The sequence below is a fragment of the Mesoplodon mirus genome (assembly GCF_964341445.2).
Source record: "Mesoplodon mirus genome assembly, chromosome: 1".
Classification (NCBI taxonomy): domain Eukaryota; kingdom Metazoa; phylum Chordata; class Mammalia; order Artiodactyla; family Ziphiidae; genus Mesoplodon; species Mesoplodon mirus.
Genome location: NC_138976.1, coordinates 44,147,036 through 44,291,214, shown reverse-complemented (window position 1 = coordinate 44,291,214; position 144,179 = coordinate 44,147,036). Strand labels below are relative to the sequence as shown.

At 42.1% G+C, this 144,179-nt stretch overlaps 1 protein-coding gene across 1 annotated transcript; it reads right to left on the bottom strand.

Annotated features, from left to right (window-relative positions):
- Positions 1-25,732: 25,732 nt before the first annotated feature.
- Positions 25,733-87,303, bottom strand: SLC28A3 (solute carrier family 28 member 3). Its single transcript, XM_082611394.1, has 18 exons — positions 87,115-87,303; positions 59,058-59,156; positions 55,527-55,609; positions 52,447-52,538; positions 50,845-51,034; positions 49,670-49,814; positions 48,299-48,412; positions 47,610-47,687; positions 44,717-44,797; positions 43,241-43,321; positions 40,910-41,035; positions 39,202-39,332; positions 37,250-37,418; positions 36,645-36,842; positions 30,790-30,871; positions 30,038-30,136; positions 29,707-29,827; positions 25,733-28,852 (listed from the first exon to the last, which is right to left on the bottom strand). The coding sequence occupies exons 1-18, from the start codon at positions 87,190-87,192 to the stop codon at positions 28,732-28,734; spliced, it is 2,088 nt and encodes a 695-aa protein (XP_082467520.1). The 5' UTR covers positions 87,193-87,303; the 3' UTR covers positions 25,733-28,731.
- Positions 87,304-144,179: the final 56,876 nt, after the last annotated feature.

The window sequence follows — 144,179 nt, the reverse complement described above, 5'->3', positions numbered from 1 at the left end:
CAAAGAATATGGGCAGCTAATGTTCAAAAGACCTGAACTCCTCTGAGAGGGCATGCAAAAATTGCTTCTGGGGTTTGAGGGTAACCCTGGAACCTGGCCAGCAGACCCAGATTGCTCCTGGAATTTGTGGAGTTTTCTCAAGAAGGAAAGCCCTTAAAGAATTGTGCAGTTGGAGGTGCTGGGTAGACCCTCAGCTCACCCACCCAGTACCCACGGGAGCACAGCAGAGCAGGTGGGAGATTCCATTGTGGAAGCTAGGGACTGAGGATGTTGGGTGAAGGACACACACCTGGTCAAGTGAAAGATGTACACACTTCAAGGGGTAGAGCACCTACCACTTGGGGTTGTACAGAAAGGAGAGGAAAAGCAATGCTGCCATGTCCTGGCTGTGAGTGCCTGGTAGCCCTTATTGCCTAAATAAGGACATGCTGGGCAGAAGTCTTCACTGTGGGACCAATCATCCAATAGACAGCACCACCTTTCCATGTCCACCTCTGCACAGAGAGCCAGCAATGGCCAGCGGAAAGGGGACTGTACCCTTCAAATGCACACACACACACACACACGCACACACACACACCATTAAAAGCTGTGCTAGAACAGAGAATAGAAGGTGTGAGAAGGTGGGTCTGGCATTCCCTTCTTTACTTCAAGCATCTTCAAACAAACCTCTGGGCTGAGACTTTGAACTGAGCACTAATAATTATACTTCCTGAGTTTCACTGAGTGTTAACTAGAGAAAGAGATTAAGTTCAAACTGGATTTAATCATTACTGGATGATTGAGTTTAACAGACTGAGCTAAATTTAGTCTTCCTGATGCTGGTCAAAGAACAGTGAAACTAGCTTCACACTTGTTTCACTGAACTGAGACTCTTCAGCCAAACTTGTTGCACAGAGAAGAGAATACCTGAAGGAATATTCAGCAAACTGTTGACACTGGTTATTTATGGGGATGTGTGTGGAGAATTACAGGACACATAACGTTTTCTACATTGTGGATTATTATAATGATTTATTTTTAAAATTATAGTGCTATTTTTATAAAATGACAACAAAGTATAATTAAAAAACTCAAAAGTTGATTAGCTTACAGCCAACTAGTTTGATGTGTCAGCTGTACTTGCTGTGGGAGCCGTTGCTCATGAAGAAGACTGGGAAAGTCCAGCGGGGTGGGACATGAAGACCAGTGCAAACCCATTACCTTCACGAGCAAATTGATTGGAGGCGCTGGTTGATGATGGGTGAGCAGCTTCATATTCACACAGTACACATGAGCAGGACAAACATTTAATGCATCGTCCAAACCAGGGCATTTTGAGAGTGAGTGGGAACACTGATACTAATTCTGCTGGGACCTCAGTGTAAACCAGGACTGCCCCTGGCAAACAGGGGCATATGGTCACCCTGAGCATAGGGTATATGCCACGTGGCTGTGTTCTAGGCCTGGAGGTCACCTCAGGGCTGTACCCCTGTGCCCTAGAGAGGGTCTGGGCACCCTAAAGTGGTCCATGTAGTGAATCTTGGTGATTAAAAAGCCCTAGACTAGCAATGTCTGATAGAAATGTAACGCGACAGCCACATACGCAATTACAGTTTTTTCTAGTAGACCCATTAAAAAAGTAAAAAAGAAACTGGTGAAATTAATCTTAATAATATATTGTATTTCATCCAACATATCCATGTGGTAGGCAGAGTAATGGCCTCCAAAGATGTCCACATTCTAATTTTGCCACCTGTGGTATGTTACCCTGTAGGACACAAGGGATTTAGCAGATGTGATTAAGTTAAGGGCCTTGAGATGGGGAGATAAATCTGGATTATTCTGGATTATCTGGACCTGTTCTAATCACATGGATTGTTAAAAGCTGAAATTCTTTTCTGGCTGCGGTCAGAGAAGAACGGTTAGACAGGTGGAATAGTGCAAGCTTTGAAGATGGAGGAAGGGGGCCATGAGTCAAGGACTGTGGGCGGCCTCAAGAAACTGGAAAAAGCAAGGAAATAGATTCTTTCCTACAGCCTACAGAGGAACACACCTGCATTTTAGTTCAGTGAGACCGATTTTGGATTTCTGACCTCCATGACTGTAATCTAAAAAATCGGTGTTAAACCACGAAATTTGGTAGTGATTTGTTACACTAGCAATAAGAATCTAGTATAATCCAACATATTTCATTTCAAAATTCGATCATATAGAAAGTAACAAGATATTTTGCATTCTTTATTTCATGCTAAGTCTTCAAAGTCTCACATGTATTTTATACTTTAAAGCACAGCTCAGATCTCAATTCAGGCTTTCCTCATTTCAAGCACTAGTGGCCACACATGACTAGTGGCTACCATACCGAAAAGCACAGTTCTAGACCCTTAGCTCCAGGATTCTGAAATCTAAGTTTCCCAGCATTGATTTATCCCAGCTTGAAACATCTGCGGAGCATCCTTCTAGCTGGTGGAAGTTTACGTGTGTGTGTTACCTCCGTGAGCATTTAGGCTGTGCCTGTGGGCAGCGGGGCAGGGCCAGCAACCTTGGCAGACATCCCAGATACCCTGGGGGGGAAAAAAAGGGACAGGTTTTACAGGTCCTAGTTGTCCTCCCAGCAGGAACCAGCTTGCAAACTGATCTCCTGCTAAAGATCCTTTATCACTGCTCCCAGCCCTGCCAGCCTTGGCCAGCAGCTATTGCCGGGGTCTCCACAGAGGCCAGCGTTGACTCACTGGAAGGTCCGCATTCCATACTTCTTTTTTAAAACATCTTTATTGGAGTCTAATTGCTTTACAATGGTGTGTTAGTTTCTGCTGTATAACAAAGTGAATCAGCTATACGTATATATATACACATTCCATAATTTTTAATCAAAAATTTTTTATTCTAGCTTTGTTGAGATATAATTGACGTATAACATTGTGTAAGTTTAAGGCACACAATGATCTGATAGACTCATATGTTGTGAAATGTTTACCACAATAAGGTTACTTACCACATGTTTCATCTCACCCTTTTATTGTTGTTGCTGTTGTTATGGTGAGAACATTAATGCTCTACTCTCATAGCAACTTTTCAAGCGTACAGTACAGTAGTGTTAACTCCAGTCCCATATTCCATTTTGATCTGCTTTCACGTGCACCTGCATTGGAGCAGACAGAGATGGTTGCCAGGAGGCTCTGATTGAAGATATGTCAGTGCACATTCATGCAAAGGGGAGCACAAGCATTCAGATCGTTCCTCCTGGCCTCTTCTAAAGCATGATCCACAGTGAGCAGGTCACACAGGAATGGGCCAGCCTGGCTGCAGGACTAGGCAGCTACTCTCTTTAATTTGTTGGCATAGCCTGTCAGTAAAACCGGCAGAGGGCAGTAGGCGCTGTATTCCTAACTCCCCATGCAATGGCTCTTTATAATAGTACATGTGCAAAAAGGTCTCAAGGGACATATTGCACTTGCTAAAGATTGTGCTGCTGTCGCAAAGCAAGTAGAAAAAACCCTCCTTCTCTGAGAAAGTACATGTTATTATCGCCTCTGATTAGATTTCCTGCAGAAATGACCCATCACCTGGGCAAATAATCGTAACATCCCTCTGCTTCTTCTGGGTCCCTGCTTCTGATTGTAATTCATTTCTCTCTGGCACATGTTGTTTGTATTTCTGATTAGACTAAGGTGAAAAATAGGGTGGGAGCTGAATTTATGGGTACAATTTGCTCATGTAATCTATGCTGTTGGTGATTCTGAAGTTCATGCAGAGGAACTGGCCTTCTAATTAAGGATTTTCACAGGATCCTGTGATATGCAGATGGACAGTCAGCCTCTGAGTTGGGGGAACCTGTATCTGAGGGGGTTGGTGGTGTGGTGGGGAATGGAACTGTTATGACTAGAAAGAATGATTCATTTCATAGTTATGTTCTAGATAGGGAAGTTGCAACCCCCGGCAAGCCTACAAAGTGTTATACACACAAATACAAATTATTCATTAAACTGGATATGGGAAATTTTGCCAGGGAAAGCCTAGTCTTAATAGCACTGTGTTCTTTTTTTTTTTTTTTTGCGGTATGCGGGCCTCTCCCGTTGTGGAGCACAGGCTCCGGACGCGCAGGCTCAGCGGCCATGGCTCACGGGCCCAGCCGCTCCGCGGCATGTGGGATCTTCCCGGACCAGGGCACGAATCCGTGTCTCCTGCATCAGCAAGCGGACTCTCAACCACTGCCCACCAGGGAAGCGCTGTGTTCTTATTTTTAACCTGCCAACAGATTATAGCTCTGTCTCCCTTCAGTTTTAAGTGTGTGTGCGTGCGTGCGTGCGTGTGTGTGTGTGTGGTGGTGGAACATGATGATAGAGATGTAGCAGTGTTCTCAAGAGGATAAAAGTGTGAGAGCATGGAGCACTCTAGCTCTACATTTTTTCTCATCCTTCCAACTCAAGGAGAATTTATAGGTTCAATGGCAGTAAAATCCACTGCTGAAAGCTCTAGTCCTTTTCTAACATTAGTGGGTTGCTGCAAGGCAAGGTATGAGCTGACACTGGACATCGTATTCTGAGGTATAGTGTATGAGGCTCCTGGCTGAACTGCAGGGCTGGGGGATCCTTGCAGAGAAGAGCTTAGTAGACTTTCTTCCCACCTCCTTGGGCAAATGCCCAGGGCCACCATGTTACTACATGCTTGGGGCAGCTTGGGACTACTTGCAAAGCTGCTTGCAGTTCACTCCTTTGCCAGGTATACCTCAAGATCTTACTTGTAACCAAGTCATTGTACTTGGCATTCAAAGCCCTTCAGGATTGGCCACAACTCTCTTCTATAAGCTCGACTGGATTGCTTCTATGCCCCTTCTTCCTGCACCCTGTGCTCCAAGCCCCTTAAATGACTTCTTCCCCACACAGGTCCTCACACTTCCCCACACAGTGCCGTTGCTTCTGCCTATTGTGTTTCAGAATGCCTCCTCTTTTTTACCTCCATGTGCCCAAATACTACACATTCTTTCAGACTTAATGCCTATGTCACCTCTCCATAAAGCCATGCCCCATCCCTCTCCAGCTCAAAGTTACTCTTCCTCTTCTGAACTCTGTTCCTTTTTCATGACAAATCTCTCACTCCCTTTGAGTAGATACTTATGTTCATGTCTCAGTTTTTCCTGCTAGACCATAAGTTTCTTGAGGGTAGGGCCCAAGTGAAATTTATCTGCCCCTTGAGTGACAGGTCACTGTTTGCTGGGTAAATGAATGAACACAGCATTGATCAAAAGCCATTGAGATGAGCTCTCTTGGAGCAGTGTTTGTCAAAGTGAGTTCCAAGGACCATTTACTTGAGGTGGGGACAGGAGTTTGTTGAAAAATGCATATTCATGGACCCCACTAAGACCTACTGAATCAGAGTCTGTGGGAGGTGATGCCTGGGCATCTGAATTTTAAGTAAGATCTTTGAGAAGTCTGATCTTTGAGAGCCTCTAGGGAGTTACAAGGTATGTTCAGCCTGGTTGGGTCTAGGTCCCCTAAAATAAGGATCTAGAGAGTGAGGACTGGGGGGCTAGTAAAGTTCTATTCCACTCATGTGCCAGAGAGGGCATTTGTATTGGCTTTTAAGCTGGGAAAGGCAAGCTGCAGTGACTTTTGGTTATGATTTGTAGGGAACCCAGCATCTAAAGCAGGGAATCCTTCTAAGTTGGGGAGAAAAATATATCTCGGGGCAGACAGTTTAATCTGTGTGTGCCTACCAACCAAAGCGTTGTCAACAGTTGGCTCCAGCTTTGGAGAACTGTGTTAGAAAACTCAAAGGTCACTGGTTTAATGAACAGAATTTGGTGTTTACTTATTGGGAAAAAAATTATTTTAAGTGAGTAAAGCCACTGAGGAAAATCAGCCAGACTTTAGACCTCAGGCTGGAAAAGAAACTCAGTTGGGATGCAAAAGAAAACACAATGCACCCAAGTGAATATTTTATTTTATTTTTATTTATTTATTTTTTTTTTTGCTGTACGCGGGCCTCTCACTGTTGTGGCCTCTCCCGTTGCGGAGCACAGGCTCCGGACGCACAGGCTCAGCGGCCATGGCTCACGGGCCCAGCCGCTCCGCGGCATATGGGATTCTCCCAGACCGGGGCACGAACCCGTATCCCCTGCATCGGCAGGCGGACTCTCAACCACTGCGCCACCAGGGAGGCCCCCAAGTGAATATTTTAAATGCTTATAAAATTTTAATAGGAAATGGGAAATGAGTTTCTGTGGACTTCATTTACTATGACCAATGGGTAACTAAGGAAATACTCTACTCTTCCCTACTGATTTTTTTCCAGGTGATTTTAACCAAGTATAAAAGCCATCAAGAAAAAATGTAGCACGCCTAGCTACATAGGGAGAAAAGCAAATAAAAAGGCAATTCACTCTTTACATAAAAAGCTTTTTCCTGAAGAAAAGTAGTGTGGTGCTTGATGTGGTCAAAGAAGGCAAAAAAGGGACAAGTGCTTTTAAAACTATGGCATAACGGGGCTGCTGCTAATATTTAGAAAGAGAATTATAGGAGTTGAGCTGCAGAGAGAATGGCTCAAGGTTCTATTTTCAGCTTTTCAACAGGTCAGAGGTAGCTAACGAGGGGCTGCTGGCAGGGCGGATGGCACGCTTCCAGCTGAACTGGTTGTACATGCTTCTTGTACTAAAAGCAGAGACCAGAGGCGCCTTCTTGGAGTTGAAGCAGCAGGTAGAACAGCCTCTAGGACCCATTTTTCTAAATACCGTGTTCTTCTTTTTCCTTTTAATTTTCAACTTGATGTCCATTAGGAGGAAATTTACCTGGTTGGATCATTTAGTCAGAAGTTATTGAGCTTCCACTTGGCCAAAGGCTGTGTATCTACCAGCCAGGCAAGAGCCCCCCTTTTAACTCTGAACACTCAGAAGACCACTGCAGTGGTCCCAGGAGCCCTTTCAGATTTTCTTTCTACATAGTAGGAAAGACAGGAAGACTTATTGGAGCTGCCCCAAGAGTTTCACTTGAACTAGTCTAAATCTATTATATTTGCTTGAGGCCAAATTCTGGTAGTCTGTGTTGGGGGGGGTGTTGTGGTATGTGGTATTTATTTTCTCTCCCTCTTACATCCTGGGTTAATTTGCCTTATCCAGGTTAATTGCACATCTTCGTTATTATTCTGGAAATAGGCCATGCTGGCAGTCAGACAGAGCCACCTCAGCTCTGAGTCATCACGTGAATGTTTTGCTCAGGGGCACAGAGGTAAACATATTCAGAGCCATCTTCCTTCTGAGGCTTTCCAGTTGTACTTGCTTAAAGGATTGACAAATTCTGGTTTTTCCTGCTGTCTTAAATATTGTGCCACTCTCATCTTGAAAAAGCAAGCAGCAAAGCAGTACAACCTGTACTGTACAGGGCTAACAAGAGTACCAGGTCATCCCTGTTCCTGGTGGAGGGGGGTGCCTGACGCTACCTGTACCTGAGAGGGCCCCATTTGATGTCCCCTGTCTAGCAGTGAACTCAGCAACCATGGATCAACAAACAACCTCAGTGCACGGGGTCACTGTCACAAAATTATGGCCCCCACGATGGAGAGTGGGACTAAAGTGGGTAGGTGGGGAGATGGGATCCTATCCTGCCATTGCCTAGTTGCTGTGATGGTACCCAGCTCACAGGATTGCAGCTGAAGCAGGTACTTAGATCAGGCTCCTCTGGGGAGGATTAAATCCAGTTCTTGTTTCTGAAGAACTTGTGCATGTGAGCCTGGCGTTGTAGCTTTGACTAATGAGTGTTAAAAGAGAAATCAGAGTCCTCGATCTCCTGTAAGAGCTCTTCTGGAAAAAAAATTATGCGATACCACTGCTGACTTTATCAGTTGTTTAGTCTCACCCAAGTCCCTGGGGCTCGTGGGTGTACAGCAAGCTGCATTAATGTCCATCAATTACTTTGGCAAGTGGAGGGCACTATGAATGCCCTAATATTCACTTCTTCCAGCTTCGATCACTAATCAAAAGTCTTGGCATTACCTTCCCCACTCACTCTAACCCTGCTCTAGTCTCAGACTTGTGCAGTCTGTTCTTCCCTATTTGCTTATGGTATGGTTTTGGGATCAGGTTATTAGCTACAAAGGTTTAGAGTCTCAAAAATAATTTGCCAGTGTAACACCCCACAGATTACTTCCCGGTTGGATGAATTAAGTTCTTGTCTCCCTTAATCCAGAGGGCAATCCCAGCAACACTAATGGTAGGCAACTAAGTGTTACCTGTCCCCTGATGTGTGGCAATATGCAATATATCACAGGTCCTCTGATGGATTCTAGCCAGGAAGTGTTTGTATCTAATCCTTTGGATCTAATTTCCAGTTTACAAGGAATATGGAGATGGGAGAACAAGCTTAATGGTAGATGGCCTAAGGAAGCAACAAGGCAAATAAATCCAAAGGATAGGACTTCAGCTAGATAACTGGCCTGCTGTCTTCAAGGACTCAGTGATGTGTAACAAGAGATGAGTGTCCTAGTTTAAAAGAAAATTAAAGAGCATAATAATCTGATGTAATGCATGGTCCTGGATTGGATGCTTGGTTAGCTAAACTAACAGGAATGCATTTTGGGTACAGTGTGGTGGTGGAGGGAGGTGGTTGAAAGGTATTAGCTTAGAATAAAATTTATGAACATGGAAAGATGAATTATTATATATATGCATAGAAAGAAACTGGCACAATATACATATAGGTGTTAACTGTGGTAACCTTGGGGAATAAGAATATGATGTTTTAATTTTCCCATTTTTTCCTTATTGACATTTTTCATTTTTTCCAGCTTTATTGAGGTATAATTGACATAATATTGTGTAAGTTTAAGATGTACAATGTGATGACTCATACATATATATGTTGCAAAATGATCTAATTTTTTAATAGTGAAAAGATATTGCTTTTGTAATCACAAAAGGTTGTTAAAAAGAAAACAAACCAAGAACTGCATTTCTGGGCAGTGATAATAAAAAGGGTCGGGTCGGGGAAGCCGGGTCAGCCAAGCTGCTTGTGGGCTAACACAAAGGATGTGCGAATACGTCCCGGCTAGCCTGGGGTTTATCAGGAAGTCCCCAGCAGAGATCATAACTCTACAGTCACGTAGCCCCACTTTTCCCACTTTGAGGCGCAGGTGAACAATTTAAAATTTGTCACAATATAATTGAATGTGCCAAGTGACTTCCCACTGATGATGATTTTTGAGGGCTGGGGACTGTTGGGATAGAGGCGCGGGGCGGGAGCCTCATGGGAGGGGCTGGGCTGTGACGCCAGCCTGTGTCTGTAGGCCATGCCTTGATCTTGATGGGAAGCATCTCTTCAACATGCAATCTTTATAGCTTTGCGTATCATCTGGTTAATTCCTCAAGGCCAGCTTTCATCAGTGACACTTTCCCTCGTCAAAGCTTTTCCTGAGACAATTATGTAGGAGGCAGATGGATGACACAGTTTTCCACCCAAACAGTAAATGACATATTAGCTGAAATAACATCCAGAAGTTCTCTTCTTTACCTAATGAGTCTTTTCTCCCAGGCAGGTTAGTGATATTGAATTACACTTTCTGAATATTCAAATGAAGGGATGGTGGAACAGCTTCTTTAATCCTGTTTTGATGGTAAATACAGGACAAGGAAAAACAAAACTAAAAATGAAGTGAAGAAGAACCAGAGGGTTATATCTCAATAAAACTGGGGCAAAAAATTTACTCTTAAAATGAAGCCAAATACCTAAAAAAAAAAAAAAAAAAAATTACTCTTGCAATAAATTACCTTAAAGAAAAAGAATGAACCAGAAGGGAAAGATAACTCACAGAACAATGACTTCAATCATAATTTGCAAGGTCACATCCGCCCTGAGGGAGGGAGGTAGAAAGGCCAAGTGTACACTCCGTTCCTTAGTGAAATCAGTTAAGTTAAAATCGGATCATCTGGCCTATCTAGCGGAGTCCCAGCACCTAGAGGGACCAAGTTGGCAAATTTGCTTCTAAATGTGTGGAATATGGATGGCCATTATGTGCAGGCTATGACTTAGGGTGAGACTGATGTTTCTTACAGAATAGCCCTGTTTGTGAAAGGCTGTTTGCTGGTGTGCGTGGCTGGCTTTTTCACCCTCAAGATGTGCAGTTTAAATTAGATAATGAAAAGAAACCTACATGCATAAAAAGTAGAACTATGGAGGGAGAAAACTGATGTTTACCTCTTGTGGGGTTGTTCGGCATCGTTTTCTGGCGATTCAGTGTTGACGCTCAGGATTGCCCATCTCAGCACGGTGACATCTCTTAATGCTGTTGAACTCCTTTTTGCCAGTGGGCTAAATATTACGACTTCAAATGTATTAGCTTGAATTATATGATTTTTGTAGGTCAAAGAGCTCTGAATGGCAGCAATTTCATGTAATTTAATCTAATAATTGGCCTTTTCCCTTAGAGGAGCTGAGACATGAGTTGCGAGACAGAAGAGTAACTTACCAGTGGATGCAAAATGATTAAGAACTGGAATTAAGAAGGCTTTATTTTGAAATCAGTAACGTACACATTAGTAATACCTTAAAGTTTTTCCTGACTGCCTCCAATAGGTGAATCTTTTCCTAGATGAGCCATCTGGTCGAATTTATAAGCCACAGGGGAAATCGACCCAATGACTATATGCAACTCAGTTTTATCCCAAAATATTATTATCTGCCTTGACCACCCACCTTACTCCCAAGAGCTGACTCTGGAGGTTTTCCAGAAACAAGTCCACCCTCACACAACCAAGATTTATGCCCATGGTAGATATCTGGCAGAACATGGTGAAGCTCTGAAGGCAAGTCCCAAAGAAGAGTTAACGTTGGAACCACTGCAGCATCTCTGGCACAAATATGCAGCTTCCCAAAGTGACTGCTCACTTAAATGTGTAACCGCTGGTTGTGCTTCTTTTAAAATCAGACCTATTACTTTATAGTCACACCTCCAGGGTCTCCGGAGTCCCCGGAGAGGCATTTTGCTCCTTCTGCCTGAATTTTATGTGATCTCATATCCCAGTGGAGTGGCTGTGACCTGGCAGGTTCTTTTTCAAGTTCTAGAAAGACTCACCCCTGGATCATCTGTTAGGGTTTTAATTTTTGGAGGGTGGGGGGATTACCATTGTGATCATGATGCTTCTCAGTTTTTGTCTTAACCGCTGCTGAATTTCTAATATGGATCCAGCTGACGTGCTGGAATCACACAGCATGATACTGGACTGGTACTTTCTCCTCTTGCAAGTCATTTTTCAATTCTATGGGGTAAAGGACAATCATGAATTCTGACACAATTAAATGAAAGATCTAAATTAGTCCAAACTATCCTGAAAGTCAGATGACAAAAGTTCAGGTCTCAGTTCTGAACTGACTTTCTGTGTTATCTTAGGCAAGTTAATTAACTTCTGGCAGTACTACTTTCTTTACTGGGAGAATAAGGGCATTAAAGTAAATAATCTCCCAGTTACCATCCAACTCTAAAACAATCCAAGTCTGTGTAAAACCTTGTATATTGTTAAGCTATTAAATTATTCCATAGTCCTTACACATTCACTTTTGTAGAAAGTAAAAGGGAAGATAGCTCAGAAACAGGTAGGTTAGTAGGAAAATCCAGGTTTTAAAATGTTTATGCTAATTGCATAATATGGAAATAATTTAATTTTTAAGATATTTTCATCTTTATAAGAAAATATTATATAAGAGAGCTCTGAGGATTCTGGAGGATGGCTCCCAACACCTAAAGTTTCTCAATTATTTTATATGTTTGAAAATTGGGATTCATGTAAATAGGAGTAGTCATATATGTTGGAATAAGTTCATGGTCACCTTGAGGTTCCTTTTTGTAGGTGAAGATCGGTGCCTATTTTACTGTCTGGAATAAGAACTGAGCATTTAGGCAGAAGAATGGCATTTGCAGAATATTTGTCACTTAGGTTTAGGGCTGATGTTAACTGGATTATTTCATTTGTCGTCTTGGGTGTCAGACATCAATCAGCGACCTGCCCTGATTTGCTCCAGCGTGAAGTTTGGGCTTGAGCGTCCTTGCTGGTGACATCCTGCCACCTTGTGGCCAGCAGTGGACTTCAGCATTGTGCTTTGTCCCCAAAGTGTGCCAGGGCAGAGAAGCAATATGTGACAGGTGTTTCTAGCCTTTGGGATTCCAAGCACAATTCTGTGAGTTCTGTTCATTATTTACAGACTCTTCTATTGATCATCAAATGTTTGTGTTTCATCCCAGCCCCAAAGGAGAGTCAGTAATCCTTTCACTCTTCAAGCTTACATCAGCTCACATAGCTGATGGGATGGCAGAAATAAAGAGAGGTTTAAGTGTTGGAAATGTCTGATCTGATCTTAGTTTCGCCCCTAAATAGATTCTTTTTTTTTTTTTTTTTTGCGGTACGCGGGCCTCTCACTGCTGCGGCCTCTTCCGCTACGGAGCACAGGCTCCGGACGCGCAGTCTCAGTGGCCATGGCTCATGGGTCCAGCCACTCCGCGGCATGTGGGATCCTCCCGGACCGGGACACGAACCAGTATCCCCTGCATCAGCAGGTGGACTCCCAACCACTGCGCCACCAGGGAAGCCCCTCCGCTAAATAGATTCTTGCTTCAAGGAAGCCCCAAGTCTGGAGTTGAGAGGCCAGGTTCTTCCTGGTTCTGCAGATTAAAAGCTGTTCATCCTTGGGAAGACCAACTCACCCCTCCGTGCTCAACCAACAGTTACAAGGCTTTACCAGGGTTGCCGCATGTCTGTTACTGCACATCACAGCACCAGTCTGTGGTAGGTACTAGTTCTATCCTCATTTTATAGATTTACTGAGGTTCAGAAACATTGAGTAACTTGTCCAAGGTCGATCAGACAAACCTCAGTAACACGAGTCCCCACAGTGAACCCCTCAGCCTTATGCCTGTGAAATGAAGTAAAAACACCTACTTTAGTGTACACAAAGCAGATGTAAGATCAAGTGAGATGATAATGCAAATGAAAGCTTTTTTATTTTTATTCATTTATTTATTTTGGCCGTGATGTGCGGCATGCAGGATCCTAGCTCCCTGACCCGGGACCCAACCTCTGCCCCCTGCATTGGGAGCATGGAGTCTCAACCACTGGACCACCAGGGCAGTCTCCTGGAAGCTTTTTTAAATGGGAAAGATCTACCCAGTTGTTGGCTGGCATTTTAAAAGATGATCATTTTTACTACGATTATGCATGATGTTGAGATTGTTGCTAATGGCCATCTGGTCGAATTTATAAGCCACAGGGGAAATCGACCCAATGACTATATGCAACTCAGTTTTATCCCAAAATATTATTATCTGCCTTGACCACCCACCTTACTCCCAATTTAAATTATTTTATGAATCTTTGTGAATTACTTGTCTGTTTCCTCAATGGAAGAGAAGAGTAACTTCTTGGAGAGGAATACCTAGATCGATTAAAAAGTTATTTGCAGTTGCTATTAATGATGTTCTGTCATGCTCTCATTTTCCTGTTTGCTGCACAGTTTCAAATGAAGTTGATCCTAATTACAGATTCCATTTGTGGGAAATGAATTTATTTGTGAATTCCATATATAAGTGAAAAGGTGGCTTTGGGCCGCTGGAGGATAACTAGACTGGTGTGATAAAGTTTTGAGATGTTGGCCTGTAGCTGCCTAAGGGAGTTGGACAGTTAATTAAACGGGGGAAAATAGATGTTCCATCATCCTCTCTGAGGGATCAAAAGGAATTCATTTTGTGTTCTGTTTCTGTGGGACTTGTGTTACTTGCAATGACCGCAGATATACTCTCATATCTATACTTTACCAATTTAAGTGCAGTATTTGCATCATGAAAACAAGTAATGCTCAGGGTAAAAACCACCAAACAAAAAACAACGTATCCTTCTATTCTCAAATCCAATGTTGGGTAATAGGAAAGCATACCTTAACAAAACCTAGCCAGAAAGTATAAAGGTACCCCATTGGATGTGAAGTATGTAACCATCTGGTTCAAGTAGCACATGTTCACTACTCATTTCCCACACTGTCTCACAAATCATTCCTTCAACAGGATAGAGCCAGAAAGAAACCCAGGTTGGAGAGCAAGATCCTGCTTGAAATGCTGTAGAATCAATGGAGCAGGCATGAGGCTCCATCAGGAAGCATCTCACTAGAAATTTTGAAAACGTGTCTCTGTGACTTTGGCGGTGTCTGCCCTGCTGCCCCTAGCAAAAGAATGTTGTGTTGGAAACCATTTTAGTTTCCTTTACGGGATACAAACTGCTGACATTCGCCACTTTGTATTCACAGTTGAGACACATGCCCCATAAGTTAAATATTTACATTTTTTGTCCTTGTGTTTTTTTTTAGTAAATGACTGCTTTACTTGGCTGTATTTTATTCATTATCTACTTGTATTATGCAATTCAGAGATATGTAGGGACTAGAGATGGGAAAATCACATACTGAGTTCCTCCTCCCGTGCACACAGACACACAGACAGACACACAAAAATTTTAACAGATTTGAAATAATCTATAAAATTTAAGTTAAAATAACTTCAAGGGTGTTTTAAGGAGAAAATATCATAACAAGAAAGGTTGGGGTACATGGAAGGGAGGACATATCAATCCTGCCCATTTCTCATAGGTGATGGTGATGCTGGTGGTAGACAACTTCGATATGGGTAGAGTTTGGTTTTTTAAACCACCTTCTTATCCTCCCACCTGTTATCTCTCTAAGTCCTACCTAGAGAGTGTTTGTGAGGGATGGGAAAGAGAGCATTCAATCTAGCATACTACATAAATGAGTAGACAGGGCAATTTCAAATCACCTACACTTGGATTCTCCTGGCCTGTATTGAAGAACATCATGAAACAATTGTTTCTACCGTAAAGAAGTTGTGGCAGTTGTTGTTATTATATTACATGATGGATGCCCTCTTTATGGAGACTCTTAGGATGAATTAATTTGTTCTTAGCATCAGGAGCATTCTGAGCGATTAAAAGAATAATCGTTATGACACTGAGATGTGTCCTTCAAAGACTTATTGTCACACTGACCATTAGAAAGCGTGAAGCTAAAGTTGCAACTTATTCACAGCAAATATATAAGACTATATGGTATGTATTTTTGTGCTAAGTTTATTTCTGGCTTTATAGTATGTTTTTATCTTTTTTCCCCTCATTTATGTTAGTAGTAAGGATTAGGTTTGGCTGTGTGGAATGAAAAACCCCAAACACCAGTGACTTAAACAAGAAAGAAGCTTCAGTTTTCTCAGGAAAAGGTTTGGGTAGGTTGTCCAAGTTTGGAATGGCAGCTCCACCATCATCAGGAGGCCAAACTTCTAATGTGCTGCTCTGTCATTCTCAACACACAGCTTCCAACTCATGGTCCAAGATGACTACTCTCCCCATTGTGTCTGTGGCCAGTCAGCAGGAAGGGACACAACCAACCCTCCCTTTTGAGGATACTTCCTAGAAGTTGCATAAACAACTTCCATGTACATCCCATTGAGCAGACCTTAGTCATATGGGTACACCTAGCTATAAGGACAGCTGGGAAATGTGGGTAGCCATGTGTTTTAGCTAAAAATGAGGACTATTAATACTGCAAAGGAAAGGGAGATGGGCTATTAGGAAACAAGTAGAAGGCTGTGCTAATTTAAATTATTTTATGAATCTTTGTGAATTACTTTAAATTCTATCCATACTGGGACAGGGGTAGTTATAAGTAATGAAGGAATAAATAAGTTTACATTCCTTAGAAGGAGGATGGATCTTGTTACTGCTTCTGTTTAACATGAGTCGCAGTCTCAGAAGCGGTCTTCAATGCCGTGGAGTTCTTCAATAGTTTCTGTAATCCCAACTTGGGATGCTCAGATCACTAAGGGTTGGCAAAGGTAGGACTGGGGAACTTGAGCTATTGTTTTTAATCTCTGAAAGCCTAATGAGCTATATACATTTCACCTGAGCTGAGGGGGACTATATTCGTTTTTGATTAAAAGGGCGAAAATCATTATTCAATATAGTTATCCCTTGGTATCCGCAGAGATTGGTTCCAGGACCCCCAGCGGATACCCAAATCTGCGGATGCGCAAGTCCCTTATAGAAAATGACTGGTACTGTCAGCAGCGTATCTGTGGGTTCTGCATCCACGGATTCAACAGCCTGCGACTGGCATTGGTTGAATCCGTGGATGCGGAATCCCAGGATACGGAGGGCTGACTGTACATGCAATTTGTTTGGTAGACAAATATCTTTCAAAGAGTGCGACTCTTAGGAAGCCATGGTGGTGTAAGAACATGACAAAAAGGAACCAGAATGGTGAAATGTTTTGGTGCTACTGACTGGAATTGTTTTTGTCTTGAGACTTTAAAGTTATATAGGTACACTAGGGCAGTATTTTTAAAACTTCAGTGTGCCTAGTACCTTAGGGACATCGTTAAAACTGCTGGTACCTGGGCCCCACCCCCAGAGATTCTGATTTGCTACCTTGGGGACAGCATTTTGACAAATATTGGACTAAAGGATGTTAATTGCCCAAGGTTAAACATTTCTAAATGTAGTTAATTAAACTTTCCTTTGAAAAAGAACATGAACAAGTCACTAAAAAAACCCACAGAATTTGCTTTGAATACTTTATTTTCCAGGTTTCTGAAGGGTCCAGCGTTTCTCCTTCCTGTGACAATCTCTTTTGTGAAGCTTGACCCTCAGACCAATTGAGCACAATTGAATTCCTGCCTAAAAGTTAATGATTTGATGAGGGCTTTTAGCACTCTCTTGCAGCTCTGGACGCCTGACATGCCGGGCACCAATGGGCATGGAGAAAGCATCCTTAGGTTCTTCCTCACCATGGCAACCAGTGCACACTGATCTATGTCTGTCAGTTTCCAGGCTGGTGACTCTACAGGGTCACCTGTGCCATAGCAACAGGAGAAAGCTGCAGCTGACTTTGGCATTTCAAATGCTCTGGATACAGCATTTCTATCCCAGGTCCCAACTTCTTCCTCTTTGTAGTTTCCTAGTGAGAAACTGTTTGACTCCGGGACTTGGGCGCCTGAGAGCAACAGGGTGGGAGGGGGGATTCTGGGATGTGAGTGATACTGGTTGCTGATGTGGAGCTGTCAAAATTGGACAGCTGTCAAATTGGAGCTGTTAGCTGAACCAGCAGGAAATAAAAAGTATGAATTTTAGGGCAAGGGAGGGAATCACATACATAACAACAGCTTGTAATTTAGGCCAGGAGGTGAATTGCAAGTTCTTCACTCTATGTAAAATATCAAGACACAAGGAAAATCAATCATCCTTGCCTTTGAGTGTTTGTGGGAGGTTACAGTAAAATTAGGATGGGAAGGAGAGAGGGATGGTAGCCTTGAATTTTTCCAAACATTTTACTATAAATTTTTTTTAAACATACAGTAAACTTGAAATAATTTTGCACTACTTAGATTCTACTATTAACATTTTATTTTACCTAATTTAATCACATATTATTCACACATATCCCTCTATTCTCCATCAATACATTCTACTTAAAAATTTTTTAAATATTCTGATTATTATGTCCTTTCTTTCCTTCCAATTCTGGTGTTTATTACCCTCCTTTTTTTTGTCCTCATTCACCCAAAGCCATAATCTTTAATGATTATGACAAAGAACATTATGATGATAAAACAAAAATAGCCACCATGGGATTGAACATATGCTAAATGACAAACACAGTGCTAGCCACTTTTCTTATCTTACTATCTCATTTGTCAGAATGAGAAGGAAGTATTGTTATCTCTCTTCTAATGATAAGGAAACAGATTCTCAGAGATGAGTGGCTAAACTAGAATTCGAACCTGGTCTTACCGGCCATTTTTGCCTTGGCAGTCCAGTTTCAGGAGAATAACAGTCCTAGAGATTCCCTTTCAAACTGGGTTAGTGAGAAATTCACTAAAATTACTATCAAGATCATTGCAAATGTCACTTTTTGCATGTAGAGAAGTCTTTAGTTCAGAGTATAATGAAAAGGCTAATCTGGGAACCAGGATTATCTGTGAACCCTCTGGGTATCTGCATTTCTTTGCACAGGAGTGAGGTAGGCAATATTTTCTTCTCTTCATCATCATTGCTGAAATTTATTGAATTCCTCTATGGGCCAAACACCCCACATTCTTTTGATTCTCTAATCTAATTCTTCGGGGTAGATATTATAACCTCCATTTTAGAGATGGTAGGGGAAGGAAAGGATCCTTTCTTCTATCTTCTTGGGTTCTGTGGCTGGGGGCCATGAATTAAACACATAAAAGACAGGTTAACAGAAGAAGAAATTTACTTTGCATATATATGGGGGCTTGAAAATGAAGAAGAAGAAACCCAAAGAAGTGGTTAGACTCGGGGGCATGTATACCATCTTAACAAAGCGTGATAAACTGTGAAGTTACTAGACAAAGGAAGTGGAGTAAATTGTAGGAAGTAAATTAGCAATAAATTGTGCTTCCCAGGGCAGTAAATTGTGGGAAGGTAAATATATAGGGGAAACTAGTGGAAGAGAAGAATTATAGATTTATCATGCAAACTCAAGTTGGTGTTTTCTCCATTGATAAGAGTTGTCTCCAGTGATTAAGGGTTGTCATCATCTTCCTGATGTAGGAGGAGACACTTTTACAAATGGAAATTTATGCCTTGCTTTTAGACAGAAAAGGGGAGGGCAGAGAGCTAATTGCTTTCAGCTCAAAACAATCCTTACACAAAAGTGGCATCCTTTAGGGTAGCATACCTTGATCCCCTTCAAAATCAAACAATTGATCCTTACTGGAGATAGATCAAAGGAATAGAACGGAGTCTATATAAACCCCAAAACATGGAATGTTATTATGTGTTAAAAGTGATATCTTAAATAAATGGCGAAAATAGAAACTACCAGTATTCAGTAAATGAAGTTGGGACAACCATCTCGCAAAAATGAAGTTAGAGCCATATATCATACCACTTACCAGGACAAAATTCAACAGGATCAAAGATTTAAATATGCAAAGTGAAACCATAAAATTTTTACAAGGAAATTACTTTTTTTTTTTTTTTTTTTTAACCACACAGCATGCCTTGTGGGATCTTAGTTCTCCAACCAGGGATTGAACCCAGGCCCTCAGCAGTGAAAGCACTGAGTCCTAACCACTGGACTACCAGAGAATTCCCAGGAAATTACTTTTTGACTTTGAAATGAAGATGGATTTTTTTATGACACAAAACCCAGAAGTCATAATTAAAGAAATCAATACATTTAAACATGGAGGGGAAAAATGTATGCATGGCAAAAAAGCACCATAAAAAAGTAAAAATACAAATGACAATATGGGGGAAATATTTACATTTCTTATTGCAGATAAAGGCTTATTCTCCCTCATAGATAAATAACACCTACAAATGTCTGAAGAAGAGACAACTTACCCAATAGAGAAACTAATAAAGGGTAGGAATAAAGTATTCACAGAAGAAATGCAAATGGCTCCTAAACATACAGAAAGATTCTCAACTTCATTAAGCAAGAGAAATATACATTAAAAAACACTGAGGTACCATTTTCTTTGCATTTTGCAAAAATTCGTAAGTTTACTAAAGCACTGCACTGTGTTTGGCTGGTGAGAATATCAATCAGTCAAATCTTTATGGAAGGTAATTTGTCAATGTCTTTGAAAATTACAAATGTACATGACCTAAGTTTCAGCAATTCCATTTCTAGAAATTTCTCCTACAAGTATACTCACACATAAGTGAAGCAACATACGTGGAGGCTATTTACTGCAGCATTTTGGGGGTGCAAAATATGGGATATAACATAAATAGAAAACTACTAAATAAATCATAGTAGATCCATATGATACGTACAAACGAATGAAGTTTTTATATAGTGATTTAGAAGGAGTCCTAGGATATATCATTAAGTGACAAAGAGCTAGGTACAGAACAGGTGTATAGTATGTGGCTATTTGTGACCATCGGTAGGTACAGGAAGTTGACTCTACTCCGTCTCCCTGCAAAGGAGAACCCATGGCCGCTCTCCTGGGCAACGTGAGGAGATAGGACACACAATTCCGGATCCTGCTTTTGCTGGAAATTGCTGGCCCTCCCCTAACTGGGTGAGCAGACCCAGGCCCAAGGACCTATGCGGTGCTGTCCCATCCCCTGCCATCAGCTTGCCCTATATCCAGCGGAACTGGCAGGAACCATACTTTTTTTTTTATTTCCTTTTTTTTTTTTTTTTTGCGGTACGGGGGCCTCTCACTGTTGTGGCCTCTCCTGTTGCGGAGCACAGGCTCCGGATGCACAGGCTCAGCGGCCATAGCTCACGGGCCCAGCTGCTCCGCGGCATGTGGGATCTTCCCGGACCGGGGCATGAACCCGTGTCCCCTGCATTGGCAGGCGGACTCTCAACCACTGCGCCACAAGAGAAGCCCAGGAACCATACTTTTTGATTTTCCATGGACTAGGACTTTTTTCTTGCTGGACTGGGTCTAAGTGGGGTTGGGAGTTGGCATTCAAACTTACTTTTGTTTTATTCGTACCCAGTTAATCTGTGTTGGCAGTACAAAAGCCCACTCAAGACATAGAGAAATCACTTTCAGTTTCAAGTATGGAACTAGAAAATTCATCTTTAATCAGATGAAGACAACCTGGTGTGTCATCTGCCCAGGGTTTTTACAAAGCTGATGTCACTGTTTAGTGTATAAAATCCCACACAAGCCCAAGCTCGCTGTCATGTTTCATTTACCTTCTTGATTGCCAGCAGAATCTAGCAGGTGGACAAGCTTTATACTGTAAATATGTTGTCCATTCAAAGTTTGATCATTTGGCTTTGCCCTGAGACTTAGCATAAGATAGGAAACGTTATGTTGGGAGATAAAATCTCTATGTGTCTCTAGCATTTTTGTATGTCTTACAGGGAACTAATCATGAATTTGTGCAAAGATTTGACTACAAGAATATGTATTGTCGATGTGTTGATAATCATGAAAAATGGGAAACATCTGTAATAGCCAACCATAAGAGATTGGGTATATTCTGGTACAGTGATACAGTGGGATGCACAACAGCCATTTACAAATGATGATGTAGGAGAATATTTAACAACATGCAGACGTGTTCATGATATATTAAGAGGGAAACGCTGGCCTCAAAGTAAATCACAACAGTGATCTCATTTTGAAAGTCTTAAGCAAACACACACATTGAATGACTATATACCACAGATTATTAGCACTTGTTATATTTTGTGATGGGATATGGATAATGTTTTTATTTTCTTCTTCAGATTTTGAATATTTTTCTACAAAAATAAGGCTGATTACTTTTGCAATAAAACATCTTATAAAAGGTATTATGAGAAAGGGTAGGGACAAAAACACCTCTGAGCACCTCTCCCTTATACAGTTGTAGCAGGCCAACATAGGGAGCCACCTCTGGAGCCCCAGATCTCTGCCTTATCCTCTCAGGACCCCCCAGGCTCTGGCCAGCTGCTGGGGAAATTCTCTGGATCTCTGACCCATTCCTCGCTATTGATGTCTGGAGAGTGTCTGTCCTATCTGACCAGAGGCACTTGTAAAAAACTGTAACCTGAATAAAATTCTCCCCAGACATTTTCCTGGTAACAATGGGAAGAGGGAGGAGAGAGTATTTAAGAAATTAATTTTATTTTCAGGTCATCTAGAAGACCACCCTCCTGCCAATTTTAGATGGAATTTTGATTGAATTTTTTTGAATACTTCTGTAACTTCTGAGAAAAGAAACTTTCTTCAGTGTCCAGCTGCAGCCTCCTGTGAGCACCTGACCCTTGTTTGAGAACGCTGGAGTCCGTTGCTATGGAAACAGTACTCAAGTCAGACTGCAACAGGAGGACCTCTCGTGAGTCCCCAAGAACATATTGTTTCCTTCTGTTTGGTTCTTTTTGGTTTAAGTATACCCAGAAACCCTCACTTTCTGGATAACCTGTTTTACATGACCAGACATTGATGAATGGATGGTCAAAGAGAGCAAATAATTCTCAACTGTTTGAGATGTCCATCTCAGAAATGCACGTTGAATTTTGATGGGTGAATTCTGATGAGAATTTGAGTCTTTGTTTTGCGCAAGTGCTTTTTTTTTTTTTTGCGGTACGCGGGCCTCTCACTGTTGTGGCCTCTCCCGTTGCAGAGCACAGCCGCTCCGCGGCATGTGGGATCTTCCCGGACCAGGGCACAAACCCCTGTCCCCTGCATCGGCAGGCGGACTCCCAACCACTGCGCCACCAGGGAAGCCCTGCAAGTGCTTTTAAGAACTGGCCAATCTTTCCCACAAATGGGATTAAGTTTATCATGGCTCCTAAGTAACAAAATTTTTAGTTGATGGATGCTTCTGTACTTTGCAAGCTATTGGAGCCAAAATCTGTCATGGTATGATCAAAGCTCACCTCAAATATGTGTTGGGCTTTCCTACAATACTTGCAAACTACAAAATGTTTTTTACATTTCTTATCTATTTTTAACTCATGTTCTTGTACTACAGTTAATGTTAAGGTAATTTACTTTTACTGGAGACTTAGAAAAGCCCCGTGATTTTTCTCAGAATGCAGTACAGTGAAAGTGCCATCATGTGGTATGTAGGAGCAGGCTAATCAACATTCTATTCAACCAAGAGTGACCTCATGGTGCTCTAGTCTCTCAGTTATTCCCCACTGAGGCTCAGTCATCACTGGTCTTCCAGTTTGTGGCCTGAAGCCTGCCATCTTGAAAATCCCTGTGAAGAACAACATACAGTAAAAAGATTCAGCGAGATTATGAGGCAGAGGAAGGGTGATAAGGAGCAACCCCCATGTGGTAAATGATGTCTTCTTGACATTCCAATTTGTATTTCTGAAGCTTAAGATATTCCAAAACTCCTAAAGAGTGTGTGGCAAATAGAAATCTCTCTCAAAAGCAAATATTCTACAAAAACTAAAGACAACCTAAATGTCAATCAAGAGTAGAAGTGATATATAAATGGTGGTGTAGTCATACAATGGAATAATACTCGGCAATAAAAACAGAATGACCTACTGGATAAAACTTAAATTCATTATGCTGAATGAGAAAAGCAAGAGACAAAAAAGCATATGCTGTCGGAATCCATTTACATGACATTCTAGCTGAATCGTTTATTTGAACTAATCTCTAGGGGAAAGAAAATCAATCAGGCTTGCCTGGGAGTATCGGAGCGTGGGGGAGAGATTGACTGGGGAGGGGTACTGGGGAGCTTTCTGAAATGATGGAAGTGTGCTCCGTCCTGATTGGGGCGATGGTCACATGTATGTATGTATTTGTCAAAACTCATCAAAAAGTACACTTAAAATCTGTACATTTATTGTATATAAGTGATACCTCAATGAAGAAAAAGTGTCTTTTATAGCCTTTCTCTGTGAGGCATTTTTCTAAGTGCTTTATATGATTTAACTTACTTAATTCTCACAAAAATATGAGGGAGGAGATGTGTTCGTTTGCACTTTACAGATGGGGAAACTGAGGCACAGAGCGGTTACATAAATATCTAAGGTAATGGAGCTAGTGGCTGGGGCCAGGATTTGAACACTGACAGTTCAGGTCCAGAGATGGACGCTTAGCTGCTGAATCATATTTCATACCTGCCAGCAGTGGCAACCAGCTTGTGGTTTCCCATTTCCTGTAAGAGCTTTTCCAAATATGATAGCAGAACAATTGCTCATACAAGCAGAAAGAATCCGGTTACTTAAGTACACCTGTTTATGTTGGGTATTGAGATGCTTTTAATGATTCCATTTAGCTTCAAGGTAGATAACACTACTGAATTGCCAAGTGACCTTGCAGAGATTATCAAGAAGACTAGTTGCTTGAACTTCATTTGCTAATCATTGTTCAGGACAGTTAATGCTGTAAGACAAGCAAAATCATGTGCATGATGTTGCCAAGAAATAGAAGGTGCAAGTAATTCTGGCATTGGGCTTGAAAGAAGATTCATTCACTCCAGTTTGACAGTTGTAACTTACTGTATAGTTTATTATATACTGAGAAAAGTTAACAGTGATACCAGTGTTCACTGTGGATAACTATGGGGAATGAGATTGAGGTGGGAGGAAGATTTCCAATTTCTCCATTATACACACTGGCATATCATTTGCAATTTTTATTCTGAGTATGCATTTTTGGATGATATTTTTTAAAAGTTTTTAACAGTGATCCAGTTAACTATTCTTGCTTATGTGAAGGTTAGTCATTTTGCAATATTCATTCATTCATTCATTGAATAAACATTTACTGAATGTCTACTAGATGTCAGGCACTAGTACTGGAGATACATAGGAATTAGTAGTCTGTCTAGTGGGTCAGACAGACATATGAGTTAACAGTTATGAAATGAGGTAGGTACTCTGCAGTTGCAGGAACTCAGATTAGACCAGAGAATATTGCCCTAATTCTCCTTTTAGCTATAGTAATCTATAGACTTGGTGGCTTTACATGACTTAAAGTGGGTTGGGGGGAGTGTGGAAGGAGATGAGGCATTTCTGAGTGACTTAGGATTCTACAGTCCTCTTATTTTATGAGTGTTACTGGAAGCATGCCCAGTACATGGAAGATATGGGTCTGATTCTTCATGTAAACATGACTTGTAAGACATCAGTTTTTTTCCTAATCTTGGTTTCTCATACTAAAGTGATTGGGAAATTCCTTGGCGTTCCAGTGGTTAGGACTCTGGAAGCGGCCAAAAAAAAAAAAAAAAAAAAAAAAAAAAAAAAAAGAAAAGAAAAGAAAAAAGAAAGAAAGAAAGAAAGAAAGTGGTTGGTTTTCAGTTGCCAGAGGACTAAATTTCAAGATTGTCATTTGAGTGCTTTTTTCTATTTCATGGCTATAGGCTGTACCCCTTGTATCAGTCACTGTCTTCCTATTTTGCAAAAGGCATAGTGAGTAGAGGAACTGGCTTGGTGCAGATCCATCATTTACTTTCTAGAGTCTCTTGAAATAGAAATGCCAAGTAGTCTACTAAAGACCAGAGTAGAAAGAACTCCCTCTACATCCAGAGGCAATCACATTGCCTTTGTAATAAAAAGGAAAACACATTCATCATCAAAAGCTTGTGATCCAGAAAAAGAATGGACAAGTGTACACTTTTCTTCCTGCTTCAGCTTAAAACAAAGTTGCTTTTATTAAGTAACAGGTTGTAAAAAGGTAGCTTTTTTTAGGACCATGTGGTTCATTAGCCCCATATGGTGCACATGTACCAAAGATTTCTTTAATCCTGTGCTCCTGCCTGTTTAAAATGTGAATGATCGCCTCCGCTTCCCCTGCTCCAGTGCATTCAGAGTAGTTTAATCCTTCCTGGCACACTGTGTCCTTCAAAACCTTCTTTATAAGCATGTCCGATTTTGGAATTGTTCTGTAATTGGAAGTCAGCCTCACTGGGCAGGTGCACATCTTAAGCTCTTCACAATGGCCTACCAGCCTAACTAAACCACAGAAACATGAAAGCAATTAGGTGGGAGCATTTTCAAAATGATGCATGTTAGTAATCTGTGTAGTTACAGAGACCTTCTCACTCAGACCTAATTGCTTGGATGTTCTATTTTACCAGTGGAAAGAAAAATCAAAGAAAAATTTCCATATTCCATGACTCCAACTATTTTTGGCTGAGACCCTAAGTCTTCTGTAAGGTCAGAGAATTTGTTTATAAATATAGCTTCTGGATTGGAGAGAGAAATGCCATTTCTGACCCCCTCCCCTTTTGCAAACCAATGGAAAATAACAAGGAGAATAAAAAGCCGGAAAGCAAACTTCCATCTTTATTGAACTTAGGAAACATTAATAACTAGACTCATAACTGTATTTTTAAAAAGGGCTTTCAAGAAATGGTGCTGAAGAACCTAGGGACAGGACAGGAATAAAGATGCAGATGTAGAGAATGGACTTAAGGACATGGGGAGGGGGAAGGGTAAGCTGGGACGAAGTGAGAGAGTGGCATGGACTAATATATACTACCAAATGTAAAATAGATAGCTAGTGGGAAGCAGCCACATAGCACAGGGAGATCAGCTCGGTGCTTTGTGACACATAGAGGGGTGGGATAGGGAGGGTGGGAGGGAGACGCAAGAGGGAGGAGATATGGGGATATATGTATATGTATAGCTGATTCACTTTGTTATAAAGCAGAAATTAACACACCATTGTACAGCAATTATACTGCAGTAAAGATGTTTAAAAAATAAAATAAAATAAAAAAGGGCTTTCAGCTTAGTGAAAACTGTGTCAGTGTGAAAGATAGACTCAGAAAGACAGCTAGGGACTTCGGATTTCATGGACAGACAAGACAGTGCAGAATTCTTCTAAGTAGATTTCACAGCCTTGGCTTGAAACAAGGTCAGGGTGCACAGACTGACAGCAACATGCTGTCAACACTAAGTGACCTCAGGCGACAACCTAGGAAACACACAAGAAATACACAGACACTCCATCTTTGACATCTTAGAAGACTATGGCTGGGTGAAGGATAAACTGTGAGGAACAAAGAGCCCTCCAGCTTCTATGTCTTCCAAAGAAGAGTGAAGACATCACCGTCCACCAAAACCCTCCATCGACTGGCTTCACTGGGAAAAGGGAAACTTCCAGCCAGCCCAGAGCCACTCACAATGTTCACAGGGGATTGATAAGGTTTCTGGAGGCAAAGAGCCTCAAGTGCTCACCAGCTGATTTGCCTGATCCTACCCTTACTATCCTTTCTCATAATATGGCTCAGGAATAATATCTCCCTCCCTCAAACATTAAAAAAGAAACAACATTAAAAAAGAAATCAGCATGCAACTTATGTGAACATAGTGTATTTAAAAGGAAATATCACACATGCTCACAGAAGTAGATGAATAAAACACATCAGAAAATTTATATTGCAAAGCAGGTGAAAATTAAGACAACGTATTTCTCTAAGAAGCAGTCTGGCAACATATATTAATACCAAATATATACACACACTTCAATTCATGTAGGAAATCATCCTGTAAAATTTCATTGTCCGTTATGTTAATCATGAATATTTGAAACATGGAGCTATTTCATATATGGAACTGAGGATCTAAAATTTAAAAACTGATACTAATTTCAGTTATTGGAAAACTTTTAGGTATTATCTGGAACAACCTGGGTATGTAAATTTATTTTTCAATTGTAAATTTTATGAGATATAATTACAGATTGTCTTGCCAATGAAAATTTAGCTTCTCAAGATAAGCTCTAAGTATAAAATATACACTAGATTTTTAAAAGATTTAATGCAATAAAAAGAATCTAAAATCTCATTGAAAAAATGTATTACTAACATATAATTATAATAATAATATATTGTTAAAGTTAATTTTACCAGTTTCTTTTTACTTTTTCAATGTGGTTACTAAAAAATGTCAAATTACATGCAACTTGCATTATATTTTGATCAGATAACACTGCTATAGAAAATGAAAGCACTGGTATATAAACTGACAAGCACAGTTCAAAGTAGCCAAACAAACAAACAAAAACAAAACAAAACAAAAAACCCAAACCAAATCAAACCAGAAAACACCAAACAAAAACAAAAAACTGAAAACAAAGTGAGTGCTTGTCCATAGAGTAGTGACTAGTATACATATATATAATATGTCATGGGCTATTATGAAGTGTTTGAAAAGAATAGTTAAAGTTTGTCAGTGGACTAGAATATCTACAAAGTATTGTTATAGAAGAAAAGTAAACCACATAAAAATGTGAGTAATACCAGTATTGTAAAACTACCATTCCAATCCTCAATAGATGGATATGTTTGTAAGATATGACCAGAACATAAAAAAGGTACAGAAAATGATGCATCAGGTTATTTAACTTGGGTTACCTGTATATGATGGGGCAAGGGAGAGGAAGAAGGAAGCAAGTAGAAAGAAAATAAAACCTCTAACTCCCTCCCTCCCCCAGAGTGTATATTATCTCTTTTATGTAAAATCACACACACTCCAAGTGAAAAGAAGATGAAGGTGATATGTAAATAGATTCATTCTACTCGTGTAGAAACAACAAATCTGCCACATTTTTATATGTTTAGAGAAAGATGCATGTACTAGACCATTAACAATAATCTCAGGATGTGGTACTGGAAAGAGAGCTGGGGTGAACAGGGTGGAGAGAAAGTTGTGTGTGTGTGTGTAAAATTGCCACTTTTATTAGAAGTGAATATTAATTTTTGAATTTGAAAAGGAAGAAACTTAATTAACTCTCAGGAATAAAATAGAATAGAAAAGTGCAAACAGTTACAAAGAGAAAAAAGAGTGAGAAAGAAAAATAATAGCCATAGCAAACAAAGGAGAACCAGCATATGAATAATTGGCATCCCTGACACACTATTCCATAGGCTTTTATGAAGGCTGACACCAGAACAGAGAACAGAGGGAAAAGACACATAAATATATTTTTTCTAAAATAAAGTCTAAATACTGAAAGGGCACAGTAAGTTCCAAGAAAAATATGATACAAATGATCAATAATTAGAAATATCCTAGTATATTGTACTTCAGAGATAAATGTCCTTTGGGCATTTAGGTCCCTACTTCATCATCACCACCATCACCACACACACACACACACACACAAACACAAGTCAACTATTTAATCATGGATTAAAAAAAATTACTCTTGTGCATGAACAAAAATGAAAACACAGATAAATTACTCAAGGTATTCCAAAACCTTTTTCACGTTTTTTCTTTTTTCACATTTTTTCTGTTGGAGAAGTGGCTGAACTCAAAAAGGAATCCAACTGCAGTTTAGTGTTGGTGGATTCAACAAATTGCAGCAGTGTTTCAAAGAATACAGGCTATGGTTTCCTGCTGGGATGACCTCACCAGAACCGTTGACAACAGTGCTGGTGAAAAGTAGAATAAAACAGTTAGTTGAACCTTAGAAAACAGAAACAGTAGATGAGCAGATGACACATTAGAGATTGCATAGGGTGAGAAGCCGATATCCTGCCTCACATTCCAGTTAGGGTGGGTTAAGGACAGAGGCACCAGAGAAGTAGTTTTGACCCTTAAATCCTGTTTGGCCTGAAAGACTCACCTTATTTCCTCTAGAGTAAAAGAATAAAGAATAGAAGCAATCCTTATAAAAACACGTGCACATTAAGAAGGGCAGATGGAGTGGTGATACTGCTTTTGAAGATAGAGACTGTACAGAATGGGGGTGGCTGGCGTGAGTCACTGATGGCCCCTCATCCACTGTAGTATCACCATCATCATGTTGTCAGGGAAGCCTGCATTGCTTGATACCCTTGAAAGGGAGGCAGTACCTAGTAACTACTAGGGCATGGGCTCTATGGGCAGAAAGACCCAAATTTTCTTGGGTCTTTCTATCTTGATCTTGCTTGCACTCATTTTGCTTGGGTAAGTGACGTTGCCTCCCCAAGCCCAGATTTTATCTAATGCTTAAAAAAGCAGTAGTGCCTAACTTATACAGCGGCTGCAAGGTTTAAGTGAGCTAATTCATACAAAGCACCTAATACACAGCTGGGGGCATATTAAAATGTTTGAGCAGCACTGGTTAATGCTATGGTTTCTCGTCTTAGTTAGTCAAGATGAAAGGCGGTTAGAACTGCCAGAAAAGTTCTTATATTAAGAGTTATGAAGTTACAAAAATAAGTGGTTGGGGTCTTTTGGTCTATTTTTATTATTTTTATTATTAATGATGGATATAAAGAAGTTATCATCAAGAATACAATACCTGTTCAATAGACTCTGGCAACAAGATACTACATCAGTTGTGTTTCTAACCGAGCTGGAGTTGAAGGCATTCTCCAAAATGTGATGACAGTTGTTGTCCACAGGAGTGCTGCTAAGTATGCCTGGAAGTGGAACAGAGTTCTGTTTATTCAATTAATGAAGTCACTGAACTCTCCTTCTATTCTTGGCTTCTCCACCATGCTCCACACATTTCACTTCACAATCTGCTTAGCGGCAGCTGTGCCTCTCAGCTCTCTGCAGAGGCACCATCCCCCCAAAGCTGCCATCCTCTGAGCACAGGGAGGCCAGACACAGAGGATGCAATGCAATACCTGCAATGCAGGCTGTCATGAAGCAGGCGATGGTCCCTGCAATCAGAGCTCTCACTGCTCCTGCGGCGATGTCACGCTTTCTGGAAGGAGCTATGGATGCTGGGAAATGTGGAAGCAAGCATGGCAGATTAATGTTGAGCCTATTGATTAGAATTCCAAATTCCCAGCCTTTGAGAATTGTTCTGGGGCTGGAGTCTCAGGTCTGTTGACTTTTCTTTTTTTAAACTGGGCTGGAGAATTCAAGATTCAAGAGCTTAGTGATGAGCTCCACATCCAGAGAAATCTCTCTGGTGTAGGAGAACTCACAGTATGTTCATGAGGGCATGACAAGGCAAATGGGTTTCAAGGAAGGATTCCAAATATCTGCAACTCATCTGTCACCATCTACTTCTTTGCCCATGGTGGCATAGAATTAATTAATCACAGCATTTTCCCATTGAATTTCCACTGGCCCTCAGAATCCTTCTCTAGCTGGTCATTATAAACCTATTGGAATTGGCAGGCAAAGTGTAATCTATTTGTCATCTTTGAGTGGAGTAACACCTGTACATTTGAGCAAATTTTTCCCGATATTAGCTTGAATAGACATGGGAAAAACTACATTGCAGAGCAGGGATAAAAAATAGACCCGAAAGAATTTATTGCTGTTGCAGGGCTCTTTTTTTCGGACACAAATAATGTTACAGAGCAACATGGAGATTGGAAGCATGTTTATATCATATCTGTTGTTGGAGAATATCCTTTTCACTTACTGAGTCCGCCGATCACTATTCCTAGGGACCCAAAATTGGCAAAGCCACAGAGAGCATAAGTGGCAATTGTCTCAGCACGAATCTAGAAATAAGCATAAACACACAGATGTATACATGATGTGACCCAGCTGAGTATATCTGATATCCTAACTGGGCTTCCTATTCCGACTATAGAATCAATATTGACAAATAAATGTACAGTGTATGGTGTCAAACACCTGTTGCTTCCTGGTCTCTTTTTTCCATCTCCCCTTGAATTTTTTTTTCTTTTTTTTTTGGCTGTGAGGGGTCTTCGTTGCTGCCTGTGGGCTTTCTCTAGTTGTAGCAAGTGGGGGCTACTCTTCATTGCAGTGTGTGGGCTTCTCATTGTGGTGGCTTCTCTTGTCGTGGAGCATGGGCTCTAGGCACGCAGGCTTCAGTAGTTGCGGCACGCAGGCTCAGTAGTTGTGGTGCATGGGCTTAGTTGCTCTGTGGCATGTGGGATCTTCCTGGACCAGGGATTGAACCTGTGTTCCCTGCACTGGCAGGCAGATTCTTAACCACTGCACCACCAGGGAAGTCCTCCCCTTGAATTTTCAGGGAGGGAAAGGGGCTGTGTGGATTCAGAGACTCTCCATGAAGTTCTTGGAGTTGGTACTCTTGGCCTCTACAAATGCTATTTTCTGCTTGATGATAACTTCTAATATTCAGTATAACCTGACCACTTGCTATATTGTGTCAGGCACAGTACTAGCTGCTGACAATACAAAATTGGTCCCAGAAAATACTCACATTACATTTATTTGACAAAGGACTTATTCAGAATGTATAAAGAACTGTTATAACTCATTAAGAAGACAAGCATCCAATAAAAAACATAAAGAGATTTCACAAAAGATACACAAACGGCCAAAATAAGCACATGAGAAGATGTTTGACATCATTAATCACCAGGAAAATGCAAATTAAATTAAAACAATGAGCTCACTACACATCCACTAAAATGGCTAAAAAAGATGGACAACACCCAGTGTTGGCAAGGATGTTGAGCAATTGGAACTCTTGTACATTGTTGGTGGGAATGTAAACTGACACAGCCTGTTTGTAAAATACAAACATACTTGGCAGTTTCTTATCAAATTAACAGTGACCCAGTAATGCCACTCCTAGGAATGTTCCCAGGAGAAATAAAAACATGTGTCTTCAAGAAGACTGTACGTGAATATTTGTAACAGCTCTATTCACAATAGCTCCAAGCTGGAAACAACTCAAATGCCGTTCAATTGGTGAATGGATAAATAAGGTGTGGATATGCATTAAAAAAGAATACTACTCTGCAGTAGAAAGGAAAAAACTAATACATGCAACAACATGAATCCTAAGTGAGTCCATTTATATGAAATTCTAGAACAAGCAAAAGTGATCTATAGTAAGAGAAAGATCACTGGTTTCCTGGGACTGGGTTGGGGTGGGATGGGGTATTGTTGACAACTGGCCATGAAGGAAGTTTTCTAGGTGTGGTGGAAATGTGTGATATCTTGATTGTTTGTGGTCGTGGTTACACAGGTGACAGATTTATCAAAACATACGTACACCAAAAATAGGCCTTTTTTGTATGCAAAGTATACTTCAGTGAAAAGGAATTATCTTAGTAAAAATGAAGCTCACAGATACCAGAGGGGCTCCTTTCAGCTGACTGTGGTGTGTGCTTGCCTTTCTTTGTTCCTCAGCTCTGACCAGACCATAGGAATGTTAAGTAGTGGGAGAGTGAATAGTCCTTTCACAGGGCAGTAAGAAAATGGCAGGTGAATTCTTGGAAGCATGAGCATGACCCTCCTTCTCTATTCCAATAGGCAAGAGGTGCTGCTCAGGCCAGACAATCTTCCTCAGGTTGAGGGGCTGATTATGGGAGGCCTGGAAGATTCAATAGGCTCGGTTGTTCACCAGAGGCACAGCCAATCTGGCAAAGGCACCCACACAACCGAGGCAATAATTTTCTTTTCCAAAATCCTGAGAAAAATCTATGATTTGGTTCAAAGAACAAACCTTTTCTTTTTTCTTTCACTAACTGGATTTTTAAAAGCTCACATTCAAGACTCAAGTGCTCATGGTAAGTTTTTTTTTTTGGTTTTTTTTTTTTCATGATAAGTTTTTTGTTGATTATAAGGCTCCTCTTTTCTTTCGTAATTTCGGAGAACTCCTTTGTTGATATTCTCAATCAGTGTGCATATAGTGGGCAGGAAAAAAAATATTTCAAGTATTTGAGCAGTCTGCTGTTTCTGGAAAAGCTCATCATCTTTGTCCCCTGCTCTGTCTAGTGCTTTTCATTTAGTTCAGTTGGCTTCAAAAATAGGCAAGCTTATTAAGAGACCGTGAGGAGGGAGATGGCATAAAGTGCTTGAGATTCCTCTTTCTCCTTCTGGGGATCTGTGGGAAAGGGATACACAGATGTGGCCATGTAGGGTTTTATGATAAGAGGAAAAGGAGGCTGGGATGATTCCACTTTGCCTTTGCCCATAAATGTGCAGGATTATGTGATGGAAAGACAAATACCATATGATATCACTTATATCTAAGTGGAATCTAATCCATCCATAATACATCTTCCAGCTCTCCTTGCACAGGAGCAAAGGCGCCACAAGGACAGTCATTGTAGCATTTCTTCTAATAGCAAAAAATTGGTAACTGTGTTCATCAACAAGGGACTGGTTAAAATAAGTTATGATGTGCTCATACTGTGTCACAGGCATTGATATGGCATGGCATCCAAGATATGTTACCAAGAGCAAAGAGCAACACTAACAACAGTGAGCATAACGTGGAACAGGGAGAGGAGGTGAATGGCAGAGAAATAGGGAGGATGACTTCCTTTTCCCTCCACACCTCTTGTACATTTTGAATTCTGTACCATGGTATGTTTTATGTGTAAACAAACAAACATGCAAAGTATTATCTTTAAGAAGGAGAAAATGATGAAAATGATGGAGTGATAAAGAGCTCATTCTGGGGATAACGTGCCACATACACATTTCTCTTATTCTTTTTTTTTTTTTTTTTTGTGGTAAGCGGGCCTCTTACTGTTGTGGCCTCTCCCGTTGCGGAGCACAGGCTCCGGATGCGCAGGCCCAGCGGCCATGGCTCACAGGCCCAGCCGCTCCGCGGTATGTGGGATCTTCCCGGACCGGGGCACGAACCCGTGTCCCCTGCATCGGCAGGTGGACTCTCAACCACTGTGCCACCAGGGAAGCCCTCTCTTATTCTTTTAATTGAAGTATAGTTGATTTACAACGTTGTGTTAGTTTCTGCTGTACAGCAAAGTGATTCAGTTTTATATATATATATATATATATATATATATATATATTTATATATACATACATATATATACACACACACATATATATATATATATTCTTTTCCATTATGGTTTATTACAGGGTATTAAATATAGTTCCCTGTGCTATACAGTAGGACCTTGTTGTTTATCAATTTTATGTATAGTAGTGTGTATCTGCTAATTCCAAACTCCTAATTTATCCCTTCCCCCCCTCCTTTCCCTGTTGGTAACCATAAGTTTGTTTTCTATGTCTGTGAGTCTGTTTCTGTTTCATAAATAAGTTCATCTGTGTCATATTTTAGATTCCACTTAGATATAAGTGATATCATATGGTATTTGTCTTTCTCTTTCTGACTTACTTCACTTGGTATGATAATCTCTAGGTCCACCCATGTCACTGCAAATGGCATCATTTCATTCTTTTTTATGGCTGAGTTGTATTCCATTATGTATACAGACCATATCTTCTTTATCCATTCATCTGTCAATGGATATTTAGGTTGCATCCATGTCTTGGCTATTGTAAATAGTGCTGCTATGAACACTGGGGTGCATGTATTTTTCATATTATAGTTTTGTCCAGATATATGCCCAGGAGTGGGATTGCTGGATCATGTGGAAACTCTATTTTTAGTTTTTTGAGGAACCTCCATACTGTTTTCCATAGGGCTGCACTAATGTACATTCCCACCAACAGTGTAGGAGGGTTACCTTTTCTACACACCCTCTCCAGCATTTATTATTTGTAGACTTTTTAATGATGGCCATTCTGACCGGTGTGAGGTGATACCTCATAGTTTTGATTTGCATTTCTCTAATAATTAGTGATGTTGAGCATCTTTCCATGTGCCTGTTGGCCATCTGCACCTACACATTCTGATCGCTTAGATGGAGGTCGTCAGTGGGCATAATGCAATGGATTACACTGGGTTTTTGCCTCATGGACCCAGATCAAATGTTTTAGTCATGCGGTACTTTTTCCAGTAGATAGTGGGACACTCCCACCACTTGTTGGTTGGTAAACAGAAATTGTAGGAACTCATCCCCATTTGGTTGATTGGAAATAGCAAATTGGGAAAAACAAAATGTTTTCCCCTTTGTGACTCAACAATAGCGGAAGCCATTGAACTCATATCTCCAAATATCTTCTGTGGGTCTGCCTCTGGTTGGGCTCACTCCCAACCTAAATCAGCTCTACTGTTCTATTTCTGTCCTCTTAATAACCTGTTCACAAACCTGCTTAGCACAACCAGAACTGAGAGCTTCCTTTTAGCAAAACTACGTTCTCCAGGCAACTGCCACTTGGGGATAGAAAACATTTCACTTAATTTAGCCTGTTCTTTACTTTTGGCAGGGAAGCAAGCTAGTTTGTGGTGGCATCCAAACAATGAGGACATTTGGCCAAGCTCCATTGCGTGGTCAGTTGAAGAATGAACATTTGAGACGCAGGAGACCTACTGTCCTAGAGCTCTTGTTCATATCAGATGTGTGGGTCAAAATGCCGCTGATCGTAAAATACAAGTCAGTACTCTCCTGGAGTTTGCTGTGATATTTGTGTGACAGGTGGGAGGAAAATTTGCATGTTTGGTGTTTGGGAGGCTGGGTGAGATGGTGGTGGTGGTCAGAGGCGGGGCAGTCTCAGTTAGAACCTTGGGCAGCATGCTTTCCCTCCCTGTTCCTTTTAAAGCCAAATACCTGCCCAGGACATTCATTCCAAATGGATTGTTTTAATGAGTCATGGTGGTGGTCGGAGATGTTCACCATTTCCCTAAGAGTTTCCACGTGTGACAATTCTGTTCTTCTGGAAAGTAGAAGTTAGAGACTCAGCTGCAAATATGGCTTAAATAATGGCTTCCTCCAAGTTCCCTCATCCCATTCAAGGCCAAGAGACATGAGCATCTCTTTGCAGGCTATGGACCCGAAATCCTGACATAATTATAGGGTGCTTGTCTGAAAGGCCCTGAACTTTTTCTCTTCCCTCATTCACTTGGAGAGTAGTTACTGTGTCTCACTGTTTCTTTTGATGTCCAGGCGCTATGCGGCACTTAGGCAGTTTCTCAGAGTTCAAAAAATGTCTTAAGTAGGAAGGAAGAGTCCTTCCTGGTCATTAGACTATGAGCCCCATGAGAGCAGAGGCCTTATCACTCATTCAACACTGTGGCCTCCGTACATAGCACAGTGCTCACAGAAGACATTCCATAAATATCTGTTGATTGACTCCAATCCCAGCTCATATGACTCTGGGTTTGTATTGGTAGTGCTCAAAGGTAAATGATCACAGTGGTAAGGATTAGCTGCGTTTCTTTCTGTACACACACACACACACACACACACACGTGCACTGACACTGTGATTAACTCAACACAACTGACAATTATGAGTCACTATGTACATTATGATGTCAGAGATTTTTGGCCTGTTTCCTTCTGATGTACCCCAAATGCCTGGCATGGTGCCTGACACGCAGAGGCACCAGCAGCTAAATAGCTGAATGTATGTGTGTGACGAAGATGTATATTGGGGGGAAAAATTTACTCACCGACATATATTGCTGCACACCGTCCACAAATTTGGGTCCACCCTCTTGCCTTAAATGGATCAAGTCTGAGAGTTTCTGATAAGCCACAAATTCATTGAAGAATGTCTTATAACCTATGAGTTTGGCAACCATAAAGCTGTCTTGCCAGTCCACTCCCATCATGAAGGAAAGGGGCATGAAGATGTAGGAGCATATTAACTACAAAAACCAAAAATGGATACTTTATTAGAGTAGTGATTTGCTTCCGGTTCTTCAGCCTCACCCTCATGACCAGATTGTTCCTGCCCCCTCTGTGTGTCTTTTAGGCACAGATATCCCTGTGCATTCTCTAGCCTGTCTATATCCATTAGGAGTCAAGGTTGAAATTGGGTCATTTGAAGTAACCTGGATTTTGGGGAACGGGGTCAGGACAGAATGGTTCTGTGTTGGGGTAAGGAGGGTGATAGGAGACAGCAAAAGGGGTGTGGGGAGAGCGGGATTCATGAAAAGTTTGTACATTGTATGAGTGCACTATACGCATTAGGAAAGGCTGTTCACAAACCTATTTTATTTTTAAACAAAGAGTGGCAGAAACAAAAAGGAGGAAAAGCATGATAGAATCATACCTCGAAACTCAGTTGTGGGTAGTCAAACATGTTTCCAAACCAGGACAAGGCTGAATTCACAAAAGACAACAGGGCCAGGAAGGCAATCAAATTCACAGCGATGTTTGCCACCAGGGGAATGGATGAGGATGCTCCCTGTGTTGCGGCTTCTAGGAGATTCTTTGAATCACTTTATCAAAAAATAGCAATTCCAGAATTACCAAGGGGTTATCAGTGGATGGACATCACAGGTGTAGAAATGGCATAATCAGAGCTCATTCAAATGGAGAGACTAACTCTCAGACCCATGTCCTGGCTGAAATACCTGAATTCCATGAAATCATGATGGGATTTATAATTGTTGAGTGTAGGTGATGGGCATATGAGTGTCTAAATGTTATACTACTCTTTTAATTTGGAGGCGTTTATAAAAAAATATTGGGATAAAAATATTACAGGTTTTAACAATGATATTTAATTAAAAGTAGCTTCCAGAGAATATTTATAAAATATTCACAGTAAAAGAACTAGCAATTCAAGGAAGGCCTGTGTATCCACCACCTCATTTAAGAAATGGAGAGTCACATCAGCTTTGAGCACCCCCTACTTCATCTCATCTTCTTCTCTCTAATATCAGAGGTACTTGGCCCACTGGAATTTTCTTATGATTCCCTTTCTTTTCAATTTTCTTTATCCCTACATAATACATTGTGTCAGTTTACATAGTTGCTAACTATATAAGTGAAATCCACATATTCCATATATATTCTTTGGCAACTTGCTTTTTCACTCATGGTTATGACTCTCTCTACATACAAACAAGGGATGAATCTCAGAAACATATTGGTTGATGAATTCTGTTACTTAATGACATACTTTTTTTTTTTTTTTTTTTTTTGCGGTACGCGGGCCTCTCACTACTGTGGCCTCTCCTGTTGCGGAGCACAGGCTCCGGACGCGCAGGCTCAGCAGCCATGGCTCACAGGCCCAGCTGCTCTGCGTCATGTGGGATCTTCCCGGACCGGGGCACGAACCCGCGTCCCCTGCATCGGCAGGCGGACTCTCAACCACTGTGCCACCAGGGAAGCCCATGACATACTTTTGAATACCCTAAAGCCCTTAGTTTTTTCCACCCTCTTCTCTTTCTTTTGAACAGGGCAAAAAGTAAATGAACCTAAGAGGGGTTAGAAATACCTATATCGGGACTTCCCTGGTGGTCCAATGGTTAAGAATCTGCCTTCCAATGCAGGAGACGTGGGTTCGATCTCTGGTTGGGGAACTAAGATCCCACATGCCGTGGGACAACTAAGCTTGCGGGCTCTAGAGCCCACGCATCACAACTAGAGAGACTGTGTGCTGCAACTAGAGAGCCTGTGTGCCTCAACTACTGAGCCCGCACACCACAACTAGAGAGAAGCCCGCCTGCTGCAACGAAGAGCTCTCGCACCGTAACTAAGACTTCATGCAGCCAAATAAAGAAAGAAATATTTTAATAAATAAATAAATTTTAATAAAAAGGAATACCGATATCACACTTATCTTCCCTATTATATAAGAAACTTCCAGAGACAGTGATCCTATGGCTTTCTAACAGTCTTAAATCATGGCCCAATGAACCTTATGCTATATTTAAAATTAAATATCTCTTCACCTAAAACTAATATAATATTGAAAATCAACTATATTTCAATCTAAAAAAACTACTTAAATGAAATATCTACACTGAACAGTCAAGGAAATGTACTGACATTTAGGTACTGATATTTAGAAAAGATCTCCTCAAGTACTGAAACAAGATATTTTGGGTGAAGTCTACATGGTCATGGGAAATTAAATTCACTTTAATTCACTGTGTTCTCTGATAATCAAATTCTTGCTGTACTTTGAATCTGGACTGGAGCAAACCTCCCCTCCCGCCAACCTCCTGCTTGTATAGTCAATAACTAATAACTAGGTGAACGTGTCCCACTTACCCATTTTCCATTTTCATGGCTTTCTTGAGGGTTATTTTAGGTGTTTCTGTCTCAGGCCAAAAAAGTTTAGAAATAGCCAATGCCGCAGGTGCAGACATAACTGAAGCAGTTAACAAGTGAGAGGACGAAACCTGTGATTTCAGGAGAAAGAAGACCAACTTAGATTTAGCTTTTCTGTTGTGCTCCGAATGAATGGCTCAAATGCCTTACGTGCCAGAAATCAATGTTTCTTTGGAGGCTTGGAAGAGCTCAAAGAGCCACACGCTGGGTATCACCTTGAGAGAAGGGAGGAAGTTATACCAGTTGACCACATCCTCGGGGAGAAGCACAAAACCACAATCTGAGCATTTCAGGAGAGAATTAATCCTGTGTTGTAGAAATTTTCAAGGAAGATAACTCTACCTCTCTGTTGTTCCTCTGAATGGTCATATAGTCCCTAAAGCTATTTCATTACATCATCAGTTTAGATGGTGGGTATCTGGGGTACAGGCGTGGGTACACCCCTCTCCATTTTCCTTTTGCTTTCCTGATGTCCTTTGTGCCCCTACATAATATGTGTTTATCCAGAGTCCCTTTAATCTGTAACCGATTTCTGTTTTCCTCTTTGCAGGTCTACTTAAACTCTTCCCCCTTCCCTTCCCACATCCTTATCTTGTTTCTGGATTCTCTTCCCTGTATTTTCAGAATTATAGAATCTGCACCTGCCTCCCCACTCCCATTCCACACAGCGCAGTTTTGTAGGTAGAATTCCTACAGCAATCCATCTGGGGAGTCAGTCAAACTGGTATTCCTGAGGTCTCCTTCACCCTTTTTTTCTTCCCGCTTCCTAGTGATTCGCTCTGTGAGACTCAGATGAAGTCCTGGAATGAAACTTGCCTATCTTGTAAGAATTCCTCATCACCTGGACCACACAGCTGCTGTGTTATTCCATTTCTCCACTGGGGGTTGTAAGTAAGCCCTGTGCTCAGGACATGTGCACCAGTTACCATAACGTTCTTCAGCGCCATCCCATAGACCCCCTGCTCTCAAACTGGGCTATACATTGAAACCTGAGGATTGAAAAGAAACAATGATGCCTGGGTCTCGTCCCAAGAGATTCTGTTGAATTACTCTGGGGTAGGGGCCTGGGCATTAGGGCTTTTAAAAGCTCCCGGGTGATTCTAACGTGAAGTAAGTTTTGAGAACCAGTGCTGTAAGCCAGTAGTCAGAAAATGTTTTCTGTAGAGGGTGAATAGTTTTGGCTTTTAGGGCCACAACTACTCAAGTCTGTATCATAAAAGCTGCTTAGATAATGAACAGGATAGCTGGTTTCCAATCAAACTTTAGTTACAAAAAAAAGGAAGTGATCTAAATTTGGCCCATGGGCCATAGTTTGCTGACCACTGAACTAGATGGCCTTTAACTAGTGTCAGTAATAGTTTTTTTTTTTTTTTTACTTATTCAACTTTTCAGCCAAAGTAACCTCATAATATGATTTCATTCTGCTATGGTTGGATTAGTTCACATTCAGGTGGCAGAGATATGAGAGTGAAATACCAAAGCTCCTTGGGGTCACTCCATTCAAATGCCAAAGAAACTGTGACCAACTAGACAGCAAAAAGAACACTCTTTTGCCCTCCTTATCTGGCAGCAATAGTAAAGGAAAAAGCAGAAATGACAATAGCAAAGGAAGAAGAGGTTTCATAAATTAATCCCCAAACATTCTTACCCCAAAAGAAATGTATGCACCTAAGACACTTCCAGCAATGGTAGAGAACCCAGCGCTCATGATCGCGTGGAGTTCAGACTTGGTGACATACGGTAAATATGGTCGGACCAGCAGTGGAGACTCTGTCTGGAAACAAAAAGTGATCAGATTAAACGTTCCCTTACGAGGACATGCTAATTTACTCAAAATTCCATTCTCTACAGCAGTATTTCTAAGAGTGAACTTCAGACCAACTCTTTCAGCTTGACTCAGGAACTCGTTTGACATGCAAATTCTCAAAGTTACTGAATCAGAAACTCTGGGGCTGGGTTCAGCAGTGGTGTTTTAACAAGGCTTCCTGGTGGTTCCGATGTGTGCTCATGTTTGAGAACCCACACCATCATTGTCTGGGTCTTTTGGACTCCAGGGCAGTGCGCATACAGAGTCATGTGTGAAGTTTGCAAGGCCAATTCACATAAGGCTCTCACCTAGCCTAGGATTGGACTGTGATGGCTTAGTACTCTTTTCTAGGGTTGGAGCACCATGGGCCAAGTAACTGCCCAGTGGCCTGGCCTTGGGAACTGTGATTCCCAAACCTCTGTGACTTCCTATCTTCCAGCTTCATCTCAACAGACCCTAAACCTCTTTGCTGTTACTATAGGGAAACAAGACACAAGTATGAAAAAATACCAGCAATAACATATACTGGTGCCCACAGGCCCATTCCTAATTGAGAATCAGAGACCCCTCTCTTCCCCTTGCATGGAAAGGAATCAATTAGAGTGTAGTTGTAAAGGCTTGAGTCCCATTAAGGAGGGCAGGTGGCCTGCAGCATGGGCTCTCCATAAATAATAGCTGTACTTTTAGAATATTAAGTATCAAATTGAGCACCACAGAAGCATGTGTGCAATTTTACTATTTTCCCCTCATTATTTCTAATTGTGCTATGAGATTGAGTGTGTTGAGCTTCAATTTATGGACCAAATAGAAACTCAGTACATGAGCCCTCTTACCCTGCAGGTAGGAGTAATCAACTCAAGATGGTGCCCTAATTAGTCCTGAGAGATTTTATGGCTATAATTATAACAATTTCAACTCCTGGGCAAAGAAGTATGGGCCCCACTCTAAAGACTTTGCTCCAGGCTGGTAAGCTGGGCTTACCAATCAGAAGGCTCAGCCTGCCTGGAGCAGTTGTATAAGCCTACTGATCTGGAGCCATGTGTTTTTCTGGGTGACTTGATTTTTGCTTTGAGTTCAATTTCTTTGCACAGCCGTGCTAGCAAGTATCCACACTTGGTTTCCTTGGTGTGTAATTCCATTCTGCCTGAAGCCATATATCCTGAATGATGAGGATGATTATTACCATTTCTTACTTATCTACCCCTTAGGAATGCTGCCATCTTGAGGGACAGAACTTGGCAACATACTTCTTTGCTTAAATGGACTTCGGGCAAAAGAGTGTCTATCAGGACTTCCCTGGTGGCGCAGTGGATAAGACTCCATGCTCCCAATGCAGAGGGCCCAGGTTCGATCCCTGGTCAGGGAACTAGATCCCACATGCATGCTGCAACTAAGAGTTTGCATGCTGCAACTAAGATTTTACATGCCACAACTAAAGAGCCCACGTGTCACAACTAAGGAGCTGGTGAGCCGCAACTAAGGAGGCCTCCTGCAGCAACTAAGACCCAGTGCAACCAAATAAATAAGTAAATAAATAAATATTTTTTTAAAAGAACATTTATCCACGTGATGGATAAAGAAGGTGAAAATACTTTTGCTCATCAGCATTTTTCTTCAGGCTCAGCAAAGAGACTGTTCAGATAAGTTGAGAATGAGCTTTATATGGCTGCATGGTGTTGGTGGAAAGCCTTTTTGGTCTCTTTCGTTGCCACAAGCATTATACTACAGAGTGTGAAGATGCCTGTTACATGTTTGCAGCTTCAAGATAAATGGTGAACTCCATTTGAGTGGATGAGCTGCTAGCCTCTGACGGGTGGGCCAGAAACCTCAACAATTCAGTTAATTCAGAAAGGACTTATTGAGAATCTATACATGAGAAGCCCTATGCTTTGATAAAATGATTTAATCTTTCTTCCTCTCCATAAATTTTCAAGGACCCAAATTCCACACTAGTGCACTGACACTCTTAGAAGGGCTCTCTCTCTCTCTCTCTCTCTCTCTCTCTCTCTTTCTCTCTCCTTGGAATCTGGACATTGCCAATATTGAGGGTTCATTATCTTGACACCCTTCCCCCTACACTAAAAGAAATAACACCATCATATTTTTTTATTTCTCTTTCTGGAAAGAGTATCCATTTTAGCAAGTGTTTTGTTTTTTGATATTACAACTTACCTGTCCAACAAATATATTGCCAGCAGCAACTACAGATTCAACAGGAGATGTTCCCATAGTCACTAGCATTACCCATCCAACCTAAAAGGCAAAAAAGGATAAAGTCTGTAAAGAACTATTTGTATACACAGAACTTCAAAGTAGGGATAAAAATCTTTAAACTGGAGGAAAATACTGAGGCCTTCAACAACTGTACTAAACTTGAGTATACCTTATATAGTCCATAGTGCAGGCTGATCAAATCCTATTTGAGTGGTAAGTCTGAGTCATTGTATATACTTTGAACACTATACAATATCTATTGAAATGTCTATTTCATACCAGTAAAGTTTTTTGAATGTCTACTGTATACAAGTAATAAGTTGTAATAATTGCTAAGTCATGGCAGTCTTCACAGCATTCCAGGCACTGTTTTAAGCCGTTGTTCTGAGTAATGCATTTAATCCTCACAATAAGCCTTTGAGGGAGGTCCTATAATTAGGCCCATTTTACAGAAGAGGAAACCAAGGCACAGAGCAGTTTAGTTGTTCTGTCAAAGTTTGCCCAGCTAATAAGTAATGGGATGTAGTTGAGGTTTGGCCTTTTCTACTTAACTCTCAAACAAACATGGTTGAGGGTCCCAATTTGTAGTGGTTCTTCCAACCAGAGACTGTGGTGCCCACCTCAGAATGGGGACTTCCTGGTGCATCCTCTCTCCTTCCTTCCTGCTTCAATGTGGACACAGGAATGCTGAATGTTTAAACTGACAGTTAGAAAACTATGTACTCTGGTGCTCTTGCTGAAACTTTTAATTCTGTTGGTATTCTGGCTCTCTCTCTCCTTTTCTTTTTTAAAATAAATAAATTTTATTTATTTACAGGGATCAAAAGAGAGCTGTGTCTGTGCCCAAACCCTGTATACACTGCCTTGCTCTCATGTGCATTCAAACTAGCTTACAAATTTCTGAGTTTTGTGATCTAACATGATGTAGGACTGACAGCTGCTGGGGCAGCAGAACTGAGGTTAACTTTTCAGACCTAAAAAAAAAAAATTTGTGTGCTTACAAAAATCCCTCAGGAGAAAAGATCGGCTTCCCCTTCTTGCTTTGATTCTCTAGTAACTCCTAGCCCAGGAGGGTCCACTTTTGTTATCACCTGAGGATAAGCAGTGACTGTGTAAGCCTTGGGCAGATAGCCAAGATGAAGGGACAATCAGGTCCCCATCTCTTGGAGTCAATTCTTTGGCTAACGGAATAACTGCTTCATGAAGATGCTCAGTGTGTTGCAAGTCACAGACCTATTAGAAGTCCTGGAGATAAAATTCCCTCTGTGGACCCATGTAGGATTTTTGGGTTTAAATCTAATAACTTGGGGTGGGCGTGGATCTTGGTACGAAGGGAAAGGTACTTTGGAAAAACCCAGATAAGAGGTATTCAAGACTTTGTCCCTGCGATAATCAGCTCTACACCGGTTACCCACTGCCTTCTAGTCCTGGTACCTTTTTAATGATCCACTGCATCAATCCAAGGTAGTACAGCATGGACATCACAGTGCTGAAGAAAACCACGATGGGCAGGACCTGAGGGTGGTGGAGTGTAAGAGCGGTCACGGGTTAACATTGGCCCCAGCAGTATTAGTAGCTTTCAGATCAGTCTCCTTTCTGCCTCCTTTCCCCCCTCTGAAATGTCATCAAAATACTGGAAACTCCTCTTGAACTAAACAACGTTTTTAACAGGCAACTTCCCCATCTACAGTCTCTTACTCTAATTTGTTGATAAGTTTGAGTCTATTTCATAGGAAACTTAACTTAAAAAAAATCCTGCTATGATGAGCTTTTCTTATTTTAGTTTCTAAGGGAAGGAATGACATTTTGGGGGGAATTTGTAATAATTAGATCAAGAAACTGAAAGCCACTGGTTGTTCTGATATTAAACAGACATGGGCTTCACTACTTATTAGCAAAGTAACCTGGGTCACGATTAAGTGTGAGCTACCTCAGATCCTTATTCACAGTAGTGACACAGTAGGTGCTTAAACAATGCCTTGTATAAAGCAAGCATTCGTGGATTTAGCTTTTAGAATAATAACTATTTTACCTATAGATTTTTGAATCACTATACAAAGATTAAACGCTGGAAACTAGTTTACTTCTGTGTTAACAAAGGTTGTCTTTTTCTAGATCCGATTTTCTTGATGCTCTTTGGATGCCTTCAATGCAGCCTGTGTGTCTACAGGGAACAGTTTCTTCCCTGCATAGACCACACAGGGCTGTGGTCTGGGTCCCTCCCCACCCCTACTCCACTGTTCCCCTTCCCCTCTGTTCCCAGCTAAATGGCCAGGGACAAGCTGCCACCAAAGACACAGAATGGCCAAGGACAATTTGTACAGGATCTGATTTAGAAAAATCTATTAATAATATATATTAAAAGATGTTTTGTGCCATTATTCAGAGCTCGCTCACTTATGTGATTTTATTGACTTTAATGGGCAGGCAGAGCCTTCCTGAAAGCTTCAAGGAGTTAAAGGGGCTCATCTCCCCAATGTTCCCACAGGATTCTGCTTTGACAGAAAGGATGGAGGCTACTGCCCTGGGGGCAGAAGGTGGGGGGAGGTCTGAAGACACTGGTGCAGTCTGGGCAGCAAGTTCCTCCTTCTCCGTGATATTATTTTTTGTAATTCTGGATTCAATTCATGACAGGAGCATATTTCTATCTCAATTTGTAAACATTTGACCTTTCAGAGATGGCTTAGTTATCTCAGCACCAAAGTATCAAATCAGCAGTTTAAAAAAAGATTCAGCGTAGTAGTTGGCCTAACCAATGCCGAGGTAATTTGGAGGTAAATTTGGAGTCCCCGAGTGAGAAAACAATGGAGAAGTGTAGGAACAATACCACACCACAAAAAAGAAACTGAAGGAAAAGCCAAAGGCATCTTTCTGACTCATCCACAAGGATTTGCAGGGACTTCCCAGAGGAAGGTGAGCTTCCTCGGGCTGGGGGAGGCCTGGGAGAGAATCGATTAGGCCTGAGCATGGGGCCAAGTTGCCTTTCGCCTGTAAAATAACATCCCTCCTTTGGCTGGGAGGAGGCCCAGCTTGCAGGCCTGCTGAGGTGAAGGCTGTGCTGAAGGAGGGGAAAGGTTAAGCAAGGGGATGGCTCTGGAAGAACAGAGCTTGATGTGAGTGACCAGCTGTCCCTGTTTGTCTGGGATTAAGGGGTTTTCCTGACTGCAGGGCTGTCACTGAGCTTGGACTGGGGAGGCATTAGCAGCCATATGTCTATTCATTGCCAGGGACCTAATGATCTTTTCCCTGAAATCTCAGATACTATTACCCCATATGATATTTTTCTAATTAATTAATTAATTAATTAATTTTTGGCTGCGTTGGGTCCTGTTGCTGTGCACGGGCTTTCTCTAGTTGCAGGGAGAGGGGGCTACTCTTCGTTGCGGTGTGTGGGCTTCTCATTACGGTGGCTTCTCTTGTTGCAGAGCATGGGCTCCAGGTGTGTGGGCTTCAGGAGTTGTGGCGCACAGGCTTAGTTGCTCTGCGGCATGTGGGATCTTCCCGGACAAGGGCTCGAACCCGTGTCTGCTGCACTGGCAGGCGGATTCTTAACCACTGCGCCACCAGGGAAGTCCCCCCCATATGATCTTTCATAACTATCTCAGCAAATGCTACAAGACATCCAAAAGTACAGGCATACCTTGTTTTATTGTACTTTGCTTTATTGCGCTTCTTGGGGGTTGTGTTTTTTACAAACTGAAGGATTTTGGTAAACCTTTGTTGAGCAAGTCTATAGGCGCCATTTTTCCAACAGCGTTTGCTCACTTTGTGTCTCTGGGTCACATTTCAGTAATTCTCACAATATTTCAAACTTCTTCATTATTATTATATTTGTTATGGTGATCAGTGATCTTTGATGTTACCATTGTAATTGTTTTGGCATTTTTTTAGCAGTAAAGTATTTTTTAATTAAGGTATGTACTTTTTTTAGACATACTGCTATGGCACACTTACTAGACTACAGTAGAGTATAAACATAACTTATATGAGCTGGGAAACCAAAAAATTTTTGACTGGCTTTACTGCGGTATTAACTTTATTCCGGTGGTCTGGAACCGAACCGGCAATATCTCTGAGGTATGCCTGTGTTTCAGTATTCCTGACTTCCTCTAGATGTTTCCCTTAATGTTACTGTAAAAAAATAAAATGTTTTCAGTCCACTGACTTCAGGTAAAGGAGAAAGCCCAGTGATGGGCTGTGTCCCTATGACATGCCTGGCAGGTATATGCTTGGGTTCTGATCAGTTAGGTTCTATCTGAACATCTACAAAGACTGAGAAGTTACTGAAAGGGAAATGTCTACATAGAAAAAAAGTGTCTGGCTTTACCTTAAATGCAAAAAAGTGGTCTTCATATTTCTCACCAAAGACAAATGAGGCGCCATCATTAGTGTACTCCAGGAACGTCTGAGTTAATGAAAGGAAAAGAGCAGATCATTACAAGCACTAAAGAGGTAGTTACCATCCACAGGACCTACGGCTCTGCAGAGGGTGGGGACTCAGAAAACTTGTGGGATAGACTTGGAGAGTTAATTTTGTCAACTTTCCCCCTCCAGGGGATGGCCTGGAAGTATGTCTTAGAACTATAACTGCATACAGGTTTCCTGGCGTTTCTGACATTCACTCTGACTCTAGGGTGCTAAAGAATAAGCTGGGTGTGGTAACTTGCTCCAGAAGCCACAGATGGTACATGGGAGGTACTGGTTACCACTAGATGCAAAGAAGCCTGTTTCTCTGTTGGGGGAAACATCTTAGAAGAGTGACACCCCTCAGGCAGGATGAAGGGGTCAAATGGGATTGAGGAGTGATGTAGTGGATGGTATGGGTAAGAGACAACCAGAATATTAACAAACTACACGGATTAACATAAACAAAGTTATTTGTCTTATTCATGCTATGGAATTAAAATTTGGGTCAACTAATGCAGACAAATAAAGCTATTACTGACATGTCTTGAGGGTTATATTCAAATGTTAAAAGCACTATAAAAGCAAGGCATTCTTTTGAACCAAATTTACCTGAACTTGTTTCCCCAGCCAATCAAAAGCCGTAAATCCAGGTTCTGTCCTTAGTATCAAAAGCCCAAGAAGAAACTGTAACCCAATACCCCAAAAGACAGGCCTCCAGTAAACCTATACAGAAATAGGAAGAGATATAGGTTATTAGAAAATGAATGCTGAACTCAGCATAAATGCCCAGAGGATCACTATTTCCTTGGAAGCTTCTCAGATGTGGCCCGTGATCCACCTTCTTTCGGAGGTCAAAGCAGTGTGAGCAGAGAATCCCTCCATAGAATTATACCTAAAAATCTCAGGGTTGTGCTTGCTCTTCATAAACCTGAGATTAAGCCTTCAGTCCCAGGAGTGTATGTAACCATTTTGTCAAGATAAAATCACTTAGACACAAAGAGTAGTCTTAGAAGGACCATTAAAAGAGGAAGAATCTGGCCTTCCCGGTCATGCTGTAAATGTTAGATACGTATAATTATTTCCCCATTTGGAAAAATGGAAAGGCCGAACATGACTTCTCTGTGTATCCAAGGTTTGTTGATTTGACAATTTGTAAGTGAATTAAGTGAAATTCCACCCTGTTGAGGGGCTCTCATTTCACAGTAAAAGGAACCAATTAACTCTAATGCAGACCCAGGGAGTGCAGTGGTAATGGACAATCAAGTGCTTTCATTTTTGGAGTAGAGATGAGTGGCCTGCAAAGAACTATGGGATTGGAGGCACAGAAAATAGCAGAGATGGTCACCTGCACAGGGCAAAGAATTTGGATTGTATCAGGTGGCTTTGGTTTTGATTAATGCTCTTTTCTTGGATCAACCTTTCAGCCAGTAAAGTCTTCCAGAGTTTGCCATTATGAAGCATATGTGAAAGTTTTGATATCTCAGAATTCTTGCCCATTTATTGGGTTACAGGCTGACAGAACAGGGGTGAGAATTGAATTCTATGTGAACAAAACTGCTTAAGTACAAATTTTTGGAGTAAAATAGCCTCAATGGCAAATACAAATTTGATAAACTGCAGAATCTCATGGTAGAATATTAGATTATTTGTTGGTCTGGGGAAATCTGAATCAAAAAGGATGAGTTTTCTTTGTATGTGTGTTTGATGGGGGGGAAGGGGGTACATGAGTAGAAATCGGACTTGACAGGAGAGAGTATCTCACTGGTTGAGCAACTGGAAAATTACTGAGAATGAAAAATGAGAGAGCAACGGTACTATTAACGTTCAGGAAAAGGGCACCTTAGCCACTTAAATATCATAGCAAGGTAAGAAAAATATTGAATAACAGTTCAACTCTCTCATACTCATTATTTTGAGCAATTTACACATGAGGAAAAAAAAGAGGGAAAAAGACCAAGAAATGATTGATTTCATGCTTACTTTGGTTGGGTGCTTGGAAAATAGAAATGTCAGTGTAATGTACATTACGAGTCCACCGAAGGACACCAGCTGCTGTTGGCCCAATTTGGCGGTGTCGAAGACCAGCCAGAGAATAACTCCCAGGATCAGGCAGCCCCAAATCACCCTAAGAGAACAAAGAAAGAGGCTTTGGCATCATTTGCTGTGCTAACTTTAAAATCTTAAACAGACTTCAACTAACAAACAAAAAATATTGAGTAACACACCCTGGCACCAGGAAATTATGCTTCTAGAAATTGCAAGAGACACTTTTTGGGTGTAGCTATAAAGGCACATAGTCAAAAAATGAAGCAATGTGTCCACAACACTTGGGTCCTTTGCCAGTTCAAGGATATGTAAAGGGGTCAGAGAGGAGAAACGATGCTTGGAGAGGAAGTCCGGTGATTTCTTTGTGAGAGCTGCTGGGCGTCTTCATTTTGGGAGATGGGGGAAGCGTTACCTTCTTCTCTTCAAGGGAGAGCTTGAAATGTGTCCTCTGCATTGGAGACCTCACCCAAGCCTCAGAGAGCTAAGTCAGGCTTTAGCCTGGGTTCTGACTCCTTGGGGAATCTAGTGGGCATCCGATAGCACTGAATCAGTGGATGGCAGAGCCAGGGAGGGTTGCTCTGTTGGGATTGTACAACCCTGGTTTATTAGGCAAAAAATGTGTGAACTTTCCTGGTAGATTCCATGTGGGCCACACTGGGGAGAATGGGTTCTGGGTCCTACCCTGTAGGGCCACCTGGAGAGAGAGGAGGTCCCAAAGAGAGAGAGGCTGAAAGAAAAGCCCTGAATGGTCACTTGCAGGACAGGGGGTCCTATAAGAGAGAGTTGGCTTTGCTAATTCACAGACCTTTCCTCCCAAAGAGTCCAGATTCATGCCCAGAGCAGAAAGCCACCTGTCTAAGTCAGAACCATCCCAACTTTTGGACAACATTTTATCATTTAGTGGCACTTGAAATTAAAACATTTTGTAGGGACATTTGAGCACATCTTGCCTTATCTAGGCCTTGATGTCCTGCTTGTAAAATGAAGGTATTTTTTAACAGATTATTCCCTAGGTTGTTTCTAGCTTTAATATCCCATAAATGAGGAAGTGTTGGAAAAGACTCACATCACTCTCAACCAACCTCAGTAAGAGAACTAAGTGCATTTACCACTTCAGCCAGAACCAGTGGCTGTCCAGAAGCCTTTGGCCAGGAGAGAGGAACTGAGCGACTTGAGAGTCATATTTGGCCATGAAGTGATCCCAGATCACAAAGAAGATGGCAACCACCGTGATCACGAAAAGAGGAAGGGCTCTGTGAAAGTTCAGCACACAGGCCGCAATCACCAGAGCCAGGTAACCTGTCAGAAGCAAATGCAGACAGTGAACATCACCAAATCAGCTGGAGACCAGCCGCCAGCATTTATCTGGCTCAGCCAATGGCAGGTTCAATCAGGAAACCATTGAACGCAGGGGTGCTCTTGATATAGCTATAGGCACCTCTGATTATAAGGACTAAATTTTAGGTTTTTAAAAAAATTTTAAAGTCTCACCAAGAATGCTAGGAGGACAGGGTGCTAGGTTTTTTTTCTCAAAGAACCTTCTGAATTCTTGAATCTTGTTGCTTGATCATTGGGGCTCTTTCTTAGTACTACTTTTTCTGATATTCAGACTTAGCAGGTGAGCTTCTGTCAGAGAAAGGCCAGGCACTAAAGCAACTACTGGCAAAAAGATATTGAGTCTTCTAGTTTGTAGCCCAGATTTGCCTGAGCTTGAGTAGGAAAATCTCTGAGTGTCACAACAACAATCCCTAAGTGCCACAGCATCTCTAAAGGAAAGAGGTGGGGCGATGACCAAGGTGATGGCTTTTGAAGATGATATTCTAGGGTAAGAACAACACGGTTTTCCATCAAAGGTCAGCAAACAAGTCTTTGTTTCCAAGTTAAGTTTGGCCTACCACTTGTTTTTGTAGGTGGCAAGGACAGTTGTATTTGTATATTTGTATTTTTATTCTACAAATAAAGTCGCCCTGGCACGCAGCCACACCATCTGCTTACTTTGTACTACAATGGCATAGCTGTGTGGTTTTGAGTATGGTCTGCAAAATACTCTCTGAGCCGGTACAAAGAAAGCTTTCAATCTTGCTTACTCCCTGTTCTAGCTGTGTGAGCACCGGGAAACTACAGACCTCCGGGGGTGGGCAGCAGTCTTGCATAAATGTCTGTGGGCTTGGGTGGGAGGGTTCACATTTTATAGACAGGAGTGTTCTTTGAAGTGGGCCCTGGAGCCCTTTGTTTGGAGGGAGTCAAAACAGGACACCTGCTCAACTGTGAAGACAGTCTGGTACTGCTTTCAGGTAAGAGGAGTGGGCTACATGACCCTAGGCTCCTTCTTGTGTTGTGTTCATATAAAGCATTGATTGATTACTTATATCACCCCTTCAATTAGGTTTCTGCCTTGTGATTATCACCATGTTTTCCAGTTACCTGAATTTGCAATATACAGCCCTCAAATCCATACCACAATAACAAGGTGAGAGTAGGTGACCTAAAAAATCAGCTGCTGGCTGCATAAACAGGACAGGGAAGCTATCTACATGGGCTTCTTAAGTTGAGACCCACCACTCAGGGGCAGCCTGGTTAAATTCTCTCCTCTCTGGATGATTCAGGGAAGTCAAGGGGAAGGGAAAGATTTATTTGTTTTCTACAGAAAACTAATATTTGAGGGATTCTGAAAAAGAGACATTGGTATTCCATCCCCTTTTGTTATTTACCTGCTATTAAAATGCCCCAGGTCGTGGACTTAAGGATTTTTCGGTGTTCCCTACAAAAATCACAAACTGTACCATACTTCCTTTCCAGGCACCTGTAACAACACAAAAGCAAGAAGGCAGACAGAGGTAAATACCACATACATGACATAACCTGGCATGCTAAAGCTAGATAAGGCTTTGTACATCAAGCAGGCAAACACATTCATGAAGTATGTGTCCTACAAAATAGAAATAAGAAACTCATTTCATTTTAGACTAAAATCAGCCATGGCTTGCTAACCTTTGCTGAATGGATGTGCCAAAGCCCTGAGGAATTACAGAGATGCAGAAAACATGCTCCTGGAAATAAAGCAGGGGACAGGATAACTAACGAAAAGCTGAGAATAAACCATAGGACGAGAGTGTTTCTTACTGTGCTAGGAGGGCCTCCATTAGCTTGTAAGCTCTCATGTAAATGTTGACTTAAAAAAAAAAAATCCAATGGGGACTTCCTTGGTGGCACAGTGGTTAAGAATCTGCCTGCCAATGCAGGGGACACGGGTTCAAGCCCTAGTCCGGGAAGATCCCACATGCTTCGGAGCAACTAAGTCTGTGCACCACAGCTACTGAGCCTGCGCTCTAGAGCCTGTGAGCCACAACTACTGAGCCCGCATGCCACAACTACTGAAGCCCTCGCTCCTAGAGCCCATGCTCCGCAGCAAAAGAAGCCACCGCAACGAAGAGTAGCCCCCGCTCGCTGCAACTAGAGAAAGCCCGCGTGCAGCATCGCAGACCCAACGCAGCACCCCCCCAAAAATCCAATGAACTCTCATCCCTTCTGGTTCTCCCTTCTGGTTCCCAAAGTGTGAGCAAGCTGGAGATTCCCTGTCCTCAGTCACCACCCTGTTTAGTGGCAGGCTGACGGACTTCACAGGATGCTTATGTGTAAAGTAGAATTTCGCGGATTTGAGGGTCGTCAACCAATGGGTTGTCATTAGCTTTTTCAGAACGTTCTGGAATTGTTGGTGTCTTTGTTTCTGCCCAGAGCTTTGTTACAGGGCAGTGTGTGGTGTGTGGGCCACGTGTGCATCTGATCACTTCTTCTGGGGAGGATGTTGTCCACCAGTGAGGGAGTCTGGAGAGGCCACAGGCCTGTACCCATAGCAACTGTCCTTCCTTCTCCTGGGTGCTCCCGGTTGCTCCCCCAGGCCCTCCACTTGCTCTGAAACCTGGCTTCCCTGCACATGTCTCTTTGCTCAGTGTGCCTTCATTCTCCCACTTGAGGCCAAATGGGAGGAATTAACTCACACATTTAATCATGACCACTTCCAGGCCACTGGACAGGATTTCTAAAACAACCCCTTCTCCTATATAGAAGATTCTCAATCCCCAGGATCTCAAAGGACTCAGCCCCCCGCTGGGAGCTCCCGTCCCCTTGGTGAACACCTCCAGTTCCCTTCCCTCCAGCAGTCATGCCCCTGTGTCCAAATCTCAGCCCCCTTCACGTTTCAGGGCACAGCTCAAGCTCTTTGCTTCTACAAAGCCTTCTTGCATTTCATCAAACAGAGGCATTCCTCTGCGACTTATTCCTACTGTCTCCTTTGATTGTATTTTGTTATGAAGCCTTAACTGACTGTAACTTCGTGGAGAATAGATGTCTGTGAGCCCAACACGAGCACCGTGGACATTAAGAGTGATTGGCAGGCCTTTGTCGAATTCTTAGCTAAATAAAGTGGTAGTGCGTATTGCTTTTCTGGAACAATAGTTTATAGCTGTGAGTTGGGACCCATTAGTGGGTTGCGAAGTCAGTCACACAGTGTATGATGATCATCCTTAAACAAAAGCATAGGACATCTCAGAGTGTATCATACATAGTGACGACAGGCATTATTTCATGAAAATTTTGTCTTATGTATGTGTGTGAATATGTGTACTGAGAATTAGAAACACTGTTCTAGAACATATTGAGGGAATATAAGTATAGTAAAGACTTAAATTTTTCATGGTCTAATTTAGGAAAGGCTGCTGATACATTATCCTCAGCTGTGGATATAGTGTTATAAAGTAGCATCATTGGAGGGCAGCATGTAATAAGGCACATCCATCTACTTTAAGTTGAATTTATCAGATTTTTTAATTGCGAGGAATGTGTATAGTGCAATTTGACACTTCATAAAAGGAAGTACTGTAGCTAGAAATAGTCGCTTTGGCCATTTGGTTATCTAGGCTGAACAACTCCCAATCTCCTGGTGGTTGTTTTCCATCCATTAACACGGATGAAACCTGAGTACCTCTGACCACCCAAGAGAAGCTCTCAGGCCCCAGGATCAGAGATTCATAAAGTAAAACAAAGGATGAAACTAAGTTCAGGTTTCCAAGGTGGCAAATACTCTTGATGATGTATATGTGACAAGAGTTTTTGATCCTAATTCTGACCAAGTCTCTCTTCTGATACATAAAAATAAAGTCCCTCAGAGACTTAGGAATTTACACCAAATTTAAATAGGAATTTAGAAAATTTACAAATACTTTTGTGTTATGATAGAGTACCAGACAAGCTTGGACTGGGAATCAGAAGCTGAAATTTAAATTAGCTTTGTTCCACTAACCTTGGCTAAGTCACTTCTCTGAGCTTCATTTTTCTGATCCAAGAAATAAAAATAATAATTTGTCTCTCCTGCTAATGGGTGATAAGGGCTTGGAACATTATGATATGACAAGGTAAGAGCAAGTTTGTTGGGATTTAAAGTGAATTGGATTTTGAGAAATCAATTGCTTATTGATTGAACATTGTGAAGATGAATTAACTACTTTTGTATAGACTGGAGCAATTAGTTGGCAATTCACAGCTTTAATTAGAAGATTGTCCTGGATATTGGGTTCCCAGGACATTAGCAGTTTGAATTTACCATGTTGATTATTCTAGAGCTCCATTAATTTTTCTGAAAATAGTGTTGGGTGGGTAGTAGGGAGGGGAGATTGGTGGTGACCATCTCTGATAAACCATAATTAATGTTAAAAATTAGATGAGAATTTAAAAAGTGTCAAAACCACTGTGTTTAGGAGGTAAGTGTCGTTATTTCTATGGTTTAAACCTGTACCCTTTTTGATGCGTCTCTTGGTCATCCTCCTCATCTTCATCATTTCTTGGAGAATCCTGCTCAATGGTGACTTGCTCTTCACCCTCAAAATCAAACATTGGAACAGAGATGGAATGATGAGAATCCTGAGCACAATGGACTCTGATCTCTTTTGCTCAGAATTTTGGCAAGGAAATTTTTCCAAAGGTCCTTTTAAATTATTATGCAAGATGATGGCTCCAATTATCTATGCACAGACATTTTCCCCCTTGTCACAAAAAATCCAGGTTCATACATTTCTCCCTTTACTTCAGAAGGAGCCATTGCTATTTTCTCCATTTCTTCAGGGAGAGGGCTAATATCTCTGCTTTTAGTTCCTGTCTCTTCATTCAACTCCCGCTCTGTTTTCAGGCAAGTGCTAAATGAAGTTAACACCAGAGGCTGCACAAATCTTCCTTAATACTCTGCCAGCCCCATTTTCCAAAGGACTGAGACTAAGGCTGGTTTTATTTTCCTGGAAGCCCAAGGCTTGGTCTGCAGACATGAACAGTAGCTCAGCATCTTCAAGAGCTGTTAAACTACCCTTGGGAACTAGCGTTCTTCTATCAGTTGGGTTAAAGGGAAGTATTTCCCTTACTCAGCTAGCACTTGCTCTAACTGACTGAGTGAAGTATATACCTGGGCTATCTTTTTTTTTTTTTTGCGGTACGTGGGCCTCTCACTGTTGTGGCCTCTCCCGTTGCGGAGCACAGGCTCCGGACGCGCAGGCTCAGCGGCCATGGCTCACGGGCCCAGCCGCTCTGCGGCATCTGGGATCTTCCCGGACCAGGGCACAAACCCGTGTCCCCTGCATCGGCAGGCGGACTCTCAACCACTGCGCCACTAGGGAAGCCCTGGGCTATCTTTTATGGACAATCTTTCTAGGTACTGTTTAGCTTTGAAATATCATGGCCCATCCTATTCTTGTGACGGTGGAGAGGATTTCCTGCGTCTCATCATTTTGCAATAATGTCTCAAACTGGTCCAGCTATTGTAAGCAAAGGCGAGGGAAGGCTGGGAGGAAGCTGGCAGATGTGGAACAGTTTTGAACACGCTCTAAGAGGTATAATGCCAAATCTCAGCTCTAGCTTTTTGTCAGATCCCATGAGACCTTCAATTCTCTTTACTTTAACACCCCCCCCATCTGCCCCCAAAAAGAAATTAGTTATTAGCATGTCTCTGAGCTGAAAGGATCCTCAAAGATCATATAGTCCTTTGATACCAAACTCCCATTGTACTCCTGACTTAGGCTGCCTTCCTATTGTGGGCTGGGCCTCAGGTACAAGGAAGGTGATGGGATGATTGTAATAGAGACCAGCGGAGTCCAAGCTGTAGCTGCAAAGGTCAGGAGTACAGAGAAGCCTTTCTCATTTTTTCCCACCTAACACCAAGCTTGGCCAATAGTCAAAGTTTGGTAAATTTTTTATTTAAATGATCATAATTATTATTTTCTTAGAGTGAAATTGTCCCAAGTTGCCTACTATATGGAATGTCTAGCATTCCTATTGTTTTCTTTTTTGGTTTTTAACCCTTTCTCATCTTTAAAACAAAACAAAACAACAACAAAACCTTCTTGACACTACAACCACGGGACATCTACCCTCCCTCCTTCCCTTCACAGCCAAACCACTTGAAAGAATTGCCCTTACTTTTGGTGACGTTCCTTCACATCCTGCTCACTTTTCAAGCCACTGTGACCAGACGTCCACTGAAATGGCTTCTGCTAAGGTCACCTGCCAAGGTCACCTAAGGACCATTGTTGCCAAATCTAGTAGCTACTCCTCAGTCTTCATACTTCTGTTTACAATAATACCTAATTTTTTGTTTTTGACCTTTTTTTGGTGAAACAATTAAAAAAAAAGACTTTTAAGAGCAGTTTTATTTAGGTTCATAGCAAAATTGAGAGGAAGGTACAGAGATTTCCCATACTTCTCCACCCGCCCCCAACCCCATGCAGCCTTCCCCATTATTGACTTCCTCACCAGAGTGGTACATTTGTTACAAATGATGAACCGACAAAGTCTGTAGTTTACATTAGGGCTCACTCTTGGTGTCCTATATTCTGTGGGTTTGGACAAGTATTTAATAACATGTATCAACTGTCATAGTATCATACAGAGTGTTTTCACTGCCCTAAAACTCCTCTGTGCCTATTCACCCCTCCCTCCCATCTTGGCAGCCAGTGATCTTTTTACTGTCTCCATAGTTTACCTTTTCCAGAATGTCATATAGCTGGGACCATACGGTATGCAGCCTTTTCAGATTGCTTCTGTGACTTAGTAATACACATGTAATGTTCCCCCATGTCTTTTCATGTCTTGATAGCTCCTTTGTTTTTAGTGCTGAATAATATTTCATTGCCTGGATGGACCAAAGTTTATTTATCCATTCACCTATTGAAGGACATCTTGGTTGCTTCCAGGTTTTGGCAATTATGAATCAAGCTGCTATAAGCACCCATGTGCAGGTTTTTGTGTGAAAAGAAGTATTGTTTTCTCTTTTTTTGGTTGAAGACTACTTAGTGATATGAACACTTTTTAAAATATATTAAATGAAATAGACAATGACCCAATAATATGAAAGCATGATCCTAATATATGTGACACGTACCTATTGATGTATATGTACTTGTATTAAAGTGAGCTATATTCTAATATGTTAGGCACTGATTTTTTTTTTTTTTGCTGGAACTACAGGTCATTAGGTCATTTATTGTCTTCCAAATTTTGCTGCAATAATATTTCAAATTTTCTACTTCAAATAAGTTATTCTTTTATCATGAGCAAACTCCCCCCAGAATATGCACCCAAAATTACTTTTTTAAGGGTGATATAGATGGGCAATTTGCTCCCTTTTTAGCAGAAGGCTGTCTTCAAATGAGATCCTTACACCTGTAACTTATGTAATATTGTACACCAACTCTACTTCATTAAAATTTTTTTAAATTAAAAATAAATCTATACTCAGTGAAAATATCCATCAAAAGGGAACACATAATAAAGATATTTTCAGGCAAACAAACAAAAAAAGTGAGATCTTACCCAGAATTCAATATATAAAAGAAATAAGAGGTGGCATTGTCACAGAGCACCTCGGCTTGCTGTGTACACTTAGATGTCGCTGAGGAACCATAGGGTGTGATGCACACAGTTTTAGAACCATGTCTTAGAACGTCACTCTTTTCTGCCTCATTTACTTTAAAATTGAGATGTTATCTGCTGAAGCCAGTACTTTCAGCCTTGGGATGGAGTTTGGAATCTAATAGTAATAGTAATAGTGAAGTGTCAGAGCAAGCCTGGGTACTCTCCCCATCAGAGAACTCTGAGCACAGTTGTATAAACACAAAATCTTTGTTTGGGCATGTGTGTTTTCCTCATGACTCTGCCTTACACACTCAAATTACCATTTAACTCATTCCTCTGAGTACCAGCTGAGTGCCCTGCTTTCTGTCCCCATAGCTGTTGCACAGTAGTTAACATGGTGATAGATTCACTCACTGCTTTCTAGCCGTACCTGTTTGCCATTTTCTTGCTCTCTGTTTTGCACAACTCTACTCCTTAGTGAGTTGTCACTTCCTGATGTGTTCTGGTTTTCAAAGCAGTCATCATCATACTAGGAAAAAATACAGATCGCAAAAATAACATTTCAGAGCCACAAAACAAATGTTATTTCAATGAATGATACCCAAAGACTTTTGAGGGATGGGATGGCAAAGATGAGGTGTTTAGATGAGTCAGCTGATTAAAGAAAGAACCAGGGAAGCTTGGCACATAAAGAAACACAGATGATTTTTAAAAATTTTGACAATTTACTGTCTGTAGAAGCCACATAAGGAAGAAGAAAATGATCTCAATCTAGAAATGTAAATCCTTTTGTTTTCTTTTATTTGGCTGCGTGGCTTGTGAGATCTTAGTTCCCTGACCAGGGATTTAACCTGTGCCCCTTGCAACAGAAACACGGAGTCCTAACCACTAGACCACCAGGGAAATCCCTAAATCTTTCCGTTTTCTAATATGATCTTACAGTACATATGGTGGCTGATACTAAAAATAAGTTTTAGTTGAAAATTTGGATCACATATTTCACTTATATTTTTTTCCTTAAAGATATGAATGCTTTAAGTACAAGACTAACAAATGCCTAAATGTTTTGCATTATTTCACTTCTTTGATTAAACATGTTCTTGATCAGTTTTCTGCTTCTGATCTTTCTTTCCTCCAGATCTGTCTATATTCCTTCTTCGTTACTCTTTCTCCATAATAAAGTAAGTCTCCTGGCCTGCGGAGTCAGTTGCACACTCCTTGGCGTGGTTCAGGGCTGCACGATCCTGCTCATTTATCTCACTCCGCTCCCCTTGCAGGCACCATGAAGGAACACCCAGCCAAACAGAACTACGTGACTTTCTCCAAGCCCAGACTAAGTTCTCCTGCCCTGAGCTTGCCATATTCTCTCTGCTATCCTGCAAAATTATAAAATATTAGCGGTTCCTTATATGACAAGATTTAAAGATAAAGCGTGGTTCAGCCAGTACCGTGATGACCTAAAAAATGCATGTGTTGTACTGAAGGTCATTGTTTATATTTGAAACATGGATGATTTTGGTTTGTGTTGTTATGATAGATAAGATTGGTGTGGTCCAACTTGAGAAAGACAGAAAGGAACAAAGTTGCTGGGTCTAGGCCATGTAACTTTCTAATCAGCAGAGCTGAGATAAGCATGTTGGTTTCCAACCTCCTTTCCAACACATCACACAGACTTTCAAATTATAAAACAAAACAAAATATAGTAAACCATGGGCCAGATAATTTTATTCTTAGACGTTGGATCTATGAGATGTTAAAATGTGTTTTTTCAGTTGAAAGCATTCTCTGGTAGTAATGAGCAGAAGAAAAAAATGGCTTCTTTTGTGAGACCAATTTTATTTTTACTTTTTTTGATTTTACTTTAACAAACTGAGTAGGGTTTGCTCTTGGACGGGTATCCTGACCCCCTACCGCTTTTTCCAAATGTGACAAATACCTGGTTCATTTATCTTTTACCTATTTTGGGTGGGTCCAGTCTTTCTCCCATCTCAGCCCAACTAGACATTTTATATGGTGCTTCATTCCAAGTAAGGCAACAGATAGATAAACAGTGTCAGGTAGGTGCCTGTATCTTTTCAGGACATGTTCCCTGCTAGCCCTGTCGGCTGTGACCATGTCTCTGAAAAAGGAACAAGTGTATGAGTTTGATTTTAAATTTAGATCTCTGGCTGGCCCCACAGATCTAGGGAAAAAATGCAATTCCAACTTGTTTTACATGTTCCATTTACTGAAACACAAGAGTGTATAAATGTGAATAAAGTCTAACTTCCTGCACACATATGATTTATGCATAAAAGTTTTGTGGCCAAACTGCTTGATTGTGTTACAAGTGCTCATACCTTACTTTAGCCCAGTTCCTTGCACATAACAGATACTAACAATTGTTTGTTGAATTAGTGAACCAAGGTGACTTTAACGGTGCATTACCTAGTGCGTGTAGTACCTCTGGATACTTGGTATCAAAATATAGTGGTATGGGGTTTCCCTGGTGGCGCAGTGGTTAAGAATCTGCCTACCAATGCAGGGGGTACGGGTTCGAGCCCTTGTCCAGGGAAGATCCCACCTCCCACGGAGCAGCTAAGCCCGTGCGCCACAACTACTGAGCCTGTGCTCTAGAGCCCACAAGCCACAACTACTGAAGCCCATGCACCTAGAGCCCATGCTCCACAACAAGAGAAGCCACCGCAATGAGAAGCCCGTGCATGGAAATGAAGAGTAGCCCCTGCTCGCCGCAACTAGAGAAAGCCCGTGAGCAGCAATGAAGACCCAATGCAGCCAAAAATAAATAAGTAAATAAATAAATTTAAAAAAACCCCCAAAAACAAAATATAGCGGTATGTGGGGGACAATACATATAGTGTGGAAAGATGACAAAGTGTTGCTAATTGCTGAAGCTGGCTGATGGGCACTTAGGGACTCCTTTTACTATTCCTATTTTCATGGGTGCTGAAAATTTGCTTAATAAAAAATTAAAAATAAAACCCAGCAAGAGTTGGTGGAAAAACAGGACACAGATAACGGAGGGGGCTTGGTCCTTTAGGTCCCTAATTACACATGTGACCCTGGACAGGTCATATCTTCCTACCCCTCTGTCCACCCATCTAGACAACATACTTTCGACTTGGTGTTCTCATGGTCCCTTCCAGAATCCTGACATTTTCTGGTTCCAAGAGCTTCAGCTTCTTGGGGCTGATTATTCCTGCCACCTGGTGGCAGAATCTGAGACTTCCTTGTGGAACAAGAGGGTGGAGCTGTCCTTTTTAAGGTTAATGAAAGAGGAAGCGGGGAGGGTTGGCGTGGGGGTGGGCATAAGCGGCAACAAGAGCACCTCTGGAAGTATTTGTAACATTAATGGGATTGTTTTACCCCTGCTAGATTACATGACTTGCCTTTTTTTTTTGATTTATTTATTTTATTTATTTTTATTTTTGGCTGCGTTGGGTCTTCGTTGCGGTGCGCGGGTTTCTCATTGTGGTGGCTTCTCTTGTTGCGGAGCACGGGCTCTAGGTGCGTGGACTTCAGTAGTTGCGGCTCACGGGCTCAGTAGTTGTGGCTCGGGGGCTCTAGAGCACAGGCTTAGTAGTTGTGGCACGCGGGCTTAGTTGCTCTGCAGCCTGTGGGATCTTCCCGGACCAGGGCTCGAACCCTTGTCCCTTGCATTGGCAGGCGGCTTCTTAACCACTGTGCCACCAGGGAAGCCCCCATGCTTGGGCTTTTTAGTGTTTTCAGAAGAACAATATCTCCCAGCTGAGGATTTCCAATAGAAAAAATTGGGGTGTTTTGGGGTGTTAATTGGTGCCTGAAAAATGACCCTTAAAACACCTATATCTCTGCTTCTTTTTAAACTGGAGTCGTGGGAGCTATATAACAGGTGGCCCATAATTACTTCTTAGCCCATTGTTTCTTTCCATCTATTTAGCAATTCAGATTAATAGATGCCTTAGTACACTGGACTCCTATAACCATGACTATATTCTGAGGTCACACCTGTCCACTGAATGGTTAACAACATTGTGGGTGTCGTGTATGAGTATTTCTAAGCAATTTATAGCACACCACTTTTTAAAATTTATTTTTATTTTTTATTAGTTTCTGCTTTATAACAAAGTGAATCAGTTATACATATACATATATTCCCATATCCCTTCCCTCTTGCGTCTCCTTCCCTCCCACCCTCCCTATCCCACCCCTCCAGGCGGTCACAAAGCACCAAGCTGATCTCCCTGTGCTATGCGGCTGCTTCCCACTGTCTACCTACCTTATGTTTGGTACTGTATATATGTTCATGCCTCCCTCTCGCTTTGTCACAGCTTACCCTTCCCCCTCCCCATATCCCCAAGTCCATTCTCAAGTAGGTCTGTGTCTTTATTCCTGTTTTACCCCTAGATTCTTCATGACATTTAAAAAAATTTTTTTAAATTAGTTTCTGCTTTATAACAAAGTGAATCAGTCATACATATACATCTGTTCCCATATCCCTTCCCTCTTGCGTCTCCTTCCCTCCCACCCTCCCTATCCCACCCCTCCAGGCGGTCACAAAGCACCAAGCTGATCTCCCTGTGCTATGCGGCTGCTTCCCACTGTCTATCTACCTTACGTTTGGTAGTGTATATATGTTCATGCCTCCCTCTCGCTTTGTCACAGCTTACCCTTCCCCTTCCCCATATCCCCAAGTCCATTCTCAAGTAGGTCTGTGTCTTTATTCCTGCTTTACCCCTAGGTTCTTCATGACATTTTCTTAAATTCCATATATATGTGTTAGCATACGGTATTTGTCTTTCTCTTTCTGACTTACTTCACTCTGTATGACAGACTCTAGGTCTATCCACCTCATTACAAATAGCTCAATTTCGTTTCTTTTTATGGCTGAGTAATATTCCATTGTATACATGTGCCACATCTTCTTTATCCATTCATCCGATGATGGACACTTAGGTTGTTTCCATCTCCGGGCTATTGTGAATAGAGCTGCAATGAACATTTTAGTACATGTCTCTTTTTGAATTATGGTTTTCTCAGGATATATGCCTAGTAGTGGGATTGCTGGGTCGTATAGTAGTTCTGTTTGTAGTTTTTTAAGGAACCTCCATACTGTTCTCCATAGTGGCTGTACCAATTCACATTCCCACCAGCAATAGCACACCACTTTTAATTCCTCTACTTAGTGTTAGTGGCTGAGTGTCCTAAGGAGATGATCTTGGAGTGGGCTCCCTCTGGAGGCAGATCCTTGAGCCGGGAGTACACAGTACCTGTTTTTTTCCCCTACCTGTCTTTTTTTTTTTTTTTTTAATTTATTTATTTATGTATTTATTTCTGGCTGTGTTGGGTCTTCATTACTGGGTGTGGGCTTTCTCTGGTTGCGGCGAGTGGGGGCTACTCTTCGTTGCGGTGCACGGGCTTCTCATTGTGGTGGCTTCTCTTGTCGTGGAGCAGGGGCTCTAAGTGCATGGGTTTCCATAGTTGTGGCTCGTGGGCTCTAGAGCACAGGCTCAGTAGTTGTGGCGCACGGGCTTAGTTGTTCGGCAGCATGTGGGATCTTCCTGGACCAGGGCTTGAACCCGTGTCCCCTGCACTGGCAGGCAGATTCTTAACCACTGCACCACCAGGGAAGCCCCCTACCTGTCTTTCTGATCTTGCATTTCCATGCTGTTCGAGCAACTATAGATCTACAGTGGCTGTTCCAGGGGGTACAGGTGGACAGAGACCTTTTTAATTAATTTCTTTCTTTCATTCAGTTTCTAAACCATATAACTTCTAGAACATAGAAGTTCTGAAAACTGAAATCACCCTCCCCCGCCATCTATTTGTGGACGGGGTCCCCTTCTATAGAATTTTAGCTGAACACATTGCCACCCAGAATGAAGGCTATGATTCTAGGCTTCCCTTTTAACTAGGTTCTGGCCAACGAAATGTAAATAGAAGTGGAGCCCTGAGTGGGGCAGCTTGGGGTCGCTCCTTAAGAGATGGCTGGCAGGTCCTCTTTGTCCCTTCTGTCTTCTCCTCTGTCCTGCTGCCTGGTGTGTGGATGGTTCCAGCTGGGACATGAACACACGGGCCCCATCCTGGTGATGTCAAAATGGTGAACCGGGGGGCGGGGGGTTTGAGCCCCTGAAAACCTTGAGCTGTGCTACCACCTCCTGACTTACCTGCAGGAAACAAACTTCTCCCTTATTACTTCTGGTTTTTGCTTTTATGTGCACCTAAACTTACATAATATTTAGTAGGTACAAGACACATCCTGAAACCCTTTACAACATTTTTGTATCAGTATTTGATCCTGGACTTCCCTGGTGGTGCAGTGGTTAAGAATCCGTGGGAAGATCCCACATGCTGTGGAGCAACTAAGCCTGTGCGCCACAGCTACTGAGCCCGCCCACCCTAGAGTCCGTGCGCTGCAGCTACTGAGTCCACGTGCCACAACTACTGAAGCCCACGTGCCACAACTACTAAAGCCCATGTGCTCTAGGGCCTGAGTGCTGCAACTACTAAAGCCCGCGAGCCTAGAGCCCGTGCTCCACAACAAGAGAAGCCACCACAATGAGAAGCCCGCGCACCACAACGAAGAGTAGCCCCTGCTCGATGCAACTAGAGAAAGCCCGCATGCAGCAACAAAGACCCCTCACAGCCAAAAAAAAAAGAAAAGAAAAAAAGAAATCTGATCCTAAGAGTCCTGTGAGGTGGGTACCAGGATGCCTTTTTATAGATGAGGAAACTAAGGCAAAGAGAAGATTACTTGCCTCAGGTTGCACAACCAGAAGTAGATGAGACGGAATCTGAACTCAGACTGTCCAACTGCAGGCCATATTATACTCATAGAGTTTGGCCCTTGGGCCAAGACCCTTTGGCCTTGGGAATGTCTAAAGTCATAGTAATGTATCTACAGATTGAATTCCCTTTCAATTAAGAAAGCCTGATTTGGACTCTAGACAAGAGTAGAAATGACAGAGGTGTTGAAGATTCCAGAAAGGCTTGTGGCGACTTTTAAACTCTATTTAGGTTCTGGTGGTCACTTCTCATGCCAGCACGGTGGCCTTCTGACCCCGTAGACTGGTTCTAAGTCAACTGTGCCCTTTAAATAACACGAATGGGCACTCCTGCATTTGTGGGCAGGTCACGTCTCCATGATGAGTTTGACATTCTTTCTTCTTCTAACTGTGCCTGCTCCACTCACTTGGTCTCTCCCTCCCATTGTGGCCCTGATTGAACAATGTGGCTTCCATTTCTCGGCCGCGGTTTCTCTGCTGAGACTCAGCATCACTGTGCCAGGGGGGCCTTTCTTTCCACCTTCCTTATAGAAGCTGCTCTGACCCTGTGTGTTCTGACTGGGTGACTGACCTTGCTGAGGGGGCACAGCTGGGCTTTGAGACCTGGGGCAAGAACGGAAACCTTCACCAAAGTAGACTTTGATCCTAACCTTTGGTTGGACGTGGAGCATATAGGTTTATGAAAGATGGGCATTTCCCAGCTGGCAAAGTGATGTTGACAAGGATCCCGGGAAGCCACTGTGAAGTTCTTTAATTCGTTCTAGGGCTTGGCATTCCATGGCGAGTTCTAGGGGGATAATATACCTTGGGTGGAAGGCTTTATACTGCCAGCACAGATTAGATTGGTGATAAAAGTTGTTTATTTAATTTTCTACATATGTATATGTGTGTGTATCTATTTTCACATCTTTGTAACCTTTAATGCAAACTTCCTGGAAGTATCATCCATGCTATGCAGCCCAGGCCCCAGGCGTAGAAACTGGTTTTTAGCCATGCAGGCTAGTTGTGTTTTATCAACAGGTTGCCACAAAGGCCCACAGTAAAACCAGATAGTGGACAAAGTAGACTAAGGGTCACCACTTTTCTTGCCTTGATTTATCTCTGTGTTTCTATACCATCTCCTGAGAGCTGAAGGACACTTGCCTGATCTATCTCTGTGTTTGTTTCAAAAGTACCTGGTGTTTGGCAGAGATGCTTTGCAGCTGTCCTGTGAGAGATACATGCTTTGAGAGATATGCAGTGGTCAACCCCCCAGAGCGGGCTCTGACTTGACCACAGGAAGGTGGCTGCACAGATGAAACCTGGAGGTATCAAGAGTTACCTTTGCTCCATTACCGTGCTAAGATCTCCGCCGGAAGGCGGGATTTGTACTCTGCAAGGCACAATTCGTGCTGTGTGCAAAGGAGTGTGGAAGACTGCACATGCCCCAGCTGCCCTTGGACATCTCCACCCTTTCCTAGAGCCTGATGACCTGTCTGCCTCCTAACCCTTGGAATTCCCTTACTCCCTCCCTCCGGGGAGAAGGTGCCTTTAGAGCATGAGTTCCCCTTCTCCATTATCTGGCTATAGAATAAAAGTCCGTCTGGCTTGCACCAAACTCAGTTTCATTATTGGCAGCATGAGCCCAGGTGGGAAAGAACTCCCTGACTGAGCCAAGGGGGCTTTGGTTTGGCTACCCTAAGACGGAGGCCTTGTGTTTAATTCAGTAACAGAAGCAATCAATGTGGTGCATTCTGAGACCAAGGCATGACTTAAATTTTGCCATGGATGTCAAAGTCCCAAGGCCAGCAACAAAAATGGGAATGTGATATCATTTGGACTTGGGACTGTGTAGATCTGTATTTTACCCCCTGGACTCTAAGCTGAGAAGGCAGATACTTTGTCCTCTGTTCTCTGCTGAATACTATGTGCTCAGCACAGTGCAGGCATAGAAGTGCTCAATGACTGTTTTTGAATGAATGGAAAAAGGGCTCTCAAACTTAAAATAACAGATAGAACTGTGTCTCTACAAGTGGTACAGGACTAGCACGGAACTACTTTCTCTATTTCTTAAGAAGGTTACCTTATGTTTTAATATTCTAAGCCTTAAATGTCTGAGAGAAGGTGTTGGTAATACATCTCCAGTTTCTGTTGCTTTTCTGAGCTTCTTCAAGTGATCTAACCTTTCTGTATCCATTTCTCTGAACATGGAATGGAACTAGACTAGAACAACAGCCTCAAATAATAACTTAAAATTCCAAAACGCAATATAAAGAGATCACAGGCAGTGACAACATAAATCTTAGATGACTGCTTCTTGGAATATTGGTAAATTATCTATATGAATTGGTGCTGCATTATGATAAAAATCTTGGGTTCCATGGTCATACCTGGGTTCAAATCCAGCCTTACTTTCTTGAGGCCTCATACCCTATTACATGGGAACATAGCTTTCTTTACCTACTTAGCGGGGCTGTGTGATCTGTCTGGTGCCACACACAGTAAGTACTCATTGACTTTTATGTTAATTTTATGGTTTAGTTTGCTACTTGCTTGCTTGCTCTGGGGCATTTAGTCAATTTGTCCTCTTTTTTTTTTCATGTCATATTTTATTTACTGATCTCTCTGAAGCATGCCAAAATTCATACGGCTAACGGAACTTTCCATGTTAAAACGTTGGTTAACAAACAAATTCCTAACAAAAAAGATTTTAATGTAGGGATCAACATGTGAACATTATATTTAGGTGGTAAAATTCAAGTTATAAATATAAGATAAATATCAAGTAATATCATATTTCTGGTTTAATGGAGAACAGTTGTGACAGTCATGCTTAACACCTTGATTAAGTAATGAGAGAAATGGGTTGGGGTGTCGTAGAGGTATGTAAAAATTTAACAGTTCAAATAATCCTTAACCCTTCTGAGAAAATGTAGATGGCAAATATGTGGCATATATTTCTGTAATATGGCTGTTTCAATCCATTAGTGAGCATTCTGTTCATGCATTTAAAGTAATGACAGATGTTTCTGAGCACTGAAAATTTGATTCAAAGTAAGTCTTTGCTCAACAAGTTAATGATACGATGAATCCCTTATATTTAAAAATAGAGTTTATGGAATCTAAAAAAAAAATGGTTCTGAAGAACCTAGGGGCAGGACAGGAATAAAGATGCAGATGTAGTGGCATGGACATATATACACTACCAAATGTAAAATAGATAGCTAGTGGGAAGCAGCCACACAGCACAGGGAGATCAGCTCGGTGCTTTGTGACCACCTAGAGGAGTGGGATAGGGAGGGTGGGAGGGAGGCTCAAGAGGGAGGAGATATGGGGATATATGTATATGTATAGCTGATTCACTTTGTTATACAGCAGAAACTAACACACCATTGTAAAGCAATTATACTCCAATAAAGATGTTAAAAAAAAAACACTTCCCTGGTGGTGCAGTGGTTAAGAATCTGCCTACCAATGCAGGGGACACAGGTTTGAACCCTGGTCCTGGAAGATCCCACATGCCGTGGACCACCTAAGCCCGCACACCACAACTACTGAGTCTGCGCTCTAGAGCCCGCGAGCCACAACTACTGAGCCTGCGTGCCACAGCTACTGAAGCCCACGTGCCTAGAGCCCATGCTCTGCTACAAGAGAAGCAACCGCAATGAGAAGCCCCCACAATGAGAAGCCCTCTCGCGGCAACGAAGAATAGCCCCTGCTCGCTGCAACTAGAGAAAGCCTGCATGCAGCAACGAAGTTCCAATGCAGCCAAAAATAAATAAATAAATTTATAAAAATAAAACAAAACAAAACATATAGTTTAAATTTGTAAAGTTTAAGGTGAAGCATACTTGTTTTCATAGTTACTTTTTGATATAATTGAGACTACACTACCATATATAATCAGCTATACTGCTGTGCACAGTTAATTCCAGTTACCATATTTTGTATTTGCTAGTCATCAACAGCACAAAATTTATGCTCCAAAAGAAATATATCAATTCGGCAAAATGGTTACATTTAATTTTGTTTTAAAGACAGATTAACTAAATTTAAGGAAGAATTGGCTTTTCTTGATATCTCATTTTCAAATTACTGATACAAACTTACCAGAGAGTAAGTTTTTATTTTGCCTAACATCAAACAATCTGCAAAGTTTCCAAGATAGAGACATTCCTTGTTCCATTTCCAAAACTAAATAAAGGCTTTCTAACCGAAAGCACTTACATTCCTAGCCCTCTAAAGTAAACACTAAAGAACAAAGTACAAAAAATGATCTCTTGGCTTCTGAATAGCCCACTTAGTTACATAAAGTATTTTCTGTCCCAACACTTTCTCAAATTCAAAAGATATTTACTTCCTAAGAACATGACAAACAGTTGTCATTTCAAACCATTCAGTCCGTTTCCATGGCAACACTGATGGGATTCCTTGGCCACCATAAGTCGCATTAGTTGACTGTGGAATTTCTCAATCTTCTTTACATCTTGAGCTTGGTCTGTTCTATACACAAAACAAACTAAATCATGTTACTTTAATACCCAAACTCCCATCAGAATGCCTATATTTGAGAACCACACGTGCCTTCATAGGGTCTGCGAGGTAGAGTTTCTCCGCTGTGTGACTGAATTCCTCCTGTGTCTGGTACTGTGGCATCGTGGGCCCACGGCAGAACAGGAGAGGGAGGCAAAGCTACGGGCCGGAGGTGGCGTGACGCAGCCCACCTACTGCAGCAGGGGCCCAGCCGCTCAAAGGTGGTGACACCTCTTCGCCACTTTGTCCTCTTGTTGAAAGTTGGCATGTAAAAGTCAACATCTGTTTTGTGAATCTAATCTCTTCAAATTGCAATCATTCCTCTCCCCCTCTTAACTATCATCCGTCTATCTACCTGTCTATCTATCTATCTATTTTAAAACTCTACAAATGTCAAATATTTTAAGGCCAGTTCTTTCTAAAATTTTCTTTCAAGTTTCATGAGCATTACCTTGGAACGGTTGCATTTTCAAAGGCAGTATTCCAGAAGCCTCCGATCTTTACCTATTGCTTCTGACCCTCTTGGTTCAGGTAACCTCTGACTCAAGTCTTGGGTTTACGTAATCCTTAATGTGAGGTGATGGGCACTGGCTAGACTGCCCCTCTGTGAGATGTGCCTGTTTTTCTTGACAGCCTGTGTGAGTTCACAGACCGGGTGCCGAGGAAACCATCTGACCGGCCTGGGACTCATTGTCACACTGCCCTGCCACAATTCTCTGTCACCTCTGAATGCTCTGAACAGAGCTTTGAGTTGGCTGCAAGGAGTCAGGTCTACAGAACACTGATGACATTCTCCCCTCATGATCTTTGTGAGCCAGAGGCAAAAGGAACCTCTAAGGATAGAGACATAAGGAGAAGTGGAAAGAGTCAGAGTTCTGTACCTGAAGGAGAAAAATTAGAGGAAGGTTTATATTTGTTGGATTTAGAAAAAAAATACATTTAAACATGCAAGTACTCATGGAATATGACTTCTGTGAGCTTTCTTGAAGAAACACCTTGAGGAAGAACCAGCCAAACAAATGATAAATGGAGAAATTTTGGCAAAAGAAGTGATAGTATGTTTTGAATCTTTTTAATGAATCAAAATCCAAAACAACTCCAGGGAGTAAGTTTCCAGAACAAATTATAAACATTACAACCCCTGATAATGTACAAAAGATTATCAGAGCACCACTTGAAGGAGAAGGAAACAAAAATTTTGATGGTAGGATAAATAAGCCAGTTTCCTCAACTTTTAATTTCTGGGAGCTGGAAGAGATTATAAGTAGCAGTGTTTAAGATAGAAAGGTAAACACTAAAAGATATATAGTCAGTTAAAATTAAGAGATGGAAGAGAATGAAATAAAATAATGGAAAGTAGAAAATATAGAAATTTTGTGATTACTCACAATCTTAAGTTGGTTATAAAAGGAGCCATTAAAACAAACAAACAAACAAACAAACAAAATATGTCTTCAGAAGAAACCAAACAAAAATAAACCAAACCAATGAAAAGTTTTTTTAAAAAATCACATCAAGTATGATGAGAGAAGCTAAGGGCAAGCAAATCTATTTGATTGAGTCAGATGGAATAACAGAACACAACCATACACTGAAAATACTCAGAAAGGTAAAACACGCAGTGGTCATCATCTTAATCAATCAAGGCTGAAGAGAGGACAAAAAATTCCATCACCATGTCCAAAAAGAAGCCAGTGGTTGGGGTCCAATCTCACTCTCTGAAGGATGGCTATCTATGTACAAGTGGCATAGATTAACAAGGGAAACTGGGAAAAAAATCTAGAGACACATTTAGAAAGAGGTTGAGAGAACTCTTTCAGTCTATGACAAATCAAGTGGGAAAGTAAGGATAAAAGAAAACCAAAATGACAACAAAAAATAGGAATCTAATTAACAGCTCTTGGACTCCAATAAAAAATATAATATTATGGCCAAGACTGCTAGTTGTCCCCAACATCTATTCTTCCCCATTTCCTTTATAAATACAGCTCTGAATTTTAGCAGGGTCTACAGTTTCCCAGAAAAAGGCATATTTCCTAAAGTCCCAGTGGTTATGATGAAGTTCTGCCACTGTGATGGAAGCTCTATACAACTTCTGGGAACTGTCCTAAAGCAGGGCAGTTGGTGGAGCTGATGCACTCGTTTCAGAGTGTTTTAAAATACATAAAATTAAATATATAGGATTAAAAGGAAGCCAATTATATTGAAATACAGTTATTAAAATATTAAAATTAATTTGCGATAGAATAACATATATGCATCTTTACTAACACTTTAAAAAACAAGGAAAAAAAACCCCAGCAAGGTCCAGTGGCAAGTTCCAATAACCACTTTAATTTCAATGCCATGGATGTAAATTATGCAATAGATATGAATTCTTTTTTCTACTTGTACTTAGTAGCTAAATGTAGTGAGGGTCTTTTTGCATCTGTCACATACATTTCAAACATGGAGTTCAATCTCCTCTTGGTCTGTGGAGAGGAATGTGCCCCTTTCTCCTCAGGCCCATGGGAAAGCTTTCCCTGCCCACTCCCCACCTGATGTAGCTCTTATTTATGAAGCCACCATAAATGGATACATCTGAGAGAATATGGACCTTTTTTTTCTTATTTGTCATTGGAGGTCCTGGTTTTACTTCTGGTTCTGTCCATATTATCATCCAGTAAATCTACTAGTCAGATAAGTCAAATAATGCCCAAGAATAAAGGACTTAGCATCTGGTTCATATAGATTCTTGAAATAAAGAGAAAATGAGTGATGGTTAAGCTTCCTGCTTAATTGCCCGAGGCTGATGTCATACGATTTTTCTAAAAGAGGTTGTTTTTTTCTATCAGAAATGATCAGAGTCCTGGGTTATATTTAAAAGATGAAATGCAGATTAGCTTCCAGTGTAGTTCTGGTGCCAGACCAGACAAGCTCAGGTAGGCTGGAGAATGGTTGCTGCATGCAATGTCCACTTGTTTAGCCATTCCACTAATGCGGCAAGATAGAGGTGCCATGAGGGCCAACCCTCAGCCCCACTTCTGATTCTGGTAGTCTGGAAGCAGGAACCTGGTAAAAACTATTAACATGACCTCATTTTTATATACTCTGATCACTGGCCAAATTTGGGACAAATTGAGTACCAAAAAGTAAAAAATGTGAATAATAACTGCAACTTATGTCAAAAAATACGATAAATGATGGATGGATAGAGGGCAGCATAGATGAAGAAATATGTGGTAAAGGATAGTAAAATGTAAATTGTAGAATGTGGGTGATGTTCACTATGAAATTCTTTCAACTTTTCTGTATGTTTGAAAAATTTCATAAAAAGTGTTGGAAGAAACAAATAATGTTGGTAATTCATTATAAAACATTGAATAAAAGGGAACGTTAGTCTACAACGATACTCAAAAAGAGAGAAAGACAAAAAAAGAGAAGTTCATTCTTTTCAAAACAATGTGGGGTAAGGAATACTGAAGAAATGAAAGTTACCATTTTGCAACTCCCAAAGTAATAATTGATCCAGGAAAGGGTCATCAATGGATGCAAAAACCATGCGGTGAAATGTGCTGGGGAATTGGATATTCACACAGCCTGAGGAATCACTGCTCAGATCACTTACTAATTAGAAAGAGAGAAATGTAACTTTATAATGGGATGGTCGACCTGTCACCACACTAACCAAGTCATCACCAAGAGTGGAGTTAAATTTCTCCAAAAACACATATGTATATGTTTTCCTTTTTTCACATGTGGTTTCCAGATCCTGGAACTAGCTAAAAGTCGTATAAATGTAGAATTATACACCCTGAGACATCACTGCCCTTCTCTGCTGCTGGGTTGTCTTTCACTCTTATCTTAGTTTTTCATATTTGTACTTGATAATGTGTGATTATTTCAGCCTGGTTCCAATTTCCTGTTATTGTTTCTTTTGCTTTTCTTTGACTTAAGCTGTTGTTTGAATAGTTGAAGACCCTCCCACAAAAACTTCTACTATACATTTGAGAGGGAGAGGTCTCAAGACACGCATGGATAAGCTAATCCTAACAGCAATAATATGACAACATCTGGACTTCTTACTCTGGGCCAGGCACGGTGCTCTGTGCTTTCCCATGCACTACCTTACTCAACCTTCTTTTCCCTTGATTTTCTAATAGTTGCATCTTTATCAATTTTTTAATATGTGAAGCCAAGAATTCTTCTCCTATTAAAAACCAGTTTTCTGGGCTTCCCTGGTGGTGCAGTGGTTGAGAATCCACCTGCCAGTGCAGGGGATACGGGTTCTATCCCTGGTCCGGGAAGATCCCGCATGCCACGGAGCAGCTAAGCCTGTGTGCCACAACTACAGAGCCTGCACTCTAGAGCCCGCGAGCCACAACCACTGAGCCCACGTGCCACAACTACTGAAGCCCGCGCACCTAGAGCCCATGCTCTGCAACAAGAGAAGCCACCGCAATGAGAAGCCAGTGAACCGCAATGAAGAGTAGCCCCCGCTCACTGCAACCAAATAAAAGCCTGCACACAGCAACAAAGACCCAACACAGCCAGAAACAATAAATAAATAAAATAAAATAAACCAAAACAACCAAAAAAAGCCCACCAGTTTTCTATCTGCACTTACTGGTTGCTACGGTCTGAATGTTTGTGTCCCCTCAAAATTCATTATGTTGAAATTCTAACCACCAAAGATGATGGTATTAGGAAGTAGGGCCTTTGAGAGTTGCTTAAGTCTTGAGGGTGTTGCCCTCATGAATGGGAATAATTAGTGCCCTTATAAAAGTGAGCCCATAGAGATCCCTAGCCCTTTCTACCATGTGAGGACACGGTGATTTCAAAGGTGCTGGCTCTAAACCAGGAAGAGGGCTCACACTAGAACACTGACTGTGCTAACACCTTGATCTTAGACTTCCGGTCTCCAGAAATAAATTTCTGTTGTCTTTAAGCTACTGAGTCTGTAGTATTTTGTTATAGCAGCCTGATCAGACAAGACACTGGTTCCATTTTTTGCCTCATATTCACTCTTGAACCCATGCCAAAATGGCTTTCATTCTTACCACACTATGGAAATCACTCTTGCTAAAGTAATCAATGGTTTCCATTTCCCTAAGTCCAGTTTTCATCATACATAGTGGACCATTTACTCCTTAACATATTCTTGCCCCTGACTTCTGTGATCACATTTTGCTAGTTCTTTCCTACCATCTGTACTTCTCCTTCTCCTTTTCCTGTACCGTATAAGCCTTTTCACTCAACCCTTAATGTTACATATAGTTCCTTGGGGCTCCATCCCAAGCATTCTCATTCATTCCTTTAATAAATACTTACTGTGCACCTACTATGGCGTAGACACTGTATTAGTTACAAGGCATTGCATTACAGTCCCTGTTCTCAGGGAGTTTAGAGGAAAAGCTGTCAACCATAAATTATTTAATTGATCATTAATTATAGTCGATATAAGGACTATTAAAAAGTTCAAGGTACTACTTCTACGGGTTAACTGGAATAAACTTGGCTGTGTCTGACATTCCAAAGATGCAACCCATTTAGTCACAGGGGAACCAGAGGTGCTCTTATAAGCAAAACATCTTCCTACAGTTGAGAAAAAAAATTAATAAACAAGGGTAAAATCCCTTTGAATTTCTCAGTCGAAATTAAGATTCTTCTTACTCTCATTTCCTTCTCTGATTTGTTTTAGTAAGCAAATCTCCAGTCTGTCTGAAGGGATCAAAATTCAGATGGTGAGGTGACTGTAGATTGTGTTTTGTTTATTAAAATGCTTTCACCATGGGCCACAAAGCTGGTGGTGGTCTTCTTTCTGTAGGGCTCGTGACTGTCAGCCAAAGATTGAAAGATTAAGAAATTTACGCTGTCTAATATTTATAATATACAAAAGCCATGAAGGATGTAATAACACTTGTCTGTGAAGCAATTTAGTCAGATTAATCACTGAAAGACTTATTTCTAATATTTAAATTTATTTCTTAATTTTATTTCTAAAATTAAGAGCAGAAAACATGGCTTCAGATTTTATTAAAGTCTATTATTGGAGTACGACAGAATAAGAAGGAAGAAAAGGGAAATAGGGAAGGAGAGATACAGGTGGTGTCAAGTGACATCAGATATCATTAATGACACCTTCATCTTGTAACTTCATCTTGTATTATCTTGAGTAGCCCCTAAGCTATTCAAAATCCTGCTTTGCGTTTGCAACCATTGGTTTATACAGTGGGTGTTACAACTTGGGACCTTCCTGCAAGTTCAGTGAAATCGACTCCAAGTCTACTTTTGGTTCCCGCTTCAGCCACTCTCCAGCCCTCTTTATGTAAAGGAGTGTTTTAGGGAATCCCCTGATGGTCCAGGACTCTGAGCTTCCACTACAGGGGGCCCAGGTTCGATCCCTGGTCCGGGAACTAAGATCCCTCAAGCCACGAGGTGCGGGAGTGGGGAAGAAAGGTGTGTTTTATGCCAAAGCCTGAATCACCTGCAGGATAAAGCCTTGGTCAGTAGTACCTACCTGATTCTTATGTTATTGTGGGGAGTTATGGTCATTTCTTTCTAAGTATTATCCTTACTTAGAACTGGAGTATTTTATACCAGTCAGTTGCACATCATTATGTCATAGGCATTTGAATTTGCTCACAGTTGGAAAAAATTTGCTTTTTGGTGATTTCTAAAGTCACCTTGGCCATCAAGCACTTCTTTCCAGGGAGTGCTGATTAAGTAATTAAGTGCTAGAAACACATCGAATAAACAACAGTGTATACAAATTTTAAAAGAAATTCATTTGATTAAATAGAACATGAATCAAAATGAACCAGAATATCTGTAAATAACTTTCTACAGTGCTTTGAAGAGAGACAGATGTTGAGGGCCGAGCTCTCCAGTGTGCTGGAGACCTCAGGGACATGAGGTTTTACGTTCAGTTGACGTGGTAACAATTCAGATCTGCATGTTGGCATCTCTCACAGTTTTTCCATCAGTGGATTCCAGTATTTGCTATGAGAAGAGACAGACTTCACACCTGGAGTTGAAAATTTGGTTTGGCCTGCACCAAAATAGCCTCCCCACATAAATGGTTTAAATAATAGTTGCTGATACTTGAGCACTTGCTAGGTACTAGTGCTTTACATTAATCTCCCAAAAGTCTTATGATGCAGGGTATTAGTACCTATTTTGGGATGAAGAAATAGGCATAGAAGTTAGGTCACTTGCCTAAATGGCAGACCTGGCAGCCTGGCTCTGAAGCCTCAACCCAAGGGGTTTTGCCCTCCTCATAATGACTTAGTATGTAGCTTTCAGTCTCAGTGTCTGTGCCCTGATGTCACCCTCACTTTCCCATCCACCCACCAACTGTCTGGCTTTTTTCAGGAGCTCGCCCCTTTCCTCCCTCTCCCACTTCCTCCTTAACAAGAGGCCCCTTGCCATCTGCAGCCAAGGTCAGAACCACATACGCTATATAGGGTCAGTGCTTGGAGCACAGCAGACTACTTCTTACTCCCACCTGTGCTTTTCTAAATTCTTCCTTTCCCACTTCTTTCTTCCCTCTTCCCTGACCTCAAGACCTCATGCTCTGCAGGGGAAAAAGGAAGCGGCTGTGTGGGTCAACAGAAAGCCTCACATTTGCTGGCTCCTAGAAATATCTTTTCTTGACCTTATGCCCTGCCTTGCTGGCTCCAACATACCCTGTGCCTAGACCTTTGCTCTCCAGCTGCTTCATCTGCCTGGGTCTGACCAGTCCTCAATGAAGCAATTAAGTAATTAAGCAATTACTTTGTTTCAAACCTCCCTGGCTGCACAAGTCAGACCAGTGCTCTCTAACCAATTTCCTCCTTGTAAGTGTTCCTGAACCAATGGACTTGAGTGGATGAGAAACTCAGAATGCAGTAATGAGAATTAGAAAAATAAACATTCTTGGGGTTTCCCTGGTGGTGCAGTGGTTAAGACTCTGCGCTCCCAGTGCAGGGGGCCCGGGTTCGATCCCTGGTCCGGGAATTAGATCCCACATGCATGCCGCAACTAAGATTTCGCATGCCACTACTAAGGAGGTTGCGAGCAGCAACTAAGGAGCTGGTGTGCTGCAACTAAGGAGCCCTTGAGCTGCAACTAAGGAGCCCGCCTGCCGCAACTAAGACCTGATGCAACCAAATAAATAAATACTTTAAAAAATTATTTAAAAGCTAGCAAAGTTATCAAGTGATATGACTGACAGGGTAAAATGATTGGTACATTTCCAAAGCTGAGCAGGTCAGCCAAATAAGGCAACTGTGTGGTCCAGAAGGGGAGCTGTTATGCCTGTCTTGGCCCCTTTTGGACTGTGACACTTTTTCATGGTACAGAGAGCCTTGTCTCATATTAATGGGTAAATAATGAGGCAAAATGGGGTTGTCACTCTCCCAAAGTCCAATTCCAAGATAACTGCCATTATTTGACCTGTCTTGCAGTTCCTCAGAAAATCCCACTCACAAGGCGTGTCTTTATTTAATCTGAGTTAGAGTTCACCCAGTGCTATTTTCCTGGGGGCAATGGTTTAAGGTAGGCAGCTGCCTGAGGTGGTGATAACAGTTGGAGAAAACAACAAGATAGACAAAAGTTTAAAGGAAAAGCTGGGGAATGAGATATCTATAAGGGACTTTGAAACGCTCTGATATTCCTGGGAAATTAGAAGCCCAGGGACATGTCCGGAGTCACGTTCATGCTTGAGAAAGACCTGAGAAAAATCAAAGTTCTCATCTCTGGCTGATGTTGAAAGTCAACAGAAGCAGGGAGTAAAGTAAACATAGAACTGTGGCCAGCTTGCCTGAGCACTGAAGGCAATCTCCCCAGCAGGCACACAGAGCCCTCAGCAAAGCCTGGGAGATTTATTGGTTCCAGCCACTTGGGAATTTATATCAGATCCTTAACTAATCATTAAGCTAACTGAGCAGAGACTTTAGTGGCCACACATGACAATAAATACAGTCTACATAAAATTATTTCAGTTAATTCACTAAAGAAACAAATAGTAACAATAATGACAACAGCAACAACAATAAAGCCTGGAGAAATGGGGATGTACCTGTTTTCCAGAAGAGCCACATTATTTTTTGTTTTTTTATTAAAGTATAGTTGATTTACAATGTTTTGTTAGTTTCAGGTGTACAGCAAAGTGATTCAGTTCTATATATATATTCCTTTTCAGATTATTTTGTTATATGTAATTAAAAGATACTGAATGTAATTCCCCATGCTATACAGTAGGTCCTTATCGTTTATCTATTTTATATATAGAAGTCTGTATCTGTTAATCCCAAACTCCTGATTTATCCCTCCCTCCCCGCCCTTTTCCCCTTTGGTAACCATAAGTTTTTTTTTTTTTTTTTTTAACATCTTTATTGGAGTATAATTGCTTTACAATGGTGTGTTAGTTTCTGCTTTATAACAAAGTGAATCAGTTATACATATACATATATCCCCATATCTCCTCCCTCCTCTGTCTCCCTCCCACCCTCCCTATCCCACCCCTCTAGGTGGTCACAAAGCACCGAGCTGATCTCCCTGTGCTATGCAGCTGCTTCCCACTAGCTATCTATTTTACATTTGGTAGTGTATATATGTCCATGCCACTCTCTCACTTTGTCCCAGCTTACCCTTCCCCCTCCCCGTGTCCTCAAATCCATTCTCTACGTCTGCCTTTTTATTCCTGTCCTGCCCCTAGGTTCTTCATAATCTTTTTTTTTTTTTAGATTCCATATATACGTGTTAGCATACGGTATTTGTTTTTCTCTTTCTGACTTACTTCACTCTGTATGACAGATTCTAGGTCCATCCACCTCACTACAAATAACTTAATTTCACTTCTTCATTAGTTTGTTTTTTATGTCTGAGTCTATTTCTGTTTTGTAAATAAGTTCATTTGTATCATTTGTTTTAGATTCCACATATAAGTGATATCATATATTTGTCTTTGTCTGATTTACTTCACTTAGGATGATAATCTCTAGGTCCATCTATGTTGCTACACATGGCATTATTTCCTTCTTTTTTATGACTGAGTAATATTCCATTGTATATATGTACCACATCTTTTTTACCATTCATCTGTTGATGGACATTTAGACTGCTTCCCTGTCTTGCTATTGTAAATAGTGCTGCTATGAATATAGAGGTACATGTATCTTTTTGAATTATACTTATGTCCAGATATATGCCCAGGAGTGGGATTGCAGGATGATATGGCAACTCTATTGTCATGCATTTTCCGTGTCTTAATTTACTTGTGGGGACAAAAAAAGCATCTAGATAGCTCTAGCCAAGCTTGTCCTGAGCTATGTGAAAACATACTCAGTTATCTGAGTGTGATTCATGCTGACCTCCCTGATTAATGTGTTGAAGAAACAGTACTCTTCCAACCTCAGAACTTATATATTCAAAGAATCTGGGTTCAAAGTCTATGCCAACATTCCAGCACTTATATGACCTCCCAAATTTTGAGCTCCATTTAACAATCTCTCCAAACCTGACTGACTCACCAGGTGAATCATGGAGTGAGGCAGCCTTCCTCCGTGTATGTGTAGAGTAGAGGCACAATTCCAGTCTAGGGCTCTCTCAGGACGTTCATAAGTGGGTCCTACCCAACCGACGTCAGAGCAAGGATGGGCCCTGTGCCTCTAACGGCCACTCATGGCAAGATCAATGTTTACTCATGGGCAGGAGGACACTTGTGCTGGGATTCTAAGGGACACGCTTCAGGAAAGAGGTTCGTTCAAAAACTTGTCTGGATTTTCACCCTTAGAAGTTCTGAGTTTTATCCCACCTCTCCTGCTGTCAATTTTCATCTCTTCCTTTTCTCTGGATCCTTTCCCCTTCTTTGAGTTTGAAAAAAATCTTTCAGTTGCCCTATTCTAAAAAAACTTACCCCAAAGATAGACTCTTGGAATTTGTGGTATTTGTCAGATGAAGAAAAGGTTTTTCTTTTTGAAGTGATGGTGAAATAATTGAATGTCCATGTAGAAACACAGAAAACTTGACTCTCATCTTACACAATACATAAAAATCAGTTTCAGAGGGACTAGAGGCCTCAGTGTAGAAAGCAAGAACAAGCTTATAGAAAATATGAGAGGGTATCTTCATGATCTTGCAGGGTAGAAAGTGATTTCTTAAACAGGATATATAAAACAAACACCTGATAAATGGGGCCTCAATATAATTAACTTTTGTTTCTCAAAATGTTAAAGAGCGAAAGAGAGCTTCAGAGTGATAGAAGACTTTCATTTTGAAAGAGAACTCTTTCAAATCAATAGGGAAAAGACAAAATCCAGTAGAGAAAATAGACAAGAGACTTGAGCAATTATTTCATAAAGTAGGCATCTAATGGCCAATAACACAGGAAAATTAAAATCAAACCTCCCTAATATATGGCTATACACCTACCAGAATCACTGAAATTAACAAACCCGATAAATGTTGGTGAGTCTATGGAGTAATAGGAACTCACTCTCTGTGGATGGGAGTATAAACTGGTAAAACCACTTAGGAAACCAGTCTGGAATTATTATCAAAGTTGAAAGTGTATATGTATTCCCAATGACCTAGTAATTCCACTCCTAAGTATAATCCCAAAATAAAAGTGTTATTCACCAGGAGACACGTACAAGAATATTCATAGCTGCCTTTGTTATTTTGAAGTTCCCCAAAGCTCCAAACTTAACGAGGCAAAGTCCACTGACAGTAAAATAGATAAATTGTGTAGTATTGATGGAGAATACTGTGTATCAAGGAAATTGGATGAACTCTGGTTACACACAGTACTACGGCTGAATCTTAGAAATATAAAACTGAGCAAAAGAAGCCACATACGGGGCTTCCCTGGTGGCGCAGTGGTTGAGAGTCCGCCTGCCGAGGCAGGGGACACGGGTTCGTGCCCCGGTCCGGGAAGATCCCACATGCCACGGAGCGGCTGGGCCCGTGAGCCATGGCCGCTGAGCCTGCGTGTCCGGAGCCTGTGCTCCGCAACGGGAGAGGCCACAACAGTGAGAGGCCCACGTACCGCAAAAAAAAAAAAAAAAAAAAAAAAAAAAAAGAAGCCAGATACGAAATGATTCATCTTACCTAATTCCATATAAATGTTTTAAAAGAAGCAATAATTTTTCTTGAAATTTTCTATTTACATAAAGTTCAAAAACAGGCAAAGGCAGTGTTTAAGGATTCATAATTAGAAGTTAAGGCATAAGGCAAAACGGCGAAGTAATTACCACAAAGTTGGGAACCTTGTTATCCCTGAGGGAGGGGGGCAGTTGAACAGACTGTGCAGGGCAGGGGTGTCCGAGCTGAGAGAGGGCAATGTCCTATTTCTTGACCTGGGTGGCACTTTATAATATGTTGTTTATTTGGTTTTATGTGTTTTTCTGCATGTGATCATTTACAATGATAAGAAAAACCCTGCCTACAATTTCCATCTTGCCTCTCCCGAGCCTGTCCCTCTTCTCTCCTCTCCTCTCTGCCAGAGGAATGTCCTTTCTGTTCTCATTTTCTCCAGTCTCTTAACTCCCACTTAAAACACAGACTGTCCCGGCCCTCAGCCCCGGTCACCAGTAATATCCTAATTAGCAAATCAGATGAACGTGTCTCCTCCATTCCATGGAGGGGTCTTTGCTGTTCACCTTGTGGTTCTCTTTCCCCTCTGCTTCCCCAGACCTTTCCTCCTCTGGTTCCGTCCTCTCTTTCCCTCTGGCTTCTCTGTTTCATCCTCTGACTTCTCTGACTTTGCTGCTCCTGAAACACTGGTGCTTCCCAGGTTTCCCTCCCCGTGGTCTCGTCCACACCCTGGCCACCTCTGTGCTAACAGCCCCCAAACGTATAACGTCCCCTTCCAGGCTCCAGGTGCAGGTGTGCCTAAAGCTTCCTGCTCCATTTCCATCTCTATCTGGATGTTCAGCATCATCTTAATTTCAACCAGCAGCCTCAAAATGAAGTCATTCTTTTCCTTGCTCCAACCTGATTCCTAGATTTCCTATCTACGTAAAGGGAATCACTTCCAAGTGGATATCTCAAGCTAGAAATGTGGACTTTAACCTGTCCTGGCACCAAGAGCTACTGCTACTATGTTCACACTGTGCTAGGCACTTGCTATGGTCTGAATGTTTGTGTCCACACACCACGCCCCCCGCCAAATTCCTGTTTTTGAAAATGTCATGCCCCGCATGGTGTATTAGGAGGTGGGGCCTTTGGGAGGTGCTTAGGTCATGAGGGAAGGGCCTTCATAAATGGGTTTAGTGCCTATATAAAAAAGACCCCAGAGGGACTTCCCTGGTGGTCCAGTGGTTAGGACTCCATGCTTTCACTGCTGAGGGCACGGGTTTAATTCCTGGTTGGGAAACTAAGATCCAAAGCTGTGCAGTGTGGCCAAACAGACAGACAAAAGCCCAGAGAGCTCCCTTGCATTTGTGGCCACGTGAGGATGGGGCTCTCACCAGACAGAATTTGCTGATGCCGTGATCTTGGACCTCCCGGCCTCCAGAACTGTGAAAAATATGTTTCTGTTTATAAGCCACCCAGTCCTAGATATTTTGTTACAGCAGCCTGAGTGAACTAAGACAGCATTTTTAAAAACATATATTTTTTGCATATATTACAGAGGAGGACGTGGAAATTTTCGCAGGCAGAGCAGCTCTGACTCTGCCCAATTCCACTGCAGCGGCCTCTTAGGAGCACAAGTACTTTCCCCCAGCGTCAGTTTCCACTGCCTCTAACCTACTTCTGATCATCACACTAACCTCCTAACTGGTGTCCCAACCACACACAAATCTCTTTCCATTTTTTGTCCATCTTTAACAGGGCTAGTAGAGTACTTTAATGATTTGATAGTGTAGATTTTTTTTTTTTTTTTTGGCTGCACTGCGTGGCTTGCGGGATCTTTGTTCCTCCACCAGGGATTGAACCTGGGCCCTCAGCAGTGAAAGTGTGGAGTCCTAACCACTGGACCTCCAGGGAATTCCCGAGAGTGTAGATTTTGATTGCTTCCTTCTCAAATGCCTAGGCTACATGATCTGACGCCAGCCTGCCCCCTTTCCCTACTCCTCAGCCCCAGCTCCGAATCTTCTCTACCCCAAGCACACAGGCTCTTTCAGGCCCCTGGGCCTGGGTAGATAGTTCTCTTTATTTGTGATGCTCTGCTGATGCCCCTCCCTGTTCAACTGGGAAATCCCTGCCCACCCTTAAGCCCTAACTGATGTTCTCCGAACATCTGTGATGCCAGATTAGCATATTATTCCTTCTTGAACTCATCTCCCTCTCTAGCAGTGGCCACATCCAGGGGGCAGTTAACAATCTTGCTGAGTAAATACGTGTCTCTGGAAATTCTCGTTGAAGGAGAAACACTGGACGAATAACCTGGTCAACGCTTGCTGGTACTGGTGTGTGGTACTCTGCTGGGTTTGAGAGGCACTGCTCTGCACCCTGAGGCCTGGAGATGCTCTGCTGTGGGAGAAGAGTGTGAGGGATAGAAAACAGGGCAGCTTTTGGGGGCTCTGTGTCTTGCTCACTGACCACGGGCAGCCAGCTGCTGGCAACAGGTACCCTTCTCCGTTGCAGATGCCTTTCTCTTGCTGCCATATTCACTTTGACCCTTTATCCCATTCCATCCCTTCCATTCTTTTGAATCAGAAAAGGCTCCCTGTGGGCTTCCCTGGTGGCGCAGTGGTTGAGAGTCCGCCTGCTGATGCAGGGGACACGGGTTCATGCCCCGGTCCGGGAAGATCCCACATGCCATGGAGTGGCTGGGCCCATGAGCCATGGCCACTGAGCCTGCGTGTCTGGAGCCTGTGCTCCGCGACAGGAGAGGCCACAACAGTGAGAGGCCCGCGTACTGCAAAAAAAAGAAAAGGCTCCCTGCTTATGCTTTTTTCTCACTTATGATGGCGATCAGGATATGCCACTCCAAATATGCCACTTTGGCTTAAATGTGCCATATTTAAGCGGATAGAGGAAGAGCCGAGAGCTCTTTCTGTGTCTGCCTTTTCTCATTTGCCTTTAGTTCAAAATAATTCTTAGAAGATATCTCTGCTCTTTCTCTATCTGCTTAAAAACAGGGCATAACTCTCCCTCGTGCGAGTGTTGCCCTCTCCCATAACAGACAGAGAACAACCACTGTCACTGAAGACAGAGATGGCGAGGAGATACCTCATGGTCAAACCTTATCTTCCAGTAGTTACCTCCATATATTTCCTTATCACTTTCCCACAATTTATTTGCCCTAAGAGCCCAACCACTCTTTCCTTTGTCTAGTCACTTCTCCACAATTTATCTCCTTTTTTTTTTTTTTTTTTGCGGTATGCGGGCCTCTCACTGTTGTGGCCTCTCCCGTTGCGGAGCACAGGCTCCGGACGCGCAGGCTCAGTGGCCATGGCTCACGGGCCCAGCCGCTCAGCGGCATGTGGGATCTTCCCTGACCGGGGCACGATCCCATGTCCCCTGCATCGGCAGGCGGACTCTCAACCACTGCGCCACCAGGGAAGCCCTTATCTCCTTTTAAAAATAGTATATAAGCCTCTGAGTCTTACTGCTTCTTTGGGATGTTCCCTTCTTTCCTGTGAAGCCTTCTTTTCTGTGACTTTTATGTGTACAAAAAATTTAAAATATTAATAAATATTTTATTAATATGCCTTTGCTCCTGTTTATCTGCCATTTGTCAGTTTAATTCACAGACCTCAGGAACTGAACATTAGAGGGTAGAGGGTAAGATTTTTCCTCCCCTACACTTATAATCTATGAGATGAGCATGACTGTGACACATGCACAGACAACTAAACCAAAGATCAAGGAAGTTACAATAACTTGTGAGTAGAAGACTCAGGACTTGAGTCAACTTGAGTCAAAGCCCTTTTACCTTCCTTGTTCCTTTCTTTGTTAGTGCCTAAGCATTTGTTCTGCCTGTTTATTGAAGCTGAAGCCCAAGGGATTGCTGACACCTGCTCATGTGAGCTTCCCATGTTGAGTGTCAGGTTAGGAAAAGAAGTATACTTGGGGGCTTCCCTGGTAGTGCAGTGGTTGAGAGTCTGCCTGCCAATTCAGGGGACATGAGTTCGAGCCCTGGTCTGGGAGGATCCCACATGCCGTGGAGCAACTAGGCCCGTGAACCACAATTACTGAGCCTGCACGTCTGGAGCCTGTGCTCCGCAGCAAGAGAGGCCGCAATAGTGAGAGGCCCGCGCACCACGATGAAGAGTGGCCCCCGCTTGCCACAGCTGGAGAAGGCCCTCGCACAGAAACGAAGACCCAACACAGCCATAAATAGATAAATAAATAAATAAATAAATAAATAAATATATCATTCTAATTCGAGGCAGGGAAGTAAGCTACTTCAGTGCTTTAAAAAAAAAAAAAAAAAAGAAGTATACTTGGGTATAGCCCTGAAAAACCCCCATCCCAGACCCAGTCAGAAAAAAGCCTGGTGATTTATGGTGACAGGACTTCTGTGGCACCTAGCCCTGGGCCAAGCAGTGTTAATCACTCAGTGAGTTTTGGATGATGACATGAGATGATTTGGGTACCTGCCCCCCGCAGCAGCGCAGGTACCCAGGCCACCATCTGAGAGGGGCTCTGAGACCTGGTTTAAGAGAAAGGGACCCTGAGGTGCTAACTACATCCAGGACCTGGATTCTTCCCCATTCTTCCCCTCTCACCAGTTCTTTGGGAAAATGTCTGTAGGTAAATACCATATCCGTGGACTTCCCTGGTGGCGCAGTGGTTAAGAATCCACCTGCCAATGCAGGGGACACGGGTTCGAGCCCTGGTCCGGGAAGATCCCACATGCCATGGAGCAACTAAGCCCCTGCGCCACAACTACTGAACCTGTGCTGTAGAGCCCGTGCTCTGCAACAAGAGAAGCCAACGTAAGAAGAAGCCTGCGCATTGCAATGAAGACCCAACACAGCCAAAAATAAATAAATAAATACATTAAAAAAAAAAACAACAACTATATCTGTGCCGTATGAGCCCTAAACACAAGTAGGAGAGGACATTCTTGTCTTTAAGTGGCAGGGGCCAAAACAGTTTCGGTTAAGAAACTTATCAGGTTTGTCAACCTGAGAAGAACCCAAGAAGGAAAAATAATAGGCTTAAAGAGTGCCATTAAAAATCTTATTGTGTTCCAAGAATCTCTCTGCTGTAGTTAAGAAACTTGCCAGAAAGGCAAGGAAAGAGCATTACTTCCATTTACTTGGACTTAAACAAGATGAAAGGTCTGCTCACCTGAAAGCCAGTGTTGCTGCAGCCCTCGGCTGTGAGCCCTGCCGTCCTCTGCAACTCCAAAGACTTTTTGCCGCTCATGGATTTGGCTGGGCTCCGAATTCTTTTCAGATGTTTGGGCTGGAGATCCCCTGTACCTGTGAAATAGAACCCCGCCTCTGCTTAGGTCAGGATGCCACCTGCTATTGTAGGAACCTGGACACTGCTTCAGTTTGGAAACTACGATCAAAGTCTCCTGGTTGGGGTGAGGCAGGAGTGGCAAGGGGCGGGGTGGGCACTTCCAGATCAGGTCCACCCACCTCATTAATCCTTCTCATTATCCTCATTCCTGCGGGCCCATTTTCACTCCAGGAAGAAGACTCCTGTGCTGCTCAAAACAGAAAAGGACATTTTCTCTGCAGTCTTGAGGGAAGGGAATCTATTTCCTGTGCTGGTGCTGGGCACTGGGAATGGTTGGTGGCAGGGGACATAAGGACTGGCTGCTACCAAGTGACCAGGATTCTGTGCTAGGTCCCTGCTTGGGACATTATATATAGTGGTCTTGGTTTCTCTTCGGAACAAGGGAAAACTGAGGTGTCCCTGACCATCACCTCAGTTGACACCTCAGATTAACAAAAACTGACGGTTTGCCCAGGGCCATTTGTCCAATAAAGGGTCAGTGAGAAGTCAAATTCAGGTCTGGTGGATTCCAAAGCCTTTTTACTACTGTCTGCGATCAAGGTTGCTTTTAAAAAATCCAACTCCTAGAAATGCAAAGGTGTGGCAGGTAAATGAAAAGTGACTAACTTAATCAAAAGATTCTTTGCTTTATGAAATTATTAGCTGCAGGATTTTTTTCAAAATAGCAATTTCCCCTAGTACATTTTAAATGAACTCTCACGTATCCATTAATTATTATAATTGTGTGGCCTGTGTGGAAATGTGAAAAATGTTTATAAATGAAAAACTAAAATTTATAAACTAAATACTGCATAGAGTAGACAAAAGAATGGAAAGAAAACATCAAATATTACTAGTGGTTATTTCTGGGTTGTGTTTTTGTGGGTGGTTGCTATTTTCTCTTTCATCCTTTGCTAGATTTTCTATAAAGAGCGTGATTTACTATCACTATCATCATATTGAATATATATATATGTTAACATATATGTATTATATATAATATAATATCTAATATATATGTTAAGAGCTCACTGGACCCATACTGCCTGGGTTCAAATCCTGACTCTGCCACTTACTACAGCAAACTACAACTCAGCTTAAGAGCTAAACCCAGCCTGCTGCCTGTTTTTATGCAGCCCCAGAGCTAAGAATGGTTTCTAGCTTTTAAAATGGTTGAAAAAAATCAAAAGGATGAATATTTCATGACACAAGTAAACCCTATGAAATTCAAATTTCAGTGTCCATAAATGAAATTTTGTGGGAACACAAACATGCCCATTCATTTATGTATTGTCTATGGCTGCTCAAGACTCAATCTAGTTTAAGGTTAGGGAGGATCCTTATTCTCCAGAGAAAAAGAAAAACCTTCATTCTTGTATTTATGGCTGTAATTGCAGAAACGTAACTCAAATGTCTGACATTCTTGCAGATATTGTTATATGAACCTTTTAAAATGCAACAATCCTATGTTTTCTCTGCCCCTAGGCTACAGACAGTATGTTTGAAAAGATACAAGCATGTTTGAGAGCAGGTCATGGTGCAAGCAAGATCACACTACAGCGTTGATTAAAAGACACAATGACCTGCCCATTTCATTCTCCAGCAATAACAGCTAACAGGAAAAATTAGAGCAAATTGCACATGCAACTTGGATGCTAAAATGCAAAAAAAAAAAAAAAAGATGGTCATTTCCAGAGAAGTTTTAACTTAAAATGCTACCTATCTGGGCTTCCCTGGTGGCGCAGTGGTTGGGAGTCCGCCTGCTGATGCAGGGGACACGGGTTCGTGCCCCGGTCCGGGAAGATCCCACATGCCGTGGAGCGGCTGGGCCCGTGAGCCATGGCTGCTGAGCCTGTGCGTCCAGAGCCTGTGCTCTGCAACGGGAGAGGCCACAACAGTGAGAGGCCCACGTACCGCAAAAAAAATAAAAATAAAAATAAAAATGCTACCTATCTGAAACCTATGGTTAAGAGTTTTTAGAACTAATGAAAATTCCGACTTTCCTGGCAGCACAAGAATTAACTTGATTCATGGGACTATCACTAGAAATGATGGTACCTTGGTAGAAGCGATGGCTCATTTTACCCAATTTGGAAATAGAAATTGTGACCAGAAAATCACCTTTCAACTTTCCAAGACTGCATATTAAATCATTCCCTAGTCATGCAGAATCATTATTTGTAAGGAATAACTGAGCCAAGGCCTGAGAAACTGTCTCTTAACTCCTCTGTATCTGAGCTATTTTCATTGCAGGGTCCCTCAAACTCAGTTTTAAACTTTGCAACCATTGAGTAGCAACCGAATCACTAGACTTTTTTTTTTTTTTTTTTTTTTTTTTTTGCGGTACGCGGGCCTCTCACTGTTGTGGCCTCTCCCGTTGCGGAGCACAGGCTCCGGACGCGCAGGCTCAGCGGCCATGGCTCACAGGCCCAGCCGCTCTGCGGCATGTGGGATCTTCCCGGACCGGGGCACGAACCCGTGTCCCCTGCATCGGCAGGCGGACTCCCAACCACTGCACCACCAGGGAAGCCCCCGAATCACTAGACTTTTTAATCAAATGATTTCTATGTCCTATTCCATTCCCTAAGAGTTGGCTTTTAGACCAAAAACCCATGGGCTGTATATATACAAACCCATTAGTGAAAAACCTCCCCACCCCCTTCAAATTTATTAAAACTGTGAAAGTAAAAAAAATTATAAATACATGACAGTAGGTCTTGCTTCATACATGTAGTTCTATAGTGAGGTCATTCTTTTCCTTTTGGTGACAGTGTTTCCAAAAAGAGTAAAATGAATTTTAAAAAATTGTCCCGGGCTTCCCTGGTGGTGCAGTGGTTGAGAGTCCGCCTGCCGATGCAGGGGACACGGGTTCGTGCCCCGGTCTGGGAAGATCTCACATGCCGCGGAGCGGCTGGACCCGTGAGCCATGGCCGCTGAGCCTGCGCGTCCGGATCCTGTGCTCCGCAACGGGAGAGGCCACAACAGTGAGAGGCCCGCGTACCACAAAAAAAAAAAAAAAAAAAAAAAAAAATTGTCCCATGTTGAGAACAATGTATTATATGTTTCATAATTTTTCTCTGCTCCCACTGTCCTCCGTGGAAGGACATTTCACATACTACAGAATAACATTTTTAAAATACATCTTGAAGTAGTTTAATAAACCAAAAATGTAATCCTGGTATGGCTGCAAAGCTTAATCTGATTAACCAACTTGAATTTTTCAGATCATCCAAGAAAGAAAAAAAGTAATAATGTGTATTTGAAATAGAAAATACTTCGGGATGTTTTTCCAACAAAATCACCTTTGTAGTTAGATTTTGCTTTTCAACACCCCCCACTATACAGTTGGTACTAGGAAAGGCCAGGCACAGCATCTGCTGCCTGGGTAATGGCACCTGTGATTTAAGATTACTTGGCGTCTGTATCACTTTACTTAGAATCCTGGGAAAGATGATCTTGGCACATTGGTGGACCAATGAAACACTTGAATCTCAGGGGACAAACTGACTTTTCCAAGAACATAACTACTAAGTGGCAACGTTGTAATTTGCGCCCATGCCTCTGAAACCTGTTCCTGTCAAGAGCTAAGTTCTGAAAGGAAATAAAGCCCAAGGGAAGCACAACTGAGTTAATACCCCAAAGTATTCATTCTGTTAGTGGGGAAAGCAAACGATAACCAAGATAAATGCAAAAAGGTTAATAAAATGGGAAAACAATGACGTTGTCAAGACAGCAGAGTTTAATCCACTTGTGTACTTTGAAATCCTCAAAAAATGTGCCAGTGCACATTGAGGTGATTCTTAAGAAGGCCCAAGTGTTGACCTGTCATATTGATTCCACTGGAAGTGAATGCTTGGACCTGCAAGCTATAGGAGGGCAGGGATGGTACTCATCGTAGTCTCTGTGCTTAGCATTGCTTAAAACAGATCAGGCTCAAGGCTGAATAGCTTGTCCATTGACCAAAGGGAGAAACTGGAAAATCCCTACCTTCCCAGGTATCCCAGGAATATATGTGAGCTGTACAATGAACTGTGACGGAGGCCAATTCCCACTGGCCAGCCCTCCCCAAGAACCAGGGCTGGGAGGAGGGCGAAGTGAGCCTAGGGTGCACATTTTAAGGGACACTCACTCTCAGTGTAATGCGGGCACAGGGTCAGGACATGAGAGTGAGAGCCTTCTTAAATTTTGCACCCCAGGCACCTTGCCCAGCTCATCCTACTCTTGGCCCTGCCACGAGCAAGCCATGAGTCTGTTTTGGATGAGTATAAGGTAGCAGTTAAGCATGTAGGCTCTGGACTCAGTCTAGCTGCCAACCCAGGCTCTGCCTCTTACTAAAGCTAACTAGCTGGAACCTCAGGCAAGTTACTCACAGGTGTCCTCTCTAAACATCTGTTGTTACCTGCAAAACAAGATTCATAGTTGTGCCTACCTTATAACAGGCCTGCTGGGTGGGTTTGATGCGGTACCACATGGTAAGTGCCTGGTGCTGTGTAGGAAGAATGCATACACTCAAGATTCCAGGGCAAACCTGCCAGCAGCTGCCCCAGAAGGCAACCTAGGGGAAACATTCTTTGTCCCTTTTCACAGATGAGAAAACAAGACACAGTTTGTGAGATAATGGTGGGTGGTTTTGAATGGTCAGCTAAATAAGGCTGCTACTGGAAAAAAAATATTGCAATCTCTGGAAAAGAGAAATATGAGAAAGAGAGAAATATGAGAAAGAGAAAGCTCAAATATGTTTTCTTCACCATTTTGCTACCATGATGGCAAGAATCATGAATGGATGCTAAAGCTAGTGGCTGGCAGAATTTGATGAGAAGGACATTTACATGTCTCTTAGCATCACCCCACAAGTTACATATTAATCAAAGAAAAAGAATACGAGAACTTTATAATGGTGAAAACTGGAAGACACCACCTTACCCAAACAGTCAGCAAAAATGGGGAAAAGTGACATTCTGTGCCTCTTGATAAGATGCACTGAGCAGGACACAACATCATTTCTGTGGTATTATTGTCCCAAATGTATAACCTGAGTCTAATCAGAAAGACATTAGGGCCAATTGAGGGACGTTTTATAAAATAAATGGCCTGTATTCCTCAAAATTGTTATGGTCATAAAAGACAAAGAAGCCAGAGGACCATTCCAGATTACAGAATACCAAAGATATTTGACAGATAAATGCAACACATCATCCTGGAATGAGTCCTGGACCAAGGGAAAGCTTTGTTATAATTTATAGGACAGTGTAGGGACAACTGACCAAATTTGAATTTTGGTCATAGTAATGTATCAATCTCAAATTTCCTCATCTTGATAATGATACTGTTGTTATGCAAGAGAACGTCCTCACAAAATAGACATTGGAGTATGTAGGAATAAAAGAGTATGATGTCTGTATTTATTCCCAAATGGTTCAGAAACAAAGCAGCATGTAAATGTATGTGAGATGAGAGAGAATAAATAAAGCAAATGAGGCATTATGTTAATGGTGAATCTGATTAAATGATGAGAGTTTCTGTTATTCTTGAAAGTTTTCTATAAGTTTGAAATTATATCAAAGTAAAAAAGATACAGAAAGACATTTTGTGAATTATTCATATATGCAAATTATAAACTTAACCTCCTTGTCAGTCATGTGTGTGGGCAGGGAAATTGTTAATTTTTATATATATATGTATATTTTTTTTTCTCTTTTTATTTTGCACTGTAAAAAAGAACAACCAATAGCATACTGCTTTTCTTCACATCCGTATGGATTTTAAGAAATTTCCTTTTCTCCAGGAGAAATGGCTTATAGACAGAAAAAATAGTATCAAATTGTGAAATCTGCGAACCTCAGAAGTCAATATATTGAAGACTACTCCCAGGGGCAGGGAAGAAAACAAGTGTCACAAGAGATGAGACAGGCACATATAAGGAGAGGAAGCTGTGAAAATGACCGTTTTCAATGCCACTGACCCAGAATATACAGTAGGTACCATTTTCCTCCTGACATCTCCTGCCACCAAGCTTGAAGAATAGAAGGATTGCAACAGGGCTGCTCTGCTCAGAAGCTGGCCTATAGCTGAAGTGAGCACTGGTTTCTCACTCGGTCTAATGAGGGCACTCTTAGTTTCAACCTTCTCTTGTGAAATGGGTTTTATGTCCATGCAACACTCAGGATATTCCAGTTAGAAGGTCTCATATCCCCCTTTGAAGAAGTAGAGCTGTGGGGCTGCGGCCAGCAGACAGAGCCAGGTGTCATCAGAACACTCAGCACCCACCCCCAACCCCAGCCTGCCCACTCACTGCCCCAGAAACCCTAATTTATTTCTTTATTTCTTTATTTGGCTGTGCCACGTGGCTTGCGGGATCTTAGTTCCTTGACCAGGATTGAACCTGCACCCTCGGCAGTGAAAGCACAGAGTCCTAACCACTGGACTGCCAGGGAATTCCCCAGAAACCCTAATGTATATTTTTTACATCTCTGAAACTATATATTATCCCACATATTTCCCCCCATGTTGTTAAATACAGATTCTATACACATTTTATTATTTATGTTCAGAGTTGGGATGGATTTATTAATAACAACAACAAAGATTCTGCTACCTAAAAAGGTTAAGGTTTTTCATATAGGGGTTTCCTCTTATATAACATATCCCTAAAACTGTAAGATTTGTCATTACTAGGTCAAGCTATGTGACTCAGAATTATAGAGATGCCAAGTAATTGTCAGTGACATTGAATTTTAAAAACTTAAGGACATACCCCCAAAGTTGTAAGTTGTCCTTAAAAGTTGCTCTAAGTCTAAAAGTAAATGTTTAAACCACATCTTGAGCTCTCATTTTCAGCCTCACCCATCACTATCTAGTTAGTTCACGTATTGGCAGAAGCTTGAGATAGTGTCAGGGCTCTTACATCAGTTGGTAGAACATCTGGAAGTTGCAGTATTATTTGTGAATGCTGGGAAATATTGATATTGAATTCTACTCAATCTACTGTGCTGGAAACAATCTGAGCAGGAAAGGACTATGTCCTACTTATGCAATGTAACAATCACAATCACAAACACACAAAACTATGTAAAAGTAAGCAAGAAAACCTTGGTTTCTGAGTTTTTCTGTTCAATGTGGTTTGTTACTTATCATTTGCTTTGTTAGTGTTCATTAGCATTATTTCACACTCATCAAAACCAATCATTCTGGGTAACTTCCATTCATTCACTCAATACAAATTTTAGTTACTAAAAGCAAAACAAGAAATCCTATTCCCAGCGTCCTCTTGTGAGGATTGCACGTACTGAGATATTGTTCGTCATTGTCCTGTTACAGGAGGACCCAGGCAGACCTCCTGGGCTTCCCCTCATTTTGTTCTACTCTCTTTCTTGCTCACAAATCTTCCAGGACCTCGGGACTCTGTTCTGGCCTCGGAGCATTTTTACTTGAACTTGGAGTAGCCCCTGGACTGGTTCATTCTCATTGTTCAGCTCTCAGCTGCTCAGGGTTGCTGCCCCAGACCACCCAATCTTCTTGCCAGACCTCCTCTAGTTGAGGGCACAGACTGTCTTGTGTGCCACAGAATCCCCTGTGCCAGCACAGGGCCTGGTCTGGAGGCAGCACAGAGACAGCACAGCTATACAGGGGCTCTAAAGTCCTGGTTCTCAGCTTCTAAATACCGTCCCCCTAAAAGGAACCAGACAGGTGCCCCTATGACTTCTTCCAAAAAGGAAATTTTTAAACCGGAGGTTGTATCTAAAAGAATAATCTGAAAAGGGCTTCAAAAGTAGTCAAAGTCAAGATGATTTTAACATCAAAAAGAACAATGTTTATAGTGGAAATACATTAAGTCTATGAAAATTCATACGTCCATAACCATTCTTAGAATAGAAAACTCTAGAAAAACCCCCTCATATTTATCACCACTTAAGCAGGTTTAATCCCTTACTGTGAAAGTTAAGGAGAAAAGTAAGCATTTACATCATCCAGCAAGAACTGCATTTCAAGGTAACCAAATAGCTCCAGCTAATGAGAAGCTATGCATTATATAATGCCAACAGCAAATATAAAAGGAATGATGGGATTTGAAAAGCATGATTTGGAGACCTCTTGAGCAAAGATGATCAGCTGGTCTTAAATAACTGAGTGGACAGTTGGTGGGGTGCTGGATATCATATGGAACCAAAGTCACGGCACACAGGTGACATGCTGGCATGGGGGACAGTGAAATAGCAGAATAAAGAGATCAGGCCGGTTTCAATGCCTATGGGCAATTTGTTTTCAGTGGGTCCACCAGATATTATGAGCGTCTGACGTGGGACAACGAGAAGTACACATCACTTCTGTTTTTGCATGTGGAAGTCTTGGTGTCTTTCCTCTCAAGAGCTCTGAAGTTAGACTGCCTGTTCTAATCCGTTATTTCCCCTCTTCAAGGTTGGGCTCTTGAGCAGGGTATGCAATCTCTCAGAGCCTCATTTTCCTAGAGCTCTTAGGGTTTTGTGAGGACCACATAAGAATATCTGTGAAATTGTTGGACCAGGGCCTGGCACTTTCAAGACTCAATAAATTCGCTATTGTTGTTGTAGTAGTAAATACTACAGCTGTAATTGCTGTGTATAATCTCGCCTCTCCTGTCCTCATCCCAGTCCAGCCCATGAGATCCTAGACTTCCAGCAGGCTAAGTATGAGAACCCATCAAGGTGTCAGGAACCAGGTTCCAGACTCTCCCATTGTTAAGCCACCTGCAGGCCCTGAGTGTCAGTCACTCAAGGGCTCTGACCTCCAGTTTCCTCACCATGAGCCTGGAAGAGAGGTGGGCATGGTGGAGGGCACCTTAAATGTGTGCCATTTAAGACTTGGGAGGCAAGATAAAGACCTGGAGACCAAGCCAAGAATTTTGCCTTGAGCTCTTGCCTTGGGGGCAGAGACAGAAGGCCATATGGGGAAGAAAGATGATACAAAACAGTGTATTAAGGTGTCATTCAGCATGACTGTGTTCTAAAACCTGGGACACAATGCATGTGAGATAAAATGTGATGTTTCCCCCAGTCAGTGGGCAGGACACTGGCCTATTTTTCTTAACATCATCCAAAGTAAAACCGAGGGCTGCCCTGATTCTACTCCTTCCAAATACTTGTTCCCTAAATCCTTTAAATTTGTTATGATCATAATTCTTAGTCCAGAATAAAAATTCCATAGCCCTGTCCCCTAATAAAACAGTACAACGTACTTATTGACTACACTGATTGCCTGCTTGCCTGTTAGACCATAAGCTCCATGACAGCAGAAACCTTTGTTTTGTTCACTGAGGCATTCCCAGCACCTACAACAGTGCCTCACACATTGTCAATGTTTGGCAAATAGTGATTTAATTGTTCAAGAATCCTTACAAAGTTATCAGCTTGGCATAGTGATTGTTTTTGTAAAATATGGGGCTCAGTTCCTGTAAAATGGCTATATTCATTTGTCTCCATCCAAGACTGTTTTGAGTCAGGGAAACGTCAAGGCTGAGTAAGAGCTTCGTAAGTACATGCAGTGTGTGTCACTCTCCGTTGCAGTCTGGGTTTTCCCCATAACTCTCCCTGTGCTGTGTAGTCACAGGAAATGAATAGGAATTCAGATTCCAAGCCCTGCCTCTCTTTGTTCCTCCTAACTGAGGGCAGCTGACCACAATGGAGCCTGTCAGCACTGAGGTCTTGGTCTTCCGGAGTGGGGTGAGGAGGACATCAGGGAGTGGAGACTTAGCTCAGCCTTGGCAGACAGCACAGACAGGGCAAGGGGGTGCCCCAGGCAGAACTGCCTGGTAAAAGGCTTTGTTCCCGCAGTGAACCACGATGGAGCGCCCTCCCTGTCCAGACCCATAAAAGCAGATGAGCCTCAGAAGTTAAACAAACACCGTGCCCTGGGTCACACAGCTGGAACCTGCTGGAGCCAGACAACCCAATCTAGGCTGTCTGCCTTGAAGACTTGAGTTTTCCCCACTGTTCCCCTTCTGCTTTTGGCATCTTCAGCTCCCAAACGAATATTTACTGAGAGCCTGTCATGAACCAGGCACTATTTTAGGCACTTGGGAGTCATCAGTGAACAAAACAAAGATCCATGTCTTGCTCTATGGGACTTGGAAGGCAAGAGAAAGACCTGGAGACCAAGCCAAGAATTTTGCCTTGAGCTCTTGCCTTGGGGGCAGACAGAAGGCCAGCTCTTTAAATTTCTGTAAAGGCACCCTTTGCTTCTCTCCTGTCCTATCTGAATATTCTGCACACAGCCCAGCCTCAGCATTAAAACTTCTCCAGATGGAGCCTTATCGGTCCTTGTAGTTCTGTGTAGTCTTTATCTCAGTCCCTGGTTCAAGAATGGTAACTCAAGCAAAAGTAAACAAGTGCAGGATGTTTTTGGTGGGAGGTTTTTCAGCCTAGAGTTCCTTAAACAGGAGATGGGGAGCAATCAGGTAATAATAGAGGGAACTGGTTTGCCAGAAAGTGCCTGTGACATCACTACAGATCAGATTGGAAGAATAGGAATTAAATTTGTGACAGTGATTGCCTCTTCAGAGCAAGACAAGGAAGCCTGGTTCAGTGGCCAACGGGGGCCTTGGTGATAGAATTGTTTATCTGTGTGCACTATTTGGATTCTTTAACAAAGAAGTGTCATAGAGCAAATTGGATTGAAAGTTAGTTGTCAATTCTGGCTGGTGGGAACATGTTTGTTTATTATTCTGCTCTTGTGCTTCCTGTGCGGTGACTATATTGATTAGAACAAGATGGTAGTGGTTAAGAGCAGATTACCTGGGCTCATTTCCAGCTCTGTCACTTATTAACTGTGCGATCCTGGACAACGACTCAGCCACCCTCTCTTTATTCATATGTTCATTAGATTGAGTGAGTTGGTATGGAAAGCATTTCGACTAATGGTTGGCAAATAGGACTATCGAAGCATTAGCTGTTACTGTTATTATAACTGAGAATGTAGTTATAAATAATTGTAAATTAATCAACAAAAAAGATGGATAGGATTTTCTAAATGCAGAGAAACTTTGCAATCTTGATCCAGGAAGTTCTGCTAAGGTCCGAAGACTTCCGCAAAGTGGGCCTGATGTGTGGAGTGCATCAGGGGACCCAGAAGTGGAGAGAAGCTCTGAAGTATGGATGCTCAGGGCATTTGCTTGAGTCCACTCAGTGACATCCAGCAAAAAGGAGCCCTTCCATGTTGTTCCAAGAAGAATTAGTAATTTATCTAAGGAAGCAATAATTCCAAGAAGCAAGGCACAAGGCTGTTTTCACACCCTTCTATACAATAAGGTTTTTCTTTAAAAAAAATTGTTTCCTGCTGCTCTTTTCATCCATCTTCCAGTTATAACCTACATGTGCAGTGGATTAGCCTCACTGCAGATGTGGGTTATTTAAATGCATGTATATTTTTAAAGCTGAGCAATGATGTTTTTTCTCCTTTAGTTTATACACCAAACACATTTCTGCTATCTTTGCTGAGAGAAAATTATATCTTATTTGTAAATTGCCTGTAAGTGAAATGACTTTTCCCAAGTTTATTAATTTCTGACTTCGCATGTAGAATAGAAAAATAACTCAAAATTTAGTCTTTAAAGGAAAAAAATTTGTGAACCCATGGCTGTTAACACAACTGACCCCATCTTGGGCCCATACAGTTCTTCCTGTCCTTCTGCTGACCCTACCCAGGCCTGTACTGTGCAGTAAATCACTTCTCTGTCGTCAGTGGCTTGGTAGATAATAGATATTGTTTACTAATTATCAGGACCAGGTGGCTTCTGTGCTCTATTAGTCCCCAAACAATGATGAGGACCTTCTCGGACGTATTCCCAGTGCCCATGAGACTAGTTACCCAATCAGTCATCTTGACTCAGGAAAGCACATCCTGTTTCCAAGCACGTACCCCCATACCTGGGGTTAACTATAAAATTGTCCCAGCGGCCCCTTGGTGGTGTGGAGTGCATCTGTGAATGCTTCCAGATCATTGTCCGCCCGATCCCACCCTGGGAATAAGTTAAACTGTAATAAACTGATCTGTTGATTAAATGGTCTCAAGATACCTTCCCAGTTGGGTGGGTACTTTTCATTCCCTCCATCCTCCAACAATCCACATAGACCAACTCAACCAATTCTCTTTGTAACTCACGTCTCTTCGTACATTCTATTTTTCTTCTCCACTCACTGCCTTCTCAGATCTCCTCACTCTTTCTTCAAAGTGTTCTATTCTTAAACCTGACTTTCATTTCTCAAGAGACTCGAACTGTCTAAATAAACATTGGTTATTTGTCACAGGTGAAAGCATTTCAGGTGTGCAGGGCACTCAATGCCAATCTGTGGATAATGACCTCAGATCTGAACAGACCCTTAATGAGGGAAGGGGCTACACTCACTAAATCCACTTCCTCTGCAGGTCACTTCTCGGCATCGTGTGCCTGATCACACTACAGGATCCTCACGCACTGAGGTCACTAGCGACTCCTTGCTGCAAATCCCTAAACCCTGAGCAGTCCTTATTCTGATGCTGAATCTCGGCCCTCCTTGGTTGCAGTTACCCTGGACTTCCGCTGCCCTTTCCCGGTACCCCTCTTCCCTAGGTCACTCCCTCTTAGTTGCCTTTGTCACTCCTTTTCCTCCACCCATCCGTGGGGTGTTTGTTAGTGTCCCTAGGGCTTCCTCCTACTCTAACACAGGGATGTGATTTACAGAGTTTCTCAGATAAGGTCTATGAATGGAATCTCCTGAAGGCATCCAAGCATTTTGCATGCATGTTGTGATATCATGATTTATAACAAGACATATGTGTTTGGTCTTCCTTCCCCTTTCCTGGCACAGAGCTCCTGAAACTCTTGTAAATTCCTAAACACTAAGAGAGTCTTTTGTTCTATTGAGGCAACTCTGGGTGGGCTCCTTGATGGCTTCTGGATGGAGGCTGGCCACAAGAAAGACCAAACCATAGAGAATCTTGGGATTTTCAAATTAATCCAACCTGATGAAAATGCTGTGGGAACCTGTGCTGGTCAGAAGCACAGGTGACAACCTGGACTTGTGATTGGCATCTGAAATGGGAGGGGGGGAGGTCTTGTGGGACTGAGACCTTAACCTGTGGGATTTGATGTTATCTCCAGGTAGATAGTGTCAGAATTGAGTTAAATTGTAGGACACACAGCTGGTATCTGACATCTGGTGTCAGAACTCTTATGAGTGTGGTACTAGTGTGAGAATCAAGGAGAAACACAGAAGGAATTTTCTTATGCACATGTACTTTTCTGGAGAAAGCGTCTTGAGCTTTCATCATCATTCTTAAAGATCCATGACCCCATAAGAACCAGTAGAGAGAGAGTAGGAGGATGTGAGGAAAAGACACCAATGAAGTCCAAGTTTGCAGAAGGCAGATGCTCCATACCCATATTTGGAAACATCTCCACTTGGCTATCTCACAGGTACTTCCAACTCAGTGTGACCAACCTTGAAATCAACCCCCAAACAGGTTCCCATTCCTGTTTTCTTTCATCTGTATGTGGCATTGCCATTCACCCTGCTTCCCATGTCGGAAACTTGGGGGAGAGTTTAGGTTGTTAATTTATTCTCATGTCTTACACTCAATCACCTTCAATACCTGCCCACTTCAGACACTCACCTCCTCTCACTTAAACCATAGCCATAGTTTTCTTGCCAACTTCTTACCTATAGTTCTTATTCTAGTTTATCTTTATGTGACTGCCCAAGAAGTATTTCACATGTGGACATTTCATCATGTCACTCCCTTGCTCACTATTCTTCAGTGGTTCCCCATTGCTCACAGAAAAAAAAAAAAAACCTAAGCCAGGTAGGTAGTCTTGGTCCTCGCCCACCAGATGGCATTATCTTTCATCCCCCAACAACAATATGATCAACCATGCTGAACTCCTTGAGGTCATGCTAAAGATCCCTTGAGATCAGGCTACACTTTCCCACGGTGCTTTGCACATGTGATTTCTCTGTATAGAACATCACCCCCAGAGCCTCACCTCCCCCTTTATTGTCCACTTGCAATCCACCAAGCAAAGCTCACCCCACCCTTTAAGCCTCTCCCCTCAAGGGCCTCCTCCTTGGTGATGCCTTCCTGGCTGCCCCAGGTGACATGGACCAGGCTCCTGGGATCCACCTACCTCCCAGGTATACCTACCTAGATACACACCTCCAACTTTCACACCCCTCTTATACTGCATTTTCATTTTATACTGCATTGAGTTTCTGCATCCTTAAATGATTTGCACAAGGCAGCATACTCGCTCCATGCATACAGAACCAAAGCAAGATCAATGGAAGGAGCAAAAGAAAGTTTTGACACAGAGATCTGGGCAACCAAATCATTCTAAGCTAAAAGGGAGTGAAGGGGCTATATAGAGAATTTTAAAACTCACATGTGGAGTTCACTCCACTTAATTTCATTTGTATCATTGATTCCTCTGTTATATGTTGAGATTTATTTGTGGCTGTGAGGATTAAACAAGATTAGCAAAGTGGTATTTTACCCAGAGCTAAGTGCACTTTGTCGTGACTATCTACTTTCCTTATTTCCTTTGCCAGTCTCTGAAATCCTTAGACGCATAGGCTGTGTCTTTTCAAATGTTTCTCTTCAGATCCTAGCAGTAGGCAGAGACCTCTGTAAGTTCTCCATCAGTGGGAGGTGGTACTGTCTCTTGCTGTTAAAAATTCAGTGAGTTTTTTGAATGAATGTGCAAAATAATGAACCAGAAAGAAGACATTTTCTAATAATTCTTATAGAGGTCATTCATCACACCTTTGAGTAAGAAGGGTGCGTACCAGGCAATAGACACAAGAGAGTGAAGCAGTTAGGGGCTCTAGGTCACAGGTCTGCTGGAGGCTGTGGGTGTGGTCCAGAGGGGGTGTGGTTCAGGGTGGGCGTGTCCTGTTGGGCGTGGTCTGGCCGGGTGGGTGGAGCTTGGGTGTTAAGTGAGGCCTCCCCATAGGGCTTTGGGGGCTCAAAGCGGGGGGCGGAGGACTTGCCGACCCGTTTGGACTTCTGATCATAGGAACTGGTTCAGAAGAGACATGCAGTTTCCTGCGTTGCAGGAGGCAAGGGGAACCCTGCGGGGTAGAAACAGACTTCAAGGCCTCGCCGGCTGTGTGACCTGCGGGGCTCATCCTCTGTCTCGGGTGGCTTAAGGGGCTTTATGAGTACACAGGCAATAAACGATACTTGTTTCTGTGTTGACAATCTCAAACACATCATTGATAAGTATTCAGATCATACCCTTCTACCAAAAACCCTCCTGGCCAAATCCCTAGGTCTCATTCTCCTTAATTTCTCTGGACGCTGGCTCTGCTAACGATACTGCTCTTGCCTTGACCCTCTCACTAGCCTGATTGTCTTCATTCCAAGTGCTCCTGTCCCACTCCCACCCCCGGGTTGGAGGTGGCTGCTTCTCTAGATGTCACCTTTCTCTCCGGATTCCCAGCCCACTCCCCACCTCTCCCTACCTCCCCCATCACCTTTTGAGCCACTTTCCAGATCAGTATCCCTAGCCCTGTGCTCTCATCCTAACCCTGTTCTGATCTCCATTTGTCACCTTTTGGTTTCAAGATTCCTTCCCTGTTACAAAGCATGATGGACCACATGCCCTCTAATACTTCTTCCAGCTCTAGACTTTGGTTTGGAACAGGCAGATAGAACAGATGAACATTTAAAAAGGCACTTTTCATATGATCCAACATTCCACTTGTAAGAATCTATCTTACAGAAATACACAAATCCTCAGGGACATATGGTCAAAGATATTCATGGTGGATTAATAAAAGAAAAACATTAAAACAGCTTATAGGGGAAACGGTGAATTATGGTACGTTCATACCATGAGAGAATAAATAGGAGTTAGAATAAGCCACGTCTGTAAGAACTGACATAAAAGATTCTGCAGAGTATGTAAGAAAAAAAAGTGAGTTGCAGAACAATATTTGTACTATTATCCCATTTAGGGGTGTGTTTGGGGGGAAGCATGTATATGAATACATGTTTTAAACCATGTATTCAAAGTTTAAACCAGGGTACCTGAATTAAAATGTCTTTGGGACTAAGCTGAAAGCTACAACATATAATAGAGCCTAGGCATAAATAAAAAGGCCCCATTTTAATGTATTAAATTGCAAAAAACTTAAAGACTAATCTCATGTTAAATCTCTAGTGGGGGAGGAGATAAAGCTCCTAGATTGGGAAGGAATCTAGAACTGCTAGGTCTTTGAAGCTAGAGTGGCAGAAAACAAAGCAAAAGTCTTGGAGGTGTCCCCTTTAGGCCACTGCCTTCTTTTCTAAGAGCTGTGGAAGCCACTGGGAGATTTTCAGTAAAGGAGAAGGTATGGGTAGTGGCAATTCGAAAAAAATATAGAGCCTTAAAGATGATTTCGCTGTCATTCACTGGGATAGACAATCTTAGAGTTTAATGGTTTGGGGGGGCTGGGATGGGCAGGAGAGACTTGGAAATATTTGAGATTCTTCATGGGGCATCTAAGCATGTGGATGCGGAGAAGCGGTGAAGGAAGTTTGAGTGAGTTCAGATCATGGCCCTCAGAAGTCAAGCTGGAGATAGAAATGTGAGTTGACTACGTATAGACATGTAGAGTGAACAGGATGAAAATGGTCCAAGGTTAATCCCAAGAGCTCTGACATATCATTATGAGGATTAAATGGAAGACACACTTAAAACCCCCAACACAGTGCCTGGAACAGAGTAGACACTCAATAAATGTTAGTTTCCTTCCTCTCAAGAAACACTTGTTAAATGAGCTGATTGTCAACAACTAATCCCAAAGAAGACTGACCTTTAAGAATAAACCTGCAGGGAATTCCCTGGCAGTCCAGTGGTTAGGACTCTGCTTCCACTTCAGGGGACTCGGGTTCAATCCCTGATTGAGGAAATAAGATCCCGCATGCCGGGCAAAAAAAAAAAAAAAAAGAATAAACCTGCAAATAGGGTCACAGGGCTAATTCAGATTACTGGCCATTGCACACTTTTTGAGTTACACAAATAAAAGCATTTCAGGAAAGGAAATTCTGTTCTCTGTACCCACCATGGGAACCACAAATGATCTCCGGTGCCTCTTCCCTGGTGTGTCGAATGGAGGGCCAGACTCCAGGTTCACTCCCCAGCTCGCCAAGGAGAATGCCTTGTGAGTCCTGCTGGCTGGGCGTGGATAAACCCATTTTAAAGGACCTGTTCCTGTCTTCCACTCTGCCCCACCCTGATCTGTCCCACCCTAGGTCCTAGGTAGACCTCAAAAGGATAGACAATAGAAGCATCTAAATTTTCAGCTCCGGGGAAAAAAAAAATTAATCTCTTTTGTAATTACTAAGGGAAATTTCTGGTTTGGAAATTTGCTGAAGAGGCTCATGCTAGCCATTCCAATCCTATTATGCCCCTTTCTTCAATTCAATTATAAGAGTCCATTTGAAAAAAAAAAAGTCCATTTGCCTTTTTCTGGGGGAGATCCGGATTATTACTGCTTTTTGTATTACTAAAGCTTATTGACTAGGGAATTTCAGTTGCTGTTCTGAAGGTGAGTGAAAGTAGAGTACACTAGCTTGGTGTTAGAATTTGGTCTTTAGGGGAATTCCCTGGCAGTCTAGTGGTTAGGACTTAGTGCTTTCATTGCCAGGGGCCGGGTTCCATCCCTGGTCGGGAACTGAGATCCCGCAAGGCCAAAAAAGAAAGAAAACTTGGGGCTTTAACAAGTGGGAGGAGACCTGAGGAGACTGGGAGAGGAGCAAGTGTGAAGCCCCAGAGCTGTTTCTGTATTGTTCATATTGAGAGGCCTACTTGACACCCAAGTGGAACTGAATTTATGAGGCTGGAGCTAGAGCAAAGTCAAAGGTGAAGGTAGATATTTAGGACTTATCTTCATTTAAATCGGGTGTGATTAACTTTTAAAAAAAAAATAAAGTTATTTATTTATTTATTTTTGGCTACGTTGGGTCTGCATTGCTGTGCATAGGTTTTCTCCAGTTGCGACGAGCAGGGGCCACTCCTCGCCGCAGTGCCCTGGCTTCTCATCGTGGTGGCTTGTCCTTGCTGCCGAGCACGGGCACGTGGGCCGTGTGGCTCACGGGCTCAGCTGCTCCGCGGCATGTGGGATCCTCCCGGACCAGGACCCGAACCCCCGTCCCCCGCATTGGCAGGTGGACTCCCAACCACTGCACCACCAGAGAAGTCCTGGGTGTGATTAACTTTTCATGTTGTGCATCCCTTTGACAGTCTGGTAAAACCACTAGCATAATATAATATGCTCCTGTATTAATACAGTAAATAACCAATCTAGAAGGTAAATCTGTTAAATTAATTATCTGAGATCTGAGAAATTAAAAACCATAATCTCAAAGTAATAAAAAGGGAATTGATATCTTTAAATATGTGGAAAAATTGTAATGTAATATGAAAATGATTCTGATTTCTGTTGGTGACAAAGCCACAGGTACTGCAGTACTATTGTACTCAGACCCCTTTATTCATGAAAGAAATACTCAATTTCAGTTAGCGATTAGTGAAAGTAGGATATTTTCCCCCAGCCAAGTTCATGGATCCTTTGAATGGTATTTAAAGCCACAGAACGCAGTGAAATCAACTAGTATAAAGACAAAGAAGAAAAGGTTCCTAGGACAAATTGCTGAGATATTCTGAACTTAAGAGGTTGAGCAAAGCCTCCATTGCTCAAGAGACTGAGAAGGTGCAGGCAGTGAGGTAGGAGAGGAGCCCGAGAGGGCGGAGTCAAGAAACCAAGAGAAGAAAAAGTCTTTGGGGAGGACCCATGGATCTGCACTGCTTATCATCTCTCCAGGGACTTGCTATGTACAACGTTTAGATTCCTCTCTACTGTACTGGACCATTCCCGCTGTTCATTTGTTCATTCATTCATTTTCTTCAACACCAACAAGATACTAAGCAAGGTTTCTAAGTATGGGAATACAGAAATAATGACCACTTACTCTATGACAGGCATTCAGTATCACGAATTTAATTCTCACAACAACTTTTTTAAAGTTATTACTCAGTAGATGACTTCAAGGCAGGAGAGGTTAAATAACTTATCCAAAGGAAGAGATGACACTTAGGTGGTTTTCATGCCTTGACTATTGTGCATAATGCTGAAATGAACATGGATGGAGGGTGTGTACAGATATCTCTATTTCAGCCCTATTTCTCTGCCCCTTTCACAGCTCAACTTCCCCCCAAAATTTGTCTGTTGTCACTCTGCTTCCTCCATCTCCCCTCATTCTCCTTCCTCATCCCATGCCAAACACATTCTGATGCCCTCACTTATCTGAAGCTGCTCTTGTCAGCATGCCCACGACCTGAACGCTCCCAATGGCTACTTCTCTGTACCTCTTCTTCACCTCCCAACCTCCATTCCACTTTCTGAAGCACTTTCTTCTGGATTCGATGACTCATCAGTCTCCTGGATTCCCTCCTACCTTACTAGTCTTTCTCAGTCCCCTATGCTGTGTATGAATAACAATTCTCAAACTGTGGGCTACATTAGAATTGTGTGTTTTGTTAAGAAGAAAAAAAAAAGATGACTGGGCCCCGCCCCAGACATTCTGAGTCACAATGGGTGGTCAGGGTACCCATGCCCCACCGTGTTTTAAATAAATGGCATAAGTGGGAATTCCCTGGTGGTCCAGTAGTTAGGGCTCCACGTTTTCACTGCTGAGGGCATGGGTCAGGGAACTAAGATCCCGCAAGCTGTGTGGCTTGGGCAAAAATAAATAAGTAAATGGTACAAGTGATTGACACAGATCAAAGTTTGAAAACTAGCACCATCAGGATTTTAAAAAATTACTTTTTCATGGTTTAATTATAATAGAATCAACACAGTACTCCTTTCATACTTTGTATGTCACCATAATCCCATTTATAGAATGTCATAATTGGATGTTATGTCTCGTTTTAGATTTCTGTGATTTCAGTTGAGTTATCATGGATGCAGGAAAGTACACATTCCAAAAAACCAATCATAAAGACAAATTCCCTTATTTCCATCCTATGCCTGAAAATAGAAGCAGCCACAACCTTGGGTCTGGGGTCAGAAGACCCAGTTCAAGTCCATTTTACAGATGTGATTTTCCAGTTCTGGACAAGTCGTGTAACCTTTTTAGACCTCATTTTGTCTCATCCACATTATGAGGATTGTCATAATCCCTGTCTAGACATGATTCATTGTTCTATTGGCCTGCTTCCCTCTTTGCCTGAGAACCATTTGTTGTTTCAAAGTTCCAGGACAACTGCTGGAAATGTACCCATTCATCAGTTTCTATCTCTGGAGGAGTCAGAATCTTTATCGAAGACACTGTTTTGATACCTATGTTTGTCTGGCACAATTATTTGAATATATTATTGAAAGATTATTTTGATAAAAGATGAGAGGCTAGATCATAGTTTCATTGCTTTGGAGCACAGACTTTTTGACATTCCTTTTTTTTTTTTTTTTTTTTTTGCGGTACGCGGGCCTCTCACTGTTGTGGCCTCTCCCGTTGCGGAGCACAGGCTCCGGACGCGCAGGCTCAGCAGCCATGGCCCACGGGCCCAGCCGCTCCGCGGCATGTGGGATCTTCCCGGACCGGGGCACGAACCTGTGTCCCCTGCATCGGCAGGCGGACTCTCAACCACTGCGCCACCAGGGAAGCCCCAGACTTTTTGTAAGACTAGATAAAACAAGATTTAGGTCCATCTCTAAGTAAAAGGTCTGACAAATCTCAAAAAAGTCTATGTTCATCTTTTGTTCCATTTTGTGTGTGTGTGTGTGTGTGTGTGTATATAAGAAACAATCTGCAGGATTCTGATTATGGTGTGGGGAGTGACTGGACGAACAAGTGCTAAAATAGTAAGCCCATTTCTGGACTTCCCTGATGGTTCAGTGGCTAAGACTCTGTGCTCCCAATGCCGGGGGCCCAGGTTTGATCCCTGGTTGGGGAACTAGATCCCACAGCCCACATTCCACAACTAAGAGTTCTCATGCTGCAACTAAAGATCCTGCACGCAGCAACGAAGATCCCACATGCTGCAACTAAGACCCGGAGCAGCCGAATAAACTAAAAAAAAAAAAAAAAAAAAAAACAACCATTAAAAAAAAGAAAAAAAATAGTAAGCCCATTTCTAAAAAAGGTGAAAGAAAACTGCTCTGAACAGATCCATTTGAAGTTTTTTTGTTTTTGTTTTTTCTCCCTTCCTCTCAATCTATAAAATGAGCAGTTGTTAGCAAGCTGCCATCAGCACAGTTCATACAACCTGTTTTCGCACCTTGATGAGATCCCAGCTCTCTCCTTTTAGGTGATCTGACCACCATCTTCCATGAAGGGTGTGCTCAAGGCAGGTATGATAATAATCCAGAGCTGTGCTGTCCAGTGTGGTAGCCTTTAGTCACATGTGGCTATTTAGATTTAAACTTAAATTAATGATGGGACTTCCCTGGTTGTCCATTGGTTAAGACTCCGCGCTACCAATGCCGGGGGCCTGGGTTTGATCCCTGGTTAGGGAACTAGATCCCACATGCCACAGCTAAGACCCGGCACAGACAAATAAATAAATAAATAATAGATAAACATTTTAAAAAACACTTAAATTAATGAAAGTGAAATAGAATTAAAAACTCACTTCCTCGGGCAAGTTAACTGCGTTTTAAGGGTCAGTAAGGCACAGGTGGCTAGAGGCTACTGTGTAGGAAAAGCATGTAGTCAAGCACCAAAAGATTACTGCTTATTACAAAAAACAGACATCTCAAGTTAGTCATTTTAGTGCTTTTCTATGTATGGGAAGATGCAAGAAACTGGGGTCATTTGAAATTTTCCCTTAGATATGCATCTTAACTATCTAGGTACCAGTATATTTAAAGCACAGAATTCTTCCTAGTTTTTTTTTTTTTTTTTCCATTCTGAATTCCCCTCAGAGCGCACTGTCCTGGGCGATTGCAGTGGCTAATGGCTTGATTCTTGTAGATAGAACTGGAATGGCAAGTAACATTTTTTTTTCAGTACTAACTTCATTCTGCTTGGTTTTCTCTTGTCCTCTACTGCCTTTGCAGACTGATCTCAGAAAGCAGTGCACACCGTTTAGATACCTTGGAATTCCCCTAACTGGCCTCAGTACTGTCCCCAAATTGTAGCCTTTACCTGAGTTCTAAGCCTCCAATTTTGTGAAACCTATTTGTTCTCAAAGGCCAAAGATGTAATGAATGGTCCCTTCAGTGGACTCCTATAGCTCTTGGAAATAAGAAAAGTTCATGTATCGAGTGCCCACCATGCACCAGGCATTGTAGCATACTCTCTACATGAATGTTTCATTTATTTCTGTCATTAAGAGAAATGTTCTCATACTTATATGAGACCGATATGGGTTCTAGTCTGTTTTTCTGATGAGAAAAGGAAGACCCAGAAAGACTAAGTCTCATGCTCAAGTTGATATAGAAAGACTCACCAGCCAAGCTCCTCACCCTTGCAAGAATTGTTCTGATCATGTTATGACTTGTACTATTGCTATTTGTTTACCCAGTGGGCTATAGTCTCCTTTAGGAATGGGGCTGGGTCACATTTGTCTTTATATTCTTTATAATTCCTGGCTCAACCCCTTTTACACAGCAGGGGTGCACTAACTGGGTGATGGAGTGATACTCAGAATGCCTAACCTTCGCACTTAGAATTCTCAAGGCTATTCACATCCTTCAACAGAGAAGAACATTTTAATTAGAATTGTGGGAGAAGTGAACTGGAAGCAGAACTTGCCATGAAAATCTGAACATTGTTTTCAGATTGGCTCTGAGGTTAGGGAAGAAGGAAATGCTGCCGTGGGTGGAGGTGCCTTAGGAAAGGGTCCTCTTACATTGGGTTCAAAGCCAAGTTCTTTGCTGCCTGAAGTCCTGGTCTCATGGAGTTGAGATCAAGATCCCCATTTACAGATGAAAATGTTGCTCGTGCTGGCAAACTGCAGCAAATTGGCTGCCTGAAGATGATGTGCTTTGTTAATCCATCATCAGGCTGCTGACGGGGAGGGGGAAATTTCCCCCTCCACCCCCTTCTGGTCATCTCCTGGCTGGACTAATCATAAAATTGGCACAAGACAGATTAACAGGAGGAAAACAAATTTTAACTCATTTGCATGGAGGTATCATGGATATGGGACCTAATAAGTGGCCAAAGCAGGCAGCTTTTGTACTTTTTAGACAAAGATACAACAAATTTGCGAGGAACTGACAGGACAAAGACACTTTGGCTTTGGGTGCTTAGTTAGTGAAAAATCTAAACAGAGTTTGGGCTTGGGGTAGTAAATTAAATAAGTAGCCTGGTTTGTTTATACAGCTTCCCAGTCTGAATTTCCCATCTCTGGGGATAAGTGTGTCCTCTACCTCCAGATGCAGGGAGGACACCTTTCACATGGAGATTTATTTCCTGCTTTCAGGGGGCAGAGAGGAGAGTCAAAGTGTCTCTCTTGTATCAGCTGTTTCTTAAGTAACTTTATTTTTGTTATTTTATTTTTTTTACAGTTATTACAAAATATTGGCTGTATTCGCTGTGCTGTACAATACATCCTTGAGCCTGTCCCAATAGTTTGTACCTCCCACTACCCCCCAACCCACCCCAGTATTGCCCCTCTCCCCCTCCCCACTGGTAACCACTAGTTTGTTCTCTATATCTGTGAGTCTGCTTCTTTTTTGTTATATCCACTAGTTTGTTGTATTTTTTAGATTCCACATACAAATGATATCATACAGTATTTGTCTTTGTCTGACTTACTTCACTTAGCATAATGCCCCCCAAGTCCATCCATGTTGCTGCAAATGGCAAAATTCCATTCTTTTTTATGATTGAGTAGTATTCCATTGTATATTTATACCAATCTTGTAAGTAACTTTAATTCAAAGTAATCAATATGTCATTGAGACATATTTTGGGGTGGCCTACCCTGGGCCCCAACACTGTGCTGGACATTATTGAAACCCAAACTGAAAAGGGCTTTCTGATCTTCATGGACCATCTTTAGGTGGACATGTACATTACAAACACTTCTAAACTAGCTGTCTTAGCTAGTTGTAACTAGTTGTCTTAGCAAAGCTGTGAAGGAGCTAATGAAGAATAAAGTGGGCAGATTTTTTTGCTTTGTGTTCCAAAGCTACAGGTTGCCTTTGACCAAAGATGAGAATGAATGGATTCATCAGACCCGGATACAAAGAGGAATTTATTACACAAAAAGGTGGCATATCAAATCAGTGGGGAAAATTTTGTTTATTTAGTGCACAGTGCTGGAAAAACACATGACCTTCTATGAAGGTGACCTTGCCTGAAACAATCTACTCTTTGCTAGTAGCTTCCTTGTCCTGCCCCCTTCTGCCTATAAAACTCTTTCATTTTGTGAGCTTTTTGAAGCTCCTTTCTATCTGCTAGATGAGGTGCTGCCTGATTCAGGAACTGTTAGGGTATATACATTTAGGAAAGAGACTGATATGTGTTCAATTCGTCAAGATAGTGCATCTTTTCATATGCTTGTTGGCAATTCTGAAAAATGCCTGTTCATGACTGTTGCCCCTTTTTCTGTTGGGTTGTTAGTCATTTTATTAATTAGTAGGAATTCTACAGTTAGTTGTAACAAGCTGTCAAAATCCTATTGCATTTTTGGAATTTTGTGCATTGCAAGAATATTAACTATTAAAAAAAATCAAAAATAGCTTACTAGTAGTCTTAAATGTTGATGTGCTTGAGAATTGTGGGGGAGGAAAAGGTTTTCCTCAAGCCTCTTAGGGTTCCTAGCTGGGTCTGAAAATTAAACCGACAAAGATTAACAGGAGAAAAGCATACAAATCTTATTGAATTTTTACAAGTTCATAAAAGAATGAAGACATACAGAAGTGATCAGAGCAGGAAGCTTTTATACCTTTTAGACAGGAAACAATAAATTTGTGAAGAATTGTCAAGACAGTGGGGTTTGGGCTAGAGAGTAGTCCAGCTAGGGTAAGTTAGTCCTTCTCTTGCTTAACTAGGAAGGTAAAAGTTAGTTTAACAAGGTTTGTTTGCAGATCCTTCTGGTTGGTCTCTGGGCTGATAAGTGTTCGTCACCAGTCGAAGGAGAATTTATTTCTTGCCTTTAGGCAGAAAAGGGGAAGTCTTTCTGCATTTACTATTTCTTAGTTGCTATCAGCTCAAAATAATTTTTATGTCAAAGAGGGATATTTTAGGTTGACATAACCTGGTTTCCTTCAGAATTATCTGGAACATTAAAAATGCATATTTCCAGACCTCACCTCCAGAGAGTCTAATCTATTAGATCTGAGGTGGACACAGCAATGTGTATTTCTAACAATTGATCAACTTGGGTCTGGCTATCCCTAGAGAAGTGTTGTCTCATAGGGCGTATAGGGGAGAACTGGGGAGGTAAAACTGGACAAGAGTGGAGGAGAGAGGAAGTGAGCCACTTCAGAGAAATTATGTGGCGAAAAAGAGAGAAGTTTGGGGAGCTGAGGTTAGAGGGCATCTCCTTTCCCGTCCAATATGAGGACAGTTGAATGTCGACCTTGAGCATGTCTTGATTACAAGTTTGAGAAGGGAGAGGATGTAAATCAATGCCAGGAGGCATCATTCAGGAAGTGACTTTGTGAGAATTACAAGTTGGCTCAATAAGAAGTAAAACCTCAACTGAGACGTATTCATTCATTCATTCATTCATTATACAAATGCTTGTTGAACACTTACTGGCTGTCAGACACTGAGCAAGATGTTGGGCATGCAAAGATCAATAAGAAAATGGTTCCTTTGCCGAAAAACAATGGGAAAGACGGATACACAAAAGAGATGCCCAATAAAGTACACTATATGCTACAACAATGGTTAACAGTGCAATGAAAGTAATAGTTGTTGGAGTGGGATCATCAGAGGCATTTTTGCAAACACCTCCTCCACCCTCGCATACTTTTATTTTTTAAAAATTATTATTATTTTTTTTGCGGTACGCGGGCCTCTCACTGCTGTGGCCTCTCCCGTTGCGGAGCACAGGCTCCGGACGCGCAGGCTCAGTGGCCATGGCTCACGGGCCCAGCCGCTCCGCGGCATGTGGGATCTTCCCGGACCGGGGCACGGACCCGTGTCCCCTGCATCGACAGGCGGACTCTCAACCACTGCGCCACCAGGGAAGCCCGCATAATTTTATTTTATTCATTCAACAATCTTTTATTCATTCACACCTATTATGGGTCAGGTACTGTAAGGAATGACAGGCAGTTCCTGGTCTTGGAGAGGCAACATTTTAATAGGAAGAGATAGAAATGCGATGATCAACCAATAAATGAGTAAGAAAAATAGCAGGTGGTGATCTTTTTAGGTATAAAATTAAAATAGGAAGGGACATCTTCTCTGAGTAGGTGACATTGCAGCTCAGATCAGAATTGAGTCCTCAGGCAAATGTGGAGGGTGTGGGGTGGGCTGGTGGGGGAAGGAATGAGGTGGAGGTTAGCCAGGGCAGGGAGAGCATTGTAGGAAGAGGAAACAGCTAGGTGCGGACCGGCTTGGTGGAAGACACAAAGGCTGGAGCACAGAGGGGGAGGGGAAATCGGCCAGATCCTAAAGCCAGGGTAAAGAATTTTATTGTATTCAGTGCGATGGGAATCTACTAGAGGATTTTAAGGTGGTGAGTGGATGAGATTTGATTTACATTGATGACTGCTTTATAGAGAATGGATTGGAGTTGGAAGCAGGAAAAGTGCTGGGAGCCTATTATAACAAGTCCAGGACTAGGGACTGAGCAGTGTAGGATGGCAGTAGGAGCAGCAGAGGTTAGAGAGGGGAGGGTCTAGTTACTCTGTGGTGGAGAAGGTAAGACCTGATGTTGGAGCAGATGTTGGCTGTGAAGGGAAGATAAGAATTAAGGCTAGCTGTCCCCTGCTATCTCAGATCTTCTCTCTCACCCTGAGCAGCTACCAGACACTATCAGCTCACTTCCCGGGGCCTCAAGCCTGCCCTCTCCTCCTCCATCCATCCATATCCACATTGCCTACTAAATGATTTTTTTAAATCAGTGATACTTCTAAACCAAGCTAATCACATCACTCCCCTCCTTAAAATTCTTAACATTGTTCTGAGACCAAAGCCCAAACTCCTTAGGGAAAGGGAAAGGAATTATAAGAACTTTCTCTACATTGAATCCTCATTTAATCCCTCCCAGGATTCCATAAGGTAGTGATTTATGAGTAATACATTAAAACCAGAGGTGAAAGAATTTGCCTAAGATTACAGGGTCACAGAGCCATTAAATGGCAGGTGCTGGTTCACAAGAAGCCAGTGGTTTCCAAACATGGCTGTAACAGGGGCCCTTGTTGAGGGGTGGGGGAACCCCTAGGGCAACAATTTCTGAATATCCTGGGGAGGAGGTGACTTTTTTTAAAAATAGATTTTATATTTTAGAGCGGTTTTACATTCATAGCAAAATTGAGTGGAAAATAACAGAGATTTCCCATACACCCCCTGCCTTGACATATGCACAGCCTCTCCCATTATCAACATTCCCCAATAGAGTGGTGCATTTATTACAGTTGATGAACCCACACTGACACAGCATTATCACAGAGAGTCCACAGTTTACATTAGGGTTCACTCTTGGTGATGTACATTCTATGGGCTTGGACAAATGTATATTGACATGCATCCATCATTATAGTATCATACAGAGTAGTTTCACTGTCCCCAAATTCCTCTGTGCTCTGTCTGTTCATACCTTCTTCCCCACTTGCCCCTGGCAACCACTGATCTTTTTCTGCTCCATAGTTTTGCCTCTTCTAGAGTTCATATAATTGTATTCATGCAGTATGTAGTCTTCTCAGATTGGCTTCTTTCACTTAGTAATATACATTTAAGTTTCCTTCATGTCTTTTCATGGCTTGATATCTCATTTCTTCTCAGTGTTGAATAATATTCCATCTTCTGAATGTACTAAAATGAATTTATTCATTCACCTAGTAAAGTACATCTTGGCTGTATCCAAGTTTTGGCAGTTAAGAATAAAGCTGCTATAGGGACTTCCCTGGTGGCGCAGTGGATAAGACTCTGCCCTCCCAATGCAGGGGGCCTGGGTTCGATCCCTGGTCAGGGAACTAGATCCCACAGGCACGCCGCAACTAAGAGTTTGCATGCTGCCACTAAGGAGCCTGCCTACCACAACCAAGTCCTGGTGCAACCAAAAAAAGAAAAGACGAAAGAAAGAATAAAGCTGCTATAAACATCCATGTGCAGGTTTTTATGTCAACGTAAGTTTGCAGCCCTACTGAATCAATACCAAGGAGCGTGATTACTTGATCATTTGGTAAGAATATGTTTAGTATTGTAAGAAATCACCAGAGTGGCTGTATCATTTTGCATTTCCTCTTGCTCCACGTCTGACCAATATTTGATGTTTTCAGTGTTCTAAATTCTTACCATTTTAATAGATGTCTAGTGATATCTCATTGTTTTAATATGCATTTCTCTGATGACCTATGGTATGGAGCATCATTTCATATGCTTATTTGCCATCTATATATCCTCTTTGATGAGTTGCCTGTTAAGGTCTTTGGCCCATTTTTTAATCAGTTGTTTCCTTATTGTTGAGTTCTTCGAATATTTTAGATAATAGTCCTTTATCAGATGTGTCTTTTGCAAATATTACCTTCCAGTCTGTTGTGGCTTATCTTTTCATTCTTTTCACAGAGTCTGTCACAGTGCAGAAAAATGTAATTTTAATGAAGTCCAACTTATCAATTGTTTCTTTCATAGATCATGCCTTTGGTGTTGTATCTAAAAAGTCATTGCCAAACCCAAGGTCATCTAGATTTTCTCCTATGTTATCTTGCAGGAGTTTTATAGTATTGTGTTTTACATTTAGGTCTGTGATCTATTTTGAGTTAATTTTTGTGAAGACTATATTCCTTTTTTTTTGTATGTGGATGTTCAAGCACCATATGCTGGGTATATTTTTTGTTGTTTTGACCACAGTCAGGCACATCTATAGCTGTGACAAAAAGATCAGCCATGGCATTTCTGTAGAGGTTTCTTGAAGGAGTATGTGGTCTTAAAGCAGACTTTGTGTCTCCTCAGGCACCTTCCAGCTCTCCTGAAGTGTGATAAAAAATACAGTAGAGGGGCTTCCCTGGTGGCACAGTGGTTGAGAGTCCGCCTGCCAATGCAGGGGACACGGGTTCGTGCCCCGGTCCGGGAAGATCCCACATGCCGCGGAGTGGCTGGGCCCGTGAGCCATGGCTGCTGAGCCTGCACGTCCGGAGCCTGTGCTCCACAACGGGAGAGGCCACAACAGTGAGAGGCCCGCATACCGCAAAAAAAAAAAAAAAAAAAAAAAATACAGTAGAATGTCAAGAGAGCACCTACCCAGGGAGGAAGCCCAAGGGGTCTTTGGGGTAATGGGAATGTTCAGTCCCCTGATCTGGGTGGTGGTGACCTGTAAAAATTTGTGTACTGTATGGATGTTATGTATCAGTTACAAAAATAATGGGAGGCACGCAATACAGTGTACAGGTTAAGAGATCGGGCTCTGGGCTCAGGTAGATCTGGGTCTGAATCCCCGGGTATGTGACTTGGACAGGTCACTACCCTATCTCCAGACCTCAGTTTTCTCACTTGTAAAATGGGTGTTATAGCTTCTACCCTCATGGTTATATGTAAGGTTTAGCAAATCTTAAATTAAGAATTCAATAACTTGTAAAAGAATTAGTTCTTCTTTGCCCATATTATCACTGAAGACAGGACATTACCATTAGATACCATCAGAAATGTTTTTGTTAGTGAAAAGGAGGTACAATTCTTTCTTGGAAGTTTGTGAGATTCTCTCAGTTTACATCTCCAAGCCAGGAGAGGGGGACCTTGCTCTAGTGCCACACTAATCACGTGACCTCTTGGGGCAAGGTACTGAACTTTTTACTTCAATTTTCCATTTCTGTAAGATAAGGGCAATAACCTCTGCAGCTGCTACTGATGAGATGATCAGTACAAAATGAAAAAATGGAAAGCGTCCAAAATTGTGATACCAGGGCTGTTAGCCGAGGTCTAAGGAAGGGAATTAAGGTGCTCTGTTGTCACACCCTCCTGGGAAATTGATGGAGTTATTCCACCTGGAGGGACACTGGAATCACCTCTCCTTTTTTCTAATTGCACGAGATTCTCTCTGCCTGGACTGGAAGAGCGCACCTAACAGCAAGACTATTTTACACACCCTTGGTGTCAAATCTCTTCCTCTTGAGAAATTTCCTGATGGGTTTAAGTGCTTTGCTGAAGCAGTGAGTGACATCTGAGAACAAACTCTGTCTTTTGTTGTTGCTCTGTGTGGGGCGTTAAGGGACTGTGTTCCCTGGAAGTTGGTCAAAAACAGTCCAGGAAATATTTTTAGAGCACGTCGTGATTCTGGTAAGGTCCTGAAGAATGCAGGCTTAGGAAGTAGAAAAAAGGCAATCAGCTGAAAAGAATTCTGAAAGCATCATTAGGTGTGTATGTTCTGCTTTCTCCAAAGTCAGAAAGAGTAAGTGCGATGGAGTGAGAATATGTTAATCATAGTTTAAAGCCTCTCCAGCCACCAACACTCCCACCACCCCCAGCAGCTGCTAATTCTTTACCAGGAAAACGTAATCCCATGTGAAAAGTTCCACTGAGGTCGAAGGTCTGTAATTTAACCAAATCCACAAAGTGTTTCTAGTTTTAAGTTCTAAAAATAGCTTAATCAGATCTTATCAATACATTAGGAAAAAGTCAGGCCATTGGAGCATAGATTTAGGGCAGGATTAAGCAGTGTGTGGTGTTTCAAGTAGCCTATAACGCTGCAGATCATATGCTCTCAGCGTTGGCAGGAAATCACAGGTCATGACCAGAACACCATGCAAAACACCCACATCCCTGGATCTCAATGCCAAGGGCAATTAAATCATCCGTGGGAATTGTGCTTTAAGAGAAACCAGACTTTCTCAACCTTAGCACTAGTGAGTTTCGGGCTGGGTAATTCTGTGGTGTGAGGGCTGTCCTGAGCCTGTAGAATGTTGGCAGCATCCCTGGCCTCTCCTTTCTAGATGCCAGTTGCACCTCCCCTGTCCCACCTTGTGACAATCAGAAATGTCTCCAGACATTGCCGTATGTCTCCTCAGAGGCAGAATTGCCCCAGGCTGAAAATCATGGGCAATTCAGCATACAATATCATCTTATGAAATTTTGTTTTTAATTTTGTTATTGGGAAGACTGTTTTAACTGGAGCATCTTACAGAGGCTGGGGTAAGAGAAGGAAAAAAGTTGTCCTAAGTCAGGCTAGGCTGCAACTTTACTGTTCTGGATTGGTCCTTGGAGATCATTGGTTAAACCTCCACTTTACAGATGAGGAAACCGAGGAAAGTTCACTTTACAGGGAGGCAGATCATTTGTTAAGGCAAAGCTTGTGATCTGGAAAAATGCTGGAGAACCCCCATGGAACTTTTGCTTTTTCCCTTTTCTGAGATTAAATCCACTAGAAGAGTTAAAGAGGGAATCCTTCTTTTAAGGACACTTTTATTTTCTCTCTCATGGTGTTGGCAATGAAGCTCACAGCTTTGAAAAATATAAGAAAGTAGTGTTTCATGCACGGCCTTCTGTGTGACTATGATGGGAAATGTGTTCTGTTCAACTCAGTATAATACTCACTGATCATTGAGGACTATCGAACATGCCAGGCATGGAGCTAAGCTCTTTAAAACGCAAGTGTATCATTTAAGTGTTGCAGCAACCCAGTAGATAGATACTCCTACCATCCCCATTTTAAAGATAAGGAAATTAGGGATTAGTGAGGTTGAGTTGCCAAAGGACAAGCCTTATAAATGATGGGCCTGGGGTACAAAATCAGATGGCAGCCTTGAGAGTCCACTTCTTTTAACCACTAGGCTCAGTGGCCTACCAGGGGAGGGAGTCTTTTTTTTTTTTTTAATTTATTTTTAGCTGCATTGGGTCTTTGTTGCTGTTCAGGCTTTCTCTAGTTGTGGCAAGCAAGGGCTACTCTTCGTTGCGGTGCATGGGCTTCTCATTGCGGTGGCTTCTCTTGTTGCGGAGCACGGGCTCCAGGTGAGCGGGCTTCAGTAGTTGCAGCATGTGGGCTCAGTAGTTGCAGCCCATGGGCTCTAGAGTGCAGGCTCAGGTAGTTGTGGCACACGGGCTTAGTTGCTCCATGGCATTGGGATCATCCCAGACCAGGGATCGAATCTGTGTCCCCTGCATCAGCAGGTGGATTCTTAACCACTGCATCACCAAGGAAGTCCCGGGAGGAAGATTTTTATTGTAGGTAAGACTGGCTGCCAAGAGGAGGACTGGATTCCTGCATGCAGAAAGTCAGAATGGAATTGAAGGGGTTCTCATATTTGGTGTAAGTTCTGTTTGTATATATTTGGAGGACTCCCCAAACTCAGCTCTGATAATCTATGCAATAGGGGCTAAAGAGAGAAATACAGTTGATTCTCATTACTCAGATTCTGTATTTGCGAGTTCACCTACTTGCTAAAAATTATTTGTAATCCCCAAATCAGTACTCTTTGTGCTTTTGCAGTCATTTGTGGATGTGTGTGAACTGGAGAAGAATTTCAACTGCACGTTCTCAGCTGAGGTCAGACAAGATGACACAGCTCTCATACTGTGAGCAAGCGTTCTTTTTCCAATCTTTTTAGGGCCACTTTTTTTGCATATTTATGCAAAAATAATTTTTTTCCCCATATTTGTTGGTGACTTTGCTATTTAATATAGGCCTCAAGCATAGTGCTGAAATGCTGTCTAGCGTTCCCAAGGGCAAAGAAGGCTGTGACATGTCTTACAGAGAAAAGATGTGCTGCCTTAGATAAACTGCTTTCAGGCATGAGTTATAGTGCTTTTGGCTGTAAATTCAGCATTAACGAATCAACAGTATATATTAAATAAGGGGTCTTTAAGCAGAAACACATATAAAACAAAGTTGTGTGTTGTTGGTTGATGAAAATGTGACCAGAGTTTCTCAGGAGCTGACCTGTGGATTTCCCCTAGGAACAGTGGTTCAGTATTTGCTAATTCAGTTTTTGCCATGAATTTATAGAACACAGTTATCACAAATAAAAAGAATTGACTGTACTGAGCCTTAAATTGAAAAATATACATTTTCAGTGGCAGTAGGTGGAGGCTTACAAAATGTGCTGACAAATTTGGTGCATCGTTGTGAGTATAATAAATATGAAGGAATAACTTTACTTTTTTACATTAAATGGCTTAGAAAATGTTCCTTTCTAGGACGTCAGGAAGGTTTTATTTCATTTGACCCCAGGCAGTAGTTGTAATTTTTCCCTTGTCTATTTTCTTTTGCTTGTAGAACATTTCTACTGACTGTAGGAAATCCAATTTCAATTCCCATTTTGTGCTGGAAGTGCATTACTGGTGGGCTTAGTAGATGCTCAAGAATATGCCGTGTATTCAAGTGATCTGATTCAAATCGAATCTCGTAGAGGACACACAAAGCATTTGGAAGACGCCTGGGTGTGAAGGACTAAAGAAGTAGTAAGAGGGCTTCCCTGGTGGCGCAGTGGTTGAGAGTCCGCCTGCCGACGCAGGGGACACGGGTTTGTGCCCCGGTCCGGGAAGATCCCACATGCCGTGGAGCGGCTGGGCCTGTGAGCCATGGCCGCTGAGCCTGTGCGTCTGGAGCCTGTGCTCCGCAACGGGAGAGGCCACAACAGTGAGAGGCCTGCGTACCGCAAAAAAAAAAAAAAAAAAAGAAAAAAAAAAAGAAGTAGTAAGAAAGCAAATGGGCTGGTCTAAGGAAACTGGGATTGCCTTCTTGGTCTTTTATTCCTTGAGTTAGCTTGTAACTTCAAGCAAAAACACTTTCCCAAGTGCCTCAGTGTCATTCAATCCGCCCTGCTGGCTGTACTAGTCATGCTCTTGCTCCTTTCTGGTTGAATAATTGATTGATTCATGGTCTGTTTGAAACTTGTGCCCTCTGTTCTTGACCAAACTTCTGAGGTTTGGTCTCTAGTAAGGGAAAGGGCAATTCTTTCATGATGTGGGGATAAGAAAGGAGTTCTCACCTGCATACCTTCCTTTTTTTTTTTTTTTTTTACATCTTTATTGGAGTATAATTGCTTTACAATGGTGTGTTAGTTTCTGCTTTTATAACAAAGTGAATCAGTTATACATATACACATGTTCCCATTTCTCTTCCCTCCTGTGTCTCCCTCACTCCCACCCTCCCTATCCCACCCCTCTAGGCGGTCACAAACTACCTAGCTGATCTCCCTATGCTATGTGGCTGCTTCCCACTAGCTATCTATTTTACACTTGGTAGTGTATGTATGTCCATGCCACTCTCCCACCTCGTCACAGCCTCCCCCTCCCCCTCCCCATATCCTCAAGTCCGTGCTCTAGTAGGTCTGTGTCTTTATTCCCATCTTACCCCTAGGTTCTTCATGACCTTTCTTTTTTTCCCCCTCAGATTCCATATATATGTGTTAGCATATGGTATTTGTTTTTCTCTTTCTGACTTACTTCACTTTGTATGAAGACTCTAGGTCCATCCACCTCACTACAAATAACTCAATTTCGTTTCTTTCTATGGCTGAGTAATATTCCATTGTATATATGTGCCACATCTTCTTTATCCATTCATCTGTCGATGGACACTTAGGTTGGTTCCATGTCCTGGCTACTGTAAATAGTGCTGCAGTGAACATTGTGGTACATGACTTGTTTTGAATTACGGTTTTCTCAGGGTATATGCCCAGTAGGGGGATTGCTGGGTCATATGGTAGTTCTAGTTTTAGTTTTTTAAGGAACCTCCATAGTGTTCTCCATAGTGGCTGTATCAGTTTACATTCCCACCAACAGTGCAAGAAGGTTCCCTTTTCACCACACCCTTTCCAGCATTTATTGTTTCTAGATTTTTTGACAACGGCCACTCTGACTGGTGTGAGGTGACACCTCATTGTGGTTTTGATTTGCATTTCTCTAATAATTAGTGATGTTGAGCATCTTTTCATGTGCTTCTTGGCCATCTGTATGTCTTCTTTGGAGAAATGTCTATTTAGGTCTTCTGCCCATTTTTGGACTGGGTTGTTTGTTTTTTTAATATTGAGCTGCATGTGTTGTTTATATATTTTGGAGATTAATCTTTTGTCCATTGATTTGTTTGCAAATATTTTCTCCCATTCTGAGGGTTGTCTTTTCGTCTTGTTTGTGGTTTCCTTTGCTGTGCAAAAGCTTTGAAGTTTCATTAGGTCCCATTTATTTATTTTTGTTTTTATTTCCATTACTCTAGGAGGTGGATCAAAAAAGATCTTGCTGTGATTTATGTCATAGAGAGTTCTTCCTATGTTTTCCTCTAAGAGTTTTATAGTGTCCAGTCTTACATTTAGGTCTGTAATCCATTTTGAGTTTATTTTTGTGTATGGTGTTAGGCAGTGTTCTAATTTCATTCTTTTACATGTAGGTGTCCAGTTTTCCCAGCACCAGTTATTGAAGAGACTGTCTTTTCTCCATTGTATATCCTTGCCTCCTTTGTCATAGATTAGCTGACCATAGGTGCATGGGTTTATCTCTGGGCTTTCTATCTTGTTCCATTGATCTATGTTTCTGTTTTTGTGCCAGTACCATATTGTCTTGATTACTGTAGCTTTGTAGTACAGTCTGAAGTCAAGGAGTCTGATTCCTCCAGCTCCGTTTTTTTCCCTCAAGACGGCTTTGGCTATTCAGGGTCTTTTGTGTCTCCATACAAATTTTAAGATTTTTTTGTTCTAGTTCTGTAAAAAATGCCATTGGTAATTTGATAGGGATTGCACTGAATCTGTAGAATGCTTTGGGTAGTATAATCATTTTCACAATATTGATTCTTCCAATCCAAGCACATGGCATATCTCTCCATCTGTTGGTATCATCTTTAATTTCTTTCATCAGTGTCTTATAGTTTTCTGCATACAGGTATTTTGTCTCCCTAGGTAGGTTTATTCCTAGGTATTTATTCTTTTTGTTGCAATGGTAAATGGAAGTGTTTCCTTAATTTCTCTTTCAGATTTTTCATCATTAGTGTATAAGAATGCAAAAGATTTCTGTGCATTAATTTTGTATCCTGCAACATTACCAAATTCATTGATTAGCTCTAGTAGTTTTCTGGTGGCATCTTTAGGATTCTCTATGTTTACTATCATGTCATCTGCAAACAGTGACAATTTACTTCTTCTTTTCCAATTTGTATTCCTTTTATTTCTTTTTATTCTCTGATTGCCATGGCTAGGACTTCCAAAACTATGTTGAATAATAGTGGTGAGAGTTGACATCCTAGTCTTGTTCCTGATCTTAGAGGAAATGCTTTCAGTTTTTCACCATTGAGAATGATGTTTGCTGTGGGTTTTGTCGTATATGGCCTTTATTATGTTGAGGTAGGTTCCCTTTATGCCCACTTTCTGGAGAGTTTTCATCATAAATGGGTGTTGAATTTTGTCAAAAGCTTTTTCTGCATCTATTGGGATGATCATATGGTTTTTCTTCTTCAGTTTGTTAATATGGTGTATCACATTGATTGATTTGCATATATTGAAGAATCCTTGCATCCCTGGGATAAATCCCACTTGGTCATGGTGTATGATCCTTTTATTGTGTTGTTGGATTCTGTTTGCTAGTATTTTGTTGAGGATTTTTGCATCTATATTCATCAGTGATATTGGTCTGTAATTTTCTTTTTTTGTAGTATCTTTGTCTGGTTTTTGTATCAGGGTGATGGTGGCCTCATAGAATGAGTTTGGGAGTGTTCCTTCCTCTGGAATTTTTAGGAAAAGTTTGAGCAGGATGGGTGTTAGCTCTTCTCTAAATGTTTGATAGAATTCACCTGTGAAGCCATCTGGTCCTGGACTTATGTTTATTGGAAGATTTTTTTTTTTTTTTTTTTTTCCGGCACGCAGGCCTCTCACTGTTGTGGCCTCTCCCGTTGTGGAGCACAAGCTCCGGATGCGCAGGCTCAGCGGCCATGGCTCACGGGCCCAGCTGCTCTGTGGCATGTGGGATCCTCCTGGACCAGGGCACGAACCCATGTCCCCTGCATCGGCAGGCGGACTCTCAACCACTGCGCCACCAGGGAAGCCCCTGTGAATGTGGTTTTTGTTCCACAGGCTGCAGGATTGTAGTTCTTCTTGCTTCTGCTGTCTGCCTTCTGATGGATGAGGCTATCTGAGAGGCTTGTGCAAGTTTCCTGATGGGAGGGACTGGTGGTGGGTAGAGCTGGCTGTTGCTCTGGTAGGCAGAGCTCAGTAAAACTTTAATCTGGTTGACTGCTGATGGGTGGGGCTGGGTTCCTTCCCTGTTGGTTGTTTGGCCTGAGGCAACACAACACTGGATCCTACCTGGGCTCTTTGGTGGGGCTAATGGCGGACTGTGGGAAGGCTCACGCCAAGGAATACTTCCCAGAACTTCTGCTGCCAGTGTCCTTGTCCCCATGGTGAGCCACAGCCACCCCCCACCTCTGCAGGAGACCCTCCAACACTAGCAGGTAGGTCTGGTTCAGTCTCCCCTGGGGTCACTGCTCCTTCCCCTGGGTCCCGATGCACACACTACTTTGTGTGTGCCCTCCAGGAGTAGAGTCTCTGTTTCCCCCAGTCCTGTTGAAGTCCTGCAGTAAATCCCACTAGCCTTCAAAGTCTGATTCTCTAGGAATTCCTCCTCCCATTTCTGGACCCCAGGTTGGGAATCTGACATGGGGCTCAGAACCTTCACTCTAGTGGGTGCACTTCTGTGGTGTAAGTGTTCTCCAGTCTGTGAGTCACCCACCCAGCTGTTATGGGATTTGATTTTACTGTGATTGCATCCCTCGTACCGTCTTACTGTGGCTTCTCCTTTGTCTTTAGATGTGGGGTGTCTTTTTTGGTGTGTTCCAGTGTCTTCCTGTCGATGATTGTCCAGCAGCTAGTTGTGATTCTGGTGTTCTCACAAGAGGGAGTGAGAGCATGTCCTTCTACTCTGCCATCTTGGTTCCTAACCTCTGTCTGAAAAGCTTTTGATTTCTCCTTCGAATCTGAATGAGATCCTTTCTGGGTAGAGTAATCTTGGTTGTAGATTTTTCTCTTTTATCCCTTAAGTATATCCTGCCACTCCCTTCTGGCCTTCAGAGTTTCTGCTGAAAAATCAGCTGATAAACTTGTGGGGATTCCTTTGTATGTTATTTTTTGCTTTTTGCTTGCTGCTTTTAATATTTTTTCTTTGAATTTAATTTTTGTTAGTTTGATTCATATATTTCTTGGTGTGTTTCTCCTAGGGTTTATCCTATATGGGACTCTCTGTTCCCCCTATACTTGGGTGACTATTTTCTTTCCCAGTTTTCCAGTATAATCTCTTCAAATATTTTCTCAGACCCTTTATTTTTCTCTTCTTCTTCTGGGACTCCTATAATTTGAATGTTGGTGTGTTTAGTGTTGTCCCAGAGGTCTCTGAGATTGTCTTCAATTCTTTTCATTCTTTTTTCTTTATTCTGCTCCTTGGCAGTTATTTCCTCCATTTTGTCTTCCAGCTCACTTATTCGTTCTTCTACCTCACTTATTCTGTTATTGATTCCTTCTAGTGTATTTTTCATTTCAGTTATTGTGTTGTTCATTTCTGTTTCTTTGTTCTTTAGTTCTTCTAGGTTTTTGTTAAACATTTCTTGTATTTTCTCAATCCATGCCTCCATTCTATTTCCGAGATTCAGGGTATCTTTACTATTATTACTCTGAATTCTTTTTCAGGTAGATTGCCTATTTTCTCTTCATTTATTTGGTCTTATAGGTTTTTACCTTGCTCCTTCATCTGTGACTTTTTTTTTTTTTTTTTTTGCGGCACGCGGGCCTCTCACTGTTGTGGCCTCTCCTGTTGCAGAGCACAGGCTCTGGATGTGCAGGCTCAGTGGCCATGGCTCACAGGCCCAGCTGCTCCATGGCATGTGGGATCTTCCCAGACCAGGGCATGAGCCCGTGTTCCCTGCATCGGCAGGTGGACTCTCAACCACTGCGCCACCGGGGAAACCCCCTGTGACATATTTTTTGCCATCTTATTTTTATTTTTATTTTTTTTGTGAGTCGGATTGTGTTCCAGTCATACTGGTTGTTTGGCCTGAGTGTTCCAACACTGGAGTTTGTAGGCTGTTGGGTAGAGCTGGGTCTTGGTGCTGAGATGAGGACCTCCGGGAGACCTCACTCCAATGAATATTCCCTGGGGTTTGAGGTTGTCTATTAGTTCAGTGGTTCGGACTCAGAGCTTCCACCTCAGGAACTTCGGCTGGACCCCCGGCTCGTGAACCAACATCCTGCAAGCTGCCCGGAGTGGCAAAAAAAAAAAAAAGGAGAACCATAACAAAGTAAAAAATAAAATTAGACTAGGAAACTACAGATATGTTAGAAAGAATATAAAAATAAAAATATAGATGAAACAACAAGCATAAGGTAAAACAGAACCACAATAGTAAAAAAGAGGAGGAGAAAAAAAAAAGGTGGAAAAGGCCTTGGCTGTGGAGGGCGGGGCTACGCAGGGAGGAGGTCTGGGTGGTGGGTGGGGCCTATGCTTAGGGCCCACAGGGCTGGAAAAGGCCCTGGGAGGTGTGTGTGTGGGGGCTTAGGCTCAACGGAACAGAAGGGGCCCAGGCATGTCTCCCACCTCTGGTCTCAGAGGGCGGGAGACCCCACCTGGGAGCCCAGCAGGCTTCCTGGCCCCAAGTGGTTGGGTAAATGCCCTCCACCCCTCTCCTGCTCCTCCAGTCAGGAGGCCCCCTCCTGCCTGCCTCTCCTGATCTCCCCAGCCTCCCTCCTATGCCCTCAGGACCCACGTGGCCTGGAGGGGGCTTTGGAGGGTGGGGGACAGGCCTGGAAGCTCAGCAGGCTCCCCGGGCCGAGTGGGTGGGGCAAACACCCTCCACTCCCCTCCCCTGCCTCTCCTGTTCTCTCCTGGCCTCACTCATATGCCCTCAGGACAAACCTGGTCAGGAGGGGATCTCTGAGGGTGTAGAACCCAGCCCAAGAGCTGGGCAGACTTCCCCAGCGATTGGGCAAGGGAAACGCTGGGCATGCTCCCCCACTGATCCGAGCCCCTTAGGGTCCCTCCAGGTGTGGGAACCCCTCCCCCCTCTCAGCCACCCCTCAGGGCGCCAGTCCTGTCCAGCCTCCACTTCTCCTCCCCCTCAGTCCCCCATGTCCTACTGGTTCGCTTGGGGGTTCCTCCCATCTCCTTGGGTGTTAGGTGTTGGGGTCCCCCACCAGCATCCAGCAGGTGCCATAGTTCTGGGGAGATGCGAACTCTGCATCTTCCCACCTTATTTCCCTTTTAAATTGAAAGAACATTTTTGAGCACGTAGAATGTGCCAGGCATTGGGATAGATATTTTCCCATATACTATTGGGTTGGCCAAAAGGTTTGTTTGTTCATTTTCTATAAGATAGCGCTAGTAGCACTTAGCTGTCCTTAACTTCATTCGAAACAATTTTGTTAGATTGTATTGTGACAGCTGTCATATCAGTATGCATTAAAAAAAAACTTATCAGACTTCCCTGGTGGCGCAGTGGTTTAGAATCTGCCTGTCAATGCAGGGGATGTGGGTTCGAGCCCTGGTCCGGGAAGATCCCACATGCCATGGAGCAACTAAGCCCGTGTGCCACAACTAGTGAGCCTGTGCTCTAGAGCCCATGAGCCACAACTATTGAGCCCACATGCCACAACTACTGAAGCTCACACACCTAGAGCCTGTGCTCCACAACAAGAAAAGCCACCACAATGAGAAGCCTGCGCACCGCAACGAAGAGTAGCCCCCACTCGCCTCAACTAGAGAAAGCCCATGCACAGCAACGAAGACCCAACACAGCCAAAGATAAATAAATAAATAAATTTATTAAAAAATAAAAACTTATCAAAATTGGTGAATTTTTGTGTAGCTATTTTAATATTGAAGATGGAAGAAAAAGAGCAACATTTTTGGCATATTATGCTTTATTATTTCAATAAAGGCAAAAATGCAACTGAAACACACAAAAAACGATTTGTGCAGTGTATGGAGAAGGTGCTGTGATTGACTGAACATCTCAAAAGTGGTTTGCAAAGTTTTGTGCTGAAGATTTCTTGCTGGACGATGCCCCATGGTCAGGTAGACCAGTTGAAGTTGATAGCGATCAAATGGAGACATTAACTGAGAACAATCAATGTTATACCACACGGGAAATAGCCGACATACTCAAAATATCCAAATCAAGTGCTGAAAATCATTTGCACCAGCTTGGTTATGTGAATTGCTTTAATGTTTGGGTTCCACATAAGTTAAATGAAAAAAACCTTCTTGACCCTATTTCTGCATATGATTCTCTACTGAAATGTAATGAAAACGTTCCGTTTTTAAAACAAATGGTGATGGGCAATGAAAAATGGATACTGTACAACAATGTGGAATGGAAGAGATCGTGGGGCAAGTGAACTGAACCACCACCAACCACACCAAAGGCCAGTCTTCATCCAGAGAAGGTGATGTTGTGTATATGGTGGGATTGGAAGGGAGTCCTCTATGATGAGCTCCTTCCAGAAAACCAAACGATTAATTCCAACAAGTACTGATCCCAATTAGACCAACTGAAAGCAGCACTCGACGAAAAACGTCTAGAATTAGTCAACAGAAAACGCATAATTTTCCATCAGGATAACGCAAGACCACATGTTTCTTTGATGACCAGGCAAAAACTGTTACAGCTTGGCTGGGAAGGTCTGATTCATCCACTGTATTCACCAGACATTGCACCTTCGGATTTCCATTTATTTTAGTCTTTACAAAATTCTCTTAATGGAAGAAGTTTCAATTCCCTAGAAGACTGTAAAAGGCACCTGGAACAGTTCTTTGCTCAAAAAGATAAAAAGTTTTGGGAAGATGGAATTATGAAGTTGCCTAAAAAATGGCCGAAGGTGGGCTTCCCTGGTGGCGCAGTGGTTGAGAGTCCGCCTGCCGATGCAGGGGAGACGGGTTCGTGCCCCGGTCCAGGAAGATCCCACGTGCCGCGGAGCGGCTGGGCCCGTGACCCATGGCCACTGAGCCTGTTCGTCCGGAGCCTGTGCTCCACAAGGGGAGAGGCCACAACAGTGAGAGGCCCGCGTACGGCAAAAAAAAAAAAAAAAAAAAAAATGGCCGAAGGTAGTGGAACAAAAGGATGAAGGTGTTGTTTAATAAAGTTCATGGTGAAAATGAAAAAATGTGTCTTTTATTTTTACTTAAAAACTGAAGGAACTTTTTGGCCAACCCAATATTTCATTTCACCTTCACTGTGACTCTGTGAGGCAACAAGAACACGTGTAATTTTTTATACATATTTGACTTCTGAAGAGGCCGCTGCAGTTTTTCAAGCAAGAGATGTTGGTAGTTTTTTTTTTTTTTTTTTTTTTTTTTTTGCGGTACGCGGGCCTCTCACTGCTGTGGCCTCTCCCGTTGCGGAGCACAGGCTCCGGATGCACAGGCTCAGCGGCCATGGCTCACGGGTCCAGCCACTCCGCGGCATGTGGGATCTTCCCGGACCGGGGCACGAACCCGTGTCCCCTGCGTCGGCAGGCGGACTCTCAACCACTGCGCCACCAGGGAAGCCTGAGATGTTGGTAGCTTTGACCGTGGCAGTGGAGGTGGATAGATACCATCCACAGACAGTGGATGATACCATCAACAGACTGTGGGGATGGGATAAAACTGCGGAGCAAGGCCAGACACCTCCACCTCTCTTGCATTTCCAACCCACAGCATGTCTGCAAAGCAGATCTCACAGCCCTCCTGGGGACATCACATCACGTCAGGAAGTCCTGTTGGAGGAGCAGAGGATGGAAGGTATGGAAGTAAAAACCTTGAGTTCAAGTCTCACTACAACCACCTGCGTTTGTGGCCTGGGAGTGCTCGCTGACCCACCCCTGGGCTTAGTCCTGGGTGTTGAAGCCTGAGAGCAGGGCAATCAGCCCTGCCTGGCTCACCTCACAGATCGAGGTGATGACATATGGTCCATCTGGGTGCTGTAAGGCTTCCCCAGGTCACGGCTGTGCACCGTGCACTTTCCCACTCAGCTCCTGTCCTGCCTTGGCAAGAAGGTCGGGGAGCCACCCTCTCACCCTGCACAGCCGGTCCTGGAACGTGCTCCCCACAGGGCCTTCAGGGAGAACAGAGTGGGGCCCCTGCTGGCCTCTGTGTGTAAATTTTCGGAGAAAGTGTCTCTTCCTGGTAGACAAATTTAGAAAGGGAGACTGCAGCCCTCGGATGGGCAACTTTGGAGCAGAAGTCACTTTTGTGCAGGGAAGAGTCGCAATCTCCCGGGAAGGTGTGTTCTCCTGGCCAGAGCACAGGGCCCAGAGCAGACCCTCCTGCTCTGCTGGCCCGTGCTCAGCGGTACGCTTTTCTCTCTGCTTTTCTCCCGTTTTCCACCTCCCGGCTGGCCATCCCACTCATGGCAAGAGTCTTCGGGCAGCTGGGATCTGCTCCCTGAGATCAGCGGGTCTCAGGTGCACTCAGCTGCCATTCTGGGCCCTTGGGGAGGACTCAGTACCTTTAAGTACCTGTTCCTCCAGGGAAAGCAGGGGCCTTGGCTAACTCTGGCTCTAGTGACAGAAAGCATGCCCCATCTTTGCTAGTTGCTTCCCTAAACCTATGCATGTCATGCAGGCACTGATTAGAAGCAGCTGGCATTTAAGGCTCTCAATTATTCAGAGTGATGCAAACAAACTGCTAGGAGAGGGGGCTGGTGGTCAAAGCTGGGAGGTAGGTGGGGTGGGGGGAGGTGGGAGAGGCTGGGAGGAAGGTCACTTCAAATGTCCGGAGAAGGAACAGGCTTTCCCTCAGAGTTGCCCTAGGGGTGTTTGCTTATACATAGGAGGCCAGGAAGCTGGTAAAACAAGCCCCTGTTTCGAACTGGGAGCTTACCAGGTACCCATGTCATAGCCAGACTGGCCTAGGCAGAGGTTGAACTTCCCCCAAATCTCTCTGGCTGTCACTGTGCCTCAGTTCCCCCATCTTGCTAGGGTTCCATCTCTCAGATACCAGCTCTAGCCTTCCATGATCCTAGATTCCTTCCTGCACACGTTTGGGCTTTTCCATATTTTAAAACACAATTATTGATTGAGTCCTTAAAATCAAATGCTGCCAACTAACATTACTTCTATTTGCAGATCATTAAAAATAAGGATAATTCCTTGGTCGATTTCAAAATGATCCATTATCTAACGAGCCAAAAAGTTAAAACTTGCAATGCACTCAATTAATTATGAAGCTACCAATTAAGGGGAAAACAACACTTGGGTTCCTTTCCTCATGAAATAGAAATGCAAATATTTTGCCTGATAATCTTCAAGTTACCATCATGGTAATGGCAGTGTAAAGTGTGGCACATATAGTTCACCTAAATAGGTGTGTAATATACACACCTTATATGAATTAATAAAAAATTAAATATTAATAAATATTGACTATGCAAAATGCATACAGTCGGTGCATGTTGGAAAGAGAATTTCAAAGGCAAGGCAGTCCTCCAGCTCTTTATTTAGGTTTTATCTGGTGTTTCATGGTATTAGAGATTCATTATTATACACACCATTTTTTAATAACTTAATCCAACTGTAAAGATCTCCAGAAAAGATTCTGTTAGTTTCCTTGACCACTAATTTCTGGATTGTAACAATCTTGCCCATTTAGAAAGTCTTCTTTGGGTCTGTCCAGCCTAAATTTCTCATGCTGCACCTGGGCTCTAAGGGCAGCTGAGGCCCATTCTGTTTGGCTCAGCCCATGGGCTGGTGCTCAGGGCTGTTAAGGGCCAGGGAGGGTCCTTGGAGTTGCCGAATTTAGCAGCAGGTCTCAGGTGGAATGAGCCCAGATTTCTGGTAAACGCTGGGAGGAAGGTCAGCGCTGGGCACTCGGGATCAGGGCTGGAGAACTGGCAGGCATGAGGTTAAAGACAAGGTACAGACCCCCTAAGTAAACGTTCAGCTCAATATACATGAGCCCAGGACACCTTCCCCTCTCTGTCTTCTCATCTGTAAAATAGAAGGTTGAACTGGGGGTTTCTAAGACATTCCACTGTGAGTGTTCTGGGTTGATTTTGTGTGGGCAGGCAGGACCACTTTGCTAAAATCATGTCTCTTATCTACTATCTCTGATTTCTCCTACTGTATTTGTGAGAGATGGGATTTTGAAATTTGCAAGAGAAAGGGACTGTGCATGAGATAAAGTAGGTGAAAAGATCAAGGCACAGACTGGTTGTGTCAGCCAGGCACCAGGGATACAGCAGCGAACACCATAGGCAAGCGTCCTCGCACTGGTGCAGGTACGAGAGAACACCTGCGTGTGTGCTTAGAGCGCCTCCTGCCGGCTACGCAAGAAATGCTCAGTTAAATAATGCCTCTGGGTCCAAGGGTGGGGGGATTGCCTTTACATTGTAGAGCTTTTGTACCTTATGAGTTTTGTGCTATGTGAGTGTATTTCTATTACTATACACGAAATAGTTTTTAAAGAGAAGAAGGGAAGTGATGTGAGCGCCCACCTGTTTTTTCATGCCCTTTGGGTCCCACTCCGGTGGAGGCGGCGCTGGGAAAGCCGGCGGCAGCCTGTGATGACCCGGAGTGGCCACGTGGTGACAGTGTTTCCCTTGGATCGGCCCAAGGTAACGCGTCCCCGTTTTAATGAACTCCCCACTGCGCACTGGGGGAGGGGCGGGGAGGCTCCCTCTAGATTCAATTTATGGCCCTCAAGTAAAGATGCTAAATAAGATCCTGAGTGGAAAATAATGGCTGTAACAGATATCCTCTGGTTCCTCCCTGTCTTCTTTCCTATTAGAATGTCTCCTGGCTAAGAGCCCCTTAGCTGCAGGCAGGGGGTGTATTGCACAAAAGAATCCGAGGGAGAAGCTGGGTTAATTTAGGCAGACCAGGATGTGAATGAGGGTGGAGAGGCAAAGAGCAAGGTTGTGTCAATCAGGCAAGGGTGTCCGGGGACGGGGCGAGACCCCAGAACCTAAGAAAGGGATTGGATTTGATGGAGAGCTTGTCGTTTTCTTTCACTTACCAGCTGGAGACCCCAGGGCCTTTCTTTCTGAGGGGTCGGGGGCGGGGCGGGGAAGGGGGAGCTTCTTCCACCCAAGACTTGCAGAGGGCGAGGCGGTAAAAAGTGAGGGGAAGCTGCAGCGTTGAAGCCCTTGGGAAGTTTCAGCAACCTCCTAGGCCAAGTTGCTGTTAGGTGAGATTACGGGACTGGTCCACCTTTGAGGTTCCAGGGTCCTCAGTTCATGGCTTCCCCTGGATCACTGGGGAAATGAATTAAATACCCAGATTCTGGGGTCCTGCCATTGCTTTGTCTGTTCTGGGGTGAATTGATAAGAAACTGGCTTCCCCCGCCCAGGTTTATTGAGATAGAATTGACAAATAACATTGTATAGTTTAATGTGTACACGTGATGATTTCATATATGTATATATTGTGAAATGATTACCACAAAATCTAGTTAACACACATCACCTCACATGGTTACACTTTTTTTTTTTTATGGTGAGAACTTTTAAGGTCTACTCTCTTAACTTTCAAACATATAATACAGTATTGTTAACTATAGTCACCATGCTGTACATTACATCCCTGGAACGTATTCATCTTATAACTGGGAGTTCCTACCCTTCAGACCAACAGCTCCCTATTTCCCCCGCCCCACCCCCTGGCAACCACTAACATACTCTCTGCACCTGTGAGTTTGACTTTTTTAGATTCCACATGTAAGTGATATCATACAGTATTTCTTCCTCTGTCTAACTTATTTCATTTAGCATAAGATATGTATGTCACATTTTCTTTATCTATTCATCTATCAATCGATACAGGTTGTTTCCATGTCTTGACTATTGCAAATAATGCTGCAATGAACTTGAGAGTGCAGGGATCTCTTCAAGATAGTGATTTTATTTCCTTTGGGTGTATAACCAGGAGTAGAATTGCTAGATTCCAGTAGTAAAAACTGGCTTTTAAATTAGGTGTAGAGGAGATAGGTATCAAGGTGTGAGGAAAACCTGGAAAAAGTCTCTAATTTAGATTGCTTCTTAAGAGAGTTTAAATTTTTGCTCTACTTTAAAGAAATGGAAACTGGAAATCATGATCACTACATATAGGTGGAGTTTATGAGAGAAAGACCACGTGGATCCAATCAGCAGATCTATCCTCAAAGAAAGGCCTTGGGTCAACACCAAAGCTGGGGAATGAAAGAACATTCATATGTATTAAGTCAAAATTGAATATTTGAGTTATGTATGTATAATCTTTTATGATTCTGTGCTTTATTTTTTTTCCAATTAACCACCCATCTACAGGTGGGTAGTTTTGAATATAAGGATTCTATATCAATAATAAATGCTTATATCACAGGATGAATGTGGGGAAGAACTGAGATCACACACATCTTCTAGTCCAGTGCCTGACATGCAGCACGTGCTCAGTAAATACAAATCTTCATTCTCCTCTCTTTCCTTCCAGTGACTGGGAACCACAACTTCCCAAGACAGCTAATTCCATGTCCAAACAGCTTTAGATTGTGAGAAGCTCTTCTAAAGCCTTGTAATTTCTATCTATTAGCCCTAGTTTTGTCTGTTGGGTGTACACAGAACCAAAGGCAGTTCTTCTAGTATTGGAAAACACAGTCTTGTCCCTCCAGGAGCCTTTTCTTTTCTGCATCGAACCCTTGTTCTTGTTTTTAACTGTCCTCAGATGATACATTTTCAAGATTCCTCACTCATTATTTTATGCATTCCTCTCTGGGCCCACCCCATTGGACCAAGTGATACCCCAGATGAATGCGACATTCTATACATGACACCATAGAACTACTCCACCACTTCACCATTATTCTTGACCCTCCCTTCCAACGAGGCCATCTGTCATGCGTGAGTGTTGTGATAGTGTCAAATGTTGCTAATACAGGGCTTGTTGCTTAAGTCCTTTCCTCTGAGACTTTGTGAAGCCAGGCCTTCTCTGTCCTGAAACTGTACATTTGACTTTTTCAGGCTGTACGTGGAAATCTGTATGAATTACATTTCATCTTGTTGGTTTCAGCCCAGTTTTCTAGCTTGAGTCCTTTTTTTCCCAGTATTTTAATGCAAGTTATTCAGCATAGTAACTATTTTTCCCAGCTTAATGTTGTCAGCTAATTTGGTGAGTGGGCTTTCTAGGTCTTTTTTCAAGCTGCTGATAAATATAACGGACAGTAAAGGGATCGGGACATAGTCGTTTGACACTTATAAGAAGTCCTGCCTTCCCTTCCATTTGTTTAACATGAAATTCAACAAATATTTGTTAATCTGTACATGTCAGGCATTGCTCTAAATGCTGGGGATCCAGCAGTGGACAAAATGCGAAAAATTCTATCTTTACGAAGCTTATATTTTAGTGAACATCATTTTGACTAAGTCCTGCCTCCATCATATATATATATATATATATATATATATATATATATATATATATATATATATGCCTTTGTCCTTATGTAATTTAGCTCACATTTGTTGATATTAAGAATTTGTTGAGTACCAACCATGTGATGAGCCCTTTTTCTGGTCTGCATGCATATAATATGTAGGTGGGAGCTGATGCAGAACACATAGGCCCAGGTGTCCAGCCACTAGATTGGCAGAAAGATGATGATCACAGCCGTGGGATTTCCTCTCCTTTTTGGATCATCCATAAACTTCTTGAAACATTTGTGATCTGAGAAGAAATTACTACAAACTTCCATTTTTGAGTGGGGGAAAAAATCTTAGTGTTGGCCAGTTCTCTGTAGTGGCTACTTCTGGACACTTGGGGGCGCTGCTGAACACAGATTATCCCCATCCATTTGACCGTGTGGCCCCTGCCCCATCACCAAGTGCAGGTTGGTGCCCTTCAGAGAAAGGCTGGTTTTCCCCCCTCTGGGCCTCACTTGGTGGCTTCTCTGGAGCAGCTCTCTGTCCTCAGTCCTTTTCCTCTAGGGCTGAACACCCCTGAATGGCTCCTCGGGACCTCCCCCGAGGATCTGAAACCCTGCCTCCCTGTAGTTCTGAGAATATTTTGGGCAGGTGGTTAAAGATATTGAGGAGACCAGGTGCTGAGGTGGTTTTCCGCTGCAGTTCTCAAAATCTAAAAAATGTATTCCATTCCCTTCTGGAGATAATGTTAATTGATCAAAGCCTTCCCAATTGTTTTTCATTTAAAGTGAAAAAAAAAAATCTGATTTCTTCCTAAGGAAGGGGATAGGCAATGAGACACCACTTTGGGGGTGCTACTGACCACTGATTACTGCTCCCGCCCCCTCCATGCAGTGGTGGTGATAATGGCAGTCATGCAAGGGGGATGGTGCCGATGGGCTGGTGGGGAAGGAATTTCAAAACTTAATGTATGAGTTGCAATTTTCCAGAGGTCTCTGTGCATCTTTAAATATCAGTAGGAAAAAAGTCTTCAGTGGGTTACCTCCAAACATATACATTAGCAGCTTAGCTCATTTGATCTCCAAAATAGCCCTGCAAGGTAGTATTATTCTGGCCATTTCATAGATGAAGAAGCAGGTTCAGAGAGGTGAAGTGAAAGGACCTCTCTATAGAGGAGCTTGGAAATTGGGTCTGTTGGGCTCTGAAGTCTGACTTGGTCCGCCACGCTGTGCTTGTAGATTCCCACCCTCTGTGCTGACCTGGACCCCTCCTGCACCATCGTTCAAGCATGGAGAGGACTGCTGGAGGGCTTGGAGGCCCAACGAATTTCTATGGGCTAAGAGCTTCAGAAAGGACTTTTCCTTTGCAAAGAACTGCTGGTTTGATCCCCTGAAGTAGTGCATCTCATTAAGCCAGCGTACATAGTGGAAGTAGAAGGGTCATAAAGTGCTAGAACCAGAAGAGACATTGGTGATAGTGCAGCTTAGCTTATTTTACTGAGTTGAAAACTGAGGTTCGGGGAGCTCAGATGACAACTAGGGAATGTAATAAGGGAAAAGAATCTGGAAAAAAAATATACGTATGTATAACTGAATCACTTTACGGCTGAAATTAATACAACATTGTAAATCAACTATACGTCCATTAAAAACAACAACAACAACAAAAACCTGATTGTTGATGACTTTAGCTTAGAGGTCTTTGTTATGCTTAGAACAATGAAAATTATTGGCATGTTAACATCTATCGAACTTCCCGTTCTTGCCAAGACAGAGTCATAGGTTTATTTTTTTACTGTTAACAGCTATAAAATGGGGCAAAATATACGAGCAACTATTTTCAGGCAGTGAGTGTCAGAGAGCTGCAGCTCTTGAGAGGAGGGAAGTATGCAAGGTGAAGTCCTCTTTCACGCCAACTTTTCGCCTGAGGCATTTTCCATACTGTAAGGAGTCTGGCTGGGGGAAGGACGAAAAGTCAGAAGGTCAAAGTTGCTAAGGCCGAGGAACTTGCAGGTTTGGGTACCAGAGAGGAGGGAGCTGAAGAGAAACAGACCCAGAAATCTGTTTAGGGACTTCCTTCAAGTTCTTTGCCAAATCTTTAGCTACACATGCACTGAATGAGACTCTACAAAGTCAATTGAGAACAGCTTCTAGAGGACTGAAAGGTGAACAATGATTTTAGAAGTTGCACATGTTAGGGAGATGTTGGCGCTCTGATCCAGCTAAAGTGGAGCTGAACACGTATTTGAGTCCCCAGAAAGGCTCATCTCAGGAGAAAGGACTGTGTCCTAGGAATAAGGGGCATGCATGCCACAGCATTGACACCAAAGATGAAATAGACCTGCCTTAAAAAGACCCAAACCCAAGACCGAACAGGATCAAGATGACGTTTTAGCATTTAACTGCTTGTCAGAACAAATTGTCACACTTCTTAGAGGAATACAACAAAATTCAGAGTGTCTACAACATATCATTCAAAATGTTCAGCACACAAAGGAAGATGTCTAGACAGGCAACGAGTAAAGTTAGATATGTAGACCTTCCTTCCTTAGGCTTGAAACCCCAAACATTTTCTCTCAGTTGGCTTTTTTCCTTTGGGAATGTTTTAGTTTGACTTAAATGAAGAATGGACCATGGAATATCTGGGCTTTAGCAATGTGATTAGATTTCTTTTCTTTCTTTTTAAAATTGAGGTATAATTGACATATAACATTATATTAGTTTCAGGTGTACAACAAAATGATTCCATATTTGTATACATTGTGAAATGATCACCACAATAAGTCTAGTTGACATCTGTCATCTTATGTAGTCACAGATTTTTATTCTTGTGATGATAACTTTTAAAATCTACTCTCTTAACAACTTTCTAATATGCAATACAGTATTGTTAATTATAGTCACCATGCTGTACATTATATTTCTAGGACTTATTTACTTTATGACTGGAAGTTTGTATCTTTTGACCTCCTTCACCCATTTTTCTCATCCCCTTGATTGGATTTCTGATCCAGAATAATAAGTTGTTTGTTTTTGAATTGCTCTTAATGTCTTGGCTGATTTGCAGAGCAATTGTCCTGCGTATTCATGGAGAAATGCACCTCTGTAGATAGGCTGGCCTCCCTAACTGGACCTCAGCATTTTTGTGGTTCAGTTGAAGGATGACATTTTGAAACACATCTGCATTTCCTCTCTTTCTTCTCTAAAAAGATTGTCATGTTTGTCTTTCTCTTTTTCTTTTTTTCAATAGGGGACTTTGGGGAATGGGGATGGGGTAGTGGAGGCAAGACAGGGTGGAGAATTTTACATATTTGGGAGAATATCCTAGATTTCATTGAGCATCTGGATGACTGATAATAAGATAAGGAGGAACTGTAAAATTTGAGAAAAAAATTGTAAAATCTCCAAAAGAAATATCTTCTAGTTTTTTTAAAATAAATAAATAAATTTATTTATTTATTTATTTATGGCTGTGTTGGGTCTTCATAGCTGTGTGTGGGCTTTCTCTAGTTGTGGTGAGCAGGGACTACTCTTTGTTAAGGTGCACGGACTTCTCATTATCGTGGCTTCTCTTGTTGTGGAGCACAGGCTCTAGGCACACAGGCTTCAGTAGTTGTGGCACATAGGCTCAGTAGTTGTGGCTTGCGGACTCTAGAGCTCATGCTCAGTAGTTGTGGTGCATGGGCTTAGTTGCTCCATGGCATGTGAGATCTTCCCGAGCCAGGGCATGAACCCATGTCCCTTGCATTGGCAGGAAGATTCTTAACCACTACACCACCACGGAAGCCCTCTTCTAGCTTTTTGTTTCATGACAAGAATTTATAAGCACTTTAAAAAAATTTTATTTATTTTATTTATTTTTGGCTGCGTTGGGTCTTCACTGCAGGTTTTCTCTAGTTGTGACGAGCAGGGGCTACTTTTCGTTGCAGTGCACAGGCTTCTCATTGTGGTGGCTTCTCTTGTTTGTGGAACATGGGCTCTAGGCACACAGGCTTCAGTAGTTGTGGTGCACGGGCTTCAGGAGTTGTGGCTCATGGGCTCTAGAGTGCAGGCTCAGTAGTTGTGGCACATGGGCTTAGTTGCTCAGCAGCATGTGGGATCTTCCCGGACCAGGGCTCGAACTCACGTTCCCTGCATTGGCAGGTGGATTCTTAACCACTGTGCCACCAGGGAAGCCCTATAAGCACTTTTCTTAGACAACTTCAACTTGTGTTGCATATCCAACTAATTCAATTTTTACCTATAAAAAATGATTTTAAAACTTTCTGATTGTGTAAGAAACCTGAAGATGTATGAAGAAAAATTTTTGCAGTTTCTGATTTTAGATATAGTTGATCAGTTACCCTTTCTAGTAAAAATGTTCCTTAATATAAATTTTTTTTCTTTTCTTGAAAAAAATAAAGTTGCTTTCTAATCAGGAAGGAAGCAGAAGGTTTCTGTTGGAGACCTTTTTATTCTGGTTGCTGGGGAGATTTACTGTTCTGGGAATATTCATATTTATTCAATGAGGGAATAAAATCAACATTATTGATTATTTTAAGGCAGAAAACATCTTGAATCATGAAACCTGTAATTCATAGGTCTTAATTTTTCTCCTTGTTTCCAGTGGCTGATAGCTCATCCTGCAGAATTAGGCCTCCATGCCCTTGGAATGCTCTTCAATTAATTAATAATTTATGCTGGGTGAACTGATATGCAGAATGGGGACAAGCCTACATCCCGCACTGGGATTGTTTTTGTTGCTTAAATCATCAGGGAGGTTTTCTTTGTGCAAAAGCTCTGTGCAGAGGGTGGCCCAGAGGCTGAAGGGCGAAGCTCAAAGTGATGGACATGTCTGGGCAGCTTTTTTCTTCTCTCAGCTGTCGGTTTGACAACCTCTCTCTCTCACAAGTGAATCAGATGGTATTTCACAGGCTCTGACCATCCTTCTTTGGATTGTGTGGATTCTGAAACATTTTATAAGTTGAATCTTGAGAAAATGCCTTTATCTGGGCATGGGGAATTTAACATGCAGTTGAGAAAGAGATTTTAAACACATGAGCAGGATTGATTAACTTTTCTTCTGATTCTTGGGCCACTTCCATTTTAGCTTCAGTAAATGAGGAATTTTTTTAATGAGTTATGTGATATTTGCTGAAGGCTGTGATTTTGGCAAATGCTAAATAGAAAAAAAAATTCTCTTCCCCTGCCTTCCCCTATCCATCTTCTTATTAATTGGACAGTATTCTCAAGTTGTTTGCCAAAATCAGTGACACAACTGAAACCATACAACTCAGATGGGATTCGAACCCAGACGAAACTCTGATTGGGACTTGAACCCATGACCTGGGGGCTTGAACCCACTGTCTTTTAATTACAGTTGCCCACCTGGTCTCAGGACTTAATGAAGCTCAAGTTCTTTATGTCTCGTCACAGAAAGAATTCAGTGAGAGACAAAGTGATAGGTAAGAAGTGGATTTATTTAGAGAGATACACATTCCATAGACAGAATGTAGTCCATCTCAGAAGGTGAGAGTGGCCCTGAAATATAGGGTGGTTAGTTTTTATGGGCTGGGTAATTTCATAGGCTAACAAGTGGGAGGATTATTCCAACCATTTTGGAGGAGAGGTGGGGATTTCCAGGAATTGGGCCACATTTTGGCCTTTTATGGTCAGCCTCGGAACTGTCATCACACCTGTGGGTGTGTCATTTAGCATATGCTAATGTATTACAATGAGCATATAATGAGGTCTACTGGAGGTTGAATCTTCTGCCATCTTGGATCTAGTTAGTTCTAACCACTTTTTATCGTATCCATAATGGCTATGTCATTCTTTTAAAGGTTGTGTCCTGCCCCCTTCCCTCCTGTCTCACAGCTGCCTTCTTCAGATTGGGACCTGACAGACTGGCCCAGATTCCCATAGCTGACAGCCAGCCGTGTGTTGAGTCTTCTCTGTGGAAACACCAGCCTCTCAGACAGAAGGGCATGAAGCTCCAGGTGAGCCAGAAGGTCACTTAGCCTAAACCTCACAAGTGAAGGGTGTTATTTTTTAAATACAAAGTAGTTTCATTGGTTTATTAAAAATTACAATGCTTATTGAAAATTCCACACAATACAACAAATAACAAAAAAGGTAAAAACCCAAAAAGCACCTCACCCCCCCAAATCTCACCATCTATATGCAGAGATCACCAAACTTTCTGCAGATATCTAGATGGTAAATATTTTCACTTTTGGAGGCCCAATGGTCTCTTATGACAACTGAATTCTGCCCTTGTAGCAGAAAAGCAGCCATAGATAACATGTAAATGAAGAGGTGTGACTATGTTCCAATAAAACTTTATTTAGGGCCAGATTTGGCCTTGTAGGCTGTGGTTTGCTAATCCCTCATCTAGAATAACCCTCATTTGTATTAGGTACACATCACTTCCCAAATATATATATATTTTCCTTCTCACATGTGTCTTTGTGAATATATCCATAGAGGAAAAGGGAGAGAACTAATTTTATATAAATGAAAGCACTTTCATAAAAATGAAAGCTATATTTAAAACATATTAAGTTCAATTTTACTTGAATTTAACAGAAGAAGTGAAGGGAAACGGCAGGAACTGCTGAACATCAGACACACGTTTCTTCACCACATGTGATAATAGTTCCTAAAATAGTGTTTCTGAAATTAAGGGGAAAAAAAAAGATGAAAAGGTTGGGGATCCTTTTGCTTTTTTAAATTTCAGTTTTCAGTTTTGGATGGAGCAGTGGACTCCCTACTGTGACCCATGAGGAAAGGTGCATTCTTCTACTTCTCCTGCTGCTCTGAGTTCTCATTACTCATTTGATTGTTTTAAATTGTCAAAGCTGATGATTTACATCATGTTCTGGAACCACAATTACCTTGGTCTTTAGTCTTAGATGTTTAAATAGATGGGCAAATGCTTACCACTAATTTCTTTTTTGATCAAGGTTTCTCCATGTCTGTGTCTTTTTTTTTAAAATTTTGTTCCTTCTTTTATTGAGTTGGATTTATTTATAAGTAATATTTTTCAATAAGAACTTATAGGAATTTTATTCCCCAGTTCACCCCTTAGCATCATACTCGAAGAGCAAATTGTCTAGTTGCAAAGTTCCTGGGTTACACTTTCTATCAAGTGTTGTATAATTTTAAAATCACAGCTTCTCCACTCTTTTGTCTGATTGTATTTTGTGGTCCAGAATCCCACTTTCTCCTCCCCGCAGTGCTGTTGGATGCTACATTTCTTCTGTTATTTTTTTTTGGAAAACATGTATCTCTGTGTTCATGCTGGAGGATTATTTGGCTGTTGTCTGTCACACTTGAGGTAATCTCTCCAGGCCTGAGAATATTATAGGCATTGCTTTTTGGCTTCTGGCATTGAATATTGTTTTTTGGAAGCCTGAGCACAGCTTTGTTCTCATCCCTTTGGGTATCTCCCTCCCCATGCCTGAAGGAATCCTTCTTTACAGTTGGAATTAATATCTTCTTAAGAATGTCACAGTATCCTATCAGTTTTGTGCCCCTTTGAACTTCAGGTTTAGTTCTTCTTTTGTGTTGTGAAAATTTTCTTCTATTTTGTTTTTTACTATCTTCTCTGTTGCATTTATTGAATTCTTTATCTATGGACATCAATTATTGTCTTTGTTCTTGTGTATCCTCTCAATTGCTTTTACACTTTTGCTTTCATTTACTATTGAAGGAAACCAGAATATGTCACCCCGAAATATGCCTCTTTGACATAAAAATTATTTTGAGATGAAAGCAATCGAGAAGTAGTAAATGCAGAAGAAGCTTCCTCTTTTCTGCCTAAAGGTGGGAAATAAAGTCTCCTTTAACTGGAGACAGACACTTAGCCCAGAGACCAACCTGAGGATCCTGCAGACAAACCTTGGTAAACTAACTTTTATCTTCCTAGTTAAGGAAGAGAAGGACTAATTAGCCCTAGTTAGACTACCCCTAGCTCAAATCCCTTTTTCTTGTCAATTCTTCACAAATGTATTGTTTCTTTGTCTAGAAGGTATAAAATCTTCTTGCTTTGGTTATTTCTTTGGGTCTCTTGTGAAATCTCCCATGTACATGTAAAAATTCAATAAAACTTGTATGCTTTTCTCTTGTTAATCTGTCTTTGTCAGTTTAATTTTCAGACCCAGCCAGGGACCTAAGAGGGTCGAGGAAAACTTCCTACCCTTCTACACTATGATTAACCCAAGCCTTCATTCTATGTCAGCAATTTGTCAGTCTATGTCAATAATTCCATGTCAGTCACTGTTTCTGCTTATTATTTCTATAATGATGTTGTTTTGATCCCTACTTTGTTTCCTTAGTTCCACAATCTCCCTTTCATTTCACTCCATTACATCTTCATTTTCACTTTGAATTAGTGCTTTACTGAATTCATGTTCTTCTTATGTTCTTTTGTAGCAAGAAGCACTCACAGGGAATTTGTCTTGTCTTCTGTGGATTATATTCTCTTTCCTTCTTTCTGTTTATACCCTTTATTTGCCTCTCCTCTCCCTTTC

What these genes read in the sequence shown, in the direction of transcription:
- SLC28A3 (XM_082611394.1), bottom strand. Translation starts at nt 87,192, where the DNA reads ATGAGCGGCAAAAAGTCTTTGGAGTTGCAGAGGACGGCAGGGCTCACA. An exon ending in CACTGGTTCTGGCTGAAGTG is followed by an intron (nt 49,815 to 50,844) that starts GTAAATGCACTT and finishes TTGTTCTCTTAG; the next exon opens with GGTGATTTGGGGCTGCCTGA. An exon ending in GTGCATACATTTCTTTTGGG is followed by an intron (nt 39,333 to 40,909) that starts GTAAGAATGTTT and finishes CTGAAATCACAG; the next exon opens with GTTTCGTCCTCTCACTTGTT.